The 121,896-nt window shown below is 47.2% G+C and overlaps 1 protein-coding gene across 1 annotated transcript; it reads left to right on the top strand.

Moving 5' to 3' along the window:
* The first annotated feature begins 3,856 nt into the window (after positions 1-3,856).
* Positions 3,857-68,593, top strand: Lpin1 (lipin 1). The gene is made up of 22 exons (XM_090337436.1): positions 3,857-4,076; positions 4,420-4,552; positions 25,094-25,294; positions 26,468-26,563; positions 28,392-28,699; positions 29,752-29,877; positions 31,590-31,697; positions 34,468-34,597; positions 39,379-39,685; positions 40,529-40,622; positions 41,205-41,395; positions 42,040-42,133; positions 43,126-43,195; positions 47,040-47,132; positions 49,828-49,907; positions 55,297-55,423; positions 56,451-56,599; positions 57,824-57,910; positions 60,062-60,214; positions 61,862-61,976; positions 62,590-62,693; positions 66,620-68,593. The coding sequence occupies exons 1-22, from the start codon at positions 4,006-4,008 to the stop codon at positions 66,777-66,779; spliced, it is 2,997 nt and encodes a 998-aa protein (XP_090193562.1). The 5' UTR covers positions 3,857-4,005; the 3' UTR covers positions 66,780-68,593.
* The last annotated feature ends 53,303 nt before the right edge of the window (positions 68,594-121,896 follow it).

Raw genomic sequence — 121,896 nt, 5'->3', positions numbered from 1 at the left:
TACTCAGGTATATACGTGGAATCCAGACCCCCCCCCCCATCCTAAAAATAACGAGTGAAAACCAGGAGGTGTGACTTGGCTGTTTTGTGCTAGCCTGGTACGCATGAGGACCTGATTTCAAATCTCAGTACCACCAGAGGGGGAGAAAAAAACCCCAGTAAAATCTAGGATACACTTCCAGAGCACCTGCTAGGAAAAGAGACAAGGAAATACATGTTGAAATCCCTTCATTTGTTTTTGCATTTGCCAGCTGGGTTGGATTTTGAAGTTGGGGTTGGTGTTTCATCTTCATCTGAGTTGTGAACACGCTGTCCTATGGCCTTCTAACGAGCAGCTGCTGTCCTCTACCTACCATCCGACTGTTTCCGCCCTCTGGAGGTGACCTCATTTTATTTTGTCCACGTGGAAGCTTTTAGATGTGCTGTGAAACTTCCCAGGGGTGTCTCTCCTCAAGGGTCACTCATTAGCTGCTCAGATCTTGTTATCTAAGGGAACATCCACTTCTAATCTAGTGGGAACAGAAGAGGCTGCTGGTGGAGACTCCATTATTATTTATCTCTACCATTAATCCTCCTGTGCCCAACTACTCAGCTCTGATTTGGTTGATTTCCTTCAATTTCAACTTGTAGCATTAAATTTGTTAACTTCTCCATCTTTTAGTCATTGTTTTCTAATGATTCCTCTTTCATAACCTTATTCCTATAATTTTGTACTGGTTTGGGGGCTTGAACTCAGGGCCTGGGCACTGTCCCCATGTTTTTGTGCTCCAGGTTAGCACTCTGTCCCTTGAGCCGCAGGTCTACTTCCAGCTTTCCTGGTAGTAAACTGGAGATAAGCGTCTTGCAGGCTTCGCTTCATGGGCTGACTGCAATCATGATTCTCAGCTCTGCCTCCTGAACAGCTATGATTACAGGTGTGAACCCCTTGCCACCCAACCTATTTTGCTTTTATGCAGAACCACTTGCCTAAGTCACTTTGAGATTCTAATTTGGGGATTTCTATTTTCTCATTTGTTTTACCCCTGGAACTATGTCTGTCCTGTTATTTTTCTTTCACATTGCAGGGTCTCCTCAGATGTCTGACTCCTCCTGGCTGGGTTTATTTAGCGTGAATGGGCTGGAGGGCTGACTAGTGCTTCATCTGCAGAGGACATTCTGGAATGAAAGGTCAAGCGTGGCTGCTCTCAAGGGTGATATCTATCTATCTATCTATCTATCTATCTATCTATCTATCTATCTATCTATCTATCTCCTCAAGCCAGTGCCTTCGGCGGCTGTGCTGGACAGGGGTCTGTCTATGATCCCCTGTTTAGGAATTCTGGGGTGTCTATGGCTTCTCTACATCACCACCTTAGGGTCTCCCTCCATTTTTACCTTCCGTATTTGATTAGATAGCTAGTTATGGCTTCCTGTTCTCTCCATTGCAGTGGGTTTTTAAATGCTGAGGTGTCCTTGAAATTTGAAGATAGATTTGAAGGAAAAAAATCAATGTATAGTCAACTCTGCCCCGCTCACCACCCTACCATCGTTTTTTTGTGAATGCAGTTGTAAGCGACAAGTTGGGTGACAGTCATGTGTTCCTCTTTAGAATGGTGCTGTGTGCCTCTTACAAAAAAAATTGCTTTATTTATGTTTAAGCCTGAATTGTCCTGTCATGATTGTTGACAGCTATCAGCACTGTCAGGTCCAACAATAAAGCATTTAATTAGAATCTGGGACAACACAGATTGGTCATTTTCTGTCCAATGACTTCCTAGGTTCTGTAGAGATGCCAGGGACATTTATTTAACAGTGAATAGCAACCTTGAGCTAGATTTCCCATCCCATCTCCCTCTTACCAACCCCTTCTTCCCCAGAGATGCTGGGAAACTTCTAGATCTTCAGTTTCTCCTAGGCGGGGGGCATTGCTCCAGATTAGGGCTCCACCACTTGAACCACAGCCCCACTTCAGGCTTTTATTTTTGGTGGTTAATTGGAGATAAGAATCGCATGGACTCATCTGCCTAGGTTAGCTTCAAACCCGGATCCTCAGCTCTCAGCCACCTAAGTAGCTAGGGTTACAGGCATGAGCCACTTGTGCTGGACTTGTTCATATATTATCTGATGCTAAATTATATTTATATATTATTGATGCTTTATTATATTTACTGTACCATACTTAGAGATCTTTATGGGAACTGTGCATAGGAATGGCACATTTTAATTGGAATAAAGAAGTGTAAGGAGTGAGATTCGAGGGCAGGGAGATGTGACCTATCTGAACAGACTTTTGTGGTCTCTCCAGTTACTTTTGAGCATGCAAAGCATGATTTCAGAAGCAAATGGATATTTCTCAATGTTCCAGTTTTGAGGATGGACCCAATTTGGGGATGTAGAAGAAGCTGGTGTGTGATGAGAATCATTTGTAAATACAGCAGACACGTTCACAGGACCGTGTGCTAGATTTGCACATGACTTACTAACAAGGCCCTCGATGCATAATACATAAGTCAACACAGCAATGCTGACATGCTCGGCTGGTGCTGGAAGCGCATGCCTGCACGTGCCCTGTAGAAGCTACTATCTATACAAATCTCCCTTTTATTCACAGAACCATGAGCCAGACACAAAAGAAAATAGCTCCCCAGATAAAATTTCAATTCGACTTTTCTGTCAGGGTGGGAAGCACCATCCAAAGATGATCTGAGAAGGCGCAGGCGGGTGTCACATGCCTAGAAAACCAACATGGCTCTGACTCTGTTTTCTCGAAGGGTGAGGGTGCACTAGGCCAGCCATTTGTTACTGGTCAGCCGATAACCCCAAAGGAAACTGCTAAAGAGAAGCAAAATCACTGTGGTCTTAGACATCCTAATGAAGACAGAGAGACAGACAGCTGCCTGAGATGTGCCTCGATACTCACTGGAAAGCTTGGGGTCCTAGTGCACCCCAAGCACACTTCTGAGGCAGTGTAGCAGTATACTGTCCACTCTGACAGTCCTGTCATTTTCCATTTTACAAGTGTTTAAAGATTTCTAGTTGAATTGGTTAGACAATAATTCAGTAATCGAGTCCTGTAATTCGCTTCCCTCTCTGCTTTAGGGATTCCTTTTTCTTCTTTTGTTTTCTTTTTGTGGTACTGGGGGTTTGAACTCAGGACCTCACTCTTGTTAGAACGGTGCTCTACTGCTAAGCCAACCTTCAGCCTTTTTTTGCATTGGTGAGGTAAGGTTTCGCTTCCTGCCTGGGCATGAAACTAGATGTCCATCCACTATTTGTAGGTTTCCCAGGGTGGCTTAGATGACAGGCACGTGCCACCACACCACCACCTTCTGTTGAGATGTAATTTCATGGACTTGTCTGCCCGGCTGGTCTGGAACTATCATCCTTGTAATTTCTTCTTCCATGTCATTTAGGGTGACAGGCTCAGACCATCATGCCCTGTGATGGACTGAGCTGGAGTCTTATGAACTAGTGTGAACTCCATGTGAGACTCAGTAAAATCACTACATTTCCCTGCTTTCCAAAGAATGGCTAGTTAGTTCCTCTCTCAACATTTTGGGGTACAGCTTCTGGAGGGAGAGTCCTTCCCGGATGCTTGCAATTCCAGAAGCTTCTCATCTCACGGAGGATTCATTCTCACTGCACTCCCTTCTCTCTCTCCACCTTGGGTGCTGGCTCGCCCACTGCTGTTCCTTGAACACTTGCTCAGTCCTCTGTCCACCTCTTACCTTCCTCTGAGCAGCAGCAAATGCTGATGTCACCACCTCAGTGAGGACATCACAATCCCGCCACCCCTCCAGTGAGCTGCTTGGGGAGCCTGTGCCTGGGACACTGGAGTAGGGAAGGGGAGACGGGGAGACCATGGGAGGGGAGGGAGGGCTGGGGGGCGAGGCTGGGGGAGCCAGTCTTGCCAGAGCTAGTCATAGCTACCGAGGGTTGGCTTAGCTTGCGGAGACCCCGAGACCTGAAAGGAAGAGGACAGCCAGAGCCCAGAGGGCCCACCAGCGGGAATCTTCGTGTCAAATCAATGGGAGCCGAATGGGGTCCTCACATCTCGGCCTCCAAATGTGAGAGACGGACTTTCTTCTGGCAGCTCAGGTGCACGGCATCAGGGAGGGTGGAGGAAAACCAGGCCGCCATTGCCCTCCAGGGCCTAGTGCCTTCCTCACACTGGCTTCAGGGAGAGGCCGCTTGGTGCCTGGCATTTAGGAAGCCTGGAACTCTGTAATGAGACGGGTGCCTTCACTTCCGGGAGACGCTGCCACCTGCTCAAGGAGTTCTTTGAAGAATGATCGAGTGTGATCCCTAAGTACTGCCTGGTTCCTATGTACCCAGGATTGTTTATCCCCCCATAATTCGTCCCGTCAGTTAACATGCGGTAGGCAGAGGAAAGGCCACTCAGAGGTGGGGACCAGCCCCGTGACACCCCGTGTATTTTCAGGGAATTCTCCAAGTTGGAGCCTTGCAGGAGTCTCCAGGGACACGCTCCTGTTAGAAGGACGGCAGGCAGTAGGGACAGGTGCTTGGATTCCCAAACCAGGACCCAGGAAGAGCAAACCACAGCTTTGAAGCAGGTGAAGTCTGGGTGGGGTTACTTCCCCCTCCCACCCCCTGCGAGGCTCCCCCCAACCATGGCTCCGGCCTGCGCATGGCTCCTCGCCTTCCCTGGCCTTCTTTTCTTTCCCTTTTCAAATTCCACAGAGCGGATTCACCTGTAAGCTCAACACCACCTCTGGCCCAGCGGGTGCCCAGCAACGTTTATATTCTGGGGTTCCTCTGGGGTTCTAAGCTAGTGATGTGACATTCTCCCTGGGGCCTGGCAGGGGGACACACCCGCAGCTATCTTGCCTTCTTGTAGGGCTGGATGTGGGAAGAAAGGCAGAATCTGCTCCAAGTCTTAGAAGTAACTTATAAGAAGGATTTAGGGGAGCAGCGGCCCTGGCTTGCAGGGGGGCAACCTGCAGAGAAGTCAGCTGCATGCCGGAGACTCACAGGCACCAGCCCCAGCCCTGAGAGAAACTTGCCACCGCCTCCAGCCCTGCCCTGCACACTCCTGCTCACTTCCCCTGGTCCTAGGCCACCTCTCTCTCCTTTTCCGTCTGGACCAGCCCCATCGGCCACTTCCCCAGCCCCTCAGAGCCCCTTGCCCACCCCCCAGCTCCCCCACCAGTGTGTTCAAGGACTCTTAAGCAAATGTGTCAAGGCTGAGGCTGTGGACTGCGGTGGTTTCCTTTAATCTACTGAAGTTACTCTGATTCCATCCCGCGGTCCCTTTGCTGGGATCTGAGCCACGATCCATAGCCTGGATCCATGGCTGTCTCCTGCTTGGGGCAGTCTGGTTCTCTCCTTGTTTTTCCCGATCTTGCCGCTTTTGAATAGTAGCTGCTGGAAGGTAGTTCTTTCTGGGGCTTTCTGATGCTCTTCTCATAATTAGATGGAGGTGGTTACTGAGGAAAGCCAGAGGCTTCTCTGCCCTCAGCCCCAGGTGTGGTTATCTCTGCCTGTCCAGAATGTTCACCCAGATCATGTGATTAAGTGGGGTTGTCTTCAAGAAGCCCACTCTGATTTCCCTTTGTGATTACCAACTATTTGGTTTTAACTCTGTAGACATCCTAGCTCTCTGGTTAACTTTCCCCTCTAGCCATTCCTTCCCCCTCCGTCAACAGTTCTGTCTATTGGGCATTTTCTTTCCCCTGTTCTTTCCACCTTGATTGGAAATCCTCTTTAAGGAAGAGCTGTGTCTTCACTGCTCTTTTCTCTAGATAGATAGTTACTATTTTGGTGCCAATCTTGGGGCTTGAACTCAGGGTCTGGTCGGTGTCTCTAAGCTTTTATGCTCAAAGCTAGTGCTGTACTACTTGAACCACAGCTTCACTTCCAGCTTTTTGGTGGCTAATTGGAGGTTAGAGTCGCATAGACTCTCCTTCCCTGTCTGGCTTTGAACTGTGATCCTCATATCTCAGCCTCCTGAGAAGCTAGGATTACAGGCGTGAGCCATCAGTGCCTGTCTCCTATCTAGCTATTTTTGAATATAAGTGTAGATTCTTAGATTTTCAAATGACCTAGGTTGTAATCTGATGGTATTGCTATTTATTTTGTAGAACAGCTTTCAACTTTGGCCATTAGGAAATCTTTCAAGGTTGTGCTTTTTGAATATTCTTTTTCTTTTCCTTTTCTTTCTCCCTTTCTCCCCCCTTTCCTTCATTCCTTTGTTTCTTCCTTCCTTTCCTTCCTCTATTTTTTTTTTGCCAGTCCTGGGCTTGAGCTCAGCACCTGAGCACTGTCCTTGGACTTTCTCAAGACTAGAGCTCTACCACTTGAGCCTCAGCACCAGTTCCAGCTTTTTTTCTATGTATGTGGTACTGAGAAATCGAACCCGGGTCTTCATGCATGCTAGGCAAGCACTCTACCACTAGGCCAAACTCCCAGACCCTCTCTATTTTTTTTTTTTGTACCATTTTACTTTCTGATATCACCAAGGCTTGCCTGGTATTTTCTCTGTTCTAGCCATGGAATCAATTCTCCTATGAATTTCACGTCTTTTCATTGAAAGTCATATTTAGAAACCATGACCTGGCAGCTTTGTGCTCATGGCCAGAGTAATGTTGATGGTTTTGGTTTCTGGCCAGAGCCAGGAAACACATGGGCTTGAAGTAACCACACACACACACACACGCACACACACACAAAACACTGCTTCCTACCTACCCATTATCCTGAATCTGTCATTATTGTCATTATTTAAACCCTCGAGCACAAGTTTTGTATTTGACTCCAGTTCAGACTCAGGTACCTTCTGTCCTTCTCCCTGTATTTGATTTGCCTATTTCTTTTATTGTATACCCTCCTGACAGTAGTTCAGAATTACCAACTGGGTGTCAGCCAGCTTCCCATCTCTATGACAAATTGCCTGAGAAAAGCAACTTGCAAGGAGGACATATTTCTTTTGTCTCCTGGCTTCAGCCCAGAGTTGCTGAGATCTGCTGTGCTTTGGCCTGTGGCGAGGGGACACATGGTAGTGGGGAGCTTGAGGCTGAGGAAGGAAGCTCATCTCATGGTGGCCAGGAAGAAGAGGGAGGAGGAAGCCAGGTCCCAATATTGTCCTGAAGCTCCCTGGTGACCTCCTTCCTCCTCCTGAAAAGTATGATTATCCTAATAGCACGTGAGTTTGGGGCAGCCATTTAAGACCTACACTAATACTCCACGAGAAACACACTTAGCCGGTGGAGCTAAGTGCATACTTATAGTGTTTAATTGAGATGCTTTTCAAACCATCTACTTAGATTGCTCCTATCTTCTCATTTGCTCATAGTGTACTCACACAAGTCATTTTTAATCCTGTTAGTTCATTTGGCTTGTTCTGCATTCCATCTTTATTCCCATATCTTGTCATATATATATGTATATATATGTATATATATGTGTATATATATATATATATATATATATATATATTGCCAGTCCTGGGGCTTGAACTCTGGGCCTGGGCACTGTCTTTGAACTTCTTTTGCTTAAAGTGCTTAAAGTGATCACTCTGCACTTGAGCCACAGTGCTACTTCTGGCTTTTTGAGTAGTTTATTGGAGATAAGAGTCTCATGATCTTTTCTGCCCAGGATGGCTTCGAATTATGATCCTCAGATTTCAGCTAGGATTACATCACTTAAACAACTTATAGCCATATTCCTTGTACTGTATTTATTTACTTAATTATCTTTAAGTGGTTGTACAAAAGTGTGTGTGTGTGTGTGTGTGTGTGTGTGTGTGTGTGTGTGTTGGTCTAGAGGCTTGAGCTTAGGGCCTGGTACTGTCCCTGGTACTGTTCCCCTCCCCCAAGGCTGGTGCTCTACCACTTTAGCCACAGCTCCACTTCTAGCTTTCTGATGATTAATTGGAGATAGTCTCATGGGCTTTCCTGCATGGGATGGCTTCAAACCATAGATCGATAGAAAGGTCAGAGGCTGAAAAGTGTTTCCATGCCTCCATGGAGGCGCTAACGATCCTTTTCTTTCTATGTTTCACAAATCTAAGATATTTATGAATACTTTGAGTTAGAGAAAAAAATTAGTGTAGTTTTCCTAAGTACAAAGGAATATGTGTTAAGATCCAGGAAGTCTACAGGTGGGGCCGGGAGGGAAAAACTGGGAGAGTGCAAAGAAAGGATTGACATTGTCCAAATAGGAATATGTTCATGCTAGATACAGGTGATGCATACCTGCAGGCCTAGCTACTCAGGAGGCTGAGATCTGAGGATCGAGGTGTGAAGCCAGCCCAGGCAGGAAAGTCCATGAAACTCGTATTTCCAATAAGAAGTAGAGCTGTGGCTCAAAGTGGTAGAGCACTAGCCTTGAGCAAAAATGCTCAGGGACAAGGCCTAGGCCCTGAGTTCAAGTTCCACAAACTACTGCCACCACTACAATCAAAAAGAAAGGTATTCATTACTTGACTTACAAAACTGTACGTTCTCTGTCTACAACCTGTCTAATAATCACAAAAAGCGCTAATGAGTAAAATAAAAATAAATGAAAATGAAAAAATGAAATCTAGGAAGTCACCATTAACTTTTCTACATAGCCAGTATCTTTTGAGTACAGGGACAGCCTAGGCAATCAGTTCATTGGTGCCTAGCCAGCCTATTGAACTTTCCAAGCACCCAGACTGGTGACATTCTTGAAAGTGAGTCTTTTGCTTTTCCTTTGGGCTGTTATTGGGCTTTGAACTCAGGGCCTGGACTCTCTTAGCTATTTCAGTTCAAGGCAGGTACACTTGAGCCACACTACCACTTATGACTTTCTGGTGATTAATTGGAGATAAGAATCTCAAGGACTTTCTTATTTCTTAATTTTGTATTGTTATTATAAAGGTGTTATACAGAGGGGTTACCATTTTCATAAGTCAGATAATGAGTCATTTCTTTTTGGGCAATGTCACCCCTTCCTTTATTCTCTCCTAGTTTTTTCCCTCCTATCCCCACCCACAGGTTGTATAGTTGATTTTCAGTAGTTTTTACTTAGTACCACTGCTGCATTTTGTTTATCTTGTATTCTGTGTCCCTCCATTTTCGTGTTCTTCTTCGTCCCCCAGAGAGAGAGAGAGAGAGAGAGAGAGAGAGAGAGAGAGAGAGAGAGAGAGAGAGAGAGAGAGATGAGCAAGACAAAAAGAGAAAAGGAAAGAAAAAAACCCTAGTTTTCACTTCCTGCAGTTTATTTTGATATTTTATGTGCTCTAAGGCATAGAAGCTTGTGACTTTGTGTTCCTCCCCTCAGTGTATTCTCCTATGTGTGAATGCCTAGCGTCAGGGATTTATGGCCCTGGTTTGTGATGTTCTGGGTAGATGCCCAGGAGTGGTATGGCTGGGTTGTAGGGAAGGTCTATGTTTAGTTTTTGGGGGAACCTCCAGACTGCTGATGGATCCTACAGATCTTCGCTCTCTGCGCCGCTAGGATTATAGCTGTGAGCCACCAGCTCCTGGCTTGAAGTATCTCCTCCATTATAGACTGAGCAGCCCAGGTAACAAACAGATATTAATGTAAATGGCTATAAGTAGGAAATGTTCCCGGTAAGGTTCTACTTCCTTGGCGAGTTAGGTGAGTCTTTGTTTGGTTTCCTTGTTTCTTTAGAGCAGATAAATGGTGGCGGCTCATCTATAGTTGTTATCTAGGCCATACAAAAGCAGATGACAGTGACCCTGGGGCTGTCCAGGGTGCCTCACTATCTGCTGTCTGGATATTCCTGTCTTTTATTCCTCAGCCAGCTCCACCCCTGCAATCCAAGCCAGGTGCTGTGTGGCCTGACATCCTCTTACTTGGCAGTTCAGGCTTGGTGGCTCAGCCTTCAGTGCCAGCTGACTGTGGATTCTGTGTTTGATGGACACCTTTTAGGGTGCAAGTTTCTCTTCTGCTCTCTTTTGGAGGCTTCTCAGTCAGTTTGACTTTAGATCAGGAGGTGGTGGCTTAGTGACAGAAATCTCTCTCTTAAGAGTTGTGGAAGCTGGGGGTCAGGAGTTTGGCCTAGTGGTAGAGTACTTGCCTATTATACACAAAGACCTGGGTTCAGTTCCTTGGTACCACATCAATAGTAAAAGCCAGAAGTGGTGCTGGGGCTCAAGTGGCAAAGTGCTAGCTTTAAGGAAAAAGCCCAAGGACAGTGCTCAGGTTCTGAGTTCAAGCCCCAGGACTGGCACAAAAAAAAAAATAGTTGTAGAAGCTAAATGTTGGATGTTGGAGATCAGAGTATTGCTTAGTGTACACACACACACACACACACACACACACACACACACACACATTTCAGGGCCTGGGGCTTGACTCAGGGTCTGGGTGCTGTCCCTGAGGTCTTCTGCTCAAGACTAATACTCTTCCACTTGAGCCACAGCACCACTTCTTGCTTTTTGGTGCTTAATTAGAGATGAGAGTCTCAGGGACTTTCTTGCCTGGGCTGGCTTTGAACAAGATCTCCTGAGGAGCTAGGGTGATGTGGGGCCCATAGCCGGGGGCTCTTGAAGGAGGGCTCCCTTGTCCTCCCCGTTTGCATATGTTGGTTTTCTATGTCTCACACAATAGAGCTCTTATCTGGAAAGAGCACTAACCTTTCCATGGACCTGGAAACCTCACCTGGCCAGTGAAACCCGGTCACGTCCCAGAATCCCCTGTGATTCCATCACCAGCTGCTCCCCCCCCCCACTCATGGAGGAAGTTGTCTGGGAGGCAGGTCCTCTAGTCAGATGGTTGAACCCCAGGATATGGCCTATGACTGACTGCAGCCTCACCAGACAGCCTGAGTCAGAACTGCTCCTGCTTCCTGGCCTGAGAGACAGGATAGGACCCATGTTTATTGGTTTGAGCTGGTAATTTCTGTGGAGGTAGCTGAAGTTACTTCTCCATGTGGTACATGGGCTCAGGGGCAGTGAGTCCTGCCTCTGAAAGGTCGCATCCATTGCCAGGACGAAGCCCAGCCATACTTCGTAGGGATCTGATCACATCTAGTGTGTCACATCTAGTACATCACAGTGCAGACTAGACAATGTTAGGCATGCAAAGAAACAAGAGACCATTAGGTATGATCTTCAAAGATGTGAAAAAAACCAGAGTCAGCAGAGGGGGTGGATTTACTTACTAGACAAGCCTGGTAAAACAGATACCATTTACAGTATTCTTTATGACATGATTTAATGATGCAATATCCTATTTATACACTATTTCTTTAGTGATGTTCAGTGTAAACCCTTTGCACTAGCCAAGGAGAACTCTCTACAGAAACAGAAGCAAGAGAATATACACAGAAAGAGGCAGATGAGAGATGTGGTGGGATGTGGAGATGGAGACTGGCTGCCACAGGCTGGTTGGGGGACCTTGTGGCAGGGCAGGGATGTCTCCAGGATGTGATAAGTGTTGGTTGAGCTAAACTCAGAGCTCCACGCAGTCGAGATGTTCACACAGGCCTCCCTTGAGCAGATAGATGCCCAGCTGAGGATGCCCCCTAGTGAAACACTTAGATGGTCAGGGAGGAACTCAGTCTGTAAGGCATAGGGTATGTGTATGTGTGTGTGTGTGTGTGTGTGTGTGTGTGTGTGTGTGTGTGTATGCTTGTGCACACTGATGCTGTATGGGCTGCTTTCTGCTAACTGGTTATGTGATTTCAGTCACCACTCTGTAATTTTATTTTTAAATCCATGGCATGGGTGGTTCCTCAATATCTACAGACTGACAGTGTGTATAATGTCTGCCTTACAGTACAATGGAATCTGATTGGGACTGCTATCCCTGTTTTTATCACTAATGGTCACCACTCTGGGCCTCGGTTTGACTAACTGGTACCCATAGGCACTAGAGCTTGAATTCAGGGCTTTACATGTTTTCTGTTTTTTATTCATGGGGTTAGTGCTCTACCACTTGAGCCATGGCTCCAGACAGGCTTTCTGATGGTTAATTGGAGATCCAATCCGGCTTTGTACTGAGATTGTCCAGGTCTCAGCTGTCTGTCAAGTTAGGATTATAGGCGTGAGCCGTTGGTGCCCAGCTGCTTTGTTTTTGCGCCTATACTGGGGCTTGAACCCAGGGCCTATGCCTTCTTTGTTAGCATTTTCTGCTCAAGGCTAATGCTCTACCACTTGAGCCACAACTCCATTTGTGGCTTCTTGGCGGTTAACTGGAAATGAGAGTCTGTTAGACTCTCCTACCAGGGCTGGCTTTGAAACCTGATCCTCAGATCTCAGCTTCCCGAGTAGCTAGGTGTTCACAGGTGTGAAACACTGATGTCCAGCTGTCTAACTTATAAAGTTTCTTTCTGTCTAAACTCTTGTTGGCATCCTAGCTAGGTAGCGGTTTCTTATCTCTGAAGAGACCTGTTAGTGTCTTCGACTTCTTGAACTAGGGACTCAGAGGGCTGTCTCTTCGGGTATGGAGGGGGGAGGGAGGATGTTTTATTCCTTAGGGGACTGGAGACAGCCCCTCTCCCCAGAGGGGCACAGTCCCCACCTACCTCAGCCAGGGCACCCTGGGGGGAACTCTATAGTTTCAGGGTGTTTGATCTGGAAAATTCTAGCATTCTTGGGACAACCACAGTCATCAAGAACAATTCTGGGACAATAACCCTAGTTGTCACCTGCTGGGAGGGAGGAGGCTGGGTTTCCAGTTAGAGGAGGTGGTGTGTCACCCTTATCTGTGCAGCTAGCAGTCCTGGAATCCCGAGAAACAACTGAGCATTTTCCTCTGTTTATCTGTGTGGCAGAGCAGTTCTTGTCTCCCCTGGTAAAGATGGACCTACGGAAGTGTGGATGCTAGTTTTCTCTGGTGTCCGTCCTGGGGCTTGAACTCAAGGCCCGAGGGCCGTCCCGTTTTACTGTAAGCCAGATGTTATATTCGCAGCCACGCTGTGAAGTAGGTATTGCTGAACAGCCCATGCTGTAGATTTATTTTTATTTTATTGGTTAAGGCTGCTGCTTTACCATCTGAGCCACAGCTCCACTTCCAGCTTTTTGGTGGTTCTGATTCTCAGACCTCAGTCGTCTTCTATGTAGCTGAGATTATAAGCTCGAGCCACCCTGGTCCCTGACAAGATTCTTCTAATTGTGGTAAGGATCTTTCAGGTTTTCCTTCCTGGGCTAGCTTCAGACTTTGATCTTCAGATCTCAGCCTTCTGGATAGCTAGGATTCCAGGTGTGAGTCACCAGTGCCAGCTTACTCTGGCTATTTTTGAGATAAGGTCTTGCCTTTTCCCTGATCCAGCGCCTGGCTCTGGGCCCTTCTTAAGAGGGATGCAGCAGCCTGAGGGTGTGGGCACACTTTGTGATAGGCAGACTAGCGATGACCAGACTCTGTCAGCAGTGTCCATTCCTCAATGAACCCAGGTTTAGAGTGGGGGGAAAAAAAACAAAACAAAACAGTTGATCGGCACCTAAGACCTGTTTTACACCTTGGCTTTCCACTTCCCAGATTGTGAAACGGAGTCCCTAGAATCCAGGTTGCTCAGTTGTTTGGTACAGGCAGGGTTCCTCCTTCCTCCAGTCCACAAAGCAACACAAGTTTACTCAGCCCTGGGGTTATTTCCCTCTTCCGAGTGGGGGCTGAGCTCAGTCTAGTCTGGGATTGGTCCAGGGGATCACCTCAGCTCTGAGCTGAGTCACAGCTCTGTCACCAGCCAGGTTGCCTACAACACAGCTGAGGGCCCTGCCAGGGGGGCTCCAGGAGGCACAGGGTCAGGATCCAATTCACTTTATAGCCTGAGTGTGCAAGATGACCTAATACTTGTTTTCTTCTCTACAAATATGTCATCCAGCCTGTCTGACCTTCCTGGAAGTGCCTGACCTTCCTGGAAATACTAGCAAAGCTGTCTCTAACTGGCTCTGAATTCAGCTCTTTGCTAACTAAAGCCAGCTTGGGGCCCTGCCAGCCTACTTTAGCCCCAGGCTTTACCTGTAGAGTTTATGGTTCTAAGCCTCCAGTCTCTAAATTTGAAATATTCAAGATTTTGGGAGGTTTCCCTTGAGAGGAAGTAGAACCTTTCTACAGCTTTCTAGAGAAGAGAGGGGACAGGTGCTCTTTCTTTCTTCCTTTTTTTTTTTTTTTTGCCAGTCTTGGAGCCTGAGCACTGTCCTTGGACTTTCTCAAGGCTAGAGCTCTACTACTTGAGCCACAGTACTACTTCCAGATTTTTCTATGTATGTGGTACTGGGGAATCGAACCTGGGTCTTTGTGCTTGCTAGGCAAGCACTCTACCACTAGGTCAAACTCCCAGCCCCAGGACAGGTGCTTTGACGGCCCTTGAAGCCTCCGACATTTGTGCATCTGCTCAGGAATTGCCCTGGACCCAGATGGAGCCTGTCCACCCCTGGCTCTGGTGACAGAGGTCTCATCACCCAAGCAGTGGCTCCCAAGCTCCCCTCTGGAGCCAGCCAGACCAGAGACATCCTCCCTCGAATCTTTAGGGCCAGATATTTTTGTTTGTATTGGAGTTTGATTTCCAGGCTTTGTGCTTGCTAAGCAGGTGCTTTACTGATGGACCCACATCTCCTTTTTTTTTGTTGCTGTTGTTGGTCATGGGGCTTGAACTCAGGCTCAAAGTTGTCAGGCTGAGTTTATTTTCTCAAGGCTAGCCTCAGTTCCACTTCTAGGTTTCTGATGGTTTATTGGAAATAAGAGTCCCATGGACTTTCCTACACTAGCTAGCTTCTAGCTTCAAACTGAGATCCTCAGATCTCAGCCTCCTGAGTAGCTAGGATTACAGGTGTGAGCCACGGTGCCCAGTTTACTCTGGCTGTTTTTGAGACAGGGTGTTGCCTTTTCCCTGGTCTAGCCGGGGTCTTCATTCTTTCATTGTTTTCCTTCCTACATGCCTGTGATGACAAGTATGGCCACTACACCTAGCCTTTTCTGTTGAGATAAAGTCTTAAGAACCTTTTGCCTGGCTTTGACAACAATCTTCCTGATCTCTGCCTCTAAAATTAGAGCAAACCATACTTCTTACCATCTGCGTCCCACCTCTTCTCTCTCTACTGTCCCTCAGTGTCCCCGTCTGTCCTGTTCGTGTCCACTCTGTAGGCCATTTTCCCACACCCTACAAGATCCCCCACTCCAGTGGCCTGCCTCAGGACCTTTGTACTAGGGGGGGTCTTGTTCCTCCAGAAAGGTCTGCATCTTTGTAGATCTTGTGGCTTCTTGTCATACAGGCTGTAAATTTCAATGGGATGATGATGATCTGAGGATCAGAAGATCTGATGTCCGTCACTTTTTTTTTTTTTAAACTTTTGGTCATTATCTGCTCCCCTGTTGGACAGTGTAAGCTCGCAGGGCTCAAGGGTGCCCCCATTGGGATAAGGATGGGTGGTGAGGGAAAAACTAAATGCAAGTAGTAAAATGGTCAACAGGGCTGCCACTTGAGGTTGAAAAGATGGGGTAAGGGGGTTGTCAGAAAGGTCAAAGGTCAAAGTCGTGCCAAGATCCTTGAGCAAGAAGAGGGGTGATGAAAACATAGTTCAGGGTTCATTCTACCACCCGCCTCCTCAGGCCCTGCCAATTGTCAGGCTGACTCTTCCCTGAGGGTGTTGCCTGCCTGCCTACCCAGCTCCCAAGGTATCTTGACAGTCTGTCTGTCTGGAATAGAAAAGTGTGTGGAGACACATGGCTTAAGGGGGAAAGTCCAGCAGGCTAGGAGGCCTCAAAGCGGGATCAGCCCGTCCTGCCTTCCTCTAAGTCACAGGGAACATCCTGGGCTTGGGGCTTGGCGTCTCTGAAAGCAGTCCAGCCTGGCGTGCCTCCGGAGCGCCCTGGCGCCACCCCGCAGGCCCCGCCCCCGGACGGCCCCGCCCCCGGACGGCCCCGCCCCGGCCCCGCCCCCGGACGGCCCCGCCCCCGGCCCGCCCTCCCGGCCTGCGCGCCGCGCTGACAGCGGTTGGCGCCGTGTTTGCATACAAAGGCTCCGGGTCGCGCGGCGCCGCCGAGCGCGCCGCGTCGCTGCGGGATCGAGGCCGGGTCTGGACCCACTGCTCGTCCCGGGAAGTGCTTCCAGGAGGTAGGCGGAGGGCGGGTCCTGAGGCCCGCAGGTCGGGCCGGCATCCTCGGGGCCTGGCCGGAGCGCGCGCGCGGAGGCCGCTGGGGCCCGGCGGGCCTCGGCGTGGGGGGCCGCGGGGGGACCCAGGAGAAGGAAACTTCCCGGGAGAGTCCGGCGTGGGGACACCGAGGCCCGGGAGGCGGGCGGGGTGGGGGGGACCCAGGTGCCTGCGGTCCTCGGCTCACGGACCTCGGCCTGGCCGCCCACCCCGCGCCTTCCCTGCGCCCTGGGCCCGGCCTGTGCTCCTCCTCCTCACCGAGGTGCCCCGCGGGTCGGCGGCGTCCCCGCTCAGGCGGGGTTTGGGACCGCGGTGTCCAGGCAGCCTGCTGCCCGTCGGTGTGGTGAGGAGCTGGAGTGGCTGGGTGGATGGGGTTCCTGCAGAGCATCTTCCCCGGGGGAGCAGGGCCGCCGCAGCCGAGCCCTTACACCGGGCTGTGCGGACACGGCGCACCTCTTATGAATGGGAGCAGCTGCCAACTTCATAGGAACCCAATTCACAGTAAATGGACCAGTCCTACCCCCCCTTTGTGGTGGAGAGTCCGTCTGGCTTTGGCATGTAAGTTGATCATGTGTTAATTAATGGCCCTTTCGTTGGTTTTGCTGGCTTTTGAGTTTTAGGTCCGCAGGGTTTTGTGTATGCAGAGGTGCCGGTTCCGGCTTTTGTCCCTGTTGGTTGGTATATTGGGCTGTGCGAGGTCGTGGAAGCTGGGTGTGGGGTTTGGTTCTATCCGGGCTGCACTGCTGAGTCCACTCTGCCCCTGTCCGGTCCCGTCCCATCCCGTGTAAGGTCAGATGGCAGCTGTCCACTTCACCTTCACTTGGGAAAAGCAGCCGGCCGCAGGGGTGAGTCTTGAGCCTTGTTGCATGGGTAAGAAGTTGGATTCAGGGGGGGGACAGAGGTCGGCCCCGGTGATGGGTGAGTCTACCTGGACAGGGCAGAGTGGCCTTCAGGCTGATCCAGAAGGAAATCTTTGGACCCAGCCTGCTGCCAGTTCTGTACTGTCACATCTGGTGCTGGGCCAGAGGAAGGGAGGGTCAGAAGATGGCCAGATATTGTGAAAGAAGCAGCAGAGAACATTGTGGCCTGAGAGGCCTGACTTTGTAGTCCAGCTGACCACTTACAACTAGATGACAGGCTCAATTCTCTGGGCCTCAGTTTCCTCATTTGTGAAAGGAAGAGCAAATCATTCCTTACAGCTTGCTTGCTTTAAGGGCAGATGATTCGCGGGGAGGGACTGTAAGGAGGGACTCCGAGCCAGCCAGGAGGGCTTTTTGTGGGGTCAGGACAAGTCCTGAGCAATGCTGGCCTCTGGTCTGTAGGCATCATCGTGGGATCACCCCTCTCCACCTCCTGTCTCTCTCTTGTTCTGTGACTCAGCTTTTCTTGTGTCTTCTTACTTCTGAGTTCAAGCTCTTTAGGGACCTCAGCGAGAGGAAGTGATCTGGGTAAGCGCAGGGATGGGGCAGGTGGGGCCGGATGAGTGGAGTGGTCAGGCAGCTGTTCTAGGAAGGCCTGATATATGTACAGGCATGTGCACATGCCTGTGCATTCATGAATGTGTGTGTGTGTGTGTGTGTGTGTGTGTGTGTGTGTGTACATGTACTGCAGATGCTGTGGGTTTGAGCATTTTGAGAAAGACTCAGAAGGGATCGATGCAGCTGGAGCACCTAGACTGATGGTGTGAACTGCTTGCTTGTGGACGTGGTCAGTGGTAAGCAGGCTGGGACCTGGGAGCTGAGGAACCACTAGGAAGGACTTTGCCCACCTGGCACCATGCACCTCAGTGTGGGCACAAGCTCCCTGGAAGCGCGTATCAAACCTCTCATACCCTGGGGAATCCAGATCTCATTTATTTTACAAATCAGAAAGGGGCTCATGGCAGGCCAGTGGGGAGAGGCCAGAGGTCCCGAGGGCCTAGTGGTGGGCTCTGAGCCAGGGGGTGGGGTCAGGCTTCCCCTGGGAGTCGTGCTTGATCCTGGGGACAGGGGTCAGGGGCAATGCCCCTTCCATTCCCCCTTCACATTTATGCCTCCCTTGTTGGTCTCCCTGTTTTTTTTTTTTTTTCTTCAGTAGCTGGCTGGAATATATTGGGAAATCAAAGGTATGGGCCAGTGTTTTCCACAGAACAGCTTGTGACCCATGGAGAGTAAAATCAGTATAAATGAAAGCATTTTTAAAATAAGTGAAATAGAACAGGAAGTTCTAGAAAGTGTTAGAATATAACTTACTGGTGTTTAGGTATTGTTTTGTAAGACTTGTTTTAGTTGGGATGTGGTTGTGCGTTTGTGTGTGTGTGTGTGTGTATGTGTATGTGTGTATGTGTATGTGTATATTCACAGATGCGTATAAGGTCTGGAATGAGGTTCCAGGTTTATAGTCTGATGACCTTCAAGGTTGGCCTCTAGCATAGCCTGGGAGCTTGGCTGGCAACTGGGCATTACCCTCTTCCCAGGGTACCATGCAAAAGGCTCATCTGCCCTCTGCAGAGTAGAAGAGTTTACACGTGTGAGTTTTTCTTACTGAAGACCCCAGCCAGAAAAAGTGTGGCAGATGTTGACATAAACCATGCAGCTATTTGTGTTTGCAGCGCAGTCTGTGTGTGTGTGTGTGAGTCATGGAGCTTGAACTCAGGGCCTGGATACAGTTCCTGAGTTTTTTTTTATTGTTGTTTTTTATTGTTGACATCCTCCAAAATTGGGATGCCTCTGAAGCCCTGCTCATAGTGGGGTGCATATGTATGTGCCTGCCAGTGCCTGCCGCTGGGTTTGAACTAGCCACATTTTTCACCTCTGTCCTTCTGGGGCATATATCATTTAATTATTTTAAATATATGCAAAATATTTTCAGGTAAGAGATTACCTTAAGTTTAATTTTTTTGCCAGTCCCGGGGCTTGAACTCAGGGCCTGGGCACTGTCCTTGGACACTTTTTTTTTTTTTTTTTGTCAGTCCTGGGCTTGAGCACTGTCCTTGGATCTTCTCAAGGCTAAAGCTCTACCACTTGAGCCTCAGCACCACTTCCGGCTAAAGCTCTACCACTTGAGCCTCAGCACCACTTCCGGCTTTATTTTATTTCTATGTATGTAGTACCGAGGAATCGAACCCGGGTCTTCATGCATGCTAGGCAAGCACTTTAACCACTAGGCCAAACTCCCGGCCCCTCCTTGGACACTTTTTGCTCAAGGCTAGTGCTCTGCCACTTGAGCCATAGCACCACTTATGGCTTTTTTCTGAGTATGTGATACTGGGGAATCAAACTGACGACTTTGTATATGCTAGGCAAGCACTCTACCACTAGGCTACACTCCCGACCCTTAAGTTTAATTTTTAATTTTGTTGTTGTTGTTGTTGTGGGTCTTGAACTCTGGGCCTGCACGCTATTCCTAAGACCTTCAGCTCAAGGCTACTGTCCTACCCCTTGAACAACAGCCCCATTTCTGGTTTTCTGGTGGTTAATTGAGATAAGAGTCTCAGGTCCTTTTGTGCCTGGGCTGGCTTTGAACCACAATCCTCACATCTCAGCTTTCTGAGTAGCTAGGATTACAGGCGTGAGCCACTGCACCCGGCTTAATTTTTAAATTTTAATTTATTTTTTAATTGAAATATTACTGTAAAGGCGATGTATCGAGGGGTTACAGGTATGGAAGTCAGGTAATGAGTATATTTCTCCCTTATTTTCTCCCCTCCCAATCCTCCTCCCCCTCAGATTGTAAAGTTCATTTCCAAAATAGTGTCTAGTGAGTATCACTGTTGAATTTGTTCACCCTTTGTCTCACTGTTTTTGTGATTCCCTTTCCCTTCCCCAAATCAGATAAAGTCCTACATAAAACAAAGGGTACAGATATGAAAAACTGTAACAACAGAATAAACTAAAGGAAAAAAAGAAGAAAGAAAAGAGATGTAACTGCACACAGTACAGTAAAAAAAAGCCCTTATTTTCTATGGCCATATGCACATAACTGTTGAGCCCCCGGGATCCTCTCCTAAGAATGTCCTCCTTTGTTCTCACCAGGAAGTGCTTCCAGTGCTGCTCTGTTCACCATGTTCATGTGTAATCATTTGGCTTTTACTATTTATTGGATCAGCTTGTAGTACCTTAAGTTTTAGTCTGAAGCCCTTTGTGGCTGTGTGACCAGCACGTGGCCCTGGCGTGACGTCAGCAGTTTGTGATGGACATCGCGTGTCCTGGCTCAAGCTGGTTCTGCGTGGTAGGCACCCGTTTTACAGATAGCAGAAGTGAGGTGCAGACAGGTGGTACTCAGGGGGAGGAGGCCCTGGGACTTCGCCACCAGCCGTAGCCCCTGCCACCTCTGAGCTGTGTCTGCTTCCCAGGTGACATGGCCAAGTGGGCGGGAGGGGTGTCATGCAGACACCCTTAGACAGGGCCCTGGCCGGCGTGGCCACTGCATGCCACTGGAGAGACCCAGTCCTTATCCAGAACACGCAGGCCCGTGCTGGCTGGCCCCACGGGTCTTCCTCATCACCAGCTCCTGCCGCCCAGGCCCTTTGTGCTCCTTGGCGGGTGCCCCGGGGCTCAGGGCCTGGGGTGAGGCTGGCTTCTTGCAAAACTCAGTGCCAGGGGAGTTGACCCCTTCTTCTCAGAGGTTTCATGGGGAGAAACCCAGGGTCAGGCTCAGAGGGTCCCCTCCTGCCTGCCGCCTTGAGGAGCTCCCAGAATTTGGTTCAGTGTGGAAGCCACTGTTACGTGATCCAAATGCAAAACCTCTTAAAGATAAGTTCTTGGCATGCCTAGGTTTGACTTCTTTCAGTGTGTGCTTCTTCATGTCAGTGCTCAGAGAGCCATGTTCCCCTGCTCCCTTTTGTGGTTAGGGTTCTGGGATTTGAACTCAGGGCCTCTTGCTTATTTGGCAGATGCTCTACCACTGAGTTGGGCCTGCAGGCCTCTCTTGGCTGGGTTGTTTTAGCGGTAGGGTCTTCATTCTGTATGTGTGTGTGCGCGTGCGCGTGCACATCGGACTCTGCCTGCTTTAGGATCTATGCCACTGCCAGGATGGCAGGCATGTCCCACAAGGTCCAGACCCACTCTGTGGAGATGGAGTCTGGTGGGCTTTTCTGTCAGGGCTGGCCTAGAACTGTCTTCCTCCTAATCTCAGCCTTCCACCTAGCTTCAGATGACAGGGATGAGTCATTGTGTCCAGTCTGGGTTGAGGAGGAAGGGCGTGTCTCATGAGCTTTTCGGCCTGGGCAGACCTTGAACCCTGATCCTCTGGTTGTACAGGTCATTCTCCCACTAGGATTCCATGCTGGAGCTGCCAGTATCCAGCTGCCTCTGTGTATGTCTTGATGCAGTGGAGAGGCTGGGGTTTGCTAATATGTGTCTCAAGGATGGTGGTTGACAGAGCTTTGCCCCAGTGAGCCGCCCCAGGAGCAAGCCTGAATGCAGTCTGGGTGTGACCCCCAAGGTCGTCAGCCCTTTGCTAGGGCACCCCTGCAGGCCTTTGATTGTTTTGTGGGACTAGAGTCTCCTCAGGAGTTCATGGTCAGAACTCAGAAAGCAGCATTTCCTGGCCATTTCTGAGGCTTGGCCGTAGCTTCTGATGGTTTTGGATACAATGCAGAATTGTCTAGGGTGGCAGCGGGTCCTTTGGAGTTGACACTGCGGTGCTGTGCTTTCTGGAACTGGCTGAAGAGGGGTGGCTGAAGAGGCTTCTGAGCCTCTGCCACAGGCCTGGAGTTGGTTGTGGGGATTAATTGGGGGCACTACCTCCGGCCAGGGGTGGGGCCTTGGATTTTGCCACCTGTTTTTGTGCATCCCAGGAATGGCCAGCATAATCCCCATCTTTTATTCAGAAAGAATATACTTGAGTGTTATTCCACAAAGTCAAACCAAAGATGCCACATTACAATAAAAATGTGTGTGTATTTGTGCATGCGTGCCTGTGTGCCAGTATGTTATCATCTCAGAGTTTCTCTGAGAATCTCAAGTATCCCAGTGTAGCGGAAAGGTCCTTGTGAGATTTAAGGAATCTTTCAGCTAAAGGTCGATTATTCTCCCCTCCCCCCAGGGGATTTAAAGATGATCTGGTGTGGGATGAACCAGGAGAGGTGTAACGCAGCTCACAGGAAATGGTGAATGTTTTCTGCTGTCACGCAGAGGTTTTAAGTACTTCCTCTTCACCATAAGCTATGGTGCCTCCCCTCCCTCAGCCCCCACTGCTTTACAGGGTCATATGACCTCATGGGACCAGAAAAACTAGGCAATAAGAAGATTAGCAGGCCAAGAAGAAGTGTCTGGGCTGGTTTTCTCTGGCTTTTTTTTTTTTTTTTTTTTGCCAGTCCTGGAGCTTGAACTCGGCCTGGACACTGTGCTTGGACAGTTTTTTTTTTTTTTTTTTTTTTTGCGGGTCATGGGGCCTGGACGTGTCCCTGAGCTCTTCACCTCAAGCTACCACCCTACCTCTGGGCTGGGCATTGTCCCTGAGCTCTTTAGCTCAAAGCTACTGCCTTACTCTTGAACCAAGCCCCACTTCCTGTTTTCTGGCTTTTTTTGTGTGTATGTGGTACTGAGGAATCGAACCCAGGGCTTTATGCATGTTAGATGAGCACTCTACCTCTAGGCTACACTTCTGGCCCCTTCTCTGGCTTTTTATCTTCCCGTAAATCACACTAGCTGCTTCCTTGAGCCTGTTGAATTGCTTTTACTTCAGAAGCAGCAGAAGGAAAGGATGAGGGGGGGTTATATCCAGCTGATTTAGTCTTGTGATCTCATTTAGTCTTGCTCAACATCTTGTTTTTTTGGGGCAGCACTGAGGTTTGGTCTTGCTGGAAAGGTGCTCTACCACTTGGGCCAGCCCCGTCCCCATGTTTGTAGCTATCTTTCACATAGGACCTTGCTTTTTACCTGGAGCCAGCCTCAGACCATCCTCTTCCCGCTTATGCTTCTGTAGTACACAGCTGGGCCAACTTGGAGGTAGTTAAGGTCTTGCTAACTTTTTTCCCCAAGATCTGAATCTGGATCTGAATCTCCACTGTCCTGATCGTTGCCTCCCAGAATAGCTGAGATTATAACTGTGAATCACGGTGCCAGCCTCTTGTTTACTCCCTTCCCCTCCAGCTTGAGCACTGGTCCTCAGGCTTGCCAGGCTGGTGCTTTACCGCTTGAGCCATACGTTCAGGCCAGCATTTTGCGAGTTAGTTGGAAGTGGAGTCTCAGGACTTTTCTGCCCTCTTTGGCTTCTGATGGTGATCCTCTTGATCTCATCCTCCTGAGTGGCTGGGATTGCCGAGTTCTTTTGTAGAGGTCAAGTGCAGATAGCAGAGATGTCATTGGGCTAGACCAGAGACACAGCTGCAGACCTGAGCTCACCTTTGGGTGCTTTGTGCAGACATCAGCCTTGGCTGGTCTGCCACAGTGTTCCTGACCTATCCCCCTTAAAACCAGGCTGTCGGAGCTGCACAGCACGCAGGCAGGCACCCCTTCCAGCTCAGAACTTGCTGGCTACTTTCTGTGAGCTCTGCTGTAGGTGCTTTGTTCTTGAGGACAGGAAGGCACAGGATAATTAGTTTACATTGTTGAAACGTGTCTCGGGTTGTTAAGCCTGGATGAAAGTAGCCCTTAACTTGGACTGGCTAGCTCTGGAGTACACCCTTGTCAGGCCTCCGGCCCACATGGCAGGACACTGGATATGGAGACCTGAGAATGCCAGCTCCCCATCCTATGCCTGGCAGACAGCAACAGCACTCGGCGTTGGTAATCATGCCTGTAGTAATGCTTCCCCTATCCTTTTGAACTAGAAGTTTGTCTCTTCAATGGCAATGATTTATTAGGAATCATTTTGACTAATAACCTTGAGATTTTCATTGTCAAGGGTACATGATGCTCTTTTTATTTTATTGTACCATCTTTGTAGGAACTCTCTCTTTACCACTTTCTGGGTAAAGTTGGTTAAAGTTACTGTACCACCGGCAAACAGAAAATGTGTCTTGATGCTACTCATTAGCTGGGCAGGGGGAGTGACAGCTGTGGGTTGGAAGGAAAGCTGGATCTGTTCACCCTGAATGTTCTAGAAGGTCTGCTGCACTCCACAGTGGAGGGAAGGAAGAGATCCATTGCCTCCCTTAAATTGTGCCAGCTAGGGAAGCCTGGCCCGTGTGTCTGCAGGTATAGCTCACCACCACTCTTAAGCCTCTGGCCTGGTGTACAGTTAGTGTTACACTAGCAGCCCCTTGCCTCTACAGAGGGGCTGTGCCCTGCCAGACACCCCCACCCCCCAGCACCAAGCCCAAACCTCTTCAGGGTTTTTATGGGGACTTCTTGAGCAGCATGATTGGTTATATTACTGACCTTTGGTGATTGACCTCGATCCCAGCCATTCTCCTTTTTCTTAGGGTAAGGGGTGTGTGGCCCAGAGTACCTTGGAATAAAATGATTGGTTCTTCTGAGACCAACCCCATTGTCTCTGGAAGCCATCTCATTAGCGTAGACTTAGGTATTGTGGGAAACTACCTTAATAGGTAGTTTCTTGATGACAGCAGGGATGTAGAGTGGGAGAAAGGGCCAAATGTGGGGCTGGGAGGAAAGAGGTGGGTAAATCCTCAGACTAGGTGGTATTTGAGTGGCAGCACCAGGCCAGGTAGGGCTGATGCCCTGTGTGTTGGCAGAAGATGGCGAGGGACTGGTTGGGCAGGCAGAATGGAGGCAGAGCTTGCAGGCAGGAGAGCAGAGATCAGGCCAGAGCCCTTACAAAACAGTCCATTCACTTTTCTAGTAACTCATGTTCAGTACTGACCCCGGCATGGTAGGGATAAAGCAAGCGGATTTCTTTTCTCAAGAGCCTTTGTATAATTGTACGCAACCTTTGCGCGGTGACAGAGTGAGGCTCAGGTGACAGCAGCTATAAGGAACAACCCTGATAAGTTCCAAGGGTGTCATCGAGACAGAACGTGACACCTATTTTTAGGCTTCCTGGGATCAGGGTTGGGTGTGCGGGGCTGAGTCAATGTGGACATGGAACGCTGGACCCGCTCCTGAAGTGGGGAGGTCATGGGTGGGTCTGGGTGGCTCTCCAGTGAACTGCTGGTGTGCGCATGTGTGTTGTGTCTCTTCCCAGGCCCAGACCATGAATTACGTGGGGCAGCTGGCTGGCCAGGTGTTTGTGACCGTGAAGGAACTCTACAAGGGGCTGAACCCTGCCACGCTGTCGGGATGCATTGACATCATAGTCATCCGCCAGCCCAACGGGAACCTGCAGTGCTCCCCTTTCCACGTCCGCTTTGGCAAGATGGGGGTCCTGCGCTCCCGGGAGAAAGTGGTGAGACGGGAGCCCTAGACCAGGTTCTCCACCTCTCGGTAGCACGTCCTTGCTGTCACCTGTCTTAAGCTCCCCAACCCAGAGTCCTAACTCTTCCCTCAGGAATGGCAGATAGGGAATAATTCACACAGGTCCAGTCCCTGTCAAATGTCGTGCAGACACCTGACAATCAAGTCCTGGGATGGTTCATTTCAGTTCATTTCACAGAAGCTGGGGTCACTGAACACTTCCTGCCTCCATGTCTAGCACTGATTCTGGCTCGCCAGCTGTGGTGGGCTCCCATACAGCATGGTGGCTGGTCATGGAGGGAGCAGGTGATCCTGCATGGGTTTGCTTCCTTTGCATCTTATTGATTGGGTACACGGGGAGGGGCAGGGGCAGGCTCCAGATGTTTATAAAGAATCCACATCCTGATGCGCCTGTTTTAGGATACACAAATGGAAAGAAATCCTTTAAAATAGGTCAGCCAAGCCATACCCTCCTTACTGTGGAATTGGAGTTAGGCTTCGTCACCATCGTTGTTATTTTGGTAGTGTTGAGTCATGCGTCTAGCCCTGGTTCTTTTTTTTTTTTTTTTTTAATATACTGTGGTTTGAACCAAGAGCCTTGCACTGATAGTGAGTGTTCTCCCATTGGAGCCCCACCCCCAGTCTTTTTTGTCTAGTTTATTTTTCATATAGGTCTTGTGTTTTTTCCCAGGCCTGGACCTCAGACCAAGATTCTCCTACTTCTGCCTTCTGATTCTTTAGGATCATAGGCAGATGCTACCATGCCTGTGGTATGATTGATTTCCAGTTGAAGTGGATGATCTTGGTGGAAAGTATTTTAAAGATTCCAGTCTCTGACAGACAGACGTTCCAGTCTGAACTTGAGTTTTACCATTAACCCTACCTGCTGTGCTGGCTGTGTCAGCCATTCTCGTTGTTTTCCCTCAGTTCTTCATCTGAGAAAGGGAAGAGCTGGACCCTGTGGTGTTAGGGGAGCTTTTACATTCTGGGCTTCACCCTTCTTGGACAGGACTGCAACTATACCTTGTGTGGCAGGCTCTTGCAGCTGAAATGAGGGGTTGCTGAGATTTGGGGCTGTGTCTGGGGGAAGAGTGTGTGTGTGGAGGCTTGGCCTCTCCCCGAGGCAACGAAGTCGGCTCACTGTGTCCCCTGGCGTCTTCTTCAGGTGGACATAGAAATCAATGGGGAGTCTGTGGACTTGCACATGAAGCTGGGAGACAATGGGGAAGCGTTTTTTGTCCAGGAGGCTGATAACGACCAGGTGAGACTCTGGCAGCCGCTGCAGGGCAACAGGGTGAGCCTGCATTCTGAGCTTTCTTCTCTCTTTTCATAACTGATGTTCTTTTAAAAATGTTGTCTTTAAGTAGTTGTATATAAGGACTTCAAGGGCATCTTGATAAATGCCAGCCATTACTCCAATTGCAGGGAAATGGGTGGACCTGGAGGCAGTCAGGTTCAGAGAGAGACAAAGGACATGGGTTTTCTCTCATGTGGAAGTTAGATCTAAATATAAATACATGTGTAAATGTATCCAGGGTCATATGCACGTGCATACAAACTCACTGAAGTATGATAGACGCGGGGATTCCAATGGGGTAACTCCTTTCAGTCACTGACAGTAACAGCTAACAGTTTCTCAGGAAGCTGGGATTTGTGTTTTGGGGAGGGAGAGGGAGGTAAAGAGGAAGGACATGTGAATGGAGAGAGGAAGGGTGGGTGGAACAGTCATAATAGTCTATGTCTGCATGTCAAAATGGAACCAGGTAGACAGGGGAAGGTGGGGGCAGGGCGGGAGGGATCGGGAGGGTTTTAGTTTTTACTTGGTCCAATCATTTTCTTTTCTCTTCATTTTTCTTTTTTTCTCTGGTACTGGACTAATGGCTTGAACTAAGGGCCTTGACATTTGTCCTTGAGTTTAGTCACTCAAGGCCAGCTCTCTACCACTTGAGCCACAGTTCCACTTGTGGCTTTTTGGTGGTAAGTTGGAGATAGGGTCTCATGGATGTGCCCAGGCTGGCTTTAAACCATGATCCTCATCTCAGCCTCTTTAGTAGCTAGGATTTCAGGTGTGAGCCACTGATACCCTCTAGCCCAATCTTTTTTGTCTCAGTATTTTCAATTTTTTTTTTATAGGTCATAGGGCTTGAACTAGGCCTGGGCGCTGTCCCAGAGCTCTTCAGTTCGAGGCTACTACTCTACCCCTAGGCCTGGGGATTGTCCCTGTGCTCTTCAGTTCAAGGCTACTTCCCAACCCTGGAGCCAAGCCTCACTTCCCATTTTCTAGGGGTTAATTGGAGATAGGTCCTTTTGTGCCTGAGCTGGTTTTGAACCTTGATCCTCAGATCTCAGCCTCCTGAGTAGCTAGGATTACAGACATGAGCCATCACACCCGGCTCAGTATTTCCAGTTTTTTAAACAGTTTTGTTGAGATGTAACTCTCCTGCCTCATTATCTACACATTTCAGGTTTGTTATTCAATGGTTTTAGTGTATTTGCAAGTGTGTGTAACCCTTCCCACCATCTCTTTTAGAGCATTTAGGGTCCCCCCCTCCAAGTTCCTGAACCCTAGGCAATCACCTTCTCTTTGTAGATTTCCCTCTCCTGGGCTTTCATCGGAGTGTAATTATATAGTATGTGGCCTGGCTTCTTTCACTCAGCATAATGTGTAAAGATTCAGTCCTGTTAACTGGGTGCCTGTGGCCTCCCGCCTGAAATCCTTGCTGCTCCTGAGGCTCAGATCTGAGGATTGCAATTGGAGTCTGTTAGACTCTTAAGTAACCAAAAAAGCTAAAAGTAGAGTGCTAGCCTTGAATGAAAAAACTCAGGGGTAGTGCCCAGGCCCTGAGCTCAAGCCCTAGTATTGTGTGTGTGTGTGAATGCACCCATGCGCGCGTACCCACACCCACTCACAGAGGAAAGGCAGCATGTAGCCCAAGCTCTGTCAAATGAGTGGCCAGGACTCGAAGTTGGGGTGCAGTGACATGGCAGTGACAGTGTGGGGCTCTCATATGACGCCGAGGGCTTTGGCTTCACTGGCTGTCCTCCATCCCAGTGGACCAGGCTCTTGGAAATGCGGCCCTTTGCTTTAGGAGGTGATCCCCGTGTACCTGGCCACCTCCCCCATCCTGTCGGAAGGGGTGTCGAGGATGGAGTGCCAGCTGAAAAGGAACTCGGTGGACAGAGCCAGGAGCCTGGACTCCAGCACACCCTCACAGAGCTTGGCTCCCAGTGAGACCCCGTCCAGTGGCTCACTGGTGAAGAAGAGGAGAAAGAGGAGGCGGAAGTCCCAGTTGGATAGCCTGAAAAGAGATGACAGCAGCCAAACCTCGGAGGACGAGGACATGTTTCCCATCGAGATGAGCTCCGATGAGGACATGGGGCCTCTGGACAGCAGCAGGTGAGCGCTGAGGACCCGCTGCAGGCCTGCAGAGGGGTTGGTTCTGGGGCTTGAACTCAGGACTTCAGACTCACTGTCGTGGTGCTCTAATATTGAGTCACACCCCCAGCCTTTTGCTGGTGATTTTGGAATCTTGCTGATTTTTTTTGCCCAGGCTGGCTTTGAACTGTAATCCTCTGGATCTCTGCCTCCCCAGAAGCTAGGATTACAGGCGTGAGACATCAGTGCCAGTGATATTTTTTTCAGTAACATGAAGAATATACCCCTGCTTTTCAGCATCTAATATATCTATATCTGGGTGGAAATGGAGAAGGATGCCCCTCCTGCCTCCAGCCTCTCTCTGCTGTGGCTCAGATGCTGGATAGCCAGATTTGTTGCAGCCACCTTCCCACCACGGCTGATCTCCTAGAACTTGGTGTTTCAGGCAGCATGGAAAGTACAGACAGTGGCCTCTGTAGGGGTGGATTGGAGTCACATTTTGTAACGTGTAGTTTGTGCTTGCACCTGCAGCACTTTGCAATCAAGAGATGTTTACCAGGTGCCTTTTATTTCTTTTGCCAGGCAGAACATAGTCTGTGTAGAGCCACTCATTTATCCAGCAGCTCCTTCTATACGTGGCACCCACACTGGCTCAGCTTTGGGCTGAACTACCTCTCAGAGCTCTTGTGAGCTGAACTTTGAAAGGCAATAATAGGATACAGTAGAGAAGCCAGGTGTGGCAGTGCATACCTGTAATCCAGAGGAGGCTGGGAGGCGGGGCCAGGAAGGTCATGACTTGGACAATTTAGGGAGAGACCCAGTCTCAAAATAAAAAGGTTTGACTTGTGTGTCCAGGGCCCCAACATGCCCAGGCCCACAACAAGAGCAAAAGATGCACAAAGGCCCAGGCATGTTTCTACAGGCTTACCTTTTCCATCTCAGCTGCCTGGGTGTTTAAAGGTAATCATATTAGTCAACAGAGCTGTCAAGAAAACAAATGGAACTTGGCTTTAGTAAGATTCTAGCACATGTCCTTCTTTGACTTTCACCTTTTCTAATTTCTTTTTCTTCAGAACTCTTCATACGGACATACTGCCATTTCAAGACGATATTCCCAAGAAGAACCTTCCCTCTGTCTCCCCGTACCCCCAGTCAGCATCGTACCCCAGTTCAGATAGAGAGTGGTCCCCCAACCCCAGGTGAGTTGCTGGTGTGCGTGTTTACCTGTCCTGATTCAGTGAGTTACAAGTCTGTTGTAGGAAGTGAAAAAAGGAAAGTAAGGATTAAAAAAATAATCAGTACAGCAAAACTGCATTGTAGGTAGGATTTCAGAATTCCATTTGAGCTTCCTAGGGCCAGGAATGTATGTGTGGGGGAACTGTCTCAGCTGGCAGAGCATTTCTTGGTCCAGCCCTAAAGTAGGGTTTGAAAGTGAATGCCTTGCTTCAGGCTGCCTTCTCTCAAATGCTTAAGCCACCATGCTGAATACAAACTTCCTGGAATGTACTTGTGAGGCGCCCTCTGCTGGCCAATGTGAACTTACAGCTGAGGCGGGTGGATGGCTTTCCCTAGACTCCAGAGCCATGGCCAGGCCTGGGCAGGCAAACAAATCCTGGACATTATAATGGCTGGGGATCACCGAAGGTCCACCGCAACAAAATCTCCTGGTGATCGGGGACTGAGAAGTGATTTTTCAAAATGCTCCAAGGGATGGAGAGAAAGAAAGAGAGATTGAGGAGCCCTGATTTACTTGCTAGCAGCTTTCACTGGCTGCTCCTTTATCGAAGCCTTAGATTTTCTTGTGGCTTAAAATGGAAGATTTGGAACTCTGGGAGTGCCTGCACGGGCTGTGGTGGGCTCTGGGCCCCAGCCAGTCTCATCAGAATACCCTTCTTGCTTCTAGTTTGCTCAGGGTACTGGTCAGAGGGACACAGCAGCAGTGAGGGGAGTGGGGGAAGCTGGGGTTGGGGAGGAGCAGATGTGTCCCATACCTGGCTCTAGCTGAAATGGCGCAGTAGAGGATGAGCCTGGGGCACTGCAGTAGTCGAGTTCCTCTGTTGGGGTCAGCCTGCTTCACAGATTAGCTCTGCCCACTACTAGGACACACTGTGCCTGACTTGGCATGTTCTTACATTTAAAAAAGAAAAAGGAAGAAGAAGAGATGAAATTGGATTCCATTTTATTCCATGTATCTGAAATATTAAATAAAACGATTATGGATGAGGTAGTTCTGGTCTGGCTTTCATACCAGATCTTTGAACTGTGTTGTGTGTGTACATCTTCACAGAGACTGAACATTTGAGAAGCTCAGTGGGGCATGGAACTTGCAGCTTGTTTACAGGTGACAGTGCCCATCGCAGACTCTTCTAGAATCTCCTGATCTTGTCCTGGGTCTGTAGGGAAAGCCCTCATGAAGAGAAGGCAAGGGAGACCACTAATAGGTTAAAGAATCTCTGTATTATTCTTAAGAATTTCAAAGGAATCTTTGAGCATTTTTTTTCCCTTTGCTTTGTGGATCCAGAATAACAATGGTGCCTGATTTTGTAGCTGTGAAGCACTGTGACCTGCAGTTAGGACATGTGGTATGTCGGCATGCTCAGAATGATGGATTTTCTTAAAGAGACAATAGTAGTCGGGATAATCATGCTGCTGGAAAATGAGCTATAACCATCAAATCTGATCCTGTCATGTGTCATGTGGAGGTTGCAGGAAGTGACGTGGGTTTTCCCGTAGTTTCTTTTTCTTTTCTTTTTGGTGGTATAGAACGCTCGTATTGATGTCTTAGAGATCCAACAGAGAGCACTTTGCCATGGGATGTCCAGATAGTTTTATTTTCTTGCAAATGCTATGGAGAGGAGCCAAAGACTACTGACCTATGACCTCTTTTTCTTTCTTTCCCACGTGTACCCAGCAGCCCGGTAGACTGCAGAAGGACCCCCCCTCATCTTGTGGTCGCAGCCGAGGGAATTCTGTCTAATTCTTGTCCGCCACAGTCTTCCCATTTCCATGCCTCGGAAAGGTAGACAAGTTCATTTTTAGTAGCGCAGACTGAGAGCTAACCTTTACCTCGATGATTATTTCTCCATTAGCCAAATGACTGACAATGGTGATTAGAATTAGAAACTTCTACCTAACTTACAAATCCACTTTGCCAACTAACCAACTTACTTATAAATATTTTTAATATTTATAGATTATTAGATTAAATATTCTGACTCTCTGGAAATTACAGTGAAGTTTATCATTCTCCCTAATTCTGTAGAGGGACCTGAACACTAGAAGAATGAGATGGTCACCTTGAGAATCTGATCTATTGTCTGACCAAATTATTCCACAAGATATTTTTAGGATGCTGATTTAGCATAAGCTAAGTTACTTATAAATATTTAAGTAGTCTATTAGGCCATCTGAATAATGGATTCAGACCTTTTGCACACCATTTTTGGAACAAAGCCGAGGTTGGACCTTAGGAACATAAGTTGGGGTTTTCATGGGATGCTTTCGCTCCTTGACTGTAGTCCCCATCAGCCTTTCTTCCTGCTGACCTCCATGGCTCCTTTATGTCATAAACTGCTAGCCAACGACGCTGTGGCTAGCTTGCTCGCTCTTTCTGTCTTCTTGTTTTTGTGGTAGTACTAGGGCTTCACTTTCTCACCTGGCTCTTTCTGCACCTCTGTTTGTGGGTTTATTTCAGTTAATTATAGATGAGCATCTCACAGACTTTTCTGCCCAGACTGGCTTTGAACTGGCTTGGACTTCTCCCCGTGCTCATCTGTAGTTGGCCTGGCATCCCTCAGGTGTCAGGTGCAGAATGGCCGTGTGCGTTTGTGCCCACTCTCAGCTGCTGTGACCTGTGGACAGGATGGCTTTTGATGGTACATTTAAGGAAAGGAGAAAGTCCAGTGTAAGAGCTGCCCGCAGACCAGCTTCTTCCTGAGTGCGAGCTTACGAGCCCAAGTGCTTGGGACCCCTTGTGACTGTCACAAAAGGACACGAAAGTTCATGACTCTAGAGCTGGGAAGTGCAGAGGGACCCACGCTGGCATTTTTATTCTAGAACTACAGTTGGTGAGCCATGGCCCTGGCGCTGACCTGGCTCATGATCTGCTTTTGTGTAGCTTTGCTGGGGCCCTGCCAGTTCCTTTAAGCAGTGTCAGCAGCTCTTTTGTGCTGTGAGGGCACAATTGAGAAGCCATCACCAAGGGCCACCTGACCCACACAGCCATTGTCTCTCAGCTCTTCCAGAGGGTCTCAGTGAAGTTGGAGCCACAAGAGAGCCCCGCGGTGGGTGCACGTCCTGCTCGGCCCTGAGCTGCTCCCGTGCCCACAGCGGAGCTTGGGCCTTTGGTTGGGACCAGACACATTGAGGGGAGGCTGCCTGACAGATACAGTCTGAGGGAGGCGCAGATGAGAGTTTGGCTTTCTTGTTTATGGTCAAGGAAAGAAAATGTGGGAAATGACAGATAAGACAACGGAATGGCGTTTTCTCATCTTTGGCAATATTGGGATTTGAACTTGGGCCTTGTGCAGGTACTCTGCCCACTAATGTATGCCTCTAGCCCTTTCTTGCACTGGGTATTTTTGAGATAGTCTTGCTTCCTGCCTGAACACATTCCTGGTCTACAGTCCAGCCACTTATGCATCCCACAAAGCCAGGATTGCAGGCGTATGCTCCCTTGGGTTCAGCAGCTGACAAGGGGTCTCACCAAGACACCCACCCCACTTTTCAGGCCAGCTTCAACCTTTGATCCTCCCTTTCTCAGTCTCTCAAGTAGCTACGATTATAAGCACAAGCTGCCCCGTTCCCTGTTTAAATGGCATTTTCTTTCTGCCTAGGTGTTAATTGACTCTGGCCAGCTAGTTTGGCTGGGCAGCAGTGAGACTTTGTGAAGGTCTCTGGGAGAAAAATATAGCAAGCATAGACTAAGAACATGATATGGCCACTTAGAAGCTGGCCCAAGAGTGCCATTATGTCACTGTCCCCACAGAATTGGGCCTGTGAGAGTGACAGGGTCTCTAAAGAATTTCCAGAATACGCCCATGGCTTCTAGGATGTCAGTCTGGGTGCCACTGGCCTGTCATCCAGTTAATATCTGGTGCAGTCTGTGTGTGGTGCTACTTTGCTGTTTTTAAAGCCAGTGCAGATCTGTAAATGTTGAAATTGTGGAATATAATGTTACTGGCCAGGCCCCTGCATGGCTGCCCAACAGTTGAGGTGCTTCATGTGCCAGGTGAGGGTTAAGCTCAGGATGAGTAGAGTGTATGTGCAGGTCGTGGAGCCTGAACTCAAGGCCTGAGTATTGTCCCTTACCCCAAAGTGACATTCTACCACTTGAACCACTCCTCTACTTCCAGCTCTTTGGTGCTTCATAAGAATGGAAATAGGATAGGAATCTCATGGACTTTCTTGGGCTGGCAACGAATTATGATGCTCAGATCTCAGCCTCCTGAGTAATTAGAATACTGGTGTCTACTTTTCCTCTGCCTGTCTGTCTGTCTGTCTGTCTGTCATCTGTCTTTTTTCTTTCTAGATGCTGCTTTTCTTAGCTTCTCTTTCCTGAATTTGACAGTCCTTTGTTTTTGGTCACTCACATCTTGGGGCTGTCGCCTTCCTGGAAGTGGGGATGCATGGACCCCTGGTGGCCAAAGGAGGGACTGCCCCAAGGCTGTGCTTGCAAGGAACTGCCAGCTTAGATGTATTTTTCTGGGTTATTTGAACCCTGGATTTAGGTCAAAGACAAGGAAAGACTTTCTTTCCCCACTTAAATTGTGGGATTGTGTTTTCTTAAGTCCCTCAGGGTCCCGACCCTCGACCCCAAAAAGTGACTCAGAATTGGTCAGCAAGTCCACGGACAGGCCCATGCAGAAGAACAACCTAGAAATGCTGTGGCTTTGGGGAGAATTGCCACAGGCTGCAAAGGTAAGTCCTTCCTCATGTCTGCCATGCACTGACCATCTCTGCCCCAGCTGGATCCTGATTTCTGCTGGTTAACTGGAGATAAGAGTTTCACAGACTTTCTGCCCATGCTGGCTTTGAACTGTCATCCTCAGATCTCAGCCTCCCAAGGATCTGAGATCACTGGCACACCTAGCTCGCTCGTAAATCAGACTTGGTTTTGATCTAGTGAATTTTTTCTCATAACTGGAAATCCCCATGCATGGTCAGTTTTTGCCTCTGAACAAATCACCACCGTTTTGGGGTAGTTTACTGAAATATAGCGCGTAGGAGAAATGTCTGATCCTGACAGAGTAGCATAGCTGAGGCTGCATGATGTGTGCACTGCCAGCCAGATGGAGCAGATGGACAGGCGGGACGTGGTCAGCTATAGGGGAGCCAGTCCCTGCCACCACATTGGCCCACTGTCCCCACAAGGACAGATACCATCTTGCTTGTTTTGTGGTAGCAGAGATTGATTTCATAGAATGTCTCCACATTATCCCTGACCATTATAATGCATTTGGGATTGATCTAAGGCCCTTGTATTGATGGACAGGCACTTTACCACTTGGGCCACACCTTCAGCCCTTTTTTTTTCCTGCACTTTTCTTTTCATATATTTTTTTTATTGTAATTAATAGAAGGGTTACATTATACTCACCAGATAGAAGGTGCATTACTTCACATACATTGATACCCTTTCTCATGTCTTGATCCCCATTTCCTTCCCCCCACCCCCACCCCTCATCTTGTTTTCCCCCCTTCCCTATCCAATTTCAAATAACCAAATACACATATATCCAATATATCAGGTAACAAAGTGAGATACTGTAACAATTTGAGATAACCAAGGGACAGCAAAAGAGATGAGAGAGATAACATAGTACATTAAGGACAACAATAATTCATTATATGGCTTTTGTTTCTATCCTAGAGATCCTTTCATTTAGCATCATACTGTATGGCCTTATGTATCTAGGTTTTGCTCTATTGCAAATCTCCTCTACGAGAGCCCAAGGTTTCTACTGATTATGACAAATGAGGGAAACCATTGAACCTATGTTCCTTTGAGTCTGGCTTACTTCATTTAATATGATTTTTTCTAGGTCTTTCCATTTCCAAACAAATGGGGCAATGTCATTCTTTCTGACAGCAGCATAGAATTCCATTGTGTATAAATACCACATCTTGTTGATCCATTCATCAACTGAGGGACATCTGGGTTGATTCCATATCTTTGCTATGGTAAATAGTGCTGCAATGAACATTGTTGCGCTGGTGGATTTAGTATGTCCTTGTTTCTGGACAATTGGGTAAATGCCAAGTAGTGGAATTGCTAGGTCATACGGGAGCTCTATGTTTAGTCTTTTGAGGAACTGCCATACTGCTTTCCATAGTGGTTGAACCAGTTTGCACTCTCACCAACAGTGTAGTAGTGATCCCTCCTGGCCACATCCCCTCCAGCATCTGTTGTTATTAGTTTTCTTGATCCTGGCCATTCTAACTGGAGTGAGGTGGAATCTTAGAGTTGTTTTGATTGGCATTTCTTTTATGACCAGAGATGTCGAGCATTTCTTCATGTGTCTATAGGCCATTTTTGTTTCTTCTTCAGAGAAGACTCTCTTTAAGTCTTTGGCCCATCTTTTAATGGGATGGTTGTTACTTTGGAGATTAGTTTTGGAGTGATTTAATTTTTTGAGCTGTTGATATATTTTAGATATGAGGCCTTTGTCCGTTGTATGGTTAGTGAAGATCTTCTCCCACTCTGTAGGCTTCCTATTTAATTTACTAGCTATGTCCTTTGCCATACAGAAGCTCTGCAGTTTAATGCAGTCCCACTTATCCAGCCTTTCTCTGATTTGTTGTGGTTCTTGGTCCTTATTAAGAAAGTTTCGACCTGTGCCAAGGAGGCCTAGTGTGTCTCCTATTCCTTCTTGTAAAGTTTTCAGAGTGTTGGCTTTTACCTCGAGGTCTCTGATCCATTTGGAGTTAATTCTAGTGCAGGGTGACAAAGAAGAATCCAACTTTAGTTTTCTGCAGGTGCTTAACCAGTTCTGCCAGCACCACTTGTTGAAGAGGCTGTCTTTCTTCCATTCAATTTTTTTTTTGGCTCCCTTGTCAAAGATTAGGTGGCCATAGGTCTGTGGTTTAATATCTGGGTCTTCAGTTCTATTCCATTGGTCTTCAAGCCTGTTCTTGTGCCAGGACCAAGCTGTTTTGATGATTATAGCTCTGTAATAGAGTATAAAGTTTGGTATTGAAATTCCTCCTGAGCTGTTCTTTCTGCTAAGAAGTGTTTTTGCTATATGGGGTCTTTTATTATTCCAATGAAATTTTGAATTGACTCTTCTATTTCTTTAAAGAATGACATTGCGATATTGATTGGGTATAGCCCTTGGCAAGATTGTCATTTTCACGATGTTGATTTTTCCAGTCCAGGAGCATGGGAGGTTTTTCCATTTCCTCAATTCTACTTTAATTTCCTTTTTCCGGGTTTTAAAGTTTTCATCAAAAAGGTCCTTTACATTCTTAGTTAAGATAATTTCTAGGTACTTTATTTTTTTGAGGGTATTGCAAAAGGACTTGCTTTCCTGATTGTTGCCTCATTCCTCTCACTGTTGGCATAGAGGAAGGCAGTTGATTTTTGAGGGTTAATTTTATACCCTGCTACCTTTCCAAAGTTTTGAATTAGCTCAAGGAGCTTAGGCGTGGAGTCTATAGGATTCTTTAAATACAGAATCATGTCATCTACAGAGAGGGAAATTTTTACTTTCTCTTTCCCTATTTGGATCCCCTTTATGCTTGCTTCTTGCCTTATTGCACTGGCTAGGAATTCTAATACTATGTTAAAGAGGAGTGGAGAGAGTGGGCATTCTTGTTTCGTTCCTGATTTTAGAGGGAATAGCTTTAGCTTTTCGCCATTAAGTATAATACTAGCTGTGGGTTTGTGATACACAACCTTTATTATATTGAGGAATGTTCCATGGATTCCTAGTTTCTCCAGAGCTTTTAACATAAAGGGGTGTTGGATCTTGTCAAATGCCTTTTCTGCATCTATTGAGACAATCATGTGATTTTTGTCCTTGCTCCTGTTGATGTGTTGAATTATATTAATTGATTTGCGTATGTTGAACCAGCTTTGCCTCCCTGTGATGAATTCTGTTTGATCATAGTGTATGATTTTTTTGATGAGTTGTTATAGACGGTTGGCCAGTATTTTGTTGAGAAGTTTTGCATCAATATTCATCAAAGAAATGGGTCTTAGTTCTCTTTCTTTGATGAATCTCTGTCTGGTTTGGGGATGAGGGTTATACTGGCTTCATAGAATGAGTTTGGTAAGGAGCCTTCATTTTCAATTTCGCTGAAGAGCTTGAGGAGTATTGGTGTGAGCGCTGCTTTGAAGACCTTATAGAATTCAGCTGTGAATCCATCTGGCCCTGGGCTTTTCTTAGGTGGAAGGTCTCTTATTGCCATTTCTATTTCAGTGCTTGAAATAGGCCTGTTTAGTTGGGTTAGTTCTTCTTGGTTCAGTGTGGGTATGTTGATATTCACTAGAAATTCATCCATTTCTTCTAGATTCTCAAATTTGTTGGCGTAAAGGTTTGAGAAGTATTCCCTCATGCTGCTCTGGATCTTGTTAATTTCTGTTGTGATATTACCATTTTCGTCTGTGATTTTGTTTATTTCGGTATGCACCCTTCTTTTTTTGGTAAGATTTGCTAAGGGTCTGTCAGTTTTGTTAATTTTTTAAAAGAACCAACTCCTTGTTTTGTTGATTCTTTCTATAGTTTTTTTGGACTCCAATTCATTTAATTCTGCTTTGATGTTAATAATTTGCTTCCTTCTACTGGGATTAGGGTTGGTTTGTTGCCCTTTTTCCAGGAGCTTAAGGTGAGACATTAAATTGTTGGTTTGCGATTTTTCCAATTTGTTATTGTAGGTACTCAGAGCTATACATTTTCCTCTGAGTATTGCCTTTGCCGTGTCCCAAAGGAGCTGGTATTTTGTGTGCTCCTTATTGTTAAATTTTATAAACTGTTGGATTTCTGTTCTGATCTCCTCGATGACTCATTGGTGATTCAACAATGTGTTGTTCAATCTCCATGAGTTACAGAGTTTTCGTTGGTGGAGATGCATGTTCAGTTCCCATTTGATGCCCTTGTGGTCTGAGAGAGTGCAGGGAATAATTTCAGTGCTTCTAAATCTGACCTTCAGCCTTTTTTGTGTGGCTTGAGAAAAGGTCTCATTGTGTTTCCAGGCTGGTCTGGACTATGGTTCTCTTATTTGGACTTCTGTGCATTGCAAGGATGGTAGGTGTACCCCACTGTGTCCATCCATGTGTCCCTTCCCTCTTAGCTGTGTGGGACAGGTGTACCCGACCGTGCCCAGGTAGAGGGAGTCTCAGATTCCCCTGCCCTTCTGCAGGATTACAGACTCGAGTCACCATGGCTGGCTAATGAATTTATTCTTGCTGCTGTGAACACATCGTTATGCTAACATTTCCCATTCTACTGAGCCCTTTGGCATTACTGCCCCTGCTGCCATTTGATGATCTGTGTGAAATCTCATTGGCTCTGGAGTTGCTACTCTTGGCTTGTGGACTTGTGAGCATGTTTGGAAAGCAACAGGTGGTCCTGAGGGTGGAAAGTCTCTGTCATGTATTATTCACTGACCATAATTCTTTGGTAACTCAGTTTTTTTCTCTTTGCCTATGCTCGGGCTTTTTCTCTACTCAGTCTTTCTCTGTCTCTTCTTTGGTTTAGTCATCTTCTCCACACAAGATGAAAGAATCCAGCCCCTTGTGCAGCAGGAAAATTTGTGAGAAGACTCACTTCGAGGCCATTCACAGTGAGTCTTCAGATACGTTCAGCGACCAGTCGCCCACCTTAGTGGGGGGGCCGCCTCCAGAGCCCAGCAAGCTTCCCATGGAGATGCAGTTTGTGTGTGAAGACGACCTGGAGGCCTTGGGCGCGGCTGCCCCGCCTCTACCCATGGCTGAGGAGCTCAAGTCCCCTGCTGCCAGCAACATGCAAATGGGGACCAAGATGGACTCTCCTTCTAGGAAAAAGGGTACGAAGCCCAGCTTCCTTTCCCACCCTCTTCCTGTCAGCCTTCCCATACTCTGTGCACACAGCAGAGCTCCTCCCTTCATCCCCAGGCCCAAAGTCAAAGTTTCCTTGTGAATCCAGAAGTGAATCCAGTTTTAGAATGAGCGTCTAATTTGAAGTTCTGAAATCTGCAAGGCACACTGGCTGTTTACTTTGTTTTTCTTGTGTCAACTTTGCCTGTGCTGGCCTTGAACTTTGATCCTCCTCTTTCCGTCCCTTGGGTAGCTAGAATTGTAGGCATGCCACATCATACTGGGTCAATGGGGAGAGAGAGAGAGAGAGAGAGAGAGAGAGAGAGAGAGAGAGAGAGAGAGAGAGAGAGAGAGAGAGAGAGAGAGAGAGAGTGTGTGTGTGTGTGTGTGTGTGTGTGTGTGTATGCTGATGCTAGGACCTGAACTCAAGGCCTGGTTGCTGCCCCTTAGTTTTTATGCTCAAGGCTAGTGCTTTGCCACTTGAGCCACAGCTTGACTTCTGGCATTTTGCTGGTTAATTGGAGAGAAGAGTCTCACTGACTTTCTTGTCCAGGTTGACTTTGAACTGCAAACCTCAGATCTCAGCTTCTGAGCCACTGGCACCCGCCCATGGGAAAATCTTATTGAAGGTCTTTACCAACAACAGCAATAAGAGCTGTCATGAGTCGGTCACCTTGAGGGCTTAGGGACCCTTCCCATGAGGAACAGGGCTGAGCCTAGGGAGCCTAGCCGTGGTGGGGCTGGGGGCTGGTTCCACCCTCAGTGCCCAGGCCCTGGAGCTAGGAGTCTGTGAGCTTCTGGAAGTGTTCTGACTGGAATGTTCAATCTTTCAGATAAACGGAGTAGACATCTAGGCGCTGACGGCGTCTACCTCGATGACCTCACAGACATGGATCCCGAAGTGGCAGCCCTGTATTTCCCTAAAAAGTAAAACTTCTCTCCGTTCTTCATGCCATTTTCTGTCATGTGAGGATTAGCTTGCAGGAGTTTGGTTTTCCCCCATTGTGAGCCAGGATACAAGGCTGTTGGGGGGTCAGGGGCCAGCATTTTACTACAGGAAGTCTCAGCCACACCCTTGAATCCGCAGCACCCCCAGCTCCCTCTGGATGGGAGCCTGGGATTGAGCTTGTGCCTGTGATGGACCCGAGGCTGGGTCACAGGTCAGTTGTCCATAAGCTACTTGGGCCTTTTTCTTGTCTGGTCTTTGGGGACCGCAGCTTCGGCCGCCTGGCATGGGCTGGGTCAGTGCTCTGGCAGTAAGCCATCCTGCATGGTTTGTTTCACAAGAGAAACTGGAGAAAGCAGGCAGCCATGATTGCCTTCTGTTCCGAGGTAAACTGATGTCACGGCAAATCTGTCCTGGCATGAAATCACGTGCTCCTCCAGCGGTGGTGGCCTGGCAGAAGGTCATGTGTGATGCAAGAGGGTCTTGGCCGTGGGTCATGTGATGTGGGTGTGTGGCCTTAGGGATGGAAAGGCCCCACCATAGCTCCTGCCTCCTCCTTGCAGTGGGGATCCCCCGGGGCTCGCCAAGCATGCCAGCGACGGCGGAGCGCGGTCCGCCAACCAGTCCCCACAGTCCGTGGGCAGTTCAGGCATCGACAGCGGCATGGAGAGCACCTCGGACGGGCTGAGGGACCTGCCGTCCATTGCCATCTCCCTCTGCGGGGGGCTCAGTGACCACCGGGAAATCACGAAAGGTACTGGCGCAGTCCTATGGCGAGGCCCGGATGACGAGGGAAGGGGAGGGAGTCAGGGCCGCCCAGGGCCTCTCCAGGACACCAGTCTGGGCGTGACGTCTAGTCCCCCCGTCCTGTGGCCTCTGGCCTGCTAGAGTGTGGTGGGGGTATTTGGTCATTGAGGGTGTACGCTGCTCCTCACTTGTCCCCCTGATGAGTTAAGAGGCACAGCTGCCCACTGATCAGGCCGGACTTGGGGCTGGACATTGAATTCTACTCACTGCCCTCTCTATCTACACTACCCCTGGGAGGTGGGCGTGGTCGCCCCTCTGCTTCTCAGGCACAGGAGGGAGCTGACACCCCAGAGGGGGCTCATTCCTGGACCCTGGTCACCACTCACCCAGGGGACTCACACCACGGCAGCCAGGCATCCCAGTGCCTCTGTGGACATCCCTACACAGGGCACCCTGTCCCATCCCAGTACCCTGGGCTTGGTGCCAGCCTCCTTCCTCCATCGCTGCCCCCCAAGCCTGCGCAGGCCCTGTATTGGTACCGTTAGTAACCTTGGCTGCATGGTTGGGATGTGAACTGTCAGAAAAGGTTCAGGAATGGGTGAACCACATTTCCTTTGTGTCTCCCTTGTTCCCCTCCCATGGCGGTCACAGATGCATTTCTGGAGCAGGCCGTGTCGTACCAGCAGTTTGTGGACAACCCTGGCATCATCGACGACCCCAACCTCGTGGTAAAGATTGGGAATAAGTAAGTGCTTCTGGAAGTCATTTTGGCAGTGGCACCATAGTTTTTGTTTCAATTTTTCCAAATATATCAATGTATATGGTCAACCTCAGAATTATTTTTTTGTTGTAGTTTGCTAATATCCCATATTTACCCTTGGCTAATTCTGGGTTCCTGTGTGATAGATGGGTTGAGGTGCTAGATTGTAAGATTGTAATATCCCAGATTGTAATATACAACTCTACTGGGGTTTTCTCTTCTTTCTTCCCTCTCTTCGTCCTTTTCTCTCTCTCTTTCCCACTTCCCTCTTCTTTCTTCTCTCTTCCCTCTCCTTTTCCCCTCTTTCCTCTGCCCCTGTCTTTCTTGGCTCTTCTTTTGTGGCCCCTTTACACGAGCTTGAACTCAGGGCCTTGAGCTTTCGCTTGGCTTTTTACTCAAGGCCACAACTTCAGCCACAGTTCTACCTTTGGCTTTTTGCTGGTTAATTGGGGATCAGAGTCTGTAGACTTTTCTGTGCCATCTAGTTTTGAGCTATGTTTCTCAGATCTCAGTCTCCTGAGAAGCTAGGATTACACATGAGAGCCACCAGCCAGCACCCGGCCGTACTGGGTTTTCAAATTGACCACATAAGGGGTGGTGCTTTACCTGAGGTCTTGGTGCCCTGTCCCGGGCCTGGGATAAAGTGAAGCTGCTCTCCCTGGCCGTCCTTATCGGAGGTCTTTCAAGTGCAGCAGGAATTGCAGCTCCCTCATGGCCTGGTGCTGGGCTGCTGCATGGAAAGGTGGTTTAGCCGCTGGTCAGCTCCTTGTGCCTGCTGTCCATGCAGTGCCATGGCTGCTTCTGGCACCTCGCTGTGGCTTTGGGGATAAGATGGAGGAGGGGGACCAAGCCGCAAGGGCCGGCAAGGGAAGTAGCAACAGGACTGGGCTGAGACACTCATGGGGCTTTTGGACTTCCTCTAGGGAGGTCTTCAGGTAGGCCTTGGTCTTTTGACATCTGTCTTGTTATTCTGTTAGATATTATAATTGGACAACAGCAGCGCCTCTACTCCTGGCAATGCAAGCTTTCCAGAAACCTTTGCCAAAGGTGAGCTTTAACATGAGGAAGGTACAGGGTTGGGGTGGCAGACATTACAGCGGGGACAACTGGGACTGTGGGAACTGCTCTGTGCACACTTGAGGTTCATGAGTATTTGCATCGGGAGTTTGAGATCTTGTTACTGGCATCGTGTGTGTGTGTGTGTATGTGTGTAGTGTGTGTAATGTGTGTATGTGTGTGTGTAGAGTGGGCCTTACACTCTCTTGGCTTTTTCTCTCAAGTGCTCTACCATTTGAGCCACCCTTCCCCCCCTGGCTTTTTGATGGTTAATTGGAGATACCAACTATGAGTCCCTAAAGTCACACAAGGCATTTCACTAACATCTGGATTAATTCTTTTAATTTGACAAACATTAGCACCCATGACAATTATATATCAATTATCTATATACTTAAATGTAAATAATTATTATACACAGGCAAGTCTGCTCAGGCTGGCTTTGAACCCTGATCCTCAGGTCTCCTGAGTAGCTTGGATTACAGGGATAAGCTGCCAGCACCCAGTGGATTAGTTTTTTGCTATCGAGACCCTATCTTAGATTTGTTTCCTTGGTATACCTAGCCCGGGCTTGGCACTGTTGAAACTGTTGTCCAGAGCTCTGTCACTTTAAGCTCTTGAAGTGAAATCTGGTGGTGTTGAGTCTGCTTGCTCCTTCAAGGTGGTGTGTCTTTTGTGATGTGGTTGTTCTGCAGAGTGGATTTTGTTTTGTCAGCTTCCTCTTGGTGTCCATACCCTGAAATACATTTTTTGTGTTATTTCTCTCAAGTCTTACAAGTTAATAAGGAAAAAAGAAGGGCAGTTGTGATAGAAATACATTTTAAAAGTTTATAGAAAAAGACACATGGGCTGGGAGCATAGCCCAACATGCACAAAGTCCTTGGTACCACATACTCAGAAAAAGGAGAAAGCGCCACTGTGGCTCAAGTGACAGGATGCTAGCCTTGAGCAAAAAGTGTCCAAGGACAGTGCCTAGTCCCTGAGCTCAAGCCCCAGGACTGGCAAAAACAAAAACCAAAACCATACAGCTCCAATTTTTATTGTGAGGCTTGAACTCAGGGACTGGGCACTATGCTCAGCTTTTTATGCAAGGCTAGCACTCTACCACTTTGAGCCATAGCTCCACTTCCGGTTTTATGGTAGTTAATTAATTGGAGATAAGAGTTCTCATGGACTTTAGTACCTGGGCTGGCTTTGAACCACGATCCTCAGATCTCAGGCTCTTGAGTAGCTAGTATTATAGGTGTGAGCCATTAGAGCCTGGCTTTTTGTTGTTGTGTGTTTTTTTTTTTTTGACTGTTTATGGTGTTTCTCTAAGTTAGAAATTAGTTTTTTTTTCCCCCCAGTCCCTGGGGCTTGAACTCAGGACCTGAGGGCTGCCTGTGGGCTTTTTCAAGGCTAGAGTGCTACCACTTGAACCACAGCACCACTTCTGGCTTTTTCTATGTATGTGGTACCGAGGAATTGAACTTGGGTCTTTGTGCATGCTACGCAAGCACTCTACCAGTAGGCCAAACTCCTGGCCCTAGAAATTAGTTTTATATGTTGAATTATCTTCTCTTTGGTTATTGCATTTTGTGTATAGTTAGAATGACCTTCCTTTCCCATTTCTAAAGCTTGTGGAATTGTTCTCTACAATTCCTTCTAGTGCTTTGTCTTATTTTATTTTATTTTTTATTGTTGGGGTAGTGTATAGAGGGTTACAGTTACATTCACCAGATAGTAAGTGCATTACTTCTCATACATTGATATCCCTTCTCATGTTTTTGTCCCCATTTCCCTCACCTCATTGCCTCCAAATCATCTTGTTTTCCTTCCTTCCCTTTGCTTTGTTTTATTTTAAATCTTTGATACATCTATAATTCTTTAGAGAATAATAAGGGGATTTCAGGACCAAATCCATTTTCCCAGATGCTTATTAAATCAGGGCACTTTGGGTTGAAAAAAACAATAATTAGACATGGCTTAAACATTATAGATTTATTAGGGTAGGAGTTTTAAAGGTTGCTGTGTTGAGCCTTGATGAATTCTCTGTGATTTCCTTGGCTTTTCATAAATGACAGCTTTACACATTGTCTCCTTACACAACCAGATCCAAAGTGGGAATGATGGGACAGGTTCCAGGCATTTCATTGGCCCACAGCTGATCACTTTTAAGGTAGTTGTTGGCTGAATATTGGAGTCGTCGTCAGTTGAGTTTGTCCTCTGGAACTGAACTCTCCACAATATTTTTTCAGCTAAATTCTTGGCTCTGTTGTCAGGAAAGAAGGGGAAGGAGCATGTGAGCAACTAACCGTCTGACACAGCTTCATAGTCATCTCAATATCATTTATTAGACACCATTTTCCCCATGGATTACCAGTTACAACTGTTTCTAGTTAATTCCTCCATGATTTTGGATTTATTTATTTTTAAAAATTTTTTTGCCAGTCTTGGAGTTCTGGGCCTGGGCACTGTCCTTGGGTTTTAAGGCTAGTATACTATCCTTGAGTCACAGCACCATTTCGGACTTTTTCTGTTTATTTTAGTCCTGAGGAATCGAACCCAGGGCTTTGTGCTTGCTAGACAAGCACTCTACCACTAGGCCACATTCTTGGCCCCGACTTTGCGTTTATTTTTAAGTTTTCTGATAAGTTTACTCATAGACCAGCACTGCATACTCCTAATTACTATAGCTTTAAAATATATTTTACTACTTGGTAGATTCTGGTTATTATTATACTGAGAGCTTTCTTGGCTAATTCTTTTTTTTTTTTTTTTAATAAACTTTAGAATCAGTGTGTCTAGGTCTAAACTAGTCTCTTCCTTCCTTTCTTTTCTTTTCTTTTCTTTTCTTTTTTTGCCAGTCCTGGGCTTGAGCTCAGGGCCTGAGCACTGTCCTTGGACTTTCTCAAGGCTAGAGCTCTACCACTTGAGCCTCAGCACCACTTCCGGCTTTTTTCTATGTATGTGGTACCGGGGAATCCAACCCGGGTCTTCATGCATGCTAGGCAAGCACTTTAACCACTAGGCCAAACTCCCGGTCCCTCGATAAAGATCTTTTAAATGATAAGAAGAAATCTGCTTCAGTCTAATGATGTGAATTATTTGTCTCCTTGCCTGCCTTCTGTTGGGCAGAGTAACCTAAGCCCTTGTTTCATTATTAGCTATGAGTAAGCGCATGAAAGCTGTATAAACCAAGGAAGGAGAATTAGATAACGTTTTTCCCTGGTCCTGGAATTAGCCTTGAAAAAGTACTGGTCTTGGGAATTCTTAGAAAGTTATTAATTCACATGTAATGTCCCCATTTAACTTCCATTTCCTTGGAGTATCAGTTTAATACTGGAGAATATAAGTCAAATTTATTTTGTCAAAATTTGAAAATTTATGTTTCCTGAAACATCCTGTGCATTTTGTTTTATTTAAAACTGATCTTATTACCATAGTTATCATCTCATGTTTTATTTTATAATCATCCTGTTGAGGGTAGCAATATCTTAATCAGTTAGTCACTTTAATTTGGAAATTTCTGGTCTTACTAATCACTAATGGTTTTTAATGCTTTCTTTTTTGTTGTTGTCGTGTTGTATTTTATTTGTTGTTTGTTTATTCTTTTAACATCTCCTTAAGTCTTCATGCTTAAGTTACCTTACTGTAATTTTGGACACCATTAGGTTTTGCTTCTCTAAAATTTTTAATTCACAAATAGTATGTTGTGTTTCCTTTGATTCTTTTCTTTTTCCCTTTTTTCTTATTTTACTTTCTCAATCTTCCTAGCATGTGTTTCTTTCAGTTGGATGCACTCAGTTGATCTTTTTTTGGTTCCATTATTTATGTTACCATCCATTTAAAACAGGCCACCGTGGAATCTATCATGAGGGATAAGATGCCCAAAAAGGGAGGAAGATGGTGGTTTTCCTGGAGAGGCCGAAACACCACAATCAAAGAGGTAAGTGCCAAAGACAGAATGGGCGCTTGAACTTGGGAGGATTTGGTTTTGTGTTGGGATTTTCATTTCCAGCCACTTGCATCAGAGAAACAAGCATGTACTATGTAACACCCAGTGTGGGAGATGGAGAAGAAGAGACGAGCACTCAGTGGAGTTCAAGGGTGAGAGGTCATCAGGTTAGCTACTCAGCAGGCTGAGAAATGAGGATCATGGTTCAGTGCCAGCCCAGGCACTCAAGTCTGTGAGACTCCGATCTCCAGTTGACCACAAGAAAACTGGAAGTGGCTCTGAGGACTCAAGGGGTAGGGCAGTAGCCTTGAGCTGAAGAGATCAGGGCAACACCCAGGCCCAGAGTTCAAGTCCCATGACCAACAACAACAACCCAAAAGAAAGGTGAGAGGTCATTGGGTTTTTGGGTCACTGCTTCTAAGGTTGGATAGTGAGGTAGAGTTGTTCTCTCTCTGTAAGATTTCAGTATCTTTTATTTTTGTTGTGGGTTGTGGGGCTTGACCTCAGGGCCTGGATGCTGTCTCTGAGCTTTTGTGCTGGGGGCTGGTGCTCCACCACTTTGAGCTCCAGCTCCAGGTCCAGTTTTCTGGTTGTTAATTAAAATAAGAGCCCCGTGGACATTCCTGCCTGGACTGCCTTTGAACTGTGATCCTCAGATCTTACCCCTTGAGTAGCTAGGATTACAGATGTGGGCCATCAGTGCCCAATTAGATTTCTGTGTCCCAAGAAGAAGATCTTCAACATATGGTAACTTACTTTTCTAGAAAAATTAGCTTTCTGGAGCACAAATTTCTCTTTCTTGGAAGAGTTGTCTGGTCTGCTGTTCTAGGCTCTCTGAGCCACTACCTAGGAACTTTTCCTTCTTACATTTTGCCACAGTTGATAATATATGCGATTAGTGGAACTGTTGTCCATGTGGTCTCTTGTGCTCCAGACCTTCAACTCCAGGAAGGCAGAGACCACGGGGAGGTTTGACCCCCGTGGTCCTGCCTGGAACTGGGTGGCTGGGCCGCCCAGAGGGATTTGGCATTTATTTGTTGAGGGGATGATGGCTGCTTGGGGTTAAATAACTGCAAGGTTAACTAAACCTATTAAAACTCTAAAATAAGCCCCATTGAACTCATTTTTATTTCACTCTTTCAAAGGGAAGAAGGCTATGGTAGAGTCTTACCTAGATCGAATTGTTCTTTGACATTATCTCCTGGAGTATCTGACTTTTGTTGATGATCTCATTAACCCTAGGGTAGACACAAGTTGAAGCCAATATATATGTTTTTTTTTTTTTTTTTTTTTTTTTGGCCAGTCCTGGGGCTTGAACTCAGGGCCTAGGCACTGTCGTTGGACTTTCTCAAGGCTAGTGCTCTATCCTGAAGCCACAGCACCACTTATAGCCTTTTTTTTTTTGTATGTGTGGTACTGAGGAATCGAACCCCAGTCTTCGTGCATGCTAAGCAAGCACTCTACCACTAGGGCACGCTCCCCACCCCATGTATGCTTTTCTTAGGGGACTTAAAACAAAAAGGGTCTTTAGTTTTCTTACTAAATGGCAGAATGTTCTAGAATTATAGGTGAAAGTACATTTCTTTATTTGTAGACCACCCAAATTCTCACCAGTTTGGTGAGAAAGGAGTATTTATGAACTATTTCTTTAGAAGCTAAAATGTATGTTTCAGCTAGATGTGCATTTTCTACACTAGCCTAATAAAGATGGTTAATTGTAGTGGCAGGTTCTATGCCTTGATAAATAGGTTAAAAATAATGAGCTCTGTCATTATTTACGAGCTCACCAGACAACTCAAGAACACCTGCCATTATCTGTACTAGTGCTACATGAAGACAGTTGCCATTTTGTGTAGTGAGTGGTGTTTGTTCTCTTGGCTGAAATGTTCCAGTGGACATTATTAACTTGTTTCCTGAACAATGGCAAAGGAGATTGCCTTGTGTACTCTTTGTCCCTTGATATGTCTTTCTGGTTGATTCCAACTTGGCCTTGGGTCCTGTGCCCCCCTCTCTCCCCAACCTCTTTTCTGTTGTGTGTGTGGCTCGGTGCTATACACATAGATAGCTCTTCCTTGTTACCACAGCAGTGCAGGGGATTTGGACTCTCACTCCCACTTCACAGATGAGAAAGTGAGGGGTAGAACTGGCAGACTTGCTCAGATTCTATAAGAGGCAGAAGGTGGTCCTGGGCCCCAGAATTCTCTAGAAATCCAGGACTTCACTACATCCCAAGAGCAATTTCCTATGAAGAATAAGTGGCATTAAAAAGAGAGAAATGCTTCCACATTTTCTCCAAGCAAAATATGGTGTGAAAATATTTTCAAGCATTTCAATCGGCAATTAGAAGAAAATATTTTGAAAGCCCCAAGGAATCCAGGCAGCCCTTGATGAAGCATTTGCAGACGAGACAGTGATGATGGCGTTTGGTTGCGTGCCACCAACACTTAGGGATAACAGACTCATTTCTGTCAAAACCATTTCTCAGCTCAATTGTATGTTTCTGTGCATTGGAGAAGCCAGAGCTGCAAAGAGAAGTCAACCCAAACCCAGGGCCTCCTGTGGCTGCTGGGATAGGCTCCCCGTTGGGGTCCTGCTTTGCGCTTTGGGGGAGCCTGTGGCAGATTGCAAGCTTTTATCCCAGCACCTTCCCTTTGCTACTTCTGTGACCATTGCTCTTCCTCTCCAGGAAAGTAAGCCGGAGCAATGCCTGCCTGGAAAGAGCCACAGTACTGGAGAGCAGCCGTCCCAGCTCACTATGGCTCCCAGGTAAGGTGGGGGTGGCCCTGGCTGGCTGCCCAAGCCTGGCCACCATGGCTGGTCACCCAGCATTGGCATTTTGTTTCCCTCAGTGACTCACAGCAGGATTTTTTTCTTTTAGACTTGCTTAACCATTCACAAAATAGAGGCAGTTGCTGCCTTAAATAATGAGCTGATATAACAACAGTATTGCTCAAGGTCTTGGCAAGTGGTGGCTATCACGTGCAGAATTGATGGCGGTGGTGATGATGCTTTAAGTTCCTGCTGAAAGAACTTGCTTTTCTGTACAGATTCAATGCTCCCTGGAACCTACTTTCCCTCCCTCCCTCCCTCCCTCCCTCCCTCCCTCCCTCCCTCCCTCCTTTCCTCCCTCCCTCCCTCTCTGCCCTCCCTCTTTCTCTTCCTTCATCTCCATCTTCCCTCCTTCTCTTCCCTGATTTTGTGCTTGTTCAGCTGGTCCTCTACTACTTGAGCCACTCCTTCAGTCAGACGTTTTGCTTATTAAATTTTTGCCTGAGCTGACTTTGAATCCTGTGGATCTCAGCTTCCTGACTAGCTAGGATTACAGAGCTGAGCCAGTGGCACCCAGACTATTTGAATTTTTCTCAAGGATTCATATTAATGTGAAACAGCAGAGATGAAATTGTTCTCCTCCTCTTCCTCCTCTCCTCCTCCTCTTCCTCCTCCTCCTCCTCCTCCTCCTCCTCCTCCTCCTCTTCTCCTCCTCCTGCTCCTCCTCCTCCTCCTGCTCCTCCTCCTCCTCCTTCTTCTTTCTATTTAAGTAGTTATATAAAGAGTTGTCAACCCAACATATCAGGGTATGAGTACATCTTGCTCAATGTCTCCCCTTCCGTCATTCTCCACCCCATCTCTCCCAGCCCCACCCCTCCCCTCACAGCTTCTGGTTTTTGTTACCACATTAACTATTATGACCATATTCACCCATTCCTTTCTCTTGCCATTTTTCTGCTCCCACCTTGCAATGAGTGTCACCCCTTCTCAGGCAACATATTTTAGCTTCCTGTTAATAATTTATTAAACTCTAAGTCAAAGGAATCATACCATTCAAAGGAAACATACCATTGGCATTTTAGTTAACGTGTTTATAATGCGAGGGAGTTTCCTTGTGGTTTTGATATTGGCGTTGTCTTCAGCTTTATCTCTGTGAACAGGACTTGGGAAAGTGGGCTGTGAGGAGAGGTATTCCCCATCCTGTTAACAATGGTGTGGACGCTAACCCTGAGTGACCTTCACCAGTAACGTCTGACAGCCTGAGGCCTGAACTCAGTTAAAAGGCATACAGGGCTGGTGGGAGTGCAAACTCATTCAACCACTATGGAAAGCAGTGTGGCAGTGCCTCAAAAGACTAAACATAGACCTCCCCTATGACCCAGCAATTCCACTACTTGGCATTTACCCAACCATCCAGAAACAAGGACATACTAAATCCACTAGCACAACAATGTTCATTGCGGCACTATTCACCATAGCAAAGATATGGAACCAACCTAGATGTCCCTCAGTTGATGAGTGGATCAACAAGTTGTGGTATTTGTACACAATGGAATTCTATGCTGCTGTCAGAAAGAATGACATCGCCCCATTTGTTAGGAAATGGAAAGACTTAGAAAAAAATCATATTAAGTGAAGTAAGCCAGACTCAAAGGAACTTAGGCTCAATGGTTTCTCTCATTTGTCATAATCAGTAGAAACCTTGGGCTCTACTAGCAGAAATCTGCAATAGAGCAAAATCTTGATACATAAGGACATATAATGTGAAGCTAATTGAAAGGACCTCCAGGATACTGAAACAAAAGCCATATAACGAATGATTGTTGTCCTTAATGTACTATGTTGTCTCTCATCTCCTTTGCTGTCCCTTGGTTATCTCATATTGTTACAGTATCTCACTTTGTTATCTGATATATTGAATTTATTTGTATTTGGTTATTTGAAATTTGATAGGGAAGGGGGGAAAACCAAGACGGGTGGGGGTGGGGGGTGTGGGGGGGAGGGTAATGGGTACCAAGACATGTGAAAGGGTATCAATGTATGTGAATTAATGCACCTTCTATCTGGCGAATATCATGTAACCCTTTTACTAATTACAATAATAATAATAAAAAAAGGCATACAGGGAAACACACTGGCAGGGGGCCAGTGTTGACATTACTGTCCTTCCCACCGTTATTCCTGTCATTTTGGGTTGTGGTGTGGAAGAGTCCAGAAGCACAGCGGGTGCACATGGTGGGGGACACTGCAGCAGCTTGTAGTAAGTCCCCCAGGCTGGACACTGAGCTCCTGGAGTTGCCTCAGGCTGGGGTTGTCTTCATGCATGTCCTGTTGTAGAGGCACAGGCGGTTCACTCTCACGGCTGGCCATCCTGCTGTTCTTTACCAGGGAACAACTGACTCCTGTACAAAGGGACCAAGCTCTCAGAATCTTTTCATCTCGGTGATGACTTTTAGTCTCTTTATTAGACATATGCAGAAGACAAAAAAAAAGAAGTTGTATGTGAATGTTTTCTAATTGACAGACTTGATTGACAGAACAGTCCCCGAAGTCCCATCATTGAGCAAACAGCGTGTCACCACACAAATAATTAAAATGCCATTTGAAAAATGTACTGTGCTGTGACAGGTGTTAACTTAGACATTGTGTTGTTCTCAGCTCCTTCTCTGAACATAGATTTTCAAATGGTGGAGGCCCCTTTGTTGTAAAACAGGTAACATTTAATCAACCTCTGTGGAGAGGGCTGTGGTGACTGGGGATGGGAGGGTGGTGGAGTCTGGAGCACGACAGATACAAACCACCATGGATGGGACAGGCCCTTTGCTGAAAGTACCAGCCACACGCCACACAGCTTTCACCTCCTCCTCCTCTTCCTCCTCCTCTCCTCTCTTCCTCCTCCTCCTCCTCTTCCTCCTCCTCCTCCTCCTCCTCCTCCTCCTCCTCCTTTTCTGGTTCTGGGGCTTGAACTCAGGGTCTGGGCACTGTCCCTGAGCCTCTTTGTTCTCAAGGCCAGTGCTCTACCACTTGAGCCACAGCACCACTTCCAGCTTTTTCTGAGAAGTTCATTAGAGTCTCATGGACCTTTCTGTCTGAGCTTCAGACTGGGATCCTCAGATCTCAGCATCCTGAGTAGTTAGGATTGCAGGCATGAGCTACTGGCACTGGCCTTATGCCTGGCTTCTTACACCAGAGCCTTAGGACACCAGGGACAAGGCTGCTTGCTGTTTTACCAGTGGCTGGCCCAGTGTGAATGGATGGGGGTCACAGTGGCTCTGATGTCCTGGTCAGCTCCCACCTCCACTCCCTTCACTCCCTTGGTGCCCGTGCTCAGGGAGGGAGCAACTCACCCAGATGCACAAAGAACCAGGTCTCCATATGCAGAAGTGGGGTGCCATGTGACAATGTGCCCTCATACCTCTCCAGCACAGCCAGTGCTTGACTCTAGAAATGTTTCTTGTGGAGGCTTGTGAGGGGCTCCATGGCCATCTTATGGCAGGTCGAGGAAACCAAGGATGAGCGCCCACCTTGAGGATGTGGGAACCATGTGTATCCAGATATGAGGGTGGGGCATGCCTGCTGGGGGGCTCTCAGCCTTTCCTGTGCAGTCATAGGATGCCATATAACTTTTTTTTTTTTTGCCAGTTCTTGGGCTTGGACTCAGGGCCTGAGCACTGTCCTTGGGCTTTCTCAAGGCTAGAGTTCTACCACTTGAACCACAGCACCACTTCCGGCTTTTCTAAGTATGTGGTACTGAGGAATTGAATTTGGGCCTTCGTGCCTGCTAGGCAAGCACTCTACCACTAGGCCAAACTCTGTCTCCAATACCTCTTTTATTGTGGTAGTGGGATTTGAACTCAAGGCTCCCCTACTTGCTAGTCTGGCATGTTACCACTGAGCTATACCTCCAGTCCTATTACTACTATAGTAATAGTATTTTTTTTTTTTTTTTGCCAGTCCTGGGCTTGAGCGCAGGGCCTGAGCACTATCCTTGGACTTTCTCAAGGCTAGAGCTCTACCACTTGAGCCTCAGCACCACTTCTGGGTATGTATTTGGTACCGAGGAATCGAACCCAGGTCTTTATGCTGGGCAAGCACTTTAACCACTGGGCCAAACTCCCGGCCCCAGGACTCCGTATTTTTAAGATCTGGTGCCACTTTTCACCCTGGCTGCACCTGAACCTTGATCTGCCTACTTTTATGTTTATTGAGATCACAGCAGGAGCACCCTTTCTTCCCACCAGCTTCCCCCTGTGGAGGAAGACTCTCACAGACTCTCCTGCCTGGACTGATCTCGATCCACAGACCTTCCCATCTCCACCTCTAGCATAGCTTGGGATGATGCGTTGCGAAGGGGTCTTGAATACTTTTCTGCTGTGCCTGGCCTTGAACCTCAGTCCTCCCACAACTCAGTCTCCCAGACTCCTTTTAGGATATGGGTGTGAGTCACTGAGGCGGAACACTTAAGATCTTTTTAAGGTAGTGGTCCTGAGAAGGCAGGGCTAATAATCACTGGGTTGCAGATAATGTCATTGTAGGATTTTAATCCAGGGCACAGTGAATTACTGGTCTTTTTGGATCACTTGTGGGGCTTGAACTCAGGGCCTGGGCACTTGAGATTTTCAGTTCAACGCTACCACTCTACTCCTTTGAGCCACGGCACCATTTCTACTCCTTTGAGCCACGACACCATTTCTGGTTTTCCGGTGGTTAATTTCACATCCTTTAGTGCCAGGGCTGGCTTTGAACTGTGATCCTCAAACCTCAGCCTCCTAAGCAGCTAAGATTATAGCCATGAGCCGCTGGCACCCAGCCCTGATCAACTTTCTAAGCAGATCTTCTACTTAGAACGTCATGAGCCCGTGGGTTCCAGGCCTGCCAAGATAGACTCCTCTTGGTGAGGTGACCTGCCAGGGGTTCAGTTCAGGCGACTGACACCTGTTTGTAGGTCCTAGAAGTGCTCTAGTAATTTGTAATTAACATATTTGGAGAGGTAGATGAACTAATGAGTTTGGCTTCTGAGGGCTTGGCCTGCAGCTGCTGCAAAAAGATAAAAAACGCAGAAGAATATTGTCGGTTAGCAGCTGCTTAGGCTAGAGGGATTTGACTGCTTCTCTGGAAAAGAAGTCTGTTGGTTAAGAGAGCGATGATAGCTAGTAAACAGGCGAGTGAATGAGAAGAGGCAGCCCCACATGAATAATGCAGAGATGTATGAATGGGATGCAGAGCCAGCTCATTGATAAATCGAAAACCATATGGTCAGTGACCACCCAGGAGATCGTTCTTGGGAGAAACCTGGTTGTCTGAGCCATTGATTCAGCCCTAATGCATTTTTAATGGCTACCCAGATGCATTTTCTAGTGGGCAATGACATCACTGTGTGTTCTAGGATAAAGCATGAGTCATCCTCCAGTGATGAAGAGCACGCAGCTGCCAAGCCATCAAGCACGAGCCACCTCCCTCTGCTGGCGAATGTCAGCTACAAGAAGACACTGCGGCTCACCTCTGAGCAGCTGGTGAGGCTCTGCTCCCCCGCGCATGCTCAGAGCCTGCGTCCTGGTTGTCATGGGCATCACTCTTAGGGTCATGTCTGAAGGGCTTCTTACTTCTTGGTTCCCATTTCTACTTCCTGGCACTTTTATCCCGCAGTGTGCCTGCTCCCCTCTGGGGACTCCACCATCCCTTGTTTGGTACTATACAACCTGATTTCTTTTCTTTTTACTCCGTGTGTGTGTGTGTGTGTGTGTGTGTGTGTGTGTGTGTGTGTGTGTTATTGGGGCTTGAACTCAGGGCCTGGGTGTTGTCCCTTAGCATTTTCACTCAAGGCCACCACTTGAGTCACAGCTCCACTTGTAGTTCTTTTGCTGGTTAGTTGAAGATAAGATTCTCACAGACCTTGCTGCCAAGGCTGAGTTCACACCATGATCTCCAGATGTCAGCCTCCTGAGTAGCTAAGCCTGTAGGCTTGATCCACTGGTGCCCTGCTGTGCAGTTGTTATGGCACATCACTTAGCACTGAGTAAAGGCTCTTCTGTGCATCATGATAGCATTGTCCTTGCAAGCAGAAAGCTTTATGGAAAGGGCTTGAAGAGCTGCAGTGTAGGTGGGCCAGAGAAAGTACAGGCTTAATTTGCCTGTCAGGCTCCATAAAGTAGAACAATCCCAGCTGCTTAGGAAATGGGGTGCAGGATGATCAAGGTTCCAGGCTAATCTGAACAAAATGTTAGGAAGAGCCCCATTTCAACCAATAAAATCGAGGTGTGGTGTTGTCTGCCTGTTTTCCAGCCACAAGGAGAGGCGTAAATGGGATTACAGTCTGGATCCATCCAAGTAACAGTTTGGGACTTTGTGAGAAAAATGTCTAAAGCACAGAAGGCCTGGGAGTGGTTGAGTGCTAGCCTAGCCAGTGCTGGGACCTAATCTTAAGCCCTGTGACCAGGTTGATGGTTTGTTTCTCCAAGCCTTAGCATCTCTCAAGTAGAAGCCAGACCACCTCCTGTTTGGGCCTTCCCTTGAGCTGACCGCGCATTCATGTTTTCTCAGAAAAGCCTGAAGCTGAAGAATGGCCCCAATGACGTGGTGTTCAGTGTCACCACCCAGTACCAGGGCACCTGCCGCTGCGAGGGCACCATCTACCTGTGGAACTGGGACGACAAAGTCATCATTTCTGACATCGATGGCACCATCACCAGGTGGGCCTGCGGTCTGGGCGGTGCCCGCCCTCTTGGGTTAGCGGTCCTGTCGAGAGCTGCTCCGCAGGGCAGTCCTTACCTGGCTGGTGGTCCCTGATGCCTGCTGGCTGTTTCCATGTGGGTGTCTTGTGTGAAGACCCTTTCTCCTGACACCTCTCCCCTGTGGTTGCTTCTGGAGAGAGCTTTTTAAGACTGGTTAGTACCACTCCCTTGTGCCTTGGCAAGCACATAATCAATTCCCCTTTTGGTACCATAGTGCCCTCTGGGCATCTCATTTGATTCTTTGGACCTTGATTATTCTATCTAGAAATATGGGTCTCCTTTGTAATTTTTTTTTTTCCTGCTCGTGGGACTTGAACTTGGCCTGGGTGCTGTCCCTGAGTTCTTCAGCTCAAGGCTACCGCCCTACCCCTTGAGCCACAGCCCCACTTCTGGTTTTCTAGTGGTTAATTGGAGATAAGAGTCTCACAGTCTTTAATGCCCGGGCTGGCTTTGAACCGCAATCCTCAGATCTCAGTCTCCTGAGTAGCTAGGCATGAGCCATTGCACCTGGCCTTCCTGTGTAATTTAAAAAATAATTTTCCTGTTTTTCTTTTTTTCACCAGTCTTAGGACTTGAACTCTGGGTCTGGGCGCTGTCCTTGAGCTTCTTTTGCTCAAGGCCAGCACTCTATCACTTGAGCCACAGCATCTGCCTTTTTCTGAGTAGTTTAGTAAAGATAAGAGTCTCACAGACTTTTCTGCCTGTGCTGCCTTTGAATTATAATCCTCAGATCTGAGGCTCCTGAATAACTAGGACCACTAGCCCCTGGCTTAATAATAATTGTCTGTAATGTGTTTTATTTTGTTTTGTGTCAGTACTGGGGCTTGAACTCTGGGCCTCTGCACTACCCTTAGCTTTTCCACTTAAGACTAGTGCTCTACCACTGAGCCATACCTCTACTTCCCCAATTTCTCCTTCCCTCCCTCCCTCCCTCCCTCCCTCCCTCCCTCCCTCCCTCCCTCCCTCCCTTCTTTCCTTTGCTCTATGGCCTAGGCTGGCCCTTAGCTCTCAGACTTCCTGCCTGCCTGAACTTCCCAAGTGCTGGGACTGCAGGTGTCCACCACTGGACTGTAAGCTCTTGTGTTTGCCTTTTATGAGTGATGGATGAGTTTCATTTGGGCAAAAAGCCCATCCTTTCATTGACCTTATTTTATTTCCCTATCTTTTTCTCCCTTCTTTTAGATCAGATACCCTTGGCCACATTTTGCCCACACTCGGGAAAGACTGGACCCATCAGGGCATCGCTAAGCTGTACCATAAAGTGAGCCAGTGAGTACGAGCTCGTGGCTCCCGGGCCCCGTGCACTGTGGCGGCACACAGTGCCCTGAGCACAACCTCTTCCTGCTGGGTGCTGGTGGGGGTCTTCCTGGCTCACAAAGAAGGGGGCATCAAAAGCTGGGCCGGGCATGGCAGTAGGGAGTGACAGCAGAGAATCCTAAGCTATTTCAGACTTGAATTCAGTAGCATTTGTAGAGAATGTTTACAACGCGCGCGCGCGCGTGTGTGTGTGCGTGTGTGTGTGTGTGTGTGTGTGTGTGTGTGTGTGTGTGTGTGTGTGTGATATATCAGGACACACGCACGTTGGGAGGTACACTCCTGACACTGGGTTGCAGCCTCTGTAAGCGGTGGTCATTCTGCTTTATCACCCCCCATGGAGGCCTCCAAGCTCCCTGGCCCGTGTGCAGACCTGCCCTCCACCGCTCAGCCTCCTGACTAGCTTCTGCTACTCTGCTGTATTTGTAGTTGAGGAAAGAAACCTGCATGGGTCGGGGCACAGTTCTTTTGACGTTTGGATGCAATCTATTTCTATAATACAAAAGCACAGCCTCCCTGCCTGTGTCCTTCCCTCCCCAAACCGAATCTCCATGGGTCACTGGAGAACCGGATGGACACGGGAGGCATGGGGATTACTGTTGGTACTTGGCGGGAGTGGAGCTTGGGCTTTCATCTTTTTTGCCCTGCTGTTTGCCCTGAGCCCTGCTGGAATTGTTGAGAGTGTGGGCAGTCTCAGGGCCGTGGTAGTGAATGGTTATTGGGAGCATGGGTGGTCTCAGGGCCGTGGTAGTGAAGGATGAGGTGGTTTAGGTGGTAGTGAATGGTTATTGAGAGCGTGGTGGTCTCAGGGCCGTGGTAGTGAAGGATGAGGTGGTTTAGGTGGTAGTGAATGGTTATTGGGAGCATGGGTGGTCTCAGGGCCGTGGTAGTGAAGGATGAGGTGGTTTAGGTGGTAGTGAATGGTTATTGAGAGCGTGGTGGTCTCAGGGCCGTGGTAGTGAAGGATGAGGTGGTTTAGGTGGTAGTGAATGGTTATTGAGAGCGTGGTGGTCTCAGGGCCGTGGTAGTGAATGTTCATTGAGAGTGTTGGCGGTCTCAGGGCGGTGGTACTGAATGTTCATCTCTGACTCTTGTCCCCACCCGGTCCTCTCTGTCATGGGTTCTGCTATTGGTTTCTCTGCTCCTTCTGGGCCAGGGCTTGCTGACCTCACGGTTCCCCAGCCAGAGTGGGAGCCCAGGGGTCTCAGTGTGGGTGTCGGATGGTACAAGGAGCCTCAGACTGCGCAGAGATGTTGGTTGGCCACTATTGGCTCTGCTGAGCAAAGGGTCTTGTTCCAAGGGACACCACTGAGACTTGGCCGCCTGACCATTGGCGGGCATGTGTTGGCATTTCAGACAGCTTTCATTGTAGGTGTGGGAAGGCCTTTCCACCAGCCATGATTCCTGGAGATGAGTTTCCAGCTTTGGTTAGGAATGGCTTTTGAGGAAGAGTACGCACATGGAGACAACAGCTCAGGTGCATAATCAAACTCCAAAATGGGCTTGAAAATCAAGTTTGAGTAAACTGAACCTCTACGACCTGTGCAGATGGCAGCTTTGAGACTTTGATGAGAAGAGCTATGCACAGAAATGATTTTCTTAAAAAACCCCAAACAAATGTGCATTAATTAGACTGCTGAAATATGAAGATTGTTCACTCCAAAGCCTGTTTCATATTTAGATGCATCTCTTGGTTCCAGACAAGCTGAGAGAGTGTTTTTGTGTGAACACGTTCCTTGTTCCTTGGTTTTTAAGACTGTTGTATTAAGCAGGTGTAGAGAGATGCCGTCTTTGCCGTCACACAACATGTGTGGAGACAGTAAGTGGGGTGGAGTTGGATGCAGATATTTCCGTGTTTCCCATAGGTCACACATTATCCCAGCATCTTCCTGGAGCTTACGGATTACCGAGGTGGGGGAGAACACGGAGGGACTGTGGTACAATGTTAGTGTTAGACACTGTCAGGCAGAACAAGGCCCTGGGGGGGTGGGGGCCGCATGGAGAACCCAGCCCTGCTGTTCTTCAGGACGCAGAGAGACGCCGAGGGCTGGCGGTCCTGCGGCTGCTCTAGTGGTGCCATCACGTGTGAATGTCTGTGTCTTTCAGAAACGGATATAAGTTCCTCTACTGCTCTGCACGGGCCATCGGGATGGCAGACATGACGCGAGGCTACCTGCACTGGGTCAACGAGAGGGGCACAGTGCTGCCCCAAGGGCCACTGCTGCTCAGCCCCAGCAGCCTCTTCTCTGCCCTGCACAGGTGCTGCCCCGCCCCCCCCCCCAACCTCTGTGCCTGCTTCATGCTCTCCCTCCCTCACTGGAAGTTTGCAAGAATGAGCAGCTTCCTGTAATGGGCGTGTGAAGTGCCAGCCTTGCCTCTCCTCCTCTCCTGCCGGCTCCTTCCCTGGTTTGTCAGGACTCTGGGGTCCCGTGCAGGTCTTTAGCCCAGGAGGGTGGCTCTCAGCCTGGGTGTCTCCTCTCCTCCCTCTTTTCTTCGCTCTTACTCTGGGATCTCACTGGGACTGGCTCCATTGCCCAGATAGCCTTTTGGTCTTCTGTGTGGGGACACGCTCCCTCTGCCACTGTCCCCGAGATGCCTGGCCGAGTGTCAGAGTGCATCTCACGGGGAGCCTTGCCCGCTGAAGTGGCCCATCCGAGCACCCCACCCATCTGGCCGTGGATACCTGTAGCACAGCCTTCTTTTCTCCCGGAGTGTCTTTTAATGCTCTTCTAAAAGACCACTGTCCAGTTTCTGGTTCCTTCCTCTTCCCTTCCCACTTCTCCTCCTGGCCTTGTTGTAGGCAGCTAAGCCAGGTCTGGCCCCGAGGGCACTGGGAACACTCTTTTTTCCCTTTGGCTGGACAGGGAAGTCCATCTGCTTATCAGCTTCAGGGCTTTAGAACTGTGATCATCTATTTGGTTTTTTAAGACCCAACAAGGATTGGAGATATAGCTTAGTGGTAGAGTACCTGCCTAGTCAGCAGGAGGCTCTGAGTTCAAACCTCAATAAGGCCAAAACAAACAAACCCAAAGGGCCCGATGCAAGGCTTTAGCAGGATTCGACTGAATTTGAGGATTGGATTTGGTGCTTGCTGTACAAACAATAAAAGAGTGCATATCTTAAGAACCAAGAGTTTCCATGGTAGCATAGATCTCAAAAGCAATCCAGATGTTCTCAGGAAATTGCATCCTGAACTATGGTGATAGTTTTTAATAATGCTTTTCTTAGCATATGCCAGGTACTATGGCTTTCAAAGGTGAGCCAGCCTACCAGGTGGTGGGCTACTGACCGGAGACTGCCTGCAAATTCAGATCACCCAGAAGCTAGTATGTGCCAAGATTCTGTAAAGTCCCCACCTTATCCTCACTACTAGAGGAGAGGTCATGTGTCATCAAGGCTTGGTGGCCTGGAACAAGGAGGCATTGCCTTTCTGTAGGATATGTGTGCACATGTGAGTAGGGGGCTGACAGACAAGATTAATATGGATTTTGTGAGTGTGGAAGGGGGTGGCTTGGTGCTCTCCTTAGCTTGTATTTACTCAAGGTTAATGCTCACTTGAGCCACATGTCCACTTCCAGTCTGGAGTCGGGACTTAGTTTTGCAAGCAGATATCCTTGAAATGTTTGCCTTTATGTTTGTAAATGAGATTGATCTATATTTAGGGCCTACTTCTCTTTAGGGTTTTATTTCTCTATTTTTTTTGTACCAGAACTGGGGCTTGAACTTAGGGCCTCTTGGGTGAACTCATTGGCCTTTTCTTTGTACTGGGGTTGCAGATACATTTTGTTCTGTGTTTAGGGCTCCTTTGGTCTGCCTGGACTGTCTTTATAGCTTCAACAATTAGTTTATGCGAACAAAGCTTCTCCTGTCAGATGAATCCATTACTTATTTGTTCCTGTTTAACAGAGAGGTGATTGAAAAGAAGCCAGAAAAGTTTAAAGTCCAGTGCTTGACAGACATCAAAAACCTGTTTTTCCCAAACACGGAACCCTTTTACGCTGCTTTTGGAAACCGGCAGGCGGTAAGGACGGGGTGGGGTGGAGATGAGCTCTGGACACTGGCCTGTGACAGTGGCCACAGGAAAGCCACTGTGACCTGACTATGTGTCAAGCTGGCTTCTTGTCCTAAAAGGGTGGCCTGGTAAATGCAACACCCCTAGGCAGAGATGAAAAATTAAGTCATACATGGCCTCTAGTTTTCTTTGAAGGTTGCCACTGGGTTTGAAGCTGGAGATGGGGACAATTAAGCTTCTAATTTCACTTTATGTGTTAGCATGAGGGCAATAGGAACATTTAATAGCATTAGATCTTTCCTACCAGAATCTTGACCACAGTGCTGAATTAGACATCTCAAGTTTGAAGGGAAGAGTAATCTTTGGTCTCCTGGGGTATAAAATATGCCTTAAGACTTTGGTTCAAATTTACTGGAAAGTGTAGTGGTCTGGAGAGTATAACTTGAGAGTAGGAGCTGTTCGGCCAGACAAATCTCCTGCTTTTTAAAACCATGACAGATTTTCAGAAAATAACCCCACGGAGTGGCAGTGGGAGGCCTCTGTGTTCCCAGGCTTGGTCCTGAGCATGGGATCACATTCCCTCTCCCTCATCAACACGTCCCGTTTCCCCATCCAAACCCAGGATGTCTATTCCTACAAGCAAGTGGGGGTGTCGTTGAACCGCATCTTCACCGTGAACCCTAAAGGCGAGCTGGTTCAGGAGCACGCCAAGACCAACATCTCCTCGTGAGTACCGCCCTGTCGTGAGTACCGCCCGCTGCCCACAGGCCGGACTGGAACTCTTGGTCTGACTGGAACTGCTGTCCGGAAGTTGGGGTTTGCTGTCTACATCAGACCTTTTGTTCTTTTCCTCATATGCTTTAATTCCTGTTTGCATGCATGTGTGTATGTACATGTATGCATACATGTATGTGTATGTTTATTTTTGTGCTAGTCCTGGGTCTTGAATTCAAGGTCTTACACACTTTTCTTGGCTCTTTGGCTTCAACTTAGGCTTTACCACTTGCACCACACCTCTCTGTCTAGCCTTTTGCTGGTTAATTGGAGATAACAGCCTCATGAACTAGTCTTCCCAGCCTGGCTTTGAACCATGATCCTCCAGTCTCAGCCTCCAGAATAGCTAGGCATCCAGGCATTAGCCAGTGGCATGAATTCCATTAAACAAATAGAATTTAGCTCCTTGTATTTTGTCCAGAATAATTTTTAGGCAAGTGCAGTTAAATCCCATCCCCTAGGTCTGAACTTCACATGGGAAATACCATCCTTTTTCTTTCCCCAGGAGTCTTGCTGCATAAGACCCACCCAAGGTGCTTCTCGTGTGCTTTTCTCCTGCTGTCCCAAGCTGTCTGTGTTGATAATGTTGTGTGCCTCTCGAATGATCTAATAAAGATCCAAAGCACCTTGGCAGAGAAATGGGGTGCCCACCTCTGGGTTAGAGCTGCCAGGAAAAGGAATGGAATAAATTCAGAAGCTGGTCATTTATATTTTCCATATTCTGTTTGGAAGCCTACAATATGTATTAGAAATATAAATATATCATAATGTGTGAAACTGTATTTAAAGACAAAGAGAGCTAAGTATCTCTTCACCAAACTGCTCCATTCCAGTGTAATTGTCAAGAATCCTGCTCTCATGTTTGGTCAGAGCTAAATTTTTCTGAGTCAGTGTGCTAAACTGGATTACTGATGTTTTTGTTTTCAGGTTTTAGTTTTTCAGTGCCAGTGTTGAAACCCAGGGCTTCTGCCTGCAAGGCAAGTGCTCTGCCATCAAGCTACCAGCCCAGCCCATGGGTTACTTGTTTTGTTTTGTTACTTGTTAAGACAGGGTCTCACTATGTAACCAAGGTTCGCTTCCAACTTCCTATCCCCCTACTTCAGGCTTCCAAATACTGGATTTACTGGCATGTACAACCATGCCTGTCTGGATTACTGTTTTGCATGAAGTATCCCCCGGGAGTGCTGTAAAATCACCCTGGGTTCTTCAGATGGATGGCATTTCCTCCGTCCATGGGTGGGGCGTTCTGCCACTGGCTGTATGAGCCTAGGTGGACGTAGCACCTTGCCTGGTGATCTTGTAGAGGCTGTATATCCTTTGATGTGAGCTCTGAGCTCTGCTGACCTGCATAATAGGCTCTGGCTTGTGTGACTCCAGGGAGCTGAGTCAAACTTTCTTCCTGTAGAGGGTTGAACTGTGGGAGTTGGTTCTGCCAAATTCCTACCAGCTTTTGCCTGGTATTTCCCATGGTTGTAGGTGGATTAAAGTTCTGAGTTCCCACCCAGGTAGATTTTCCTTTTGAAATAGTCTTTGTTCTAGCAGGACTGACATTCAGCTTAATGAGATCAGTTCTGGGCTCTTGGGAGCCATGGGCTGTACAAAGCCTCCCGGTCCCATCGCTAGGGGTGTGGGAGGGAGTGGGTGTTGGGGATGCTCGTGTATCAGGAGAGTGATGGTCCAAGCAGCTTCCTGGAAGACCCCATTCCTCCCTCAACTCCTCCCTTTTGGACAGTCCCCTCCCCCTGCCCTTGCTCTACATGGCTCCCTGAGGATATGATGTCTGGTCCTTCCCCGTGTGGAAGCCATCCCTGGTCTCCCCAGGGCGTCCCAGTCTCGGATGCCCTAGTGGCTCCTGCAGGGGTGAGAACATTTGGATATGTCCAGTACCACTGTGGCTGCACTGAGGTGTCAGTAGAGGAAGGTCGCTGTGGACAGAGAAGCATGCACATGTGGAGCCCATCCCTTGCCCAGCAAATAATTTTGAAGGCTCTGGGGCTGACTCTTCCTCACCCTTGGCTGGAGTCTCAAAGAACTTTGGTTGCCCTAATGGCACCCTGCAGAGGTGGCACACTGTGAGGTCTGGTTGGGGAGGAGAGGGGTTTAGCTAGGGGCTGTCTGCTGGCATCTATAGTAATTTCTAAGCTGGCCAGGTGCTGGCTGGTCTGTGGGAGTCTGGTCAGATGTCAGGACCGTGTTCGGAGGTGGGGTCACATGGTCAGCGGTCAGCAGGCGCCCTTCTTTCCTGCTGCACATCTGGAGCGGCGAGGCCTGGCACTGTTGGAGCTGGGAGAGGCCAGAGCTGGCTCTGTGGCTGGGGGAGAGCTGGGAGCTAAGCCTGCGTTTGGTTGTGCTGGTGCAGGCAGGCCAGGAACTGGGGTGTGGGGTAAGGGGGGCTCTCTCTCCCTTAGCCACAAACCTCAGACACAGGAGCACCAAAGCTAAGAGTATTAAAAAATTGGTTTATTGTAATCCCCAGGAAAGATATAAGCCTTGGTTTTATATTAAGATTTTTCCCATTTTGTATAGGTTCAGTTTCTCATGAGCCCTTTCAAGGCCCTTTATCACACACACACACACACACACACACACACACACACAGCGCCTATCCTTATTTTTATTTTTATTTTTATTTTTTTTGTGGGTCATGGAGCTTGAACTCTACACCTGGGTGTTATACCTGAGCTGTTCAGCTGAAGGCTACTGCGCTACCCCTTAGACACAGGGCCACTTTTCTTTTTTTAGTGGTTAATTGGAGATGAGTCTCATGGACTGTGCCCGGGCTGGCTTTAAACTTGGATCCTCAGATCTCAGCCTCCTGAGTGACAAGGATTACAGGCGTGAGCCACTGCGCTGGGCTGGCCTAGCCTTGTTGAAGAATTTAATTCTGCCCCAGAATTCCTGGAGCCAGGTTCTGGTTCTCAGCAAATGGGAGCTGGGGAAGGGAAGGGGCACAGCTGGTGTATCCCAGGCTCTGAGTAGAATCATCCCCCAGGTCTGAAAAGGCAGAGTGAGTTTCAGCTTTCTCGCTGTAGCTCAAGCCATTCAAACTGTGATGTAGAATCTTCCCAGGGACTGGAGAAAAGGCAGTAGGGAGTTCTGTGTGGAGCAGTGAGAAGGATGAAGGGCTTGAGGCTCAGAGAGGGCAAGATACTTGCTCAAATTTACACAGCAAGGTGTGCACTGACCCCATGCTTCTTGACTCCAACATGCCAGCAGGGATTCCCCCCTGCAAGACATAGTAATGATTTACTATTCAACAAACTTGTCAGATGGCCAGTACACATTATTTAATTGTTACATGCATTATTCTATTTGGTCTTGACACTTACACTGAAGCCACGTTTTTTCTCTCCTCCTTTTTCCATGGAGGAAGTTGTGGCTTTTTACAAGATGACAGAGCTGGACATGGAGGGAGCGATGCTGGAGTCAGGGCCTGACTCCAGGGCCCTGTCAGTCTGTCTATAGTTCTTCCCGCTGTCGCTGTCCTCTGGCCATGCTGATTTCCTCCACAGGCCCTTTGTGTGTGCTCCCCTCATGCATATGGGGTATGGCGGGGAGGGGGGACTGTGAAGGCCTGGTGACCTAAACCGGGGTTCTCTGAACAGTGTGCGCACGGTCAAGTCAGCCGCCCCCCTGCAGAACCTTCTCCACCTCCTGCTTTGCAGACTCTGTTTCTTTCACTTCCAGTTTCATAAGATGTCTTCCTAGAAAGTCTGCAGTCATTCTTGGGGGTCCACTTGGGGTGCTGTTCTTGGGAGTACGTTGCTTGGGTCCCTAGATTTCTCCCCACTGTGCGGTGCGGGCTGAGTTTCGAGCCGCCCGCCACGTGGCCAGTGGCGGCCCTGCTGCAGTGACAGCGCTGTCGGTTTTCCTTGCAGGTACGTGAGACTCTGTGAGGTGGTGGACCACGTGTTCCCACTGCTGAAGCGAAGCCACTCTTCAGACTTCCCCTGCTCCGACACCTTCAGCAACTTCACTTTCTGGAGAGAGCCACCGCCGCCTTTTGAAAACCAGGACGTTCATTCTGCCTCAGCCTGACCTGTACCTCAGCGGCTCTTGTGATGGTGCCGGAGCCGGGGTATCACCCATTAAAGAATAGGTTGTGGGGACCCCGGAGTGGCACGGTGTGGCCATTTTGCTTAGGAAGTTCAAGAAGCACTTCTCTGCCTTTCTAGTGGGACATGGAGGGCGAGCCAGGACCCGGATGCAGTCCTAGCATGTGATGTGCTGCTCAGATGTGGCAAAATGCCCACAGTGCCTCGCTGGCAGCCCGCCCAGACCTTAGTTCTCCGTTAATGCCCAGTGCGGGCGGAGAGACCCCAGCAGACGAGGGCTGTCTGCGCATGTCCTGCTGTGCAGTGTCCCACGAGGATCACCAGACACGCGTGGTTTGTGCAAGTCAGGCGCATCAGTAGGACAGCCATGCCCAGGGCACCAGCCCCTGCACATGTGTAGGGTGAGGGCTGTGGAGGGTCACGTGGCCCGCACCCAAGCCAGTCAGACCTCCCGGGGTCTGACCCCAGGCCTCTGCCTTGTGACTGTTCTCTTGCAGTTATCTGCTGGCTAGTCTCAGTTGTAGGCCTCAAGTTCTTTAATTCTTTTGGATAAAGATGGCCTGTGCAGTTGGCTTTTCTGTCCCCATTGTTCTTGCCTCAGGGTTGGACTTACTTATGCCTGGATGCATCTGTGGTCCACCTTTCATTTAGAATGTGTGGTATCTAGCTCTCAGTTACCTTGCGATGCCTTAAGCAGAGGGGTGGTGGCTTCTTCTGAGGCAGTGGTTGAGTTGGCTCAACCATCCAGCAGGGGGCGCTGAGAAGGGATTGACTGAGAAGAGCACTTAGGCCAATGATGGTGATGTTGATTTTTTTTTTTCTTAGTTGATTTAAAGAAAAACACTGATGTTATATCCTTTGTAGATATTATTTATTGCTTTGCTCGGACTGGACTTTTCTAGCTGTATTCTTTTGGTTACAGTTGTCCCGGGTACATTAAACAGATAAATGTGCTAGACGATCCAAAGAGACTTCTATCTATCTGATACCCCAAACTTTATGGAATCTGAATACTTTATCCCCCTTAGTGTTTTCCACTCAAGAACAAGGGAAACCGTAGTTATTTGAATGACATTCTCTTAAGCTGATCTTTCTTTATTAAACTGACTTGTGGTCAGAACAATGTGAAAAGCAAAAGAATTATTTTGGTAAGAGATTGTGCTTTATTTTCCAGTATCTCGTTATTATTCTTATTTTTTAAAGAGTGTGATGCTCCCTTGACTAAAGTGCTTTACTATTTAAAGTTTATTGTTAAGAGTCACAGGAGGCCAACGATGGAACTGTTGAACAAAATGTTACTCTTTCTGTGAAAGAAAATCTAGAGTTGCTTCCTTGGTCACAGCCGGTAGGTTCTGTGAGGGCCACACCCTCCTTAGCGGTTCACGGAGGTGACCAGAGGAATCTCAGATCAACACAGAGACATGGGCAGGCATGTGTTGACTCCCTTTTGGAGACGCTAGAAATTTAAATAGGCCTGCCTTAATAAACCTACCTTGGCTTGCTCACTAGTGACCCCTAGAGGCTGTGGCACTCTTCCGCCACCTGTCTTCTCCCCCACCTCCCTTCCCCCCCCCCCCCCCCCCCACCTACAAGCTAATGCCTTTGTGAGTTCCCATGGCTTCTCCCTTGCCCTCAGGAGGTTCTGGCTGTGGGAGTGGGTGTCTGTCTTCAGGTATGTGGTTTGCCCTCTGTTGACCCTGGCAGACCACAGGAGTTCTGTGCTCATGCATCTGAACGCTCTTGATTTTGATGTATCTTCTGCACCACTTCCCCTCCCCCTTCCTAAAAAAAGAAAAATCACATTCTCAGCTCAGTCAAGTTCTCTGGGAACTCTGCCCAGGCTATGGTAGTAATACCTGCCTATGGCTTCTGAAAATGATTTGTATGGGGGCTGCAACCACCAGAGTTGGAGTGTCTGTGTATGCTGTAACTCATGGCCCCAACATTAGAGGCCAAAATACTGGTATGAGGCCATTTCTAAATGAATCACTCCATAGCGCTGAATATTCAAATGTCTATCACACACAATGAAGAAAAATAGGTAGGCAAAAATGGTTATACCTTCAAAGAGAGTAATTCCCCTTTCAATTTTAGGTTCAGATCACTCCTTCAAAATATATTTTCTGTACAACCTTTGGTCTGTATTTGTAAATGCTGGTACAATGCTGAAAAATCACTGTAATATTTCATTGTGTTGTGCCCAGTGCGAAAGTTGAAAATATTGGAATAAACAAAATGGATGAAAGACCTCTCTGCAAACCAGCTGTGTGAATTTTGTTACTGTTGTTGGCTGTGGGACTTGAACTCAGGGCCTGCATGCTGTTCCTGAGCTCTTTCACTCAAGGCTAGTGCTAACTCTACCACTCTGAGCTACAGAGCTACTTTCTGTTTTCTGGATTCAATTGGAGATAAAGAGTCTCACAGACTTTCTTGCCCAGGCTGGCTTTGAACCTCAGTCCTCAGATCTCAGCCTCATGAGTAGCTAGGATTACAAATGTGAGCCACTGGCACCCAGCTCAGTCATAATTTCTAATGCTATGTGCCAACATGGCGAGAGGTGTCCTATTGTTTTACCTGCCTGAGCCTTAGCATTTCTGGGAGAAATGGAAGCTTATTGGTTCTTGTACAAGAATTGAGGCTCAGTTCCTCCCCATCCCCTCCAGGTCATCTCTGGGCACCTGTAGAATGGATGCTGTATATCTTGGAAAAGAGAGAAGCCCATCCTGAAGACTGGCAGAGTATGTAGGCTCTTACCTATGGGATGGCAGTGTAAGTTACCTGTGTGCCATCAGTGCCCACACTTCTCTCACCCTTTCTCACTCTCCTAGGCTCTGCCATGTCCACACAGCTTTGTCAGCTTGTCTTCTCATGGTACCTCAGCTGCAACTTCCCCCATTTTGGAAGTGCTTTATTAGCTGGATTTTCATACATGGATATGCTCACCACCTTGTATTGGTGACCTTTTCCAAAGGGCAACGTGCAGAGCTCCAGCTGTCCTGAGGATGGCAACACCATGGGGGGAGAAAGGGAAGAGACTCCTAGACTCTGCCCTCACTCTAGCATGCCACGGTTGTGACCAGCTGTCACTGAGAGCTGGGCCCCTCTGCCCCTCTCTTCCGCTTTCTCAGCTCATCTGTGCTCGGCACCTGGTCTCTAGATGGAACTAGGCTCCATCTTGGCCTTGAACTTGGAAAAGTGAAGAGGCCACAGGTTTTTAGCTTTGATTCTCTGCTTCTAGCACCGTTTAGTCCTGTGGCATGGGAGGTGGCACACTCTGGGTCATGCATTGTGAGCCAGACAAGGGGCTTGTTTCCTAGAAACCAGCCTAGGACCAGACAGAAGCTGGGCTTGGGAGTCGGTGGACATACTGGCCACCTGAGGGCACAATTGGTTTGGGTATGGCTGCGTAGCCTTCAGAAAAATCGCAAAGTCAGAGTGCTGTCTCCACTTTAACAAAGGCCCCTGGGTTGCGATGCTGGGCTTGGAGCCCAGCCAGGTTGTGGACTGGGCTTGTGGGAAGAGCCGATAGCTCCTTTGGGGGACTGTTTTAGACTCAAGTCCTGAGGTCCCAATCACCAGCTGCTTTAGGGGGACCAGCCTGAGGCTCTTGGTTTAGATCTGGAATCCATGTCGGTTTGTGACTCTCCAAGTCTCTGCCTGCCAGAGAGTTCTTAAGGAAGACAAGGTCCTGGGCTCTTAGGCTGGACCTACAGAACCGCACACTATCTGGGGGTCTGTGATCTGACCGAGCAAGCCCTCAGGAGTCCGAGGCATGCTTGACTGAGCCGCACATTTCAAATGGAGGCTGTGTCCTTTCGCAGCGCACATGAGACCTGTCCGGCCAGGCCAGGAATGCTGCCTACCCAGAGCTCAAGCAACCCAGCCCTCCTCTCGGGGAGCTCCAGTGGAAGAGCTGGCTCTGGGGCTTGAACTCAGGGCCTGCGTGGTGCTGACCCTTCGTTTTTCCACTCTTCCATTTCAGCCACACCTCTACTTTTGGCTTTTTGGTGTTTCATTGGAAATAAGAGTCTCCTGGATTTTCCTTCCTGAGCTGGCTTGGAATGGAGATCCTCAGATCTCAGCTTCCTGAGTAGCTAGGATTACAGATGTGAGCCACCAGTGCCTGGCTGGACAGAACATATTGATTCAGCCACTAAAGAAAAGGATCCCAGAAACTCAGCCTGGGGACCCAGCCTGAGCCCCCTTCCCTGGGCTCTCATCTGTGAGCCACAGTGCTGGCCTGGCAGCCGAGGGGCCGGGGTGGGGTGGGGTAAGGGAGGGTGTTGAGAGCCCAGGCTATGGAACAGCTCTGGCTGTGCCCAGATTTCTAATGGTCGGAGCCCTGAGGTGGCTTGTCACGATGCCAGGATCTTTTCACTGTGCAGGAAGTCCATTCAGCCTGCATTGCTTCTAATGAGTTTTGCAAACAAGTGGCCTCTTCCTGTGACTCACTCTCTTCTTTGTGCACCGGAGATTGTGGTTTGAAGGTTCACATTGGAAAGTAACCACCACTTCTGCTGCTTTCTCTGCTGCTGGAACCCGAACAAGTCACATTCTTCTTCTTCTTTTTTCTTTTCAACAAAGAAATGTAAATGTGGGAACAGCCAGTCATATTTCTGCCCTGATTGTAAAAACATCCTTTCCCGAGATGTTCCCCAGAGCCAAGCTGGGAGAAATGGTTTATATATTTCAAGTTACACATTCATTTGTTTGAGGGTTTCATATTTTCATTTTGAGGAGGGACTGGGTAATTTCCACTTCTGTTCTTTGTCTTATGGAGCCATATTTTGGGGGTTCCCTTAAAAAGCTCATTGATTAGATAAAGTGGTCGGAACTATTTTATTAAAAGAGTTCACTGTGGATTGAAGTCCGTAATCTTGATGCCAGATGACTCACAAAAGACAACAGCTAGAAACCTGGGTGTTGGTGGCTCAGACCTGTAATTCTAGCTACATAGGAAGCTGAGAGCTGAGGATCGAGCTCCAAAGCCAGTCCTGGCAGGAAAGTCCATGAGACTCTCATCTCCAACTGACTGCCCAAAAAAGCTGAAGATGGTACTGTGGCTCAGGTGGTAGAGCACAAAGAGGCCCAGGGACAGTGCCTGGGCCCTGAGTTCAAGCCCCAAGATGAACACGTGCAAACACACACACACACATACACACGGACAACAGATAGAATTTATGAATTTATTGTACAAAGAAGTACTACAACCTCCCCTCCACCCCGCCCCATCCTGGGGCTTCACCACAGCATTACTTCTGAGGTTTTCTGAGTAGTTTATTGGCGATAAGAAACCATCTCGTGGACTTTTCTGCCTGGGCTGGCTTTGAACTGTGATCCTCAGATCTTAGTCTCTGAGTACCTAGGATTACAGGTGTGGCATGAGCCACCAGCACCAGGCAGAAGTACTTTTCACCCAATCCTTCTCCAGAGATCAATTTATGCTACCTGAAAAGATGAATATCTTAGCATAAGCCAGCCTGTAAGTGGACACAAATATTACATAGCATGTTTTAAAGAATCATCTTCAGAATGTTACTGTTAAATGAAATTATTACTTTCCTGTGTGCTGATCCTGAAGTTTACTATCTTACTTCACTATCCTGCTTGCCTTTTTCAGTCCAGGCTGGTGCTTCCACTTCCACTCCCTGCATTTTGCTGATTAATTGGATGATAGGAATCTCACAGACATTTCTACGGAGGCTGGCTTTGAATTGGGATCCTCAGATCTCAGTGTCCTAGGTAGTTAAGATTACAGGCCTGAGCCACCAGCAGCCAGTAAGAAATTATTTATATGCCATTCTTTTTGAAATGTGCACAAACATAAAACAAGAGCTCTTCTGTGATCGAAAAGCCAAACTACATTTGAAATTAAGTGCAGCTAAAACGATGGCACTGTAGGGTTCTAGTTAACACTAATGTTATGCCATGGAGAATGTGGATGCGTTGAAGTTAAGGAAGCAATGCTTGATGTGGGTTTATAACAGATGCACTTGAGTCTATTGTTTCATTTGTCAGCTAGTTAACTTCTGAGCACCATGGATTGTTTTTTACATCATCACTGTCATCAATTCAGACTTCTACAAAATACAGTAAGGGAAAGTCTTTATTCCCTACTAATACCTACATTGGCTACTAATGAACTGTTGCAGTGTGTGTGCGTGTGCCAGTATTGGGCCTTGAACTCAGGGCCTGAGTGCTGTCCCTCAGCTTTTTTTTTTTGCTCAAGGCTGGTGCTCTACCACTTAAGTCACAGCTTCATTCTGGCTTTGTGGTGGCTAGTTGGAGAAGAGTCTCTCCCAGACTCTTGGGACCACATCGGCTTCAAACTGCAATCCTCAGATCCCAGGCTCCTGAGTAGCTGGGAGGATAGGTGTGAGCTACCAGCGCCCGCCTTGTGGAACATTTTTACACCAGCATGCGTCTCCCGCTCAGCATCTCAGAGGACCCGTGGGACTGAGATGGACAGGGAGACATCTTGGTTTTTGAAACTGTAGAGCCAGGTTGGCCTTAAACTCCTGATCCTCCCACCTCAGCCTTCCCGGGGGGATAGAAGGACCTTTGTGATTAGCAGTGACGATGTTAGTCATCTGCTGTCCTTCTTTTTTCTAAGTGCTCCAGAACCTTGGTTTAGAATGCATGGTCACGCCCTGGGCTGCCAGACACTGGCTTACACTGTGGATGGATGGATGGATGAGGCATAAACCGAGCAGAACAGGACCCAGGCATCCACTTACCACCCCAACTCCTGGGTTCCCTGGCAAATCCAACTAGAAGTAGCCATGGCCTGAAACTTGAGCTTTTACTAATTCCTTCCACCTCCCTTTAGCCTGAAATCAAGTAGCAAATCATTCAACAGTGCCGGCACCTGGGAATGGCCCGGGCTTTCATTCCTGGCAGCCCTTTGATCTTGTGGGTAAAGGCGCAGTGTTCCCACCTGGGGGAGAGTCTGCCTTCTAGAGGGAGGAGGAGGAGTCACTTGTTAACTGCATAGCTGTTGACACCTGTTTGAAGATGGAGTTTTCCCTTCCTTCCCCAAACTGGCTAAAGGAGGTGAGTGGGTGATTCTCTTTTTCTCTCCCTCCTCCTCCCTCCTTTCCTCTCTCCCTTTCTCCTCCCTCTCTCCCTCTCTCCTCTCTCCTCTCTCTTGTCACAGCTCTTCATTTCTCTGGGTGCCAGAGGCTCATGCCTGCAATCCTATCAACCTTGGCTGCTGAAATGGTTGGGGTGCAGTTTAAGGCCAGCCTGGGAGAAAAGCCCTCAAGACTCCTTTCAATGCAGTGTCAGAGTGCCCGTTGATTGTAGCAGATAGACTGTGCCCAGGCACATACCTGGCAGGAAGTGAATTCTTATTTCAAAAATTACCGGTAGAGGGCTGGGAGTTGGCCTAGTGGTAGAGTGCTTGCCTAGCATGCTCGAAGACCCAGGTTCGATTCTTCGGTACTACATACATAGTGAAAAGCTGGAAGTGGTGCTGAGGCTCAAGTGGTAGAGCTCTAGCCTTGAGAAAGTCCAAGGACAGAGCTCAGACCCTGAGCTCAAGCCCAGGACTGGCAAAAAAAAAATTACAGGTAGAATACAGGGCTGGTGACATGGCACAGGGGTTAAAGCACCTGCCTAGCAAATATGAAGATCCATTCAAACCACAGTGCTGCCAAAACAAAAGCCAACTGAACAACAACAACAAAACCCCCAAATGACAAACACAAACACTTGTTATAGTTTCGCTGACCAGAGAGCCAGCTGGTGGATGTGTAGGTGACCTCGGGGGAGGATCATGGGGTGGGGACATCTTCCTTTGGATACTGGGGACACAGCCTGCTTATCTGTGCTGCCTGCAGCATCATCTATTGCAGACAGTGGGCAGTGGGGTAATGGAACAGCTTCACCATCCTTAAAAAAATATGTCTCTCTGAGACTTGTTTTTTCAGTCCTTGGAGTAGAGATGGGGGAGAGCTCTCAGTATGAGACCTGGAGAGGAGAGGGGCAATGGTGGTGGTCTATCTCACCTTCCCACCCCTATGCCACTGGCTGACGAGAAAGCTCTAGACTCAGTGTCTGATGCTTTTGCCCTCACGGAGAGGAGGAAGCTAAAAGCTTTGATTTTGGCACCAGGAAGGTCTGGCTCTTCTGCCTGCAGCACCTTTAGTGTGCAGTGTGAGGGAACCAGTTAAGGTTTGACAGTTGCAATTCTGACGCATGGGTGGCTTAGGGGTGACACGACATAGCATATGCCAATGTGAACTGTGAGAAAGGAAAAATGTGTGTGTGTGTGTGTGCGTGTGTGCACGCGCGCACGCGTGTACATGTTCACATTTGTGTGCCGATATTGAGGCTTGAACTCAGGGCCTTGGTGCTGTCCCTTGGCATTTTCACTCAAGGCTGTGGTACTCTACCACTTGAGCCACAACTCTACTTCTGGCTTTTTGCTGGTTAATTGGAGGTAAGGGTCTCATGGACTTCTTTGTCTGGGATGACTTCGAGCTGCGATCCTCAGATCTCAGCCTCCTGAGTAGCAAGGATTATAGGGATGAGCCACAGGAGCCTGGCTTGAGAAGGGCAAAACTTTTATTTCCAGAAGCTGTTCTCTGTGTCTGGGAGAGTTATCCTGTGCTGGTGGGCAAACTGGATTGTTGAAGCATTTGGCTGAGAACTACTTGATGTGTTTAGAGGCTCCTGAAAGGAGGACCTCGGGACTTGTCATTACCAGCACGTTTACAGACTCTTCCACTGCCATGTGCCCCGGAACAGCTCATCCAGCCTGCCAGGGACTTGAACCGTATTTTGATCACTAATGATCACTAATCGATCTTCTCTCCTAGCTCTGATTCTCAAGAATGCTAAGACCTGCTTCAAGCCTCACCTTTACTGTAGTATCTTTAAAACTCGTCCCCAGGAAGCTCTCTGAGCCGTGAGAGAGATATATATCTATCTCAATCATTGCTACTCCAGTACTGGAAGGTGAACACAGGGCCTGGCTTCCATCGGTTGGCTCTACTACTTGAGTCACACTTCCACTTCCAGCTTTCCGATGATGAACTGGAGATGACAGTCTCACGGATTCCTGCCTGGCTGACTTTTCATTTCGATCTTCAGATCTCAGTCTCCTGAGCAGCTAGGGTTACAGGTGAGAGCTTTGGTCTACCACGAGGTTTTCTCTAGTCTGAGTTCCATCCCGCCTCTGTCCTCTTGCCCAGCAGTCAGGGCTTGCCAGCCTGGCTCCCAGGTCACTTTTTAGGTATTCACTCTATTGAATTTTTCTGGAAATTGGGGTAATAGTCACCCAGCAGGAGCCAGCCTGCAGAGTTCCACACATGAAAAACTCCTGGACATCCATCCTGGTCCAGCCAGGGGGAGGAGTCTATGTGAAAGTCTAGAAGCAATGTCCACATATTACTCGCAGTTGAGCCAGTATTCGTATTTGCCTCTTTAATAAGACGATGTTTTGACACAGGTGCTTTTTTTGAGACATTGGGTGAGCACTTTCTGTTTTGACCAGGACCAGACTCCATGACTGGTGCCAAACACAGCTCGCCTTTCTGTTGTGCAAGATCAGCAGGCCCCTGTCTGCTTGGAGGGAGACAGGGGCCCAGGCAGATTGCCGTTTCCTCCCCATTCGCCATCTTTGTACCAGGGGACCCTGAACCGAGGAGGGGGAGCTGAGTCCTGCCTTCTGCCTGAGTAAAGTCCTAACAGGGGAATGGATCACTTTCAGCCTCTGAGTTCTGGTGTCCATGTGCCAGTTTGGGGATGTGTGTGATGAGGGGTTCGAGGACGGGGTGGGGACCCTGCTCCTGGGAAGGATGGCTGTGATGGCAGGTTGTCCTCTACAACGTTTGCTTTTGCTCCACACTGTAGAGTTGCTGGGAAAGAGCGGCCGGGGTGGGCCTGCGCTTCCCTGCCTCCGCTCATGGGTCGGGTGGGTCAGGACACTGTGTGTCAGTGGGACTGTGAGCACCTGGACCAAAGCAGCACAAAGCTTTCTTCCCATCTCTAGCATCCACCAGAAGCTGAGGTCTGGGAAGGGAAGAGCCACAAGATGGAAGGAACCTGGGCCCCTGAATGGGGCCAGGTGGCTGCCAGATCCCAAATGGATTCTAGGTGAGCGCCAGGCCACTGCTGAGTCAGAGGACAGAGGAGGGAGGGGACTCAGATTAGAGCAAGCCTCACGGTAGACCAAAGCCATTTGGGCCTTTTCGACAGCAGCTGTGTGCTTTGGAGAAATGGAATTTTACCTGGTGTTAGGAAAATGGAGGAGGACGGAAAAGGCATAGGCTGGATGCAATCGTCAACAGACAAGGACTGTTCATTGCAGGGGCAGAGACCCTCCCACAGGTTTGGAGGTTGTGCCAGGGACTGGATTTGGGGGTGGGCTCAACAAGGAAGCAGAAAATTAAAAAGTGGGCTGTGGTCTCTTGGAGGCCAAGGGCAATGTCTTTGGCTGGGTCCAGAGTGGAATGCTGTACCGGGACTATGGCCTCCTGGGGCCAAGGTTGGAATGACCTACTTTTGGATGAGTACACAAGCACACACCTGGAGTTTCATCGTTTTGTTTGTGGATTCTTCTTTTTTTTAATTAAAGAACTTAGTATCATTGATTCTTATATTTCAAATGACATGTTGAGCAAACAAGTATTCAAGAAGGGATTCTCTACATATAATCACTGGCACTTAGATTTTAGAACATAATTAAAATGAGGCTGATTTTTTCTAAGTCTTTCCATTTCCTAACAAATGGGGCGATGTTGTTTTTTTCTGACAGTAGCATAGAATTCCATTGTGTACAAATACCACATCTTGTTGATCCACTCATCAACTGAGGGACATCTAGGTTGGTTCCATATCTTTGCTATGGTAAATAGTGCTGCAGTGAACATTGTTGTGCTAGTGGATTTAGTATGCCCTAGTTTCTGGATGGTTGGGTAAATGCCAAGTAGTGGAATTGCTGGGTCATAGGGGAGCTCTATGTTTAGTCTTTTGAGGAACTGCCATACTGCTTTCCATAGTGGTTGAATGAGTTTGCACTCCCACCAACAGTGTAGTAGTGATCCCTCCTGGCCACATCCCCTCCAGCATCTGTTGTTATTAGTTTTCCTGATCCTGGCCATTCTAACTGGAGTGAGGTGGAATCTTAGAGTTGTTTTGATTTGCATTTCTTTTATGACCAGAGATGTTGAGCATTTCTTCATGTGTCTATAGGCCATTTTTGTTTCTTCTTCAGAGAAGACTCTCTTTAAGACTTTGGCCCATTTTTAAATGGGATGGTTGTTACTTTGGAGATTAGTTTTGGAGTTATTCAATTTTTTGAGCTGTTGATATATTTTAGATATGAGGCCTTTGTCCGTTGTATGGTTGGTGAAGATCTTCTCCCACTCTGTAGGCTTCCTAATTAATTTACTAGCTATGTCTTTTGCCATACGAAAGCTCAGCAGTTTAATGCAGTCCCACTTATCCAGAAAAAATCATATTAAGTGAAGTAAGCCAGACTCAAAGGAACTTAGGCTCAATGGTTTTCCTCATTTGTCATAATCAGTAGAAACCTTGGGCTCTCTGAGCAGAGATTTGCAATAGAGCAACATCTTGATACATAAGGCCATATAGTATGAAGCGAATTGAAAGGACCTCCAGGATATTGAAACAAAAGCCCATATAATGAATGATTGTTGTCCTTAATGTGCTATGTTATCTCTCATCTCTTTTGCTGTCCCTTGGTTATCTCATATTGTTACAGTATCTCACTTTGTTATCTGATATATTGGATATATTTGTATTTGGTTATTTGAAATTGGATAGGGAAGGGGGAAAACCAAGATGGGGGGGTGAGGGGGAGGTTAATAGGGACCAAGACATGTGAAAGGGTATTAATGTATGTGAATTAATGCACCTTCTATCTGGCAAATATCATGTAACCCTTTTATTAATTACAATAAAAATATTAAAAAAATGAGGCTGAGGGTTTGTATGTCATAGATACATATTAATCTATATAATAAAACATTACATCTATAGAGTCATAAATTTTTATGTCTATGTAGTTGTGTTTATATTTCCAATACCATGTCCATAGCATTGGGCATGCAAATATTGAGTCCTTGCTCTTGTATGTTTGTGGATTCTTTATGGCATCCTCAGGTCTGTAGTAGCAATCTCATCCTGTATTCTGTTGGCATTAGTTTTAGGGAAGGCATATGGGGTGGCTGGAGGCTGCCACAGGTGGTGAATGGGACTATACTGGGCAATAGGATCTCATGCTTGGGATCCTGGCTACTCTGAAGGCTAACATCTAAGGGTCATGACTGGAAGCCAGACCAGGCAGGAAAGTATGTGAGACACTTATCTCCCCTTAAGCACCAACGCAGTTGGAAATGGAGCTGTGGCTCAAATGGTAGAGCTGTAATCTTGAGCAAAATAGTCCAGGAAAGAGTGTCCAAGCCTCAGGACTAGCATACACAAGAGAGATGGAATCCTCGTGCCGTTCATTTTGTTTAATCTCACCACGGGACGGAATGGGAATGGATGTTAACTCCAACATATCAAGGCTGGAATTCTTAGAGAGCACACCCTGCATGGGACTCTTGTTTTGTTTTTGGTGCAGTGGTGGGGATTGAACTCAGCCTCCTGAATAAGCTAGGATTACAGGCATGAGCCACCAGTGCCCAGCGAAGGTGAGATTCTCTAGGCATGCACACTCTGCTAGCCTCCTCTCTGTGGCATCTTGAGCTCCAGTTACATTATATGACACAGTGACAGGTGCCCTTGTCAAAACGGCAGCTGTGGTTGATGTGCATTAGAGCTTAGGGAGGGACCACCTTGTGGGTTCCAGCAGCCAGAGTTCTTATTATGGTCGTGTGATAAAACTGATTGGGGGAAGGGGCATAATACTGATGTGTGCCCAAGTCCTGCCCTCCCAGGCAAGTCAGTGTTGTTTGACTGTGTGCCCACACGGAGTCCAACTGACTTGCCAGTGTTTGCAATGAAACTGATTGGCACTGTGGATCTGAAAGACCTAGACTGAGGGTTTAACCGCAGCAGAGGGTAAACAGTGGGGGTGAATTTTATCTCTAGAAAGAGAGAGAACTTGGTGGGTTGGGGCAGAGGGGTTATTTTACAAAGGAAAGTCTGTCTTCTTTTTCTTCTTTGTTTTTAAATGGTCAGATATTTAACTAAAAAAACACTGTAAGTAATTGTATAAAGGAGTTAATATTCAACAGAGCAACTTGTGAATATAATGTATTTTGTTCAATATCGTCCCTTTCAAGATTCTCACCCATCTGTCCTGACCCCCCTTCCCTCACATTTCTTAATTTTCTAGGATATGCACTGCATTTTTTTTTATTGCATTCCCCTCTTTTCATTTGTTTACTCCCTGCCTTGACTCTGCTACCCCAATCCTTCCAAGCACGGGATTCCTGGTGTTCTTGTTGAACTTTGTTTTTGCCTTTCTAAGGAATTACACTATTTGAGATCTCCCTTGAATCTACCAGGTTCAATTAATACATTTGTAGACACTCACCATACAGTTCACACTTGCATCTTTACAAGTTTATAAGCTAAGTCTAGCTTCTACATATAAGGGAAAACATGCATCCTTTGTTTTTCTGGGCCTGCTTTACATCACTTAACATAATTTTTCCAGGTCTTTCCACTTCTTTATAAACATTATAATCCCATTTCTGTTAATAGTGTGCATTTATATACACTGCATGCTTCCCAAAGTATTTACTTATATTTTAGAAACCAATTCTAGCTTCCACATATGAAAGAGAACATGTAGCCATTGTTTCTCTGTGCTCAGTCTGTCTTTTGAGTCACATAAAGGAGTTACAGGGAAAGCAATAGCTAATAATAAACATGTCACATTCTTCCATCAGAAGGGAGTAGAGACAGAGCCAATAGCATTAGAGTGCCAAGAATTCCTGAGGAGGCAGAAAATGAGGAGATTTCTCTGAAAAGGCAAGACAGATGCCTCTTTTTTTTTTTTTTTGGCCAGTCCTGGGGCTTGACCTCAGGGCCTGGGTCCTGTGACTAAGCTTTTGTGCTCAAGGCTAGTGCTCTACCACTAGCGCCATAGCTCTGCTTGCAGCTTTTTGTGGTCAACTGGAAATAAGAGGTCTATAGACTTTCCTGCATCCTCTAGCTTTGAACAGTGAGGTCTCAGTCTCCTGGGTAGCTAAGATTATAGGCGTGAGCCACTGGTGTGCAGCTGACAGGTGCTTTTTTTTTTTTTTTGCCAGTCCTGGGCTTGAGCTCAGGGCCTGAGCATTGTTCTTGGACTTTCTCAAGGCTAGAGCTCTATCACCTGAGCCTCAGCACCACTTCCGGCTTTTTTTCTATGTATGTGGTACCGAGGAATTGAACCCAGGTCTTCGTGCATGCTAGGCAAGCATTCTACCACTAGGCCAAACTCCTGGCCCGAGGTGCCTCTTTTTAAAGAGGAAGACTTCCCACTTCTTGCAATGTTAGCAGAGAGCTGCCAGTGTCTGAAGCCCAGTGGATGGCCCACCAGGAAGGCTGGGACCACCCAAGAAACCATTTGATCATGATCATTGCATTGCATTCAGAAACTGCTGTGTTAAATGGTAACTCTTTTGGACTACTTAAAGATAATTAGAAAAGAAAAAGATACTGCAAACAATTGGCTAGATATACTGGCATTTGTTAAGGCTGCCACCATCAATGTTTACCTTTTTCATAGTTTTCCCCTTATCTTCCTTAGATCCCAATTCCCTGTTGCCTTTCAGGCTGTTTTCCTGGGATCTGAATTATGCAACGCATTTGTCCTGCTGCCATGATTTTGTTTGGATGACCTATGGAGGGACATGGAATTTGCTTGAGCTTCCTAACTTTTGTGAGCAAAGGATACTTTTAGCTCTAGTGAAGTTTTGGAAAAATAGAACCTACGAGACACAAATGTTTTAAAAGAGCAATAGCCAGCCAATGGGAGGGAGGATTCCAGCAGAAACACAAGGAAACTGACTTTCACCTGGATCTCTCTCTCTAGCACGGAGCAGTGGGAGAAACTTCAATAGAAAATGAGTTGGACTCTTAATTCCTACATAGAAGCAAAATAAACTAAAGGCCAGCAATGTGCAGTGTCCACATTTGGAAGCATTTTTTTCCCCCAGAGTCTAGCTGAGATTACTATCGGATCTCTCCAGAACTACTTTTGATAACATGACTGAATTTATTTACAGTATGAAATAAAGCCAGGAGCCACTATCAGAACAGGATGCAGTATGATTGAAGTGATAATTTAATTAATAGCCCTATTCTGTCCCATACATAGGTACACTTGCACAATTGAATCTGCAGCTCCAAATGTGGCAACATCCTGCCACCCATTGGCTTAGGTCTGAAGCTGATGAAGAATAGCCTGGGGCCAGGGGCGGGATCGATGGCTGCATCAGCCAACTGTGCTCCAGTCCAAACAACCCACTCGGCCAAGTGGTCCTCAAACAATAGGACTCTTAGCTCATTGTCAGCTGTGCAATAGTTTAGGCAGGAAAGTTTGCACCCAGATACACTGATTAGCTTCCTATTTATTTATCCAGTGTTACAACTCGTACCTACTACTAATGAAATGACCACCCACAGCAGAGAGGAGGAGAGGGAGGGGAGGCTCATCCTAGCTGCCTCACTCTAGAAGGGGGAGGAGGAGGAGGTGGGGGAGGGGAGAGAGAGACAGAGACAGACAGAGAGAGACAGAGACAGAGGAGGGGGGAATTAAGATGAGAGAATGAAGAGGAGGCAAGGAGAAAGAGAAAGAAGGAATTTGTTCATGCAAAGTCTGGAGTCTGCATGGCAGGCTAGAGAGCAGAAGAGTTAGAACTGATGTCTCACCGCTTCTGGGAAGCGTATTTCCTTTTCCTCAGGGGTCCTCCATTACTGCGTGGATGAGGCCCTAGGAACAGAAACCTGCTGTGCTTTTGGGTCTACCAATTCAAATGTCAGTCACCTCTAACAGCTATGTTCACCCTGGCATCCAGAGCAATGGCACAAACATTTGGACAGCGTAGTCCAGACAAGGTGACACATAAAATTAGCCAGCACGCTGAGTGGTGGAAGACTTCCATTTAGGGCTGTCTGGTTCCAGATGTGGTCTCATTTAGTGTGTGTGTGTGTGTGTGTGGTGTGTGTGTGGTCTCCTAGCTATCTCTGGAAGAGCATTCAGCGAGTGCTGCATTGTGGGAAGGCAGATATTTCTAGATAGATACAGGAGGCTGGGCTTAGATTCAGTTTGGTTCACCTCACTCCTGCTTGCATGTTTAATCCTGATTGCATGCCAGTTTGCCCTGACAAGCATGGAAACATTGGGCCTAAGCCTTATGGAAAATACATGTAGAAGAAGCAACTGGAACTTTGGAGTCCAAAGAAGTCACTCATGCTGGTCTGTGTAGCAGCCTGGGACAGAATGTACTCAGATACTGCTTGTTAGGCAATACTGAGAGAGATAGATTTGAAAAGGCTTCTTTTAAATTGTTCAGTTCTCTTCCTTCCTTCCTTCCTTCCTTCCTTTTCTTTCCTCTCTCTCCCCCCCCCTCTCTCTCTCTCATTTTTGTGTGTACATGTACTGGGGATCAAACCTAGGTCCTTAAACATGATAAACATACATTAAATTTTTTTTCAACTATGGTTAATTGCTTTTGGAGGAGAGCTTAATAATAAAGAACACCTGATCAGCAGGGCATGGTGGCTCACGCCTGTAATCCTAGCTACTCCGGAGGCTGAGATAGGAGGATCGAGGTTCAAAGCTAGCCTAAGCACTAAAGTCTACGAGACTCTTATCTCCAATTAACTACTAGAAAATAGGAAGTGGGGCTGAGACTCAAGGGTAGGGTGGTAGCCTTGAGCTGAAGAGCTCAGGGACAGTGCCCAGGAGCAGAGTTCAAACCCCAAGACCACTTGATCAACATCGATGTATGTATGTCTATCTGTGTGTCTGTGTGTCCAGGGATGTAATTAAAGAGAACCAGCAACCTTGAGTTTGAATCCTAAGTGGTGTTAAAAATCATGATTTTGTAGAATTCTGCAATGAATATATACCAGGGATATCATTTCACTCACTAATTAATGAAGGAACCAGCAAATTATAAAAAACATGAACTCTATAGGGAATTCAAAGAACATAGAAATATAGACAATTGCAGATTGGAATGGAGTTTGCAGATATATTCAGAGTAAGTAGTTAACTACAGGGCAGTAGTATTTTCAAGAGCCAAAGTTCATTTGACTTTCCACATAGGATAGTTCCATTATTGTCGAGTTTGTGCAGCAGGAAGTCAGCTCAAAGGCCTGACAGGAAACTCTAAATAGAACTCCTACCAATCCAATTTTCTTTCTGTTTCAAAATCTTTCAGTTTTGTTTTTTCTGCTAAATCCCAGGATGAATCCTGGTTTGGAATGTGTTATTTAATCTCAGAGTCTCAGCTTCTCCTCTGTAAGATGGGGCTGATAATTCTTCATTGGCTGTCCTGAAAACTAGATATGATTGGATGTCAAACCTCCCGAGAATGAGGGTTCAATCAATATGGAATCTGCTTCTGCTGTACTTTTGAAATCTATGGAGGTTCATTCCCAACAAATCTTTCCTTCATCCATTGGTCTATGTGGAGTGTGTAAAAGGGACCAATGGCTAGTACCACCTGCCGGGGTGTGGCAGCTCCGCCGGCCCTGCAGGAACCAGGGGAGGGGCTTTTCCGGTTGTCTCCTGATGGGAGACGGTGCTGCCATTTTGCTATCACAAAATGGTCCTCAACATAGCATTCAACACTGTGCCAGGGTGTGCGCAGCTGTGCCGGGTGATACTGTGACTGCTCTCCACATTCTGGTTCATACGTCAGTGCTGTCTGGTTAAGCGCCGTATGTGCAACTGACCAGGGGTTCAAAGCCAAGGCTGGCACCAGGACCAGGCTAGGTTTCTCTGTTCCAGGCTGGTGATGGTGACAATCTTTTCACAGGTTCCCACTGCTGTCTGTGCGAAGAGTGGCAACACAGTGGACTGCGCCTCCCTCCTATGCCTGCTGCACTGGGGAGCAGGTACTGCCCAGAAGATGCCCACTGTTCTGAGAAGACAAGGTAAGTTCACCAAGAAGAGCCACCTTCGAGCAGATGGCGCCTCTTCTAGCTAGGCCCAATCTACACACAGCATGCAGTCATTTCCACTGGGTCTGAGATGTGGCGATGGGAGTCCTGAGTGCGTTGATTATTTTGCTGTTGTAGTTTGTGGCAGTAGTGGGGCTTTGAACTCAAGGTCTGGGTGCTGTCCCCTAACTTTTTCACTCAACCACTTGAGCCACAGCTCCACTTCCAGTTTTTTGCTGGTTAATCAGAGATCAGAGTCTCACAGACTTTCCTGTGTGAACTGGATTCAAACCATGATCCTCAGATCTCAGCCTCCTGAGTAGCTAGGCTTGCAATGTGAGCCATCAGCACCCAGCCAGTATCGGGGTGTTTGACAAAGCCCAGAGGGATGAAGGGTGCTCTGAGATGCCTGGAGGCTGAGATGAACATGGCTCTGTGAGGCAGACAGCTTGTGCCTGTTACCCCTGCACCTGGATGCCGCCGGGCAGGAGAGCCTGCCAAGAACTTCCCGTTGAGGCTTCTTCACAAGGGCGGCCTTGCTTTGATTCCACTTGCTGATTTTCTTCAGTAAAAGTGGACAGGAGAGTCGTGGGAAGGCCCCGCGGTCCCTGTGGAACAGTCTCTGTTTGTCCTCGATAGGCCCCTGGAAAGAATCCCCACGGTGGCACCTGTGGGGGGGGGGTGTGATGGCCACTTTGTTCCTCTCAGAGCGGATACTGTTTCTCCACGGGTTTCCCACACAATCGGGCGAGTGTGCGCTGGCTGGGCCACCCTCCAGCTGCGCTGTGTGCCCAGCTCTGCTGGAACGGCGCCTGTGACCCGAGAAGGGGCCATGTGTTCCCGTGGGAGGCATTCCCAGCGCCCGCTGACAGGTTTGTAGCTCACTCATAGGAAGATCTGCTTTCTGGAGCTGGCTCCAACCGAGCCAGGATCTGGTCATCTGAGGCTCAGCACGTGGCTGGCCTGGCATGTGGGTGTGGTGACTGGTAGCTGGAGGCAGCTGGATCGCTTCTGAAAATTGCTGAGGGATTCCAGGGCTGGTGCCGAGCCATGGTGGGGGAGCATCTCGCCTTCCTGGATCTGTGGCGAGAAGCCGATTAGCACTCTGTTGCCAGGCTTCTTGTGCCTAAAAGGAGGCAGGACGAAGGAGGGTGACAATTCTATGTGGACGGTGCCTTGTTTGGAATCTGCCTTGTGGCACAACTGTCTATGATGATCAGGACTAGTAAGAGCCATGGTCACTTCCACCGGGAAATCAGCTTCCTGGCCAGTCATGCAGGGAATAGAGAGTGACTAAGTGCCAGGGACTTGAAGGTCGAATAGAAATTGGCCCAAGGGAGGCCAAAGAATTACAAGGTTTCTAAATGATAAAAGATCCCGGCACTTAAGGACGTTGAGGCTTGCTTCGAAAGAGTCAACTCCTAGTACCATTTCACCTCTGCACTGAGAGGGGTGTGTGTGTGTGTAAAGGGAGGTACCAGCATTTGGGGAAGGGGTGAGCCTGGGAGGGAGTAGATGGAGGAGTAGGTAGAGTCCATCTGAAGAGGGTTGATGTGTCAGGGTGTCACCTGGGTCCTGCTTTGAGCAGAAAACATGGGGTGGCTGGAGTGAATTGTCTCAATAGCAAAGCTGCCTTTTTTTCAAACCAATGGTCAGTTAACCCATCACCTTGGGCTGCTTTGAGTCTCTGCAGTCCAGCGCCTGCCCAGGCAGCTCCAGCTCTGCTTTCTTTCTTGTGTGGCTGTTCCAGGACAAGCTGAGTGCAGGGCAGAGGTCAGGAAGGAGTGAAATCTGCCTGGGCTTTGAAGTGTTTGTCCTGCTGCAGTGTGAAAGGGAGAAGGGCGGGTCAGGCACCCGGCATTCGTTCCCTGGAACAAAATGAGACCACAGCTACTGCTCTCATCTTTGCATTCTCTTCTTCCATTGGATTCCTGCAGACTTAATACAAAAGGACAAGTTACTCCAGCTTCATTCTGCCACACATTTAGCTAGCATTTACATCCAGGAAGGTTTCTAACTGTTCTGAGTTCAGAACACACAAGGATTGGTCAGTAGCCAATCTATCCATTATTGCTTTTGGTGAAGTGAATCACCCCTCTGAACCTCAGTTTCCCATGGTAAGACAGGCATAGACATTCTTCTCTAATAGGAACGGCACATTCAGAGGAGGTGAAGGTGCTTGTCTTAAGAAATGGATCTCTTGTACATTTTCACTTTCTTGGCAGAGAGTGTGCAGTTTCTTTTGCTACCAGCAGATGGCATCCTAACAACTGCCTGGAAACAACTCCCACTGGCGCCCCCCCTTTCCCCCCCCCCCCCCAACACACACATTTCAGCCCCTTTCTTCCCTTCTCTGGGAGGCTGCCATCACTCCAGGTCCCAGGCAGAAAGTCACACAAAACACTTTGTGACTGTCAGCAGATTCCTGGAAGGTCAGACTAAATGGTGAACATTCCCCTACAGGGCTGGAGGGCTCTCTGTCTCCCACCCCCCCTCCATTTTCTCCTGTTTCTCATGAATTGCATCACAGAAGATGTATGGGCTTGAACCCTGTGGATTTAGACCTTTCTCAATTGTTCTGTGTAGCTTCCTCTCTGGGACAATCAAGGAACTGTCCACCTTATCCCTCATCCTCAGAACCTGCACAAATTCTGCTTCTAAGCCCAGAGACCTCTAGGTTGCAACCCCTGCTAACATTCTTTCTGTCCCAATTTCCAAATAAGGAGAACCTTGGCCAGTCAAGAAATGAGTCTCATCTCCTCAGTCTGATTTTATCATTTATTATTTTAACCAGGGTCAGTACTCTTGGAAATCCTGGTATCCCTTTCCTTCTTCCTGATAGATTTCTTATGGCATTTCTAGCTGTGCTAGCTCCTTAGCCCCTTTATTTGTATTGTCTGTCTGTATTAAGTTCTTTATTTTCTTTTTTGCAGGCATCCAGAGATAGTCCCAAGCTAAAATTCAGACACATTGTTCCAAAACTAGGCATGAGGACCTTAGTCATATCCTGCTGATGTATATGTCAGGCCATCCAGATCCATGGCATGTGAGGTATAAGAAAGAATCTTCTGTCTTCACCTTTACCTTTATTGTATGCTAGACAATGTGGATTTTTTTTATGTATATAGAGATCAGCAAAAACAGACCCTCTTTCAAGGAGCCCCTTGGTTAAAGGGACTGAAAAACAGCCATTGGCATATGGATGCCTGGATAAGACATTCATATGACATAGAATAGATAGACTGCATGCACACAAGAACTAGTAGGTAGACACAAGTCTCCATGTATCCCTGCTGCCCCAGGGACTGAGAGGACTTGTGTCTATTCCTGTAATGTTAGGTCCTGGAGATCAGGACTCTCGTTTCTTAGAGAGATGTTACCATCAGGAGCTGTAGCAAGCAAGATGCACAATACTCAAAGCTCCAGCTGCTGCCCAGTTATTTTGGGCTCCTTGTGCCAATAGGTTATCAGGAAAGGAGTTGCTCTGTGGCAGGGGTGATTGGCCCTTTTGCTCATGAGGAAATACAGATGGCTACTTCTAATGCTTCCTGATAAGAGCTACAGAAAAGTGTTTGTCAGCAGGGCATTCCATTCACAGAATTCTAGCAGCAAATAGAACAGCTCCAGCCTAATTAGGGCATGGGAGGGAGCTCAGACCCTCCCAGGTGAAGATCCCACTTCCTCTTCCTCAAGAAACCCCACAGGGGTCTGCTGATGTGCTGGGAAGTTCAGTAGGGGGTAGCGCAATGGGGGAGATAATGAACTTCAGATTACTATGGGATCTGCACAATGGTAGGGCCTCAGTCCCCTCTCTTTTATGTCCCCCAGAATCCCAGAGAAGGTGAGTTTAGTGAGCCAAAGGAAGCTATATGTAAATAAAGAGAGCCAGTCAGAATCCAGAGGAGCCTGTACCTAAGTGGAATGGACCAATCCGAATCCAATCAGAATCTAGAGGACGTTGTGCCTAAATGGAGTGAGCCAATCAGAGTCCGGAGGAAGCTATGTCTACATAGAGCGAACCAATCAGATTCCAGAGGAGGCTGTGCTTTAATGGAGTGAGCTTAGTTTGAAGCACAAAGGTGAAAGGTAAGGCAGGGGATGGACTGTAGTAGATAATGTTTGGTGCCCTGTTGATGCTTCATTCTTGACTTATGGCCTTTCTGTCCCTTGAAATTGCCTTGCGTAGAAGGTGCTGCTCTGGAGATGGTTGGAGGCTGTGTGTGTTCCTCTCCCCCTCCCCTCCAGGGGTAGGCTTCCACTCATGGCTAGCTGATATGGGGATGCAGAAAACCAGACAGGCCCTGTGTCAAGGTGGGACGGTTCTGTGGGTTCTTCCATGCTCTTCCACCAGGACTTCAGCTCGGCTCCTCCCATTGCACTGTTCCCTCCCCTCCTCCAGTTCAAGGCCCTCTCTCCAGCAGAGCACTTGCTCAGGATGCTAGCTGAGCCTCCCCTCCAGGGGAGCCCAGTGGAATCTGTGGGACCCAAGAGAGGAAGACACTTCTCTTGTCTGGGCTCCCAGGAATCTTCCTAGGTTAGTGCTGAAATAGAGCAGACATTGGACTGTAGAAAGAACATCCTAGCAGAGGAAACAGTGTAATGAAGACAGTAGTTTAGAAGGCTGGCTCAAGAATATCTCTCTATAAATAAGTCAATGATTCTGCTTATTACTTTTACTTGACTTATAAACATGTAAATTTTACTTGATTTATGAGTTCTACCTGATTTATAATTTACTTATTAATCTATTTAATAATGTTACTACTGAAATCAGCAGAAATCTAATAGTTGTTTCTCTGCTTAATCATTGCCTTTCATTGAACTGGATCAGTTTTAGCCGTGTGGTTTATGTTGTTGATAGAGAGTATGTCTTACCATGTCTGTGATACACGGATTTTTACTTCAAGTATATATTCTTCTGTACTTCCATCACATGTGAATATGTTCTCGGCATAGTAGTTAAAAGGTTTATTTCACATGGGAAAAGAAAGGGAATATTGGGCTGCTTGACCAGGCTGGAGGATTGAGCATGAGGGCTGTATGCTGCAGGTTGTGAGTGGGAGAAGAAGCTGGATCCCAATTTGAAAAGGTGCAGGTGAGGAGACTGAGAGTTTTGGCTTTAGACCTAACGTCACTGTGAGCTGGGGCTCTTTTCATTTGGATATTACTTAGTTTACCAACAAGGAATTAGGTAAGTTGTGAAAATATCAATGAAAGCCCAAGCCCATTCAGGTGCTATGACAAGTTCCACAGGCTTAAAAATGTAATAACTTTTGTGCCTATGTGTATCTGATCAAATAAAATAACTATTAAAATAAGCTCCAGGGAATGGAAACATGAGGTTTCTTTTTTTTTTTTTTGCCAGTCCTGGGCTTGAGCTCAGGGCCTGAGCACTGTCCTTGGACTTTCTCAAGGCTAGAGCTCTACCACTAGAGCCTCGGCACCACTTCCGGCTTTTTTCTATGTATGTGGTACCGAGGAATCGAACCCGGGTCTTCATGCATGCTAGGCAAGCACTTTAACCACTAGGCCAAACTCCCGGCCCATGAGGTTTCTTTTTAAAAAGAAAATTTTGTTGCTGTTTTTGTTTTCATTCTGTCTTGCTTTTCCAGTAATCTGTCTTTGGGAGGCACAGAAATGGAAGGACAAAGTGTGAGCAAATCCAGCCACGCTACTCACTAGACACGACATTGAAAACAAACTATACAACTTGTGGGCAGAACAGGACAGAAAAACCGGGAGAGAGTGAGGGAAGGGGTAACATTGTCCAGTATTCTTAATCTGACTCATGGAACAGTAATCCCTCTGTACATTACCTTTATAATAACAACAAAGACATTTAAAAAAAATTAGAAACTTTCTCAACAGTTCCAGAGACTGGGAGTCTAAGATTGGGGTGCTACCATGGTTGAGGGCCCTAGTTTTGGGCTGTGGACAGTGGACTTCTTGCAGTATTCTCATGGAGTGGAAAGAAAAGAGCTAGCTCTCTGGCCTCTTCTGAAAAGGGCACAGATCTCATCCAAAGCGCTGTGTCCTGGTGAGCTCATGACCTGGGCCAAAGGCTCCACTGCTTAACGGTGTGGCGGATTAGTGTCTATCTACGGATTTTGAGCTGGAGGAAGAGGGTGGAGGAAGAGGGCGCACACACGCCATCTATAACAGGATATTAACTTCAGGCTCTGGAATTCTGGCCCCAGGCTTTATCCTTTATCCACTGCTCATAGTAATGGACTAGTACAAGTACTCGTGGTGGAGACGGCAGCGTTGGATTCATTTCTTCTTCATGTTCTTAAGTTCTTCCTAGCAATTACTGACAATTAGCAATCATTTGGATTCATTTCGTTTATTCCTTTACTGCATCTATGAGTGCATCAGCTGATTGGCGTTTCACAACCACATGTGACAATTATTGTCACATTACAGATAAAATAGAATCAGAGCTGCTAAATGGATCCAAGGAAGAAGGATTTTCTGCTTTACTCCCAGAATGTGTTCCCCTTCCATCATTTAGTTTTAGCTGCATAACAGACCACTGCAAAGCTTAATGGATTCAGACAACAACAATTTATTTATTTTATGATTCTGTGGGTTTGCAGTTTGAGTTGGGCTCAGCTGGGTGGTTTTATGGCCAGTCTTGGCTGGGCTCACTCATGCATCTGTGGGCAGCTGCTGGTGGGCTGTGTGGTGAGCGGGTCAGTGCAGGGCCCCATGCTTTCTCCATCCACGAGGTTCATCTAGGCTTTCCCCAGTCCTAGAATTCCAGGAGCAGGGAGTGAAGCTGGCTCTCAAGCAAGCGCAACCAAGTGTGTTCACATCCAATGGCTGATCAAAAACAGTCATTCAGAGCAGAGTAGGGCTACTGCCCCAGGACCTAGATACAGAGAGGGAGATAGTCTGTAAAATTAGATTCTTAGAATTTGTAGAACTAAGTCTACCACCTCTTTTTTCAATAATATTTTTTAAATGAAGATATATATATATATATACACATGCATATATAAATCTCTCTCTCTCTCTCTCTCTCTATATATATATATATATGGATCTATCTATCTATTATCAGTCCATGTTAGTTTGGAAAATACAGCGCAACTATTCAGAGACAGTCATTGTCATGAGTATGAGACTACATCTATCTCTATAAAATCTCAAACATATAAAAACACATATTTTCATATATATATACATATACATATATATATGTATATATTCATGTTTGAACACTACTTTCTTTGACAAGAATGGTATTGAGCCAGGCAATGCTGGCTCATGACTGTTACTTGGAAGGGGGAGATATGAGATAGGAGAATTGAAGTTTAAGATCACCCCAGGCTGACCACACACAACAACAACAACAACAACAACAACAACAAAACCAAGTTAGGAACTCTCTGGCGAAACAAACTGGACATTGTCACGCATATCTGTAATCTTAGCTGTGTAGGACATAGGTAGGAGAATTAAAGTTTGAAGTGGCTCCAGGCAAAAAGCTCAAGATCCCATCTGAAAACAAACAAACAAAGCCAAGGCACTCGGGGCTGGAGGCATGGCTCAAATGATAGAGCACTTACTTTGTGAGCTTACGACCCTGGGTTCAAGTCCCAGTACTTACAAAAATAACAAGTGACCAAGACATGTGAAAGGGTATCAATGTATGTGAATTAATGCACCTTCTATCTGGCAAATATCATGTAACCCTTTTACTAATTACAATAAAAAAAATAACAAGTGTTACCGGTCTTTTTTCCATTGATACCATGTCTTGAACCTTTTCCTATAGCACCAAATAATTCTTGAAAATGTGATATCTTTCACATCTTCCCATCATATTTCAGTTAACCTTACCCTTTAAGTTTTATTCATTATTTTTGCTGTTTAGGGTGACATATTGAATTATTCTGGAATGAAAAACTTGCTCCACATTTAGGGTGATTTTTCCAAGGATGGATTCCTAGAGATGAATTAAGGGACGGAAAGACATGGTATCAGCCGCTGTGGGTCCATCTTCCTGAATGACACTCTTAAGAGATATGCCTATGTTCTAGCACCAGGGAGTGCTATGGAATACTGTAGAAAAGGAGAAAATGGCATCTGATTTTCATGTGTGTTCCTGGTTATCAGTGAGGACAAAATGTTTTAGAAAATAGCTCAGGACTATACTTCTTCTGTGATTTCCCTGTTCCTCCCCCCCCCCCTGCCTCTTCTTCCTCCTCCTCCCCTTCTTCTTCCTCCTCCTCCCCTTCTTCTTCCTCTCCTCCTCCTCCTCCTCCTCCTCCTCCTCCTCCTCCTTCTTCTTCGTCTTCTTCATGTACATCTAAGATTGGTTTGTCTGAATTAAAATGTATTCATGTTACTGACACTTTGTCATCTGAGCTGTAAACATTTCCCCTTCAAGTTGTCATCTGTTAACTTTTTCTTCTTGGATGTTCAGTGGTTTGAAATTTCCATTGATGCAGCTATTTTTAAGAAGAGGATTGTAACATCCACTTCATGTCTGTAAGGTCACCTTTCATCCGCCTCTCACAGAGTCAACGGTAGAGAGCCGGCAGCCGCAGCTCTGAGGAGCACTGCGGAGGGCTGTCTGTCTTCAGAAATGGAATTGACAGGCAGAGCTGATTCTCCTGTGAGACATTTTTCCCCTGCAGCTGAGCCGGAAGCCTGCCTCGGGGTCCCTGTCACACTGGCACAGGCAGGGCGGGAGACCCTGCGGTGTCTTAGTGTGTTGCTGCTGGCCAGGCAAGCACACTGCACGCTCACTGTGTTTGTTCTAGCTCGTGGCCCCTCCTCCTGCCACCCTGGCTTTGAAGTGGGCAGATAGCCTTGTCTTCTTTGGAGATGGGTACTAGGGGTTGATCCATGCCTCCAGTCCTTTTTATTCGTCTTTCACATAGGGTCTCACCCTGACTTGTCTCTGGCTGGCCTCATACTGTGTGTGATCTTTCTACCTCTGCCTCCTCAGTAGCTGGGATCACAAGCACAGACTACCAGGCCTAACGTGGTTTTGACCCAGTCTTGGAACCTCTTTTTCCAGACTGAATCCCAGCTGAGATCTTTTGATTGCTGCTGGATGGGGCCCAGCATATTGTTGCGTATTTCGTATTCCTGGCTTGATTCACCAGTAGACACTCTAAAGGCTCACAGGCCGAGTAGAGTTAGTGTCTAGTTTGGATTGGATTCCTGTGGTCCTGGGGCTGCCCCTTGATCCCAGGCTCCCTCATGGCGACCCTCATGGTTTAGCACCCTGCAGCTGCCTCTGGAGGTTCCGTAGGACTTGCTTTTGCCAGAGCTTTGTGTCAGTGAATTATGACGGAAGTTGGAGGTTCTCCTTTGCAGCCATCCAGAGAGAAAACAAACCTGTTGGCCATCCCCAGCCTCTGTTCTTTCCCAGCATTAGTGGAAGGCACAGTCACACTGTGTTTTCTCAGTAGTGGGCTCTGTGGAAGAATGTGCTGGGCAAATACGAGCTCAGTGAGAACTGGGTAATTGTGTGTGTGTGTGTGTGTGTGTGTGTGTGTGTGTGTGTGTGCGTGAGAGAGAGAGAGAGAGAGAGAGAGAGAGAGAGAGAGAGAGAGAGAGAGAGAGAGAGAGAGAGAGAGAGTTCTGAGGCTTAAGCTCAGGGTCTGGGTGTTGTCCTTGAGCTTTTCTTTGTTTCTTCTCAAATTGCATTCTCTACCACTTGGGCTACAGCTCCACTTTGGCTTTTAGTGGTTCATTGGGGGTAAGAGTCTCTTCTTCTTGCTTGGGCTGACTTTGGACTGTGATCCTCAGATCTCAGCCTCTTGAGAAACTAGGATTGCAGGCATGAGCCACCAGTGCTTGGCTGGTGCATAATATATATATATATATATATATATATATTTTTTCTTTTTTCTGTTGGTCATGGGACTTGAACTCTGGGCCTGAGCTCTTCAGCTCAAGGCTAGCACTCTACCCCTTGAGTTACAGCTCCACTTCCATTTTTCTGGTGGTTAACTGGAGATAAGAGTCTCACGGACTTTAGTGCCTGGGCTGGCTTTGAACTGCGATCCTCAGATCTCAGCCTCCTAAGTAGCTAGGATTACAGGCGTGAGCCACTGCTCCTGCTCCTGGTGGACAATATTTTTATCCAGACAAAGAACAGTAATCTAGGGCCGGGAGTTTGGCCTAGTGGTTAAAGTGCTTGCCTTGCATGCATGAAGACCCGGGTTCGATTCCTTGGTACCACATACATAGAAAAAAAAAGCCGGAAGTGGTGCTCAAGCCCAGGACTGGCAAAAAAAAAAAAGAACAGTAATCTAAGTAAGAAACATTTTAAAATATTAAAATATTTATTATTTAGGGTTAATTTTTTTTTGAGATGACACAGATCTGTTACTGGCCATTCCAGGTAAGGAGGTGATAGATTAGCAGTGAGGTGACAGAAAATACAGATGCACTGTACATACCTTCTAGAAGCACCAATTTGGATATGAAAACACAGAGATCGATGGTAAGGTAATATATGAAATTCATATGAAATGTTCAGGTAAAACATGAAAATTCAAAGAAGTCCTGTAGGGTAGATGAGCTCTTTGGCTCAGAGATGCCTGGAGCTGTGAGTCACTTGTATCATTACTTTCTAGGAAATTTTTAAGAAGATCAAAAGATTGAGGACCTTCTTAAAAAAAAAAAGCTAGCATTAGTAGAAAGCCCCCCCCCCCCACCTGGAGATGTCAGTTTGTGCTGGGATTCCTTTCCTCTAGCTGGGCACAGGAGCCTGTATCTTTGGCTCAGAGTATCTTTCTAAATAACCTGTGGTCTACATCAATGCTGCTCTTTTGGTTTTTGTCAGTCGTGGGGCTTGAACTCTGGACCTGTGCGCTGTCCCTGAGCTCTTTGACTCAAGGCTATCGTCTTACTTGGTGCTGCCCTGAAGAGTATGTCTGAGTTGTTTTTTCCTGGCACTTGGTGGAAGTGCTTTTTGCCAGCTTCTAGAAGGAAGAAGTGGTCATGTGACTTGTCATGAACGTCAGTATGTGGGCAGAAAGGACATAGATCACTTCTGAGCAGAAGTCATCTCAGGAGTTAGAGGCGCCATTTTGCTTTGTTTGGTGTCAGCCATCGTGGAGTCAGCAAAAGGTGCTTTCCCTCTTCCCCCATGCCCAGGGCCTGGTTTCTGCATAAGTTGGGTACATGGTGGTAGCATCAAGCAGTGGGTCATAATAATAACCTGGAGCATCAGAGAGACAGGAACACTTTTTCTTGTATTCTTAGGGCATTGGGGATTTTTCTTTGCTATTTCAGCATGGCCAGTCTTGACCTGGTTTCTGTCTACTTGAGAGCAGACACTGAGCACCCACGGCCTTGTTTTGCACCTTTCCCCACCCCCAGCACTCTGGTAGGGTTTCACTCATGGAGGGTCCTGTGCCTGGCCAAGAGAATGTGAAGCCCTGGAGCCTTACTTAGCTCTACTATCCCACTAGCACTGGTTCAGGCTGATGAGAAGGGAACTTGTGACAAGTTGTGTCAATTGTGTGACAAGGACTCTTACTTGGTGCTTTCCAACTTATTTCTAGGAATCACAGAAACCTTGGGCAATTTTTTTTGTTGTTGTCCTGGGGTCATAACTTATTAAAAGCCATCCATCCAGCCAGCCAGGGGTTCCTCTGAGATGCAAAATCAAACAGAGGAGCTAAGGGCTAGTCTGTCTCCTTCTCCTCTGAGAGCCTATCTTGGAAGTTTGGGTCCCAGTTACGCCTGGGAAGTGTTTTCCCACCACTGGGTCTAAAGGAGGATGTTTGCTCTTATCTCATTATTTCTTTTCTTTCTTTCTTTTTCTTTTTTTTTGCCAGTCCTGGCTTGAACTCAGGGCCTGAGCACTGTCCTTGGGATTTCTCAAGGCTAGAACTCTACCACTTGAGCCACAGTACCACTTCTGGCTTTTTTTTTCTATGTATGTGGTATGGAGGAATCAAACCCGTGTCTTCATGTATGCTAGGCAAGCACTCTACCACTAGGCCAAACTCCCAGCAGACTTTATTTCTTTTCTGGTTCTTTATGTGCTTCCTCTCTGTCTCTCCCATCAATGGAGGGACAGCATTGTCTTTAACTTTCAGGTGCCCAGGACTTGTCCAAGACTGGCTCCCAGGAGGCCTTTAACAACTCATGTGGCTTATGTCAATGATCCTTGCTATGGATGGAGGAACCCATGAGGAAACATAATACACAAATAAGCTCTGGAGTAAGTGAACCTGGGTTTGAATTTGGCCTTGTTCTCCGTGTGACCTAGGGGAAATAACTTAACCTGGGCTGCACTTTTCTTATCTGTTGACCGAAGATGGTGCTAGGAATTTTCTTGGTGATGGTTGTGAGTCAGCAACCTGTCAGGCACCCTGAGGACCCACTAAGTGCAATGTGAGGCCCCACGAAGTGCTCCGTGAGGACTAGTTGTATGTGAGTGTGGCACACAGGCTCTGTCCAGCATTCTAGGAGTGCCTGTGGTCACTCCTACCTGTTACCAGTGGAAACTGTGTATAAAGTAGGTTGGAACTCCGAGGGATCAAGGGGCTGCAGTGAGGCTGCCATCTTGCCAGCTCAGACTTCCTAAGCACGTGAACGTGGGCAAGCTTCGGCTTCCACGCTTGTGTCCCTCCTCTGTAAGTGGCACTGTGCTGTGGTAGCAGGCACAACATGAAATGGAGCGGAAGTTGGGCTAACCATCCAAAAAGCAGGAATGATGGTCACATGTGTCTGGGGGGCGTGGCGGGGGGCGGGTGAGATTTGGTCTATGGAACATGTGGCCTCTTGTGTGTGTGTGAATGCATAGCATGCTGTGTGTATGTGTAGGCGTGTTTGTGTGTATGTAGGCATGTTTATGCATATGTGTATGTGTGTGTGACAATTATCTTGGAACAAATGAGTGAATGAAAGCAGAATTTGCTCATGGAATACGAGGACATGTAAGTCCCATTGGTTTAGGACTTACCAAGCCCAGGCTGGAGTTCTACGGGGCATGAAGTTACATGCATCTGGAAGATTTCTTGATGATTTGTGTGATTCTGCTGTTAGGAGACCTATGGGGATGCATTTGCCAGGCACACATGGTTTGGTCTGCCTGTGACCTGGGGTGTACCTGTGTTCTGGGCTGTGTGTGTTTGAGCTCCTCTCTGGGAATTCACACATAGGAATGTACTGTGACCCAGCCTTTACTTCCCACTGATTATTAGGGACCAAGAAATCAAATAATTGCTCTTGAAAATTCCTCCACAGCACCAATAGTTTGGCAAATGAGATGTAGGCAAGTTCATGAATTTCCTAGCGCAGGAGTTGAGTCCGTTGACTTTAGGCCCAGCCATGCTTGTTTTGGAGATGTGTCAATTGGTTCTATTCATTCTGGGAGAAAATAATTGTGAGCTGCTTTTTCACACCTCACCTGCATGGAGAGGCCCTGGGTGGTCTTTCCTTCTAGTTGAGTAGATTAATCCATTCCTTGTATGGGCTGAATATGACATCGAACTTCTAGTCTGCTTTATTAGTTCCATTCCTGAAGACACTGTGCAGTAATGAAAAGCATATTGTGTAACCAAGGTATGGCACATTTCAACACACACATTTCTAAATGATCATCTTAGTTTCTTAACCATGTGTAAATTACTTAGCAACAATGGCGTTAACTGGAGTATTATTCACTCAAAACAACCACACTATTGTTCACTGAATACAAAGCCCACACGAGATGCCTCTAGTATATAAAATATACTGTGGGTAATTATGCAATTGCTAAAGTCCCCTGAAGCATATGTTTGGAAATTCAGGAAATGGAAGCCTCAGAACATTTAGATTTTAATCTTGACTCTGATCATAGTGTAACTTTCGGTCAATGAGAAAGGACAATGATTATCCCTTGGTAAACAAGAGGAAAACACTCAGGGCTAGTGAAGTTCACAAGTTAGTTTTCCATTGCTACCTTAAAAATAATTTATGGCCCCATTTTAGGGACACTGCTGGGGAAATTATAAATTTGAGTAAACAAGATAAAGGATAGCTTTCATCAGTCGGCTATCTTAGTTTCACACAGCACCAAATTTCAATAGTCTTTGTCATTCTCTAGGAATCACTATTCTACTTTCAGGTAGACTGAACCTCAGCTTCCCTCTGTTGGAGAGACTATGAAGTACTTGTTTTACTTAAAATCAGGTTCTGCTTTAAAAATGTTTCAATAGATGAGCAATGAGAATGTCAGTAAATGACTCTGTCAAGTCTAAGGAGCAGTATTTAGGGCTGTAGTCAGACTTCCCAGGTCCATTCTTCCTTCCTTCCTTCCTCTTCCCATGCTCCCTCTCCCTCCTCTCCTCTCTGCCCTCCCTTCCTGCCCTTCTTCCCCTTCCTTCCTTCCTTCCTTCCTTCCTTCCTTCCTTCCTTCCTTCCTTCCTTCCTTCCTTCCTTCCTTCTTCCTTCCTTCCCTTTCTCTCTTTCTTTTTTGTGCTGTTCCTGAGGCTTGAACTCAGGGCTGGGTGCTGCCCTGTTGCTTTTTAAGTCAATGCTGGTACTTTACCATTTGAACCACAGCTCTACCTCTGGTTTTTTGGTGATTAGTTGGAGATAAGAGTATCTACCCTGGCTGGAACATTTCTGAGAACTTCTTGCCCTCACCCAAGGTTGGCTGTGTGTTTTTTTTCCTGCTCCACAGTGAATTCTCATTCTCTTTTGGTTCCCCCAGGCTGATACTTGCCCTGAGCCTGTCCAGGGTTGTGAGCACCGAATTGAGGCTGGGGGTGGGCGGAGAAGGTAGCTGGGATATTGTGTGGTGGCTTGCAGTCTAATGCTAGCTGTAGGCTTACTCACCTCCAGTCTCTTTCTCTCTCCCTGGATGATATATCTGGTCTCTTTTTCTTTCTGTAATACCATAGGCATTATAAGTGAACATTTTTGAGATTCTCTGTACATAACGCATTAACTTTTGCTGAATAGAGGTTTCTAGAATCTCATCTTAAGTGAAAAAGCCTTGGGAGTACAAGAAAGTGAAAATGTTAGTTGCTCAGAAGTGACTTCTCTGGCTTCTTGCAGGGCAGGACGTTCGCTGATGAGTGTGAGTCTTGAAAGAATTAATTTACAAAACTGCACATTTAACCATGCAGCCTCAGCTGAAAGAGTCAAGGAGTGGAGAAAGCGCTGAGTGGGGGAAACTTTCCCGTGGCCTTGGTACCTTGCGGGGAGGAGAGCCACATCAGCATCCTGCTCCTGTGTGGGGACCAGCCACACATTTCCAGGCGGCCCTGCTCCCTGCCAAGGGCCTTGAGGAGGGCTTTCACGTGACAGCGACCCTGCGGCCACGAGCAGGGGCAGGCTGATTTCCGTCCACCAGTGTCTCAAGGAGAAGAAGGATTCTTGTGATGGATCATTTAGACTTTCTTTTCTTTCTTTTTTTGTTCTTTTGGTGTCAGTACTGGAGTTTGAACTCAGGACTGGAGCTCTGACATTTACTTGTTGGCTGCTTTTAGTATGAGTGAAGTTGCCTCGCAGAGGCTGGTTCCTGACCCGAGTGATGATAAGGAGCCACTGAGAGCCACTGAGGTCAACAGCCCTCAGCATCTCTCCGTAGAGTTGCCAGCGTGGCGTGGGCCCGGCCACTGTGGTTCTGGTGATGATGGTCACCAGGCTGCGGGATGCCCCACACACAGTGTTTCGAGGTGCCTGCTCCCTCACTGTGACTGGAAAGGGGTTTGCTGACAGGGGGGTCGTAAGGCCTCCTGGCTGAGAGGGACATAGGAGATCCTTACAGGAGATGAATTGCTATTCCATCCTCTGCTGATGGAATCTGCCAAGATTCATATCAAGCTTTATATGGCCCTTTTAAACCAAGGCTTTACTGTGAAAACTGGACTTATAAGGCATAAGTCAGGGTTATAAAGTGATGGGCTTTTCCCATGTGGGTGGCTAGAAGTTTTGTGGCTGCTGTTAGACAGGACCTGGCATGTTCATGGAGGGCTGGCGGAAGACTCATGGCCGCTGTTAGAATCCTCTTCCTTCCTAGTGGAAATCTTTCCTGCAGAATAAATAACATTATTCAGCTCTATTGCTTTGCCTGCTTGACTTGGCAAGGAGCTCAAACTCATTCTGCTTTATTGTATTTGTTGATAAATGCAATCATTTTATTTATTCTTATTATTTTGCTTTTCCCCCCTCTTCTTTTTGGCTTTGGTAACTATTTTTTTTTTTAATTTTTACTTTCTGAATTTCAATAGATTGCACAATCTAAGTGTCTGTGGCTCATGCTTGTAATCTTTGCTACTTGGGATCTGAGAATTGTGGTTCAATGTCAGCCTAGGTAGAAAGGTTTGTGATACACTTATCTCCAATTAATCATGAAAATGCCAGAAGTGGAGCTATGCTTCAAGCAGTAGAGTGCTAATCTTGAGAGAGAAAAAAAAAAGCTCAAAAGCTTTCAAGAAGGAATAGGAGATACTCTAGGTCTCCTTGGCACAAGTTGAAACTTTCTTAATAAAGACCCAGAAACACAACAAATTGAAAGTTTGGACAAATGAGACTGCATTAAACTGCATGGCAAAGGACATAGCTAGCAAGTTAAATAGCCCACAGAGTGGGAGAAGATCTTCACTAGACATACAACAAAGGCCTCATATCTAAAATATATCTACAGCTAAAAAAATTGAATCTCTCCAAAACAAATTTTCAAAGAAACAACCATCCCATTAAAAGACGGGCTAAAGACTTAAAGAGAGACTTCTCTGAAGAGGAAATAGAAATGGCCTATAGACACATGAAGAAATGCTCGACATCTCTGGTCATAAAAGAAATGCAAATCAAAACAACTCTAAGATACCATCTCACTCCAGTTAGAATGGCCATTATCAAGAAATCTAATAACAACAGATGCTGGAGGGGATGTGGCCAGGAGGGATCACTACTACACTGCTGGTGGGAGTGCAAACTCGTTCAACTACTATGGAAAGCAGTATGGCAGTTCCTCAAAAGACTAAACATAGAGCTCCCTATGACACAGCAATTCCATTTTTTTTGGCATTTACCCAACTGTCCAGAAACAAGAACATACTAAAGCCACTAGCACAACGATGTCCATTGCAGCACTATTTATCATAGTGAGAATATGGAACCAACCCAGATGCCCCTCAGTAAATGACTGGATCAAGAAGATATGGTATTTGTACACAATGGAATTCTATGCTGCCAACAGAAAGAATGACCGCGCCCCATTTGTAAGAAATGGAAAGACTTGGGAAAAATCATATTAAGTGAAGTAAGCCAGACTCAAAGAAACTCAGGCTCAGTGGTTTCCCCCATTTGTATAATTAGTACACATCTAGGACTCTCCTAGAATAGGATTACAATAATGTAAAACCTAGATTCATGAGGTCATATAGGATGAGACTAAATGAAAGGATCTCTAGGATATGGAAACAAGAGGTTTATCTTGGGTGACTGTTGTTCTTAATGTACTATGTTATTTCTCTTTTCTTTTGTTGCCCTTTGGTTAATCTCATATTGTTACTATACCTGACCGTGTTACCTGGTATATTGTATATACATTTGATTATTTGAAATAGGAAGGGGAAGGGTGGATAACAAGATGACTGGGAGGGGTGAGGGGAGGGAAATGGGGAAAAAACAGAAGAAGGGGTATCAGTGTGTGAGAAGTAATGCACCTAATGCTTGGCGAATGTAACTGTAACCCTCTATACATTACCCCGACAATTAAAAAAAAGAGAGAAAAAATAAAATGAGGACCTTTTTGTTTTAAAAATACATATTTCATATATTTTCTAAGAACCAGTGATAAATGAAAAACAGTGATCATAAAGTTATCTTCTATATGATTTCTGATAAATATCACTCAAATTTTGGATAAGTTCAATATACTAGTTTTGCAATTTTGGACTCTAACTATAAAACAAATAAGACTTTACATACAATGTATTTATTATACTGTATCATTACAAAAATATACTCATGATACCAAGTGCTATAAATTTAGGATAGTTTTTAAGTTTGGTATTATTAAATATATAAACAGTAAATGAAGTAGGAAGCATATTTAATTGCAAGATATTCTCATTAAATGCCTGGAGAAGATGCTTGGAATATTGCTGTCATTTTCATGTATATCTATGACAACTGCATAATAGTTACTAAAATAAGGAATTAGACTATGAAAAAAAAAAGGTCAAGAGCAATGCCCAGGCCCTGACTTCTAGCCCCAAGATGGGGGGAAAATGTACACACAGACACACACAGACACACACACACACACACACACAGAGGAGTGTTATGGTGTTACAACTGATCAAGTTAACATGTTTATTTAAGTGTCCAAAGGGTCTTGATCAACTTTATAATGTATACATTTCTTTTTTTTTTTTTTTGTCGGTCATGGGACTTGAAGTCTGGGCCTGGGCACTGTCCCTGAGCTCTTCAGCTCAAAGCTAACGCCCTACCCCTTGAGCCACAGCACCACTTCCAGTTTTCTTAATGGTTAATTGGAGATAAGTATCTCAGAGAGTTTAGTGCCCAGGCTGGCTTTGAACTGCGATCCTCAGCTCTCAGCCTCCTGAGTAGCTAGGATTACAGGCATGAGCCACTCTGCGCTCGGCCTTAATGTATTACATTTCTTTTCCTGCATATTTCTTCTCCTTTCATTAATATATTTCCTTGTTACCTTCCCAGAATTCCATTTAGTTTTATAGATCTATAGTATCTGATGAAAGTTGGATTAATTTCACTTGGATAAAGTAGAAAAACACAAATGCAGAATGAAATTTCAGAGTTGTACAGAACTAAAAGGTAGAGTGTCACTGAGCTTAGATTTTTTTTTAGCATATAGGTGATAATGATTAGGTACATATTAAATAGTTATTTATGGAGGGCTTAATGGAAAGATTTGTATAAAGGCTTAGCTCAGCAAAGTCTCAAAGAGTAACTCGCCAGTGGGAGCTAGCTCTTTGTTAAGCGCATGATTTGGGAACCACATGACAGTGCTGGCTTTGTCATACTGCATAAAACTGGTAAATGCTTCATACCAAGAGCTCAAGAATGGAAGCATTCCTTCAACATTTAGGCCAAGTAATTAATCCTTAAATTCATAAGGGCTTTGGTGATACATTACCAAGTAAGTGGGCCTTCTGCAGATTATAACTTTTAATGAATTCACCTCGTGGGTACTGATTGCTACTAATTTTTTACAGCTTAGCTGGCATATACTTGAAAGAGCTATAATGGCATGTCTTCTGTATACATTGCTCTGCTTTTGTTCCAACTCAGCTTCACCACCAATTCTCTGTCCCCCCACCACCAGCTGTACTGTTCTACATGCATAGATTTTCCTGAAGTTTCTGATAATTCAGATGGAGCAGAAAACGCTTTCAGAAAGTTTCTCTCTCGGTGCTGGGTGCTGGTGGCTGACACCTTTCATTTTAGCTATTCAGGAGGCTGAGATCTAAGGATCTTGGTTCATAGTCAGTCTGGGCAGGAAAGACTTGTGAGACTCTTATCTCCACTTAACTATCAAAAGTGCTCAAGTGGTAGAGTGCTAGCTTTGAGCTCAGAAGCTCAAGAACAGTGCCTAGACCTCTGAGTTTAAGCCCCAGGACTGGAACCTAAAGAGAAAAAAAAAGAGAAAGAAAAAGGAAATCTCTATTAGTTGCAGGCATTTGGCAGTATCTCCCCCCTCTCTTTTTTCCTCTATTAGCTCTTCTTCTGCCTCTCTCTGTCCTCATGAGAACAGAGCCACATGCCATCACCGTGACTTTGTAGGGAGGTCTCTTGGTTCAATGCCAGAAGATTTCCATCTAGCCCGGGCTCTGAGAGCGCCTGATCATGCGTGTCACTGGATTTTCCCTGAGCCTCAGTGGATTGCATTGTCTCCATGGCTAGACAGATCAATCTGGAGGAGCCTCTGTTAAAGGGAACACGTGGTTGCAGGGCTTGCCTGGGGGCGGGTGTTGCAATGTGGGATGCCAGGAAAGCATGGCTTGAGTGCCAGGAGAGAGGTGGGCTTCCTTCTCCCCTGATTGAATAAATGGATCAGGGCAGGGAGTCTACCATTAGGAAGGAGCCACGTGGCTCTATGCTGCCTCCAGCTCTTGATGACAGAAAGGCCTGAGAGGACTTGGTCTCCCTTGGGTTCTCTCTCTCTCTCTCTCTGTGGGATGAGTAGGGTTAGTGATTCATCAGGTGTACAGTGCAGTACACAAGGTAGTTATCATGTCGTACAATCGTAAAGACCCTTTCAGCCCTAAAGATTTGTGATTCTATGGCCGGGAGTTTGGCCTAGTGGTAGAGTGCTTGCTGAGCATACACAAAGACCCGGGTTTGATTCCTCAGTACCACATATACATAGAAAAAGCCAGCAATGGTGCTGTGGCTCAAGTGGTAGAGCTCTAGCCTTGAGAAAGTCCAAGGACAGTGCCCAGGCCCTGAGCTCAAGCCCAGGACTGGCCAAAAAAAATTGTGATTCTAGATGTGGGCCTGAGCCAGGAGTCTACTTCCTTCTTAAGAAGCCGGTGGACAAGACGTTCTCTGAGTTTCTAGCTCTTAATGGAAAAATCGAAGCTCAGGCATTCCTCAGGCTTGTCCCTCCTTGTCTGACATGGTAGTTCATGCTTAAAATGCTGGCTACTCAAGAGTAAGGATTGACCTGGCGGATTGGAGTTCTAGGCCAGTCTGGGAAAAAAGTCATCATGTTATCTCGATCAATAAGCCTGTCCTAGTGGTTCAGGTCTGCTAAAAAGAAAAGTCCTTTTTGGAGGGACTGTGCATGCTATAGAGACACTGGGATGTGGGGCTGAGCAAGGCTGGGTCCCCACCCTGAACGTGATGACTTAGAATTGTGTAATTCTAGGCAAAGCCCTCAAGGGTCAGAATACTGGGGTTTGGTATTTGTGAAACAGCAGGGAACAGTTCTTCCAAGATCCTAACTATGTCTCTGCTTCTGTCCCCACCTCTTTTTTATTTATTTACTCTTGATGGACTGGGATTTGAACTCAGGGTCTTGGCTACTTTTTTTTTTTTTTTTTTTGCTCATGGCTGGCACTCTACCACTTGAGGCACACTTCTACTGCTGGCTTTTTGCTGATTAATTGGAGACGAGCGTCTCGGGGATCTGTCTGCCTGGACTGGCTCGGTAGTTCTCACCTCCTCTGCTCCTGCCTCCCTCCTCTGAGGATCTTTGTGATTACACTGGGCTATTCAATGGACCACCAGATGGACCATCTCAATCCCTCTTAGGATCCTTGCCTTAATCACATCTGCAAAGTGCCTCTGAGCCAATCAGGGAGCATGGCTATGATTCTGCCCACCTTGGAAGGTGACATTGTTCTGTATGTCACAAGTGGGAAAGAATGGAGCATGCTATATTTGGAGTCAGAGAGAAGGAGGTGGCTCAAGTGGACAGCAAGGGTGCAGGAGAAAGGAAGGGTCAGGAAATTTGACCCAGAAGGGTCACGATAGAGTGAGTATAATTGATTCCTAAGAGGTGGTAGAGTCAGGGGAGAGGTTTTATTAGCTGTGGATGTAGGTGAAGGATGTGAACGCTGAGAGAGGATCCAGCTGGCATGAGCACAAGCAAATTTGTAGTTATCTAGTTGCCAGGATCACTCAGCTCCTTAAGATGTGGGAGTGTTGACCAGGGCTGGCAGAAACTATATTGTGGTTCAGATTGTCAACCAAGGGGCTTGTGACAGTTAAGTTCATGTTTTAACTTGACTGGGCCCCAGGGTGCCCAGGTCAATCATTATTCTAGAAGAGTCTGCAAGGGTGATTTTGAGTGAAATAAACATTTGAATCTGAGTGAAGCTGAAAACATTCCTTCTACTAACTGAAGGCTTGTAGAGAATCAAATGTCTGGGCAAATGGGAATTTTACCTTCCTTGATTTTTTTTTTTTTTAAGCACACTAGAGTCTTTTATTGCATCTCGAGCCTGGACTCAGAGCCATCGCTGACGCAGTGGCTTCCTTCATCTTTTCCTGGGCATTGCTTTTCTCTTGTTTTTGGATTAGAGTTTACAGCATTGGGTTTCTTTGTTCTCAGACCTTAGGACCTGGATGGAGATGACACTACTGGGTCTCCTGAGTCTCCAGCTTGCTGGCTGTGGAAGTTAGAAGAACTGGGGTGGGGAGCGTGGCCTTGTGGTAGAGTGCTCACCTAGCACGCATGAAGCTCTGGGTTCGATTCCTCCGTACCACATGCACAGAAAAAGTTGAAAGTGGTGCTGTGACTCAAGTGATAGAGCTCTAATCTTGAGAAAGCCCAAGGACAGTGCCCAGGCCCTGAGTTTAAGCCCCAGGACTGGCAAAAAATAAAATAAAAGAAGTTAGCAGAATTTCTGCAGAAGTTACTACAGCTTCTCAGACCATCCATGAAGCAATTTCTTATAATAAATTCTCAATATCTATCTATCTATCTATCTATCTATCTATCTATCTATATCTATCTATCACCTATTATCTGTGTATCATAGATCCCATGATCTCTCTCACCTATATATTATCTATCATAGGTTTTGTGATCTATATCAATCATTGATATAATCTATATTCATGATTATTTATTATCTATATTATCTGTCATATCTATCATTCATCTATCATCAATCTATGCATCTATATATTATAGATCCTATGATTTATTCAATTATCTATCTAATTTATTCTCTATCATAGGTCTTATTATCTGTTGATTTGATCTGTCTATTGTCTATCGATCACCTTCTTATTGGTTTTGTTTTTCTGGAACATCCTAACTTGGAATATGGAGAAACACAGATCCAAGACCTTGAAATCTCTTCAAAGTGCTCCAGGAGTTAAGAAGACAGGATAATGGGGCTTAGTATTCATGAAATAATCGCATACAAGTTCCCCACAGTCTTAAACTGGAAGGATTAGGGTGCAAGGCAATATTCCATTAAGAACATCAATCCTTACTGATGTCTGTGTAGTGCACTCAAGCTAACCCCACCCCCCTGAAGAACTGGGGTGAACTGGTACCACTCAGTGGGGGGAGGAATCTTGTGCCACACCTGCCACCATGGCTCCATGGCAGTCCACGGCTCCGTGGCGATCTTTGCGTGCAGTTACCCAGGTCTCCTTGCTGAGGCGGGCTCTTGTTTGGTTGTCTTGGAGTGTAGTCATTTTTACTGTACTGCTGTCACCCTGTCAGCAGCGCTGGCTGCTCTGCTGTTCTTGTGAATCCTCCATGGCTTCTCCCTCTGCTCCTAGCTTCCCACCCCTTCTCCTCAGTGCTAGATTTGGCTGCTCTGTAGGGAGACAGGAATATTGTAAACACCCTTTGACAGAAAGATATCATGACATTTTCTTTGTCATGGGATGCTAAAAACAAGTCCTGGCTGCCCCAGGGGTGCTAGAAGCAGTGTGGCCTTTAACCAGCTCATGTCCAACACCCCCTCCTGCAGTGTAGAATAACTAGAGGAGAAACAAATGTATAATAGGTACTTGATAAGCAGCTCTACTGTTCAGATGAAGATAAGCAGAAGAAGATACCAGGGGTGGCTGGGTACCCAGTGCAAAGGCAAAACCTGTATGTGCCTGTCAGTTTTCATTCTCTTAGGAATTCTGGAAGGGAGTCCATGCTCCTTACCTTTCATTAACAGTGAAGTAGAAGCCAAGAAATGGGGCGGGCTCTTCACTCTTATGACTCTTAGTGCAGAATGGAGTATAATCAGAAGTTATATCAGAAATGTGATTATCTCCCTTTGTTAGTTTGCACTCAGTTTTTGTGTATACAATGCTCTGGTTTGCATTTTAAGTGCAATGTGAGATTACCACTGACCTGTCTTCTCTCTCTCTCCCTACTGGTAATTATTTGCACTCTGCTTAGGATAAGTTTTGAGTTCGGAGAGTATTCCTGGCTTCTTCTGAAGAACATGTTATTTAGGAAGACTTGAGAAGAAAGAGCAGGCATTTAAAAAGTCTGGAGTTACCAGAGCCAGTGGGTGGATCTGATGACATCCTTGACAGTTGGAGACAGAGACTGTTCTCTGTAAGCTTTCCTGCCTTCATGTGAACACCACATTCAGATTTCAGAGCCTCAGCTTCCTCTGGCTTCTCTTGTCAGAGATACTAAGTTATCCCTTGTGAAACCCTGTCATCGCTCCAGATCCTCAGAAAGGGGTTGCTATTTTAGCCCAAGGAAATCTACCCTGAATTGGAAAGGGTTAAGCTTTTTAGTTTTTTTTTTCCTCCTCGGGATCAATCTGAATAAACAGTATGATTCGGTGGCATGTGAATTTTGTATTCAGATCAGCATTCTTCAGAAGGCAAGATGACCTGAATTTTTTTGTTTTCATTGTAAGCATGTTATGATGAGGTCACAGAACAGCTGCCTCTCCCCTACACCCCCCCCCCCATCCCAGCCCTGCCTGGATTTAGGCAGTGAAAGCCCTCCTGCAGGACAGCAGCTTCTAGGGAATTACAGAAAGGCTGAGCAGGAAATTGAATCAGAGACTAGGAGAAAAGCATCAGAGGCCCAGAAGCCCCTGTCTTCTATGCATGACCCCTACTGAACTACGGAGCAAGAAGTGAGGGTGGGGTGTCACAGGTCCACGATATTTTGGGTGGCCTTTGCCTAGACAGGGATTGTGTGGGGGCAGTGGAGGAATGCTGAGGGCTTGGACACTGAAGCAGGATAACAGAGGGTCAGGGAAGGGAGTGGAAGCCAAGGAGCAGGAGCTTACACAAGCAGGTCTGATTTGGAGCCTGAGGCATAGCTGTGTGCTGTGATGAGATGTCCGAGGAATGCTCAAGTGGCTTCCTTTATGTGAGCCCTAGTTTGCAAATACCATGTCTCATTGCTTACAGAGGGGATGCATTCTGAGAAATGTAGCATCAGGTGACTTTTATCAGTGCACCAGGATTGCAGCACGGACAGGTCCCAACCAGAATAGCCCCGCATCGTGCTACAGGGCTGAGGACATCCCATCCCAACTGTCCTGACGCTGTCTTGCCTGGTCCAGGGGCTTATCACCAAGTAACAGGGGAGCCTGGCACAGGATTAGAATCTTGACTCTCCCTCCCCTGTGACTCGCACACCCTCCTTACACCTGGTGTTTGCAAGGAAGAGATGAGCCTGTGAGTGGAAGGGCAGAAGTCCCTTATCTGGCAAGGACTCCTGAAAGAGAAGCTGTGCTGCATCCAGGGGTGACGTCTCCAGTCCATACGAGGGGCCAACGCTTCCTCTTGGTGGGTCAGATGCAGGCCAAATTGATGTGATAGTGATTTCGATGAGAAAGCAAATGTTTTTGTGTTGATACCAACAAAGGCAGTGGGTAAGTGAGCTTTTGTTTATTTGTTTTCTTTTTTCACATGAGCCTTGTTCCCAACAGAAACCAGCTTTTAATCACAGCTTGCTTTGCAGCAGTCGTGTGGGAAGCAGAGTCAGTGTGTCAGAGTCAGATTGACTATGGACAGAGCCGGGGCCTAGGTCTTCAGGCCTCTGCCCCCTGGTGACCCTGGGGCCTCTCTTTGGACTGTACTTCTCCTGTGGACACTGTTCCTAGCAGCAGTTAGTAGCTTTTGTTAGCCAGGGAAGTTACCTGGTGAAGTACTTTGCGCTCTTGTGTGTCTCACCTCTGGCAGAGCATTTTCGCTCCCTCTCGATGGGAATCGATAGCTTCACTCTTAAGCCACTCGTATCTGTAATCCCAGCTACTCAGGAGGCTGAGATGTAAGGATCGAGGTTCAAAGCCAGCCCAGGTAGAAAAGTCTGTGAGACACTTTGCTCCAATTAACTTTAAAGAAAAAAAGGTAGAAATTGAGCAGTGGATCAAGTAGCAGAGCACTAGCCTTGAGCACAAAAGCTCAGGGACAGTGACCAGGCCCTGAGTTCAAGTCCCTGGATTGAAACACACATACACCCCAAAAGATTGTTTGGCACAGACACCAGGGGAGAGCTGGGGTACTGGATGAGCTTGCCGTGACAAAGTGTCCCAACTAGGGGTTTCCCAGCAGGAATCTCTCCTCCCACATCCAGGAGGTGGCAGGGCCAAGAGGCAGCATGTCCAGCTCTTCCTGAGGTTTGAAAGAGGGTCTCTCCACAGTCCTAACCACTTCTGATGACTCTCAGTGATGGTGAGATACAGCCTGCTCACTGCCTCATCCCGTGGCTTCTCCCTGGGTGCAGGTCTACCTCCAACTGACACCGCCTTCTTTTTGTGCAGTACTGGGGCTTGAAGTCAGGATCTCGTGCTCTCTCTTGGCTTTTTGGGCTCAAGGCCAGTGCTTTACCACTTGAGACCCAACTTTACTTCCTGGCACACGATCTTCAGATCTCTGCCTACTGGGTAGCTAGGATTACGGATATGAGCCACTGGCACAGGGCCCAAGTGCCCTCTTTATTTGAGGACATGGGCAACACTACGTAACTCGTACTCCACTCAAGCAGGCTATTATTCTAGCCACTCACTACCTTATTAACAAATAAGGTCATATGCTGAGGGTGTCAAGACTTCTACCAGAATTTGAGGAACATAGTTCATTTAGAGGGGCTCCCTGTCTGAGACCCTGAGCTATTAGTTCCATAACACTGAGGATTCCTTATTGCTGGAGAAGCTGAAAACAGCCAAGACTCAGCCAGAACCCGAGCTTGAGGTGTGATGAAGACCATCTGTGAATCTGGCTATGGGTCCAACAAACAGTGTCCAAGGGAGCAAATGCTCACCTAGGTCACATCTATAGCTGGGCTCAGAAAAGAGGAAGGGAGGAGCTGCTCTGTGTAGGCACAGCCCTGAGGGTTGGATGGAGCCCCAGAGATGGGCGTGGCCAAGAGGAGCTCCAGGGCAGGTGGTCAAGGGGAGGGACCACCCAGGATGCAGAGCGATGTTCTGGATGGACACATGTCCTCTTCTTAAATGACATCCTGCTGGGCATGGTGGCTTACATTGTAATCCTACCTACTCGGGAGGCTGAGATCTGAGGATTGAAGTTCAAAGCCAATCCAGGCATGAAAGACCTTGAGACTTTTTTTTTTTTGAGACTCTTATCTCCAATTAACCACTAGAAACCTGGAAGTGGCGCTGTGGCTCAAGGGGTAGGGTGGTAGCTTTGAGCTGAAGAGCTCAGGGACAGCGCCCAGGCCCAGAATTCAAGCTCCATGACCTTTCTTCCATACTTGGGAAGCTAGATCCTCAGTGGTTGGTCTAATGTCACTCAACTTCAGCCTTCCTGGAGGTATTACTCAACTGCCCTGCCTGTGTCTCCTTGTATTTCATTTGAGGAAATTCTCTTTGCAGAGCCCATTGGTTAGATTTTTTTTGGGTGGGGAGGGGAGCTAGTTCTAGTGGTTGCCTGCAGTGCAAGATGTGTCTTTTTTTTTTTTTTTGCCAGTCCTGGGCTTGAGCTCAGGGCCTGAGCACTGTCCTTGGACTTTCTCAAGGCTAGAGCTCTACCACTTGAGCCTCAGCACCACTTCCGACTTTTTTCTATGTATGTGGTACTGAGGAATTGAACCCGGGTCTTCATGCATGCTAGGCAAGCATTCTACCACTAGGCCAAACTCCCAGTCCAAGCTTCCAGTTTTATTTTTTTAAAAAATCCATGCCAATTTTTCCTCCCTCTGTGTGCTTATGCTTGGGAGAAAGAATGCCTGTTTGTGCGTTACTGGATTTAGTGGCTTGTACCTTCTGCTCTTGTTTCACTTTTGACCTGGACGAGCACCCACCTGGGGGATGCCCCTCCTAGCTGCCAGGCCCAGACCCCTGGTTCTGTTTCTTTGGTGGCTCCTAAGACGAGCCCTCTTCATCTCACCCTTCCCAGCCACTAGGTCAGTGCCAGACACGTGAGCACACTGCTAGATGGCATGCTTTCATTCAGTGTGTCCAGTTCTTTCTGCTGTCCACCCACACTGAGGCTGGATCCTGGATTCTCCTGCTCTCTTAATCTTTTCTCCACCATAATCTTTTCTCTGGCTCCTTTAAGCCTATAAGGGGCCAAAGGAGAGTCTTCAATGGAGACCACCCACCCAACCCACCCATCATAAGCTCCTGGAGGCAGGGCCTGCAACTCCCTCTTGTACTTCTTTTCTTACTGTCCAGCACACAGCTGAGTTCATCAGAGGTCCTCAGAAGATTTTGTGTGTCTGCTTTTCAGTCTATGAATGTAGTAGTTAACTCCCAGATGCCAATCGGTTAGAGTTTGCCAAGCAAGTGCCTTTCATTTCACTTGATTTTTCTTATACTGTGGTGAGTTATTATAGAAGTAGAAAATTGAAAATTTAGAGAGAGTCACTGAGCTGCCCATGGGTTCACAGCCTGAGATGGAAATGGGGCAGATGAGACAACAGGATTTGGGCCAAGAAAGATTTGCTATCTCCAGCCAAGTCAAGCACTTTCTTGGGTTCTGTGAAATTTAATCTTGTTGCTCAGATAACGTATGCTGTAAGCCTTGTTCTAGTCAGGGGACATTACCAAAGTGATAAATCCAATTTGTATTCTTATGATGGCTGAGTTGGTCTTTCGTCTCAGACTGCTAGTCTCTTTAGGAAATCATCTCCTTATGTTAGCTTTGTGTAAATGAAACTTTTGGACTAAATACATATTTTCCATTTTTTTATTGCCTGAGCACATAGTATTAATCTCATCTAGCATTATGATAAATACCCTGCATGTTTCATATTTTTAAGGATTCAGATGGAAGAAATTAAAAAATAACGTTCTATAGTTCAGTTGCTGCAGAGTGGCTCAGGGACTCTTCCTCTTGCCTGTGACCTTCAATTTCATGTATGCCCTAGATTTCACCAGAGAGAGTTTAAAAGAGCCCCAGATGAAACACTTGGCTATGTACCTGAAGCCTGCTAGACAGGTTGCTGTGGATTGCACATAGAGGGGTCATAAAGACTTTTGTATTTGAAGACACATACAACTGAGGAGGTTGCTAGTTTTTTTCATTATTCTATTCAGGCTTAAAATTAGTGTTATCCATCAGTTATATATTTTCTTTTTTAATTTGTGCCAGTCCTGGGGTTTGAACTCAGGGTCTTGCACTTTTACTTGGCCTTTTCTCTCAAGGCAGGCACTAGAGTACTTGAGCCACAGCTCTTCTTTAGGCTTCTTGCTGGTTAACTGGAGATGAAAATCTCATGGACTGTCCTGCCTGGGCTGTTTCTGAACCAGGCATGAGCCACCAGCACTTGACATGTGAACTTTCACTGTAGATAAGTGTCCTTCCCTGCCAGCCTCTATCTTATTTACCTTTGTTTCAGCAGGCCCTGGTTCCAATGACAACCAAGGATTGGATGTGGGTTCAAATCCTTTTAGACTGTACTAGGAGTAACTTTTAACTTCCATGCCACTATATTGGTTCAGGAAACCTGGCTCTGAGTGACAGCTCTGCCATTCTATAGCAACTTACCTAACTGCTCAGTCAAGTGAGGCAATAAAGCCAACTTCTAGCTCAGTAGAAGAACATATCTGCCTGGCACACAGCAGATTCTGGGTTCCATCTCTTTATCTTAAACAAAACATAACTCTTTCTCCACTCAAACCAAACTTCAGTGAGTTATTGTAAATGATGATATACACAAAGCATCTAGCCATAGAGCTAAAATGTTGGGACAATGAATGAGCGAGTGAATCTGGGAGGGAGAGAATCAGAGATGTCATCTTCAAGTCCCTTTCACACTCCAATAGCAAAATATACACAGCAAGAGCACAGCTGCACTTGCCCATGATTTGCTCTGTGGGCTCTTGAATCACTAAACAGGAAGCACACACTCCTTTGTTGTCATCAAGTGATATGGTAGATCAGCTGCTAGATATGAGAGGAGACATGTTTCTGGGGTCTTAGGATTAGCTCACCAGATGTGGTGAATCTTATTTGTTAGAATCTTTCTTGGGATCTCAGTGTTGGAGAGAGTAAGGATAGTGAGGTGGTAATGGCAGGAAGTGCCAGATAAGTCTACTTGTCTGTCCGTCCGTCCGTCCGTCCGTCTGTCCATCCATCCATCCATCCATCTGTCCATCTTCCTGTTTTCCACATTAATTGAACTCAATTAAGTATTAGGTTCTGAGCTTATGTTTGAGGACACAAATGTGAATCTCAGAAGTCATTATCTTTAAGACCATCTCCAGGTCCTCTATATCGAATAATTCTGGTATTTTTTTCATAGATTTTTCTCATTCTCTGAAATTACACTATGTCTCCTCTCTGGAATATTATTCTTTTAGAGTAAGACTCCTACTTGACTCATTCAAGGCCTCTTCCTTAGGCTCATCACAGTCTCTGTCATACATTAATAGAGCAAGTTGACTCCAGAAGGACACTTTGTATTCAGCAAGGCCAGGGAGTGTAGGTACTTTGATTGAACTGTGATTTAGGGAAATTCGCCTTCAGGAGGCATGTGAAATATTCTGGTAATTGTCCTAGTGGAGGATCAGAAATCAACTACTGGACTTGGAGCTGTGGAAGAATGTTTACTCCAACCCTATCCAGCCATCCCTACCGTATTTGTACACTTTTACCTGGAGTTGTGGAAGTCTTCCTACTCAAAATTTGGCTTGGCCATGTGACTGGCTTTAATTCATGGGGAATGAGAAACTGAGGTGCCAAGAGAGCCTTGAAAACCCTTGCTCAGTGGGTCTTGCTGTTCTTGTTTCCGTCATCACCTGGAGGGCATGCCTGGGCTGGTCTGCTGCTGGATGAAGGACCAGCAAAGGCAAGTTGCACTGAACATTCCCACCAACACCAATAGGGATCGGTCAAAGCCGATGTGAGGGAGTCATGTGAAGATGGTTAGGCAACAAGAATCTAGTCTGAACCCCTAGCTCTCTCAGACCTGTGTGCTGAGAAACATGTAGGGTTGCATGACACTGGAGTTTGGCGGATATGTTTACAGAGTATTGGTATGGCCATAGATAACTGAGACAAGAAATGATAGGGAGTTGGTTATCTTACATCTGCCACTCACCTCATTTGGAATCACCAATCATGAATTCTTGTTAACTGAGTACCCATCAACTGTGGCAAGTACCCTTTTAGGAACCTTTTGTATTTCCCTCTGGCCTTTTAAAGCTGGACATGATAACCTACCACTACCCTTTCAGCTGCTTAGTGAGTGGTACAGGTTAGTGGTTAGAGTCAGATCATCTGGGTTCAAATCCCAACAGTGACCTTTTTGCTGTTTGGTAACATAGGCTGCTGTAGCAGTACATGTTGCTTCTTCGTGCCTTAGTTTCTTTCCTGCTTTGTGATAGTGATGACATCCATCTCATCGCTGTGCTGTGAGGACTGATATGGTTACACAGAAGAGCACAAAGCAATGCCAGGACACCACCCATATGGTAATCACCATTGCTGTAACAGGCCCCTGGCTCAGCAGATACTCAAATTTGGCTATGTTCTTAGAAAAACTAGCAAGAGAGAGCTGAGTGATCTCTGTTTTGCTGGAGCAATGAAGGGCTAAATAAGCAAGGCCTTCCAACTAAGAAGCGAACCAGGATCAAAGCTAGAGGCCTAATTTGCATCCCAAGCCAATTGGCTCCAGACGCCTTTCTTCCTTCTGTCTGGGAAGCATGGGATACTTCCTGCTTGACTTTTTTTATTCTGACCTTGACTTGGGAAGACCCTACTCAAGCATTTTCTTTTTTCTGTGACCCTCAATTCCCCATCTAAGAAGCCTCCCAGGGAGTTGGAGAGAGTTACATGTAGGTTACCATGCCGACTCTTACCTCCAAAGGGAAAAAGGCCCTCAAGGCTACAAGTTCTCTCCTGTGCTCTGGTTCCAGCTAAGGCTAGATCCCACAAACAGAACCCTGTCCCATGATGAGAAACTTTCAGGCCTGGAGTGGGACATGGAGGAACCATAGTCTTGGAAAGCATTCCTGAACACCTGCATTCCTCTCTTCTGTCTCCCGGGGGTGCCCACATTTGCCTGCCTGGAACTGGTCACACTGGTTGCACTGATTGACAGGTAGATAACCTATGGTGGTCATGAAATGGTCTAGGGAAAGCCACGCACAAGGCAGAGACATGGGTGGGTGATTTTGATCCTTCCAAATAAGGCTGACTTCAGAGAAGAGGCATTCTGGCAGAATTCTGGAAAGGAAGTGATTAGGGATCATCTCTCTCTGACACTTTGCTGGGTCCCTGCGAATGTCTAGAAGAACAAGGATTGACTAACCATGCCAAAACTCCTTACAGGCTGGGAACATGACTGGCTTCCCTGATTGAAATGACAGTTCAGAGCAGTGATCGCCTCTAAAAAAGTCACCAAATTTCCTCAATAAGGTGAAGTGCTTTTATGACCACTTTTCAACTATATTTTGAAATAAACAATTCCCTTTAGCTTAAGAAAGATTCAAATGACCTTATGTCAATAAACAAACGATATCAATTCATAGGTAGGTTGGATGAATACTTGAACTTTGCTTTCTGGAACTTGGAAAAGAGCCACAGATGGGGGGCCGGGAGTTTGGCCTAGTGGTAGAGTGCTTGCCTAGCATGCACGAAGACCCAGGTTAGATTCCTCGGTACCACATGTTTAGAAAAAGCTGGCGGTGGTGCTATGGCTCAAGTGATAGAGCACTAGCTTTGAGAAACCCCGAGGACAGTGCTCAGTCCCTGAGTTCAAGCCCCATGACTGACAAAAAAAAAAAGAGCCACAGATGGGTCCAAGAATTACTATGCCCAGCATGGGATGGACCTGTGGGGTAAAAGGCTATAGGCCCCTCTGGCTGGAAGAAACATTAGCAGCATGAGTTTTTAATCCTTTTAATAGGCAGGGTCCTTCCTCAGGGCTGGGGGGGGTCTTCTCTGCATTCAGGGGATTCTCAATTGGCAAGCGGGCTCAAGTCTGGGAACCAATGGAAGGATTCTGACTGTGTATTTGGTGATTTACATTAAACATCTGTTAATTCAAAGCAGAAATCTTCTAATTATCCAGATCAACTAACAACTTAGTAGAATGTTCATCTATTTCTCTTCTAAGTGCACAGTGGTCAATTATCCAACACCACAGGTTTTTGTAAATCTTTGGCAGCGAATACTCCAGTAATTTAGTGTCACCTGCCCCTGTCATGTTGGCATTCGCGGTTTCATTGCATGTGTTCAGTGGACGAAGTGCCTGTGGTCACTTCTAACCTACAGATAAAGACACTACAGAATTCCTCAGGAAGGAATCTTCCCCTCCCCAGTCTGTTTCCTATGGATAGGGAGAAAGTGTATTCCCAGGGGGGACAGGCCAGCAGGTCTCATGGGATAAACCCATTCTAAGATTTTTATTTCACTGAATATTTACATGTTGTCTTAGAAAACATAATAGTTACAACATTTATAACTTACTTTACTATAGGCTATATTTGATCCCCATTATAGCCAAATCAACCAGCTACCCAACTAAACCAAGTAATATTGACTTTTATGATTCTTTGATCTACAGTATTAAATCCAGCATCTCTACCAATAAATTAACCTGACCCAACTTTGTGTTTATTCCACTACTACCTTACTTCTTTGCCATCAGAACACTCAATTTTTCTGCCTGCATTAGTAGTAAACAATCGTAATTACTAATGTGGTACTTTGAGGAAGGTAGACTGGTTCTAAGTCTTCTTTTTACCCTTCTTTATATTGGTCGTAATGAGGTGAACTTAATAGCTCTACCACTACCAGCTACAGGTTAACCCATGGCATGACAGGTTTGTGTGATAGGAATAAGTATCAATTTAAAGTGGGATTCAAGGACATTTAAGATGGAATAGGAACTGATTTAAGAAATTAAAAACTAGCAAATGTATGTTCAAATTCTAATGTTAGTCAAAACAAGCTGTTTTCTCATCTGAGATTGCTGGGAGTGAACTTCTAGGGTTACTATAACAAAATACCAACAGGCTAGCTGCTGTGAACAACAGAAATTTATTTTCTCACAGTTCTGAAATTTGGAAGCTAGATGTCTAAGAGTCACCAGAGTTAGTTTCTTCTGAGGCTTCTCTTCTTGCTCTACAGATGGTTGACCTGTGATTTCCTCTTCACGTGCTTGCCATTCCTATGATGCCTCCTCCTCCTCCTCCTCTTCTTCCGCCTCCTTCGTTCTTCTACCACCTCCTTCTCTTCCTCTTCCTCCTCTTCTTCTTCCTCCTCCTCTTCCTCCTCCTCCTCCTCCTTCTTCTGACACCATTCAGATTCCATAGGGTTTACCTTAAAGGTGTGGTACTGTTTTAACTTATTTATGTCTCTGGAGGCCTTCTCTCTAAGCACAAGGTCATTCTGATAGATTGTTGGGTTAGGGTTTCAGTATATGAATTTGCAGAGATAACAATTTGTTCCACAATGGGCTACTATTCAGGACAACTATAAGGGTGAGTTATATGAACATGATTAAATAGAAACTGCTAAAAATGGACAGCCATCCTATTCCAATTAACAAAATAAATCCCAGAGGATTTACTGTTTATGTAAAACACAAATGGCTTGCCATACGTAAGCTTAGATAATGTAGATTACAAGTATGAAAAATGTCTAAAATGCTCTTTCCAGCAAAGAACAATCTCCCTTTGTGGCGTCTAGGGGTACATTTATGAATGAAGTTGAGGTTGTGGCAATATATTTTGATAAAGTTATTCAGTTAGGAATTATTTATTTTATAATAATTATACTGCCACTGGGAGGTTCCAGCTGTTACCTAAGGAGCTCTGTTTGTTTGAGAATGAGAAGGGATCTTGTAGGGAGAAGTGGAAATGCAGGCCAAGACTCAGGTTGGAGGTGAGACCTCAAGGAATTAAGAAACTGAAAGAGTTGACATTCATCAAGAGACATTTATGAACTGCTTTGTTCAATGGCCACTCCTTTCTACAACGACTTCACGATGATCAATTATGAAAAATGTTTATTCTGGTTAGTGAGTCGTTGGTCTATCCAAAATGGTGGCTCTCTCTGGGGTCTGCAGCAGAGGTCTCTGTGCGGGTTACCCCAGGCATCCGCATATTTCACGTATCTTTTTGTGTGTTTAGTTCTTTTGATTCGCTCTGGATGTGGGGTGGGTCAGGGTCCTCCTTAGCTTTTCTACAGGGGCAGGCAAGGGGCCTCCCCTCATCCCGCGCCTCCCCTCATCCCGGGCCTCCCCTCATCCCGCCCCTCCCCTCATCCCGGGCCTCCCCCTCAGCCTCTCCTCATCCCGGGCCTCCCCTCATCCCGGGCCTCCCCTCATCCCGCGCCTCCCTTCATCCCGGGCCTCCCCTCATCCCGGGCCTCTCCTCATCCCGCGCCTCCCCTCATCCCGCGCCTCCCTTCATCCCGGGCCTCCCCTCATCCCGCGCCTCCCCTCATCCCGGGCCTCTCCTCAGCCTCCCCTCATCCCGGGCCTCCCCTCATCCCGCCCCTCCCCTCATCCCGCCCCTCTCCTCATCCCGGGCCTCTCCTCATCCCGCGCCTCCCCTCATCCCGGGCCTCTCCTCAGCCTCCCCTCATCCCGGGCCTCCCCTCATCCCGCCCCTCCCCTCATCCCGCCCCTCTCCTCATCCCGGGCCTCCCCTCATCCCGCCCCTCTCCTCATCCCGGGCCTCCCCTCATCCCGGGCCTCCCCTCATCCCGGGCCTCCCCCTAGCCTCTCCTCATCCCGGGCCTCCCCCTAGCCTCTCCTCATCCCGGGCCTCCCCTCATCCCGCCCCTCTCCTCATCCCGGGCCTCCCCTCATCCCGCCCCTCTCCTCATCCCGCCCCTCTCCTCATCCCGGGCCTCCCCTCATCCCGCGCCTCCCCTCATCCCGGGCCTCCCCTCATCCCGCCCCTCCCCTCATCCCGGGCCTCCCCCTCAGCCTCTCCTCATCCCGGGCCTCCCCTCATCCCGGGCCTCCCCTCAGCCTCCCCTCATCCCGGGCCTCCCCTCATCCCGGGCCTCCCCTCAGCCTCCCCTCATCCCGGGCCTCCCCTCAGCCTCTCCTCATCCCGGGCCTCCCCTCATCCCGGGCCTCCCCTCATCCCGGGCCTCTCCTCATCCCGGGCCTCCCCTCATCCCGGGCCTCCCCTCATCCCGCACCTCTCCTCAGCCTCTCCTCATCCCGCGCCTCTCCTCATCCCGGGCCCCTCCTCATCCCGGGCCTTTCCTCATCCCGCGCCTCCCCTCATCCCGGGCCTCCCCTCAGCCTCCCCTCATCCCGGGCCTCCCCTCATCCCGGGCCTCCCCTCAGCCTCCCCTCATCCCGGGCCTCCCCTCAGCCTCTCCTCATCCCGCGCCTCTCCTCATCCCGCGCCTCTCCTCAGCCTCCCCTCATCCCGGGCCTCTCCTCATCCCGCGCCTCTCCTCATCCCGCGCCTCTCCTCAGCCTCCCCTCATCCCGGGCCTCTCCTCATCCCGGGCCTCTCCTCAGCCTCCCCTCATCCCGGGCCTCTCCTCATCCCGCGCCTCTCCTCAGCCTCCCCTCATCCCGGGCCTCTCCTCATCCCGCGCCTCTCCTCAGCCTCCCCTCATCCCGGGCCTCTCCTCAGCCTCTCCTCATCCCACGCCTCTCCTCATCCCGCGCCTCTCCTCATCCCGGGCCTCCCCTCAGCCTCCCCTCATCCCGGGCCTCCCCTCAGCCTCTCCTCATCCCGCGCCTCTCCTCATCCCGCGCCTCTCCTCAGCCTCCCCTCATCCCGGGCCTCTCCTCAGCCTCTCCTCATCCCGCGCCTCTCCTCATCCCGCGCCTCTCCTCAGCCTCCCCTCATCCCGGGCCTCTCCTCATCCCGGGCCTCTCCTCAGCCTCTCCTCATCCCGCGCCTCTCCTCATCCCGCGCCTCTCCTCAGCCTCTCCTCATCCCGCGCCTCTCCTCATCCCGCGCCTCTCCTCAGCCTCCCCTCATCCCGGGCCTCTCCTCATCCCGGGCCTCTCCTCAGCCTCCCCTCATCCCGGGCCTCTCCTCATCCCGCGCCTCTCCTCAGCCTCTCCTCATCCCGCGCCTCTCCTCATCCCGCGCCTCTTCTCATCCCGGGCCTCTCCTCAACCTCCCCTCATCCCGGGCCTCTCCTCAGCCTCCCCTCATCCCGGGCCTCTCCTCATCCCGCGCCTCTCCTCATCCCGGGCCTCCCTCATCCCGGGCCTCCCCTCA

The sequence above is a fragment of the Megascapheus bottae genome, chromosome 7 (genome assembly GCF_031878675.1).
Source record: "Megascapheus bottae isolate mThoBot1 chromosome 7, mThoBot2.hap1, whole genome shotgun sequence".
NCBI classification, from domain to species: Eukaryota; Metazoa; Chordata; class Mammalia; order Rodentia; family Geomyidae; genus Megascapheus; species Megascapheus bottae.
Note: the sequence above shows the minus strand (reverse complement) of the source record. Positions and strands in the feature narration are given on the sequence as shown.

Excerpts from the sequence above, each read along its gene's own strand:
- Lpin1 (XM_090337436.1), top strand. The coding sequence starts at position 4,006 with ATGGGAGCCGAATGGGGTCCTCACATCTCGGCCTCCAAATGTGAGAGA. Across the intron at positions 43,196-47,039 it reads TCCAGAAACCTTTGCCAAAG|GCCACCGTGGAATCTATCAT; the intron begins GTGAGCTTTAAC and ends CATTTAAAACAG. Across the intron at positions 62,694-66,619 it reads GCCAAGACCAACATCTCCTC|GTACGTGAGACTCTGTGAGG; the intron begins GTGAGTACCGCC and ends TTTTCCTTGCAG.